The sequence below is a fragment of the Cyprinodon tularosa genome, unplaced genomic scaffold (genome assembly GCF_016077235.1).
Source record: "Cyprinodon tularosa strain WSP-4 unplaced genomic scaffold, ASM1607723v1 ctg324, whole genome shotgun sequence".
Lineage (NCBI taxonomy): Eukaryota > Metazoa > Chordata > Actinopteri > Cyprinodontiformes > Cyprinodontidae > Cyprinodon > Cyprinodon tularosa.
In genome coordinates, this window is record NW_024039035.1 from 137,871 (window position 1) to 266,178 (window position 128,308).

General features: G+C 37.8%; 1 protein-coding gene across 3 annotated transcripts; it reads left to right on the top strand.

Annotated features, from left to right (window-relative positions):
* The first annotated feature begins 4,871 nt into the window (after nucleotides 1–4,871).
* Nucleotides 4,872–107,639, top strand: dip2a (disco-interacting protein 2 homolog A). 3 transcript variants are annotated; one of them, XM_038293349.1, is made up of 38 exons: nucleotides 4,874–5,344; nucleotides 62,482–62,553; nucleotides 68,061–68,180; nucleotides 68,265–68,384; nucleotides 72,155–72,418; nucleotides 75,678–75,833; nucleotides 81,363–81,482; nucleotides 83,776–83,973; nucleotides 84,082–84,173; nucleotides 85,687–85,797; nucleotides 87,314–87,437; nucleotides 87,529–87,638; nucleotides 87,784–87,886; nucleotides 88,815–88,879; nucleotides 91,192–91,285; nucleotides 91,532–91,651; nucleotides 91,739–91,853; nucleotides 93,941–94,080; nucleotides 94,244–94,380; nucleotides 94,531–94,611; nucleotides 95,214–95,341; nucleotides 95,454–95,568; nucleotides 95,852–96,053; nucleotides 96,179–96,288; nucleotides 97,097–97,177; nucleotides 97,894–98,011; nucleotides 98,133–98,254; nucleotides 98,455–98,566; nucleotides 98,683–98,792; nucleotides 98,936–99,066; nucleotides 99,139–99,307; nucleotides 100,013–100,183; nucleotides 103,670–103,731; nucleotides 103,858–103,915; nucleotides 104,035–104,109; nucleotides 106,139–106,313; nucleotides 106,422–106,545; nucleotides 106,638–107,639. In XM_038293349.1, exons 1-38 carry the CDS (start codon nucleotides 5,221–5,223, stop codon nucleotides 106,888–106,890), a joined length of 4,782 nt encoding a protein of 1,593 aa, XP_038149277.1. In that variant the 5' UTR covers nucleotides 4,874–5,220; the 3' UTR covers nucleotides 106,891–107,639. The 3 variants fall into 3 exon arrangements, with proteins under 3 accessions (XP_038149274.1, XP_038149275.1, XP_038149277.1); XM_038293346.1 differs by lacking the exons at nucleotides 95,454–95,568; nucleotides 95,852–96,053; nucleotides 96,179–96,288; ... (12 more) ...; nucleotides 106,422–106,545; nucleotides 106,638–107,639 and adding an exon at nucleotides 78,031–78,072 and having other exon boundaries at nucleotides 4,872–5,344; nucleotides 95,214–95,345; XM_038293347.1 differs by lacking the exons at nucleotides 95,454–95,568; nucleotides 95,852–96,053; nucleotides 96,179–96,288; ... (12 more) ...; nucleotides 106,422–106,545; nucleotides 106,638–107,639 and having other exon boundaries at nucleotides 4,873–5,344; nucleotides 75,696–75,833; nucleotides 95,214–95,345.
* The last annotated feature ends 20,669 nt before the right edge of the window (nucleotides 107,640–128,308 follow it).

A 128,308-nucleotide genomic window follows, 5' to 3' on the forward strand; every position in this document is an offset into this window, starting at 1 on the left:
TTTAAACTCTGCATATTCTACGTATATTTCATAACAGTCTTAAAGCTACTTTTGGTTTTATTTTATTAGCATTACAAATGCATTAATAACACCGGTGCCTTGCTTTGATAATGTTTAATTTGCAATACTTTACTTTTATTTGTTAAAATCACAGTCAGATTTGATTTTTGTATCTACCGGTAATCTGATTGTGTTTTTGTATCAACAATCTTCTGCTTTTGTAACTTTGTATCAAGTTTTTAGTTTCCTTTTTTCTTTATTTTTACTGAAAAGTGTATTCAGAAAAGATTAATCGAAAATTATTTTTAGAGTAAATTCTTTATGTTGGCAGCTCTTGAATTAACAGGTAAAAATGTGAAGAAGAAAAACTCCGATTCTACCCTAAGCTACCATTATACCCTGATGTGTTTTTTTCTTAACATGTTGATTTGTATCTGTATCATGACATGCAGCTAAAACAGTGGGTGAGTTTGAAATGTGATGAAGACCATATTATAAAATCCTTTGTTTTATACAACCAATGTTTTATAGGGTGTAAAATAAAATGAGTGATGTCAAACTAGTTTTTAAAACAGGTTTTCAAGGGGGATGTTTTTTTTTTATCATTTACTTTACCAAGGGCAAAATGCTGTTGTGTTATTTTGCCACTTTTTACATTTTCATAAAGCATGTGCCACTGCTTTGTCATTATATGCCTTTTTTTAAAGGCTGAATAAAATGCTGCAATGGTTCGGATTCAGCCTGCAGACCATGAGTTTACTATAATATGATAACAAATTTATTTGACTTTTTGTGACTTTTTAACGATTTAAATATAGTTAGACAACCAAACCATCATATCATTTATTAAAGCTACTTACAATTACTTTTCCCTCCATATCGGACAGATTGTGGACACAACTCTGACACCAATAAATGTGTAACAAGGGTCAAGTAGAAGCTAATATTTTCCACCATTTATAATCTATTCATTTTATTGTATTTTATTCACATCAAGACCCAATATTTACTCCAGTTTGTTTTACTATCAAAAGAAACCCAGCAAATTGTAATAAGTTGTTGAGTTGCAGCATTCTGGTCTTCTTCTAGGATGACCATATAAGCCTATCGCCCTGTGTTAATTTTATTTGGCATACTGGCTGTGCATTTATCAACAGAACAGTGGAAAGGATAAATCCCTTCAACAGGAAGAAACCTCCAGCAGAACCAGGCTCAGCATGAACAACCATCTGCCACTGCTGGTTGTGGGTTTAAGAAGGCCGAGAATACTGACAAAAAGAATGCAAATATGAATTGAAATTGGAACCTTCTTTCTGCAATCACCATGCAGACCTTTAATTCTTCACTAGTTACTTAATCTTTGACATCACTGTATGAAACCTGATGGCTGACTTTGCTATTAATACTAATTACATCCAGTTCTCACAGTCTGTCTTCCGGCATGGAAGATCTTGATTAATTTAAGCATGAAAATGCTCAACAGCCGATGCAGACTAACTGAAGAGCTATACAAAGAGTTTGGTCAAATCAGTTCAAATGGCATCTTTAGGAATGTATGTTTTAGGAAGGTTTTCTTTCCATGTAGACGGTGCAAGTCCATCACTAACCGACAGTTTTCCAGAGATTGGAATCTCTGAAAAATGTACACTGGTTTACCTCAATCTGTGCATAAAGATGCCCCAAAACCAATTAAAAAACTTTTTTTGCTTGTATCAGTAATGCTTTCTATATGATCAAAAATATATTAATGTAAAATACATGCATAAATGATCTTGACATTTTTTTTGTTTTTGTTGCAGAAATTTTATTAAAATCATACATGGGTCAAAAAAGTTAGAGTTTATTGAATTTAACTGTTTTTAAAATAATTTCGTAATTCTTTATGTAAGACTTAAATTATTCATAAAGCACCTTAAGAGAAGTAAATAAGGGTTAGGAGTAGTAAGGGGGGCTTTTAGTGAGCCTAAGTGTCTTAAGCAGAGAGAAAGGTGGAAACTGTCACAGTCTTGGTTCTGTTATGTTTTCTCTTGAGTATTCAGTTTTACTTTGCTCCATGTTTTCTAGTTTTATTGGTTTAATTTTTATTTTGTTGTGTTTTCTGGTAATATTTCAGGTCTCAGGTTTTTATGTGTTGCCCTCTACTGCCCTCTTGTGTTCTCCTTTTTTCCCTAGCTCCTTCCCAGTCTGCTCTGTTCACACCTGCTCCCAATCTGCTCGTTAGTCCTCTCTCTTACCTCGTCATTATTGTTTTTCCCTGAAGTCTCCATGGTTTCTGGTTTGTTTTTCCTTTTTCCTGTTGGATTTTTTGGATTCCTGCCTCAGTCGTAAATCTACAAAAACTCACCTCTGCCTCCCTGCCTCTGGTATGGGGCCTCAAACCAAATCCTGACAGAAACAAAATATTGAAATGCTCACAATGATCAACATTTTAAAAGAACTGGAAAAGTTGCAGGAAAGTATTCAAATACACTCTCTAGATAAAGTACATTTACATAGGGAAAGTGTAAAATCTGAGAAAGTACTTGCTTTATTATACTGTAACCTAATTATCTAAAGTTAGCTTGTGTGATACCATCTGCTCTCTGGCTTTTCAATGCAGAAAACACTTGTGTCATTATTTGGAAAAAAAACATGGATTCTAATAACACATTTTAACCTCGTACGTCATAAAAGAAGGGTGTGTTTTTAAGAAACTCGCCAAACAAGTCATTTGTATATCTGTTACAATTATTTTTATGTTGATTGATTGACTTTATTGATCTCACACTGGAGAAATGTACTTGTTATTTTAATGTTGATTTCTGCCGTATAAGCAAAAGATAAAATGGATTCTGAGGGGAGGTTTTAGGGATATTGTTAACCCTAGGAAATTAGATTTTACCTTAATTTAATCTCTCTTGAGAAAAAAGTTTAACCTCTGCTCACAGAAAGCTCGGACTTCTGCTGCAGTCTGCAAGTTTTTAATGGGACTTTACTGTCAAGCTGTGATTATCTCTTCGAGTGTGTACATTATTCTAACTCTTTTTCCTTCCTGTCAATGTGTCATTAATATGCTACAATACAGAATTCTATTAACAGTCAACTTACACTCCTCATTCAATAATTAAATTATTATTAAAAAGTGATACACAAAAAAGCCCCCCACGTTATCTATCAACTATTGTCACCCATTCTAGGTAGGCAATAAAAAGTTCTACTGGATTCACTTTGTATTAGTCTTTTTCCTGCTTCACAAAGGTAGGCAGCAGCTTGACAAAGCCATGATGGCAATTATTTTACATCCAAGTAGTATGCAGGTCTTTATTTATACACACACACACATCAATTTCTAACAGATGGTATCGGTATCGGCTCATACTATACAGCCAGGTATCAGAAACGGGGCCAAAAAATTGCATTGACACAACACTAGTAATAACATAATGTTTTTTAAGTATTTATTTCTGTTTTTAATGAACACTTTTGACTTGAAACTAATGAAACCCTTATTTTAAGATTAGATTATTACATGCATCAAATTAATGTTGCAGCAATAGTTAAATAATTTCCACTGCTTGTCTGTTTACTACATCTTTTACACACTTAATTATTGCAAATCAATCTCAGCAAGTAATTGTATTGAAACACTATACTCAGACATTAAATAATAAGACAGTTATTAAAATATCCATTACGCTTATCTTAGCTTGTTGATATCCTGCCCCCTCTTATAAAGAAATATTTGAACAGTTATATTAACAGATAATGCAACTTTAGAGAGATGTTTGTTAAAAGTTTATGTCAGAAATGTGTTTTCGTACCGCGCACAATGTGCAAACAGATGGTAGTGCTGCTCTGGAGGGTTCATTTGCCAGTTGGAGCCCAAATGCTGTTCATTCCAGCTCTAATTGTGTATAGATAATTAAAAAAAAGCTATACATTTTAGCCTTGAAAAATAACACTGTCTCCCTGTCAGGGGCAGAGCTAGATGGGGCGCCAGGGGTGGCCATGGCCACCCTAAGCCAATCATTGGCCACCCCTACCATTTTTTCCCCATAATATTGACAGTGGCAGCAGTAATACTCTCAATATTCAAAACATTTAAATTTTTCATAGATTAATTACTTGACAACAAAAACACTGGTTAATTATGCACATCAATATACTAACATTAAAGATGATAACTACAGAATTCATGCTCTTTTCAGAAGTAAATTTTGTGCTATATGGGGTAAAGAGAAAATGCAAGTCAGTCTTCATTAAATCATAGATATATAACTATTCTAATAAAAAGTTAGTAAATAAACAATTTTTGTGGATGTAAGTACTTGTAAATATAAATTTTATGCAGAATGATTATTGATAAAAGCAGGTAAGTAATGACAATGGAAAAGATGTTTGACCCAGAACTCAAACCTGAAAGAACTTTATCCACTTTACCTTTTTTCCAGATGGATGTTTAAATATATGCGTCTAATTTTATTTTTTTTAGCAAAGGCTGTAGAAAAGTATAGTTTGTCTTTATTTGGAAAACAAGGTTATTGTGGTTGTTTATTTTCCTGTTGTATCAGTATAGATTGACCCTAAATTTCTGGTGCCGATCTGCTTTCGGCCCCCCTTATAAAAATATTCTGGCTACGCCTCTGCTCCATACTCTAAATGTTTTTTCCACCCGAACTTTTTTCCTTCCACTCAACTTTCCTTAGACATGCAGGTATGCCGCCTGTGTTCAGCTGTCTTTGCTTATAGTTCTCTAAATTTTAAAGGCGCTGCCGAGAGCTCAGGAATGCTTTCTAAATCTGACTTTTGTCAATGCTTAAAAACAATGTGACAGTAGGAGGCAGGCAAGCTGTATGAGCAGCTTTGTTCAGATCACGCACACACAGATTACCCCTCGTGAGCGCGCACTGAGGACTGTTGTTGCTATGATGCAATGGCGACTGCGCCGTGGGAAGCAGGCGAGGAGTTGAATGAGTTTCCTCCACAGTTGAGGAGAAGCTGCCGCCGACAGCCACGGACACACTCAGAGAAACCTTCCCGGACTCGTTGCATGGAAACCCGGAGCCAGGTGTGTCCTCTAGCGCTGCAGCTTTGCGCGTCATGAAGGTTGGAGTGATTTCACGCACCTCTGCAGGAGAAGCAGCAACACCCTGATCGCTCCGAGCGCATTTATCTCCCATTGTTATTTAGACGCGTTTTTCCCCTCATCTGTTCTGCGGACCTTTTCTCTACTGGAGCGCCATGGCTGAGAGAACCTCCGCTGGGTTTCTCTCCATGATGCTGGAGCCCACACCGGCGGTGGCGATGAGCCTCCCGGCGGAGGTCCGGGAGAAGCTGGCGGAGCTGGAGCTGGAGCTGTCTGAAGGTAAGTCTCTGGTTGTGCTCCAGGCTCTGTGTCTGACAGCAATCAGGACCACCGCCCTTCACTTGGACTTTAGCCTGCCAACATCATTACAGCACCTCTAATCATTTTTTAAAAGGACATGTCCCCAAAATGACTCCCTATTATGTAGTTTCCTCCCATGTCAGGCACTTAGAGGTCAGGAGGTCACAATCTAAAGTGATCCATCTTCTCTAATCCTTAAGTTTAACAATGGATCTCCACTCCAAAAACATCTGATCAATGGCTTTAAACCAACACTTACAAGACAAACTCCATAGTACAAAGACACCCCCTCCTAACTTTGTTTTAATGGTTCATTTTTAGTAATTGTAAGATTAAATATGTGCATAGTTTTATTTTGTCAGCTGTAACTGGTTCTTCATAATGATTTCACTGGGGCCAAATAGGTAGATCTAGTAACTTTGGTAAGTTTTGCTAAATATCCAGCTTATTCTTAGATCTGAGGTCTTCAACTGGGGGTCCACAGAGGTACTGCATGGGGGTCACGAAAGTTTTGGTTGATTAGAGCTTTTTTTTTTTTTTTATTCCCCCCTGCAATTTTTTTCCACTAACTGAAATGTCTTTAAATCCACATTAAGATGAATTCAACAGACTGTAGTAAACAGATAAATGGAGGCAGAAGATGTCTTTCAGTCATCAATGCACACATTCAGCGACACACAGGAGCTCTTTCAAGCAGGGCGCAATTTCATTCACAACACCTGTCCCATCAAGGAAATCATTTAATAATCCAAGGGCGGAATTACCTTTATTACATGACTCCTTATGTCATAGAGTGACTATAGGACCGGTTTGATATAACACAATTTAATACAATATATATAACTAGGGGTCCCCGCTCCATCTCGCCATCAGTTTGGAAAACGTTGAAGACCCCTGCCTTAGATGATATGATCTCAATCATCTTTTTAAGCTCGGCAAATGTACAAAGGGTTACCTTATTTTTGTATGGTTATTTATCCTTATGTCTAAAGAGATTATATTTATTATGCTTTTATTTTTGGTTACGCTTTTCGCAAGATTTTGCCAACTCACATCACACATACCAATGGGGTTGCTTCACAATCCAAGCTCTAAGAAACTCACCGCAACTCTTATATATACTGCTGACACCCAAATTTTTTCTAGATTGCTATGGTTACTGAAGGGGAATTTTATTGATCAAGATTTGAAGTTATAAAGTCGTTGAACAACAAGGAATTTAGAGTTTGAATATTTGCTGATACTGAAAAAAAAGCATTTCACACAATTAACCTTAATAGTTTGTCATTATTTGAGTCATTAAAAAGGCTGTACCAAAGAGGCACTTATTTTAAATATAGTTAGAGATGATTGGAAAAGGGAATCTGGGGCTCCTTCTGTATATACTATATATTTGAGTTTGTGGAGTACCACAAGAATCAGTGTTTGTACCAAACAGTTTTTATATCTACTTATGAACAAATTATGCTAAATGTCTGCTTGTTCTCATCTTTAAAATCTACATTTTATTTGGGTGATAATTTGTAGCAATATTTCATCATGACCATCTTAAAAATGCTAATATTTTTAAGTAACATCATGGAGTTTTAGGGAAGAATTTCCAAACGTTACTGAAAAACCACTTTATTTATTGAAAAAAAAAATAGCTATAAGAATTTTACACTGTGTTAAACATGCAGGATTAGCAAATTAGTAAAGTCTAAAAACTATTTACAATCTGCACAAGCGTTCATCTGGGACTTGACTGGATGTTTTTGCATACTGGCTTTATCAATGTATAACCAGCAGATGAAAAAAGTTGATAAAAATGATTCAACCATCTTTGTATTATTTTTTTCTCCATTGTTCTAACTTTGCTTTCAGACCTTAAAGCTCGATCCTTCCAAAGATTAGAATTACATTTCCTCATCTCGGCTAATCACAGGACTTAAAGTGACGTTGCTGTAAATCAGCTCCTTGCAGCAGGCTCATTGGTTGCTGTTGAGAAGAAACCCTCAGAATGAACTAATCTATGGTGCTCTTGAACAAAAAGAAAGAAGTGGTTGTTTTGTTCACAAAGGGCTTCTATGTCTTTTTGGGTTAATTCATTGAGATTCATTATTGAACTCTGTCCTATTATCTGGTGAAATTAGCTAAGCTTAAAAAAAAGTCCTGCTAATTAATGACCCACATTAATTCTGATTAGATTTGTCATTTGACCCCCTTTAGTTTTTTTTTCCTTTTTTTAATGAACCCAATAGAGAATGTCAAGTTTTGAGTCATATGTTTGACTCCATTTTTTTCTTTTTGGTTTTACTCTTTGCTTCAGAATCCCCTCCTAGGTTAGAAGTAGACCCAAGGTGTATGCGCTTTGATAACCACATTAGCCGCCCCCACAGCCTCTAATGGAATAGACATGTTTTCAAGAGTGGCAGAGAAACTAATCTATATCTGTCCAGTTTCCTCTTCCTGCTCTCCACATGTCACATCCTGCCTTGTCGCTGTTCTGATAGCACCGTCTCCTAGCTTTTCTGCCCCTGACATTCTAAGTTGTCCCTTTCCAAGTCTCTTTTCTGTTTATCTCCAGGCCTTGCCTCGTGTTTATTTCCTTTATTTTTTCTCCGTGATCAAAGAAAAGAATGTCATGTTCTGCAGGCGAAAGAGACAATTTATTTTTCGCTGCTCCCTCGCTGACTATTCCTGTCTGTTGCTTTGAACTTTTCACCCCGAAAAGATGCTCTTAAGTCGACTTTCTCCTCGCTTTGTGTCTGAGGATAGAATACTTTAAGAAGACTTATTTTATTAAAAGAGGATGACAACCTCCAAGTCCTGCGTGATTTCTACCCTCACACTTGAGCTCTTCTGCCTGACATTAAAAATCCAGACACATCCGCGTCAGATTGGAAAGCGTATTTTGCTTTCTCTTGTATGCTACATTGAACCCTTCAAAGTGTGACTGCCATTGTTGCCCACTATCTTATGCAGTGTATCAACAGGATTTGTCTTAGTAGTATCAGTTAGAGGCTATCCAGCAGCTCGGATAGGTAATATTCCAGTGTCAGCAGCTAAGGCCTGCTGATGTGTGAAATTAACACTCTGCACACTTTTATTGCTGTAATAGTAAGATTCCCTCTAGGGATCAATTCATTTTCAATTTCTCATCTTTTTGTTTGCATTTTTATAGCAGAAGTGTTTAACATATGTTGATTTGCAGCTGTCTAGTTCCTTTTCTTTAAATAATGCACCAGAATATTTGCAAGTGAGGTTCCTAAAATGACAAACAAAACTCCTGTAGGTGCTTTAGTGAGGAATATGAGTGTTTTATTTCAGCTTTGGTTCATAATTATTATCCGGATAACTTTCAGAGGCTGAATTCTACAATCAAATCTCCGCTTTGTGGCTATTAGAAAGAACCTGCTATTTCCCAGCTGACCTAAATGCAGATGATGGCCAAAAGATGGGGCATAAAGAGGCCAAGAAGATGGATGATCCACATTATCTCCTGCAGGGAAGAAGTAGGGAGCGAGACGTGTCTGCTGAGTAATTCATAGGGCTTAGTCGATCATTCCCTGGTTTTTCCGCCCTCCTCCTCTATTTGCTCTCTAAACCCTCCGATTACAAAGTCATTTTTAGTCCAGCACTGTGGAAGTTTGCATGGGTAAATGCCAAAGCTTTGAGCTGTCACTGGGCTGGTTTTATACTGCTGCCATTCAGCAAACATTTACAGGTGCTTTACATAATATGTCCTTTGACTTGTTTACGGTTAACTGGAAGCACAGATGTGCTGGAAGGGTTGTTAGAAAGAATGGATAACATATTTTATGAAAACGCATCTATAAAAACATTTTAAAATACCCTTTATTGTGAGGATGTAGGCTAGATTTTACCTCTGACCTAGAATCCGCTGCTGGTTTGACCCAATTTTCCCCACAGAGATCATTAAAGTTTCACCGTTTATCTAATCTGCTAGATAAGGTAGAGCTCAATTCCCTCTATAATAGCAGACGGAGAAGTCTTTCATAAAGTAATAGTATTCATAAGATGAAGACAAATGACTTTTATTATAGTTTCAATACATTTCAAAGGGATATTTTTAAAACTATGTTTCTATGAAATAATTTTAATGTATATGCAGAGTTTTTACAGCAACTAGTGGCTATTTTTTCCACAGTAGGCTGACAGGAAAGGGGGTATAAGAGACGGGGAGAAACATAGGGACTAATGCACTAAGGACTAAGGCCTCCGTACACGCAGCTGTTTTTCCATCAGAAATCAATGAAAATATACCTATAGATGAAGTAGAGAGAAACTGATACATGGTCTATCTTATTATTAGAATGAATTGACTATCTTATTCACCCCCTTTTACAGCGATGCTGCTAAATAAACTCTAGTGCAATGAAAAGAAGTCTAAATGATGGATTATAGAACATATTGAAATTTGGGTGAATTTTAAATGAAATTATGTATTGTATACCTTTGGAGGAGCTGCAGTGATCTACAGCTCAGGTGGGAGAATCCATGAATAGGAGAATGATTTATTGCATGTTCAATCATTTCTGGTCTTTGTGGAGGAGTGGCCAGAGGAAAGCAGCTACTGAATTTAAACTTCAACTTTTTGAAACTACAAGTGAAACAATGTTGTGTGTTGCAGACCTAACAGTGCACAAACAAATGGACAAGGTTATTCTCATACTTTATACTTTATCATCGTTTTAAGAAAAGTTTATGTAAAAAACAAAACAAAAATGGAGCTATATGAGTACTTGCTGCACAATAAAGCTAAGGAGTATTTCAACAATAGGATTTTTCTTTTCTTTTGTCAGGGTATGTTTTCCATCTGAGCCTGGAGCTCAGTCCTTGTTCTGTAAGGAGGGTGTGGTTAGACGATAGCTTTGGTGGCCAACTCTTTGTAAACCTTCTCTTTGGAAAGTATGACTGTTCAGGAAACCCCAGTGAGCTGGACTCGAGGGTTTGTTGAGAAAAGACCACTTGGTCGACCACTGTTTAGAGATACGGGATTATTCTGTGCTCTCTACCTTCCAGCAGAACATGAGACAGACTTGAGAAAGGTTTTAACTTTGCCTCCTTCGACAGCCTCGCTTGTTTGAAACCAAACAATGAATTAATATAGTCTTAGATTCTGTATGATAAGGCCTGTAATATTATTGTTGTCTGGCTGTTAGCTGTTCTAAAGTCCGGCATGAAGATACAGAAGCAGCTCTCTTTCGCCCCTGTCATAGGTTGAAACGGGGAGCGTCATAAATATTTCAAGGGTGTGTCTCAGATCAGAGTAAATCTTCAGATTTTTAGCAGCTCTCAGACAAACTTTTTTCAGTTCCATCTTGTTCACATTTTCATGATTTCATTTACTGTTGTTTGTTTCTCTGAGTGCTTTGTGGAGTCGGCCTTTCCATTTATTGGTTACATAGATTTGTTTTGCATTAACCCAGCAATGACCTAGAGTAGATGCTATTGTTTTTCCTGCTTTCCTTGCTCTCTGCTATAAGTCTCTTGTTTTTTCAAGCACTCCTCTGCATCCTGTCCTTTGTAGTGTAGGAGCCATGAATATTTAAAGGACTGCAGTGTGTCAAACTGATATCTGAAATCTTTTCTTTCTCTCTATTTATTCAACTCTTCCCGTGTCTAAAGGGGTTTTAGTTTTTCACTTCAGAAAATCTTATATCTATTTTTATGCTTGAAACGCATATTAATTTTCTTTTTCAGTGAGAGAAACCAATGATTATCTACGTATCTATCACAAGTTGTTTTATCTTTGAAATGAAAATTTGAAGCAGGAAAGACTAATGAAATATCTTAAACCATTCAGTCCAGAAAACAAGTATCCTTCCTTCCTTCCTTCCTTCCTTCCTTCCTTCCTTCCTTCCTTCCTTCCTTCCTTCCTTCCTTCCTTCCTTCCTTCCTTCCTTCCTTCCTTCCTTCCTTCCTTCCTTCCTTCCTTCCTTCCTTCCTTCCTTCCCACACATTTATAATGTATGATTTAAAAAAAAAATTCTGTTCATGTTGAGTTATTTTTACAGAACATATGTGTATCAGATAATATGACGGCAGTTCTTCATCTTCATCAACTGTTTTTCAAAGATGGTTGGACTAAAAATGATGCCCCTCGCCTTTTTTATTATTAAATGTATTAAAGCACAGTAAATACTTCAGCGGGTAACAGTGCCAGAGTGATTTGCTGACCAAACAGGCCACATTGCCCACTTCAAGGACACTCTGTAAATTTCATGCTCCATAAACCTGATTCTTCTTACTAGAAGGCTTCTGTTCTGTTTCATTGAACGTTAGAGACATAAATGTTTATTGCCCTTTCACCTTCACACATGCAGCACCTCTGTGTTTGTAAAACAACTAAAACTCCATGAAGCACCTAGTGACATCATGAAGGCATCCATATAGGTCAGTATATTTCTGGGTAAATGCTGTGAATGCAGCATATTTCCTGCATCAGCTGTCGAATGCAGTTAGACTCCAGATATAAGTCTGAATTTCCTTTAGGCCTCCACTGGGGGCACCAAAAGAAAAAAAATTAAAACAGTATATATGTGTATACAGGAAAAGTTAATGCTTTATTTTTTGTTTAACTTTGTTCTTGCTGCAGACCACTTCAGACCTTTCCAGGACATACAGTAGAAGCAGCTGGATGGGTTCTTACCACTTTATGTGAAACAATATTATGATTCCTTACAACTCTACTTGTTAAACAGTTTTCAGAGACTGTGCTTGGTACTTAATCCCCCTAAATATACAAATAAAACATTTTGTGACCAAGTAACAGCACCAGTTATATGTGATCATGCTTTATATTCTGTTCATAATCCAAAGCAGAGCTCTCACCTTGTTTTAAAAATGGATTTGTTTCACTTTGAGCAAATGAGTCACTCAGGTTAGTAATAAATATATCCGTTACAAATGTTATTGTTCTTCTGCAGCGTTTCGAATTTCCCATGGATAAAAATGAATGGAGTTGATCAGAGCTGTCAGCACTCACTGATTTCCTGTGACCTTTTTTAATGGGGGGGTTGTTGCAGAGTTCAACCTGTTCAGCATGGCTGCCACATGGAGAATCTCTTTAACTCCAGCAGTCAGAAAGTTGCCTTGGATGAAGGCAGCCTTTACATGGATCTCCTCATCTGCTGATAGATTGTTGTTCATATTTCAGGTCCAGAACTTTATTAAAAAGCAAGAACATATTTGGGTTCCCTCTGAGTGTCTTGAATTTATGCTTGAATGTATTTTATTATTATTTTTTTTGCTTTGTTTGATCAATGTGAGAGCCTGTACAGGTGTTGTGGGCAGATCAGAGATAAAATCCTGCAGGCTGGAACCTTCCTAGTGGAAAAGCAAACAGGCAGAAAATGTCTGGAATGCGCTGTGACCTTTGAACCTAAACGTGAGCAGAGAGGGCTTTTCGCTACTGGATGGTATGGCAGCATAATACAAAATGACTGATTGCACAGTGTGCTTTCTCTGTCTTTATTAAAAAAAAAAAATGGCTTCACCCTCCTCAGTTTTTTTTTTTTTTTATGCCCTTGGATGTTCCGACAGATTATGTAAAGGAGGAACAGCGTCTGCTGGCTTCGTTTTATTATTGTGGGTTAAAAAAAAGTTTTCTTCCCTTGTAGATGCACAGCTTAACTTGGCAGACACAAACCGCATACCAGAAAAAGTGCGTTCAGCCTGTGTGCTCGGTGCCGGCAGACAGCTTTAGGTGAGCTGTGTTGCCGTTGCTCTCCAGAGACTTTAAGTGAGAGGGAAAAATATGAGATGCAAAGCGAGGGAGAGTCAGGGCTGCATTTAAAGCACCACTGAATAACTATTGATTTCTGTACACAACTTTTAGTAAATCATTTCAGCATAGGCTATCCAATTTTTTCTAAATACTCTCGATTGGTGCTTTTATATTCCCTTGATGGAGTGGCAAATAGTTGGTAAGAAAAGTCATGTTGCAGATCGAGATTAGATCAAGTGAGCTTCAAGCAGATGTGGAGGCACATCTGGAGCAACTTAATCATGTAAATAAATCAAAACATGTAAAATATTAGCAGAACAGTTGCTGAAACAAGGATATTATCTCTGGGGCAAGAACAAAGGCAGAAACAATATCTAATTCCTATGTGGTTTAACTCTGGGGATCTCCACTAAATTTTTAACTTCCTGAACAGAAGGCATTTGGAATGACCTAGAGCAGGCATCCCCAAATTATGTCCTTGAGGTCTGATGTTCTGCAGGTTTTGGAGGTTTCCCTGCTTCAGCACAGCTGATTCTGAGGATTGCAGTTCCACAAAAGCCTGTTAATCAGCTATCAATGGAAAACAGCTTTACAGAAGCAGGGAATCCTCTAAAACCTGTCGGACAGACTGTGGACATTCCTGACCTGCTGTTACCATTTGGTTAGATTTACTTCTAAAATACAGACTTAGTCGTTGGATTAGATTATTACGTCAGTATTTTAGAAGTTAATTTAGATTAAATTCACACTGCAGACAAATGTGACCCGAATCCATTTTAATGCCCATATGCAAAAAATCCAGTCTTTTCATCTCCAAAAAAATTCGATTTGGGCTACTTCCGTATGCGTTACTAAATGGAATGTATATGCAATAGTTTTTAAAGTATCTGCAGTCTTGACGGTCATGTTGCATTTCCTCTGACGCTCTTCTGAGCTCTGACTATTATTTATAGTCACTGCTAAACAAAGACATACTGTAAATAGTTCTGCCCTCTTCTTTTCTTATCTTTCTTTGTGCTCATTTTATTGTTGGCTCCCATTGTTCAAAAAAAAATTTTTCACACAGTCTGGCATGAGCTCAGACTAATTGTTTTCTCTTTTAAAGGCAGGTAGGATTAATGGAAATAGTACTATTTGCTTAACACAAAATAATGAAAGAAATATTTGTATTACATTTAAAGTCGAGTTTAATTTCTCTGTTTTGGGTAGAACAGCCTTTAAACTTTCTGAATTGGATCAGTTAAGTTGGTTTGCAAATCTTTCTCCAAGCTTCCCACCCTGGTTTGCTGGAGTATTGGCCTATTCCTACACAACCAGTGTTACTGGATCAGGTTTGTTGGTCGTCTTCCTCCTGCACAGCTGGCGGTATGCTAGGAGGAAATCAGCAGACCCATTTGTGTCCAATCTGGAACTTCCTTCTTTAAAAAAAGTTTCAGCATTCATCTCTCATTGCAAATGAAATGTTGTTTTTACAATTTTTTAAGTAATGGCTTCTTTTTTACTGATTGGCCTTTTAGTACATGTTGGGTTTGTACAGGACTAATGTTATTGTTATTAAATGATAACACCTAATATGATGTACCTGCCAAAGGTCTCTCAGATTTTTTTGGGCTGGTAACAGTCAGTCAATTAGCGTCAGCAGTGCGCAGAGTAATAACCAGTAGAAAATGGGTTTTATGTAAAGTCTTCACTAACAATGTGTGATAAAAGTCTGTGTGAGATCTGAGCATTTTCACTAATATAGGTCTCCATGATTCAGGAAAGATATTTGAAGAATAGAAATCAAAATTATACACCAGAGTTAGTGGTGAAAATGGTTAAAAGTATGAGAGCCATAGGCGCTATTTTGACAAACTTTTAATAAAAAAGCATTTATCACCTATGAGAATAAGAATCTGTATTGGCAGATTAGATGTTTTCTGTTGCATAATATCAACCCTGCAACCTTTTTAATAAATGACCTCTTTAGTTTGGAATTGAAAGCACAAAGGAAGGTTATGGTGGCAAGTAAAGATACGTATACCATTTATCTTTAGTATTTTATCTGCCTTCAAGAGAATAGAGATTAAGTATAACTGTTCTCTTTAGTTCTCATTACTTTTGTGTAAATTTGAAAAAGAGAAACTTTTTTTTGGTAGTCAAACAGGACTTTACATTTAGACTCATAGTAGCGTTCAAAACAGGTTAGTTTAAAGTTGTAAGATTTTCACTATGATGCTGTCTCTGACAGTAATGGAGATGTTTCACTGACATTGCTCTTACTGTAATCTATGACAGAGGACACATCTGAGCTGATAAGGGAGATTTTATAAAGTTTCCATCTGTTTTCCTGCTGCTTTAAGCGCAGTTTTGCTGCTCATGACTTCACTCTGGACATTCTGGCAAACCTTATTCTTATTAAGTGGAATTTCAGGCATGCCTGCACAGACAATGATCCACATATAACTGACCACTAATCTAATAAAACACACACGCATACTTTAACACACCCATGTCCCTACTCTGTGCTCTTACTCACAACATTCTTGACATAGAGATCAGAGCGCTGAGCAGCTTGTGGGTGACACTTATGCATGTGGTCACATATTCTTGCTAATGGTGACCAGTGCAGCCCAGCTGTTGAATCATGAAGGTTTCCCACCCATTGTCCACTCTGACCAGCGGTCAGGCATTCATTGAATAGCAAAGCACAGGACTCCACCGCATCCATTAGGTCAGCCTTTGTAAATGAACCATCCCCGGAAAGAAAGAAAAAATAAGTACATGAGAAATCCTGCAGGGAAAACTGAGATTGTTTTAATTTATTGTTCTCATTTGCACAATGTGCAGATGTTTCCATGCAAATATGTTCTTATCTTTGTAATTAATATTTATTTTAAAGTTACTCACATCCACAGCAATCAGAACCGCTGTGAGATCTTGTTTCCTGATTTTTAAAAAATTCTTGATAAGTACTACAGAAAGCCCATATATCGCAGCACATGTCGACCCCACCCTGCCCCTCATTACAAAAGCCTGAAGTCAGTAAGAAGTGACAGAAAGCCTTGTTGTTGTGTCACGCATTGGTGCAAACTTTCCCTAGAGATCCTCCTCTGCAGCCTTAATTCCCCAAATGTGTAGACCACTTTTGCCTGTTAACCTTCTTGAAAATCACTGTAATAACTCATGACACAGTTGCTTTTCATTCTCTGCCTCTTATCTGATTAATGAGAAGTTAGATTTTATTTTGCTGTTGACCATGCTTTACTTTAGCCACTGGGACATGAAGCCATGGTAATCTGGTGAATAACTGGCCTTAGTTTAATATAGAAATATGAGATTAGTAAAATTAAGAGGAAGTGTTATCAGCCTGTGTTTAAACCACTGATATAAAAAACCTTTGCATCAGGAGCCAAAGTCAGAATTACTTGAGTCACAAAGTGAGATTCATCTTTTTTGAAAATGTGGTTTTCATTTAAATTTTCATATCACAGCTTCTGTCTCTTGTTTTTCGTCTTCTTTAACATTATTACATTCTGCAATTTAGCAGAAGTGAATATTATTGATTAAGAAAAATGATCATAATCACAGGGGAAAAAAGGTAAAATGAATTGAAATGATGTGTAATCAAAAAGTAATGAACAACATATTCTGTGGGAGTAAGTTTTCATTAATTACTTTTTTGTTTTGTTTTATAGAACGTCCATTTTATAGCCAATGATATCCATAGCTGTCTTAAGCCAGTTGTGGATGTTTTTGTTTTTTTTTTTTGTAGCTACCAAGAGAATTTTTTAGATTTCTGTCATTCCCATGTACATTTTCCTACATGCTTCCAAGATATAACACAAAACAAGAACTAGGTATTTGATATGTCAACATCACACAGACAGCAGAGAGAATAGGATCCCAGAATGGTTGCATTTTCTCACAGCTCAAAAAAAAATGTCGTTTGGTCTGAGTTCATGTTTTTATATAGCCTCCTACATTGTTTTTTGAGTTATTGTTTGCAAATTTTTAATTTGGGGTGCAATAAAAGAAAGAGAATTTAAATTAAAATGAAAACAACAAGCTTTTACCAGCTTAACAATAAACCAGACTTTAATTAACCAAGCAATCTGTCTGTTTTGTTGACAAGGGATCTCTAAATATTTGGTAGATTTCAATACATTAAATGGGGGATATATTTCTGTCTTATTGAAATTGAATCATATAGTTTTCTAATTGTGATGGGAGGGTCATTTGTTTTCTTTATTGTCCGCCTAATTTTTTACATTTTTAACTCGTCGTGGAGGGCTAGTCAAATAATTTTATGGTTCAAATGACCCCTAAAAAAACTAAAAGGACATTTTTGGAGTTTAGTCTAGTTTTCTGGACTTTCTGAGGCAAGGCTATAAATGGAGGTCTATTTACATGACTTGGCTCATAGGGCTGGCCGATGGAGGAGAAAAGTAGGAGTATAAGAAGACAAGATTGGGAGGAATAATGAAGCCTGGATTTAGATCCTCCTGACAGACGCAGCTGGAATATCTCAGAGATGATGGAAATCATCAATTCCTAATATTTCATATCTTTAATTTTCATTCTGTTTACACAAGACATAAACATTCTGACAAAGAAACCAACAGATTTCTTTATCTAGATTTATTTGCTTTAGTTAAACAGGCCCTTAAATTTTATTTTCACCTAGATTCATTTGTTTTGTAACAGGGAACACAAATCTATCTAAATGGGATGTAGATTTTCTTTCAAAGGTCTTATCTGCCAATTCCAAATGTTATCAGTCTCAGATTCCTCCTTGATGGTCATCTTACATTTATGATGAGCTTGCATTACTAAAAATAAATCTCCAATATGTATTCTTCAAACTATGAGCCTTAACTTAGCTCTAGGCTTTTTACAATTAAGATTTTCTAATCCATGGTATTTCATGGCAGACCTGGTCAACTGTTCTGCACTTAGCTCAGCCTTTCTGTTAGCTATTGAAAACGTTGTGCTCTTTATCTCTTTGTATCACTTTCTCTCTCTGTCTCTTGCAGTCTGAATAATCTTGAAATATAACTGAATATACAGCCTCCTATCGTTCATACTTCATCTGTCTCGAAACAACTTTTACTGACTGATTTTAACCTGATACAATTTCAACACGAATCATACATTATACAATTGGTAGGAGAACGACTGACTCATTATTAACCGCTGAGCTAGATAACATTTACAGGGTAGAGTGTTTCTTTAGGCATGTTAATGTTGGAGATTTTAGATGCATTCTTATATAATCCGATATTAGTTTTTGTCTGATATCAGATCGATATCAATATCGGAACGGTAAAGCCCTAAAAGAATAATTACCAATGAAGGAAAAAGTAGCTAACTTTGAGCTTTCTTCATTTGATAGAAGCCTCTACATTGTGTTGTTGTCAGGGTGACTTGGTGGCAGGTATTCACAGTGTATTTACTGACCTAAAAAGATTGGATTACACAGTTCCTAAAGGCTCTGGGCGGATCCAGATGGAAATCAGATGATTCTGTTTAACAGCTGATTTATTTTCACCTTTTTAATCTTATACATTAATTGGAGGTATGCATGTGAAAGCCATTGGAGTATGGCGAACTCAGTGCCTGGTGCAGGAGATGTTTACAGGGAAACATAGAGGGAAACATCCAGTCAACAGTAACACTCAGGTGGGCTAAGGTTTGTTTAAAGTTCCAATGACTCCAAAACAGTTTGACCATCTCCTCTTACCTCTGAAATCAGTAAAGCAAAAATGTTGTTCACTTTTCACCTTATTTGGACCTTTCTCAGCCGAGCCAACAGATGGTTGTGTTAAAACCCCATTGAAATAGCTGTTTCTGCTATAACTCAGAACAGGATTTCTGGCACCGGCATTATAAAAGACAATTATCTATTTTAGTTTTTTTCTGAAGGTTTGATCTTTAGCAATTTAGCTTCACTGCATCTAGATGCCTCAATGGTTTGTGTTGCTGCCATGTAATTTGCTTATTCACTCTGATCAGGTTTAACTACCGATAACAGAGTCATTGACTGTATGTTAGGGTTGAACATATGAATCTGCCTGTTTTCTAGTTCATCACCATAATAGTCACAGAACTGGAAGGGGTCTACTAAGTTCTACTAAGTTCCACAGTTAGTGATGCTGCATTGAATTCTCCAACTACAGAGTGATGGCGAAAGGTGAGGTCTGCATGTTCTCCATGGAACAAGTTTTCTTTGCTTACAGTCTTTGCACCCACACAGTCATTTCCCCCTCTGTTACTTGTGTCCTACAGCCTGTTGTTTCATTTAGACAGAATTTGGCCTCTGCATACATTTGTGTGTGTGTGTGTGGGGAGAGGGGGGGTGGGGGGGTAAATACTAAAGCAGATTTTGTACGGACTGCCCTGTCTGAATCTTTCTCTGGAACTGACCGTTCATTCTTCTTCCCCTGTGTTTCTTCTTTTTTTCCCCTAAAATTAATGGTGGAGGGTCTAAGCACTGACGGCTTTTCTTAGAGAAAAAAAATCCTTTTTCAATACTAAACTTGGACAAGAGTTTGTTTTTGTCCTGGATTGAGCTCCACTTGTTTTTGAAGTATCGGCTCACTAGTTCAACCCCACCCTTAGAAATCCAATACTGGCTCCATAAATAAGGGATATTTTGTCTGTTGCAATGGACCAGTATTTAATAATTGCTCTCTGAGCTGTTTATTTTAATACAACGTGTTTGAGGGTGACCATGCATTCCTGCAGAGTGCAAACGTCTTTTTTATTTAACTTTAGGAATGGTCAATAATGTCAGATGCTTGAATTCAAGCTTTTTAGAGCTACACTAGAATTGTTGGAATCTACAAACAATAAACTTCAGTAATTGTTCACTTAAAGTAGCTTGACAAATGTGGTTGCCTTTTTTTTCCAACAAGTAAGAATTTTAACACATACAATTTCTCACTCTTGCCCTTTAGCTGATGTTAAACCATGTGCAGTGAGTTGGTTGCCACAGAGAAAGGTAGATAGATCTGCAGCTAGCATGCAATTCCATGCACGCAAGTAGAAGTAAGCACTTTTTCACACAAAGATTACAGTTAAGTCCTGCAACAATAGACCCTGGGCAAGCAAGATTACAAAAACTGAAAGCCTGGGGTGAAACTTCTGCAAGCTTGGGGTTAGGGTAAAGGAAAAGTTAATTAAAATTGCAATCTCAATTTTGGTTATAAATAAACAAAATTTAGATTTTTTGCAAAATTGTTTAGCCCTATTCCATACCGTGATTACGCTATTTATGGCAAACTGGCTGAGTACGTGGTTGCACGTCTTGAAATGAGCCGATGGTACGAATCTTGCTTCCCTTAATGATCGGTTATTGACAGTATCTGCAGAATTCCTTTTGTTACGATGCTACTGCAAGCTGGTATTAATGTCAGGGGTGAGGCTAAACTAAAGGCTCCTTCATAGGCCTTCCGTTTTTTATGGTAATCCTCGTTATCTACCTTTAGTGAACTGGAAGGCTCTGCTTTAAGTACTGCTTCTCAACCACAAGTGAGTGTATTATTTTTTAATGTTATTATCTTCATTAGCTCTTTAAACTGTTATCCAATAGGTTCCCTGCAAGATGTGTGGCAGAATTTATGTGTAGATTGTGATGTTAATGCATTTATAAGACCATGCACTGCAGCAAGGACACTAACTTCTAACTCCGAGGCAGGAGTATAAAAAAAAGAACTGCTTCTTCTGCGCTATATTAAAGAAAATAGTAATCTTGAGAACCTTTGATAGGTATATTCTCCTCAGCTCTGTCCAATGCACATTTTGAAGTATTGCATCAGAAAAGCTTGATGGAAACAGCAAAATAAAAAAACAGCCCTCAAGTAAAAAAAAGAAATTTTGCACTCACTTGAATCTGCTCTTTTACTTTTCTGAATTTTTACTCACATAACAGATGAGCTGTTTCTGCTGTTGGCGTCTTCCAGGATGTTCCTATGATGCCGTTAACATGGCTAAAAGAAACATTGCCATTACTAGCTGGTATCTGAATGTAAGAACAACTTGCCCGAAAGCAATGTGTTCATTAAAACTTTCCTCCATTACTGATCTTTGGTCGATGCTGGATTGCAGCCTCTACTTCCTGTTAAGTAGAGCCATGCTGTCATGACGACGATGACCACGTGTGACGACGTCACGCTTTGCATCCCTTGGTTGATTCGCTTCAAACCAAATGGAAACGCTGCAAATTTCGCATTTCCTTTTTTGAACCTTTTATTAGTTTGCTTAAAATTGACATTTGAGTTGGATGAAAACAGCTGATATTAAGTTAGCTATGGGCTAAAGTGAGCTCTGGTTCACATAAAAAAAAAAAAAAAAAAAAACTTAGCTTCATTTAAAATTAAACTTACTTGGTATCTTTTTCAGATTGTACAGCCAAGAAAGGTAATGATATTGAACATAATACCCGCACTTGTGGTTGAGCAGCAGGTAGATGACAAGGAGAATCAGTAAAACTGAAGGCCCCTGAATGAGCCGTCAGTTTAGTACCATCCTCTAGATTAGAACAGTGTAAGTTTGCAACATCTCTGTAATTAAATTAACTCTGCAGTAAGCCTAAAACCAGCTCTCATTGAAAAAAGCTGCAGCATAGAATAAAAGTACAATCCTATGTTTTTACAGTTTCAGTAGGAGTGCTTAAATTTCCTGTCTGACTTTTCATTATTTTGTTTTTTTAGTGTTTTATTTTAGAATGCAAAATCTATTCTTCAATGTCCCTCTTTTAGCTCCATACAATCAGCACCTCTTCTGCTATTTTGACTGTAAAGTTAACGAAAGCATCACCAACTGTGGCTTTTGAGCAGCATGCTTTCATCAGACACTAAAATAGAGAACATCTCTGGGAGGGCTTTAAGGTGCGTTTGATCACACATGCTACTTCTGCATGAAAACAGTGAAACCCTAAGGTGAAAAATCTACATGCAAAAATACAATTTGTTTACAAATAATTGCTATTTTGCGCTACATTGTGTTAATGGAAAGTCAATATAATACACTAAATGTTGGGGTTGTGAAAACAAAAGGTTAAAAAACTTAATCAGAGTATGAACAGTAGCCATTCAGCCTCCATCTTCTTTATGTCTTTATAGCTCTGTCTCTGCCTGGTCAGAGGGTTGCCTCATTTACTGCTGTGGGTGTTTGTTGGAATGTAAAGCTAAAAAAACACCCATTTTACAACAAACATGTTATTCATTTGTTTCCCTTGTGAGAAAAGCCTCAGGAACTTAAAGAACTATAACAACTTTTAAGTTAAAACAGAAACACATAAACAGGCTCCCGTATAGATGCAGTTCTGTCTTGTTTATTATTCATTATCTGCCTTACATCTGGGGGAGTGTCTCTCAGCAGAATGTACATTCATCCTTGGAGATATACTTCAGTGCTTTGAGGTACCCCATTGGTCAGAAACACAGTTCACATCCAATTTCACTTCAGGAAATGTTGGATTACTGGAGCTGCTTGCAACACAGATGTTAAGGAGCCGTCTGCTGTTGATCTTTTTTTCCTCTGTTTCGCTTTTAAGTTCAAGCAGCTAACCTCAGCTCACCTCAGGCAGGAATTTATCTTTTTTTTTTTTTTTTTTTTTTTTGTCTGGGTTTAGTCAGTCCGTCTGACTGTCAAATTCCTCACGGAGAGGCTCAGTCAGGGGTTTCACTGCTGACAGTAATCCCGGTGGTTTCTGTGGGGAGGATATTGATCGAGGAGCTGCAGGATCAAATCATATAGATGAAAAAGTGAGAGAGTGAAGAGAGGAGAGAGTGAAGTGATGTTTCTAATGATTTTAATAAGAGATTATTGCAGTTTGTTCATTTTATGTTTAAAAGACGCACAAACTTTGAGGTAATTAAAGAGGTTTAATTGGGATGAAGGTCAAAGTGCAAATTAATTAAATGTAACATTAATAGCTGTTGGATTAATGAAGTATAAGCATAAATTCAGCTTCACCTGAACCATCTGAGATGTCCCTTGTTCAGCTCCAGCCAATCAAATCAACTCAGGGGTTGAACCTTCTCCAAAGCCCAGCTACTCTCTCCTGCATGTAAGCAAACTTTCACCGACCTCCACCCCATCTCCTCCCCAATTCTCAGTCCCACTCCTCCGGCTTATTCCACCACCAGTGTCCGAGCCCTGGGGGGGGGGAGATCATTGTAATCCTTTTATTGGTTACTCATCCATGCGTACAATGATTCACAGCATCAACATCTTCTGCTGGGGCCTGAGCACAGAATAACTTATTTGATTTTATCTACTTTTGTCTCCTTGAACTCCAGTCGGCCTCAGCAGATGGCCGCTCACACTGAGCCTGGTTCTCCTGGAGGTTTCTTCCTGTTGAAAGGGAGTTTTCCTCTCCACTGTCGCTACATGAATGCTTGTTGTGATGGATTGCAGAGAGTCATTGAGTCCTCATAATCACCTGGTTTTCCTTAGATAGAAATATTTTTGAAGAATATGATTGTTTTACCTGCATAAATTAAATATTTTCAAATTGCATCTTTTCTCTGTGTGAGTCTCTCCAGGCTGAAATACTTTTTAATGTCTTTCTAATTTTTGCTCAGCTCAAATCATAAGATCATAGAAGATTTTACTCTTTAAACTTGAATCTGTGTGTTAAGAACCTAGTGAAGTTTGAAGAAAAGGAAGTAAAATCTCAGGTTTCAATAAATTAAGGGTTCAAGAGACAACATCCGGCAATGAAATTAATCCTGGCTTATCTAATACAGGTAGTTAGCTTGAAGAATTGGTGGTAACCCTGGTGTAAATAATTATTTCAGTTCACAGTTATCTGATATTTATATATATTTACAAGACTATTCTACATTGTGAACTATTAACAAAACACCATCAGCACATAATGTATAATAATGCTGTGGTATTTTCATTAATGAATACACTAATATAACCACCAGGGATGTTTAAGTCATGCAGAATAGGAGGAAAAAATACCATCTGCTCAAAGCTACTTGGAATCGGATTGCATGAGAAGATAATTTAATAAGACGATGAAGGTGTTGGTGGATTTTTTTTATTTCTATACTTGTAATTTTCATAAAAAGTATGTTAGAACTGTTAAATAAAACGCAGATATTTACAGTTTGTTAGATTTGTTAGAGGTTGTGATTTGGTTGCTACACTATATTGCCAAAAGTATTTGCTCACCTGCCTTGACTCACATATGAGCTTAAGTGACATCCCGTTCCTAATCCATAGGGTTCAATATGACGTCGGTCCACCCTTTGCAGCTAGAACAGCTTCAACTCTTCTGGGAAGGCTGTCCACAAGGTTTAGGAGTGTGTTTATGGGAATTTTTGACCATTCTTCCAGAAGCGCATTTGTGAGGTTGCACACTGATGTTGGACGAGAAGGCCTGGCTCTCAGTCTCCGCTCTAATTCATCCCAAAGGTGTTCTATCGGGTTGAGGTCAGGACTCTGTGCAGGCCAGTCAAGTTCATCCACACCAGACTCTGTCATCCATGTCTTTATGGACTTTGCTTTGTGCACTGGTGCACAGTCATGTTGGAAGAGGAAGGGGCCAGCTCCAAACTGTTCCCACAAAGTTGGGAGCATGGAATTGTCCAAAATGTCTTGGGATGCTGAAGCATTCAGAGTTCCTTTCACTGGAACTAAGGGGCCAAGCCCAGCTCCTGAAAAACAACCCCACACCATAATCCCCCCTCCAACAAACTTTACACTTGGCACAATGCAGTCAGACAAGTACCGTTCTCCTGGCAACCGCCAAACCCAGACCCGTCCATCAGATTGCCAGATGGAGAAGCGCGATTCGTCACTCCAGAGAACGCGTCTCCACTGCTCTAGAGTCCAGTGGCGGCGTGCTTTACACCACCGCATCCGACGCTTTGCATTGCACTTGGTGATGTATGGCTTGGATGCAGCTGCTTGACCATGGAAACCCATTCCATGAAGCTCTCTGCGCACTGTTCTTGAGCTAATCTGAAGGCCACATGAAGTTTGGAGGTCTGTAGTGATTGACTCTGCAGAAAGTTGGCGACCTCTTCGCACTATGCGCGTCAGCATCCGCTGACCCCGCTCCGTCAGTTTACGTGGCCTACCACTTCGTGGCTGAGTTGCTGTCGTTCCCAAACACTTCCATTTTCTTATAATACAGCTGACAGTTCACTGTGGAATATTTAGGAGCGAGGAAATTTCACGACTGGATTTGTTGCACAGGTGGCATCCTATCACAGTTCCACGCTGGAATTCACTGAGCTCCTGAGAGCGACCCATTCTTTCACAAATGTTTGTAAAAACAGTCTGCATGCCTAGGTGCTTGAATTTATACACCTGTGGCCATGGAAGTGATTGGAACACCTGATTCCAATAATTTGGATGGGTGAGCAAATACTTTTGGCAATATAGTGTACCTTGGCCAGGTCGCTCTTATGAAAGAGATTTAGAATCTCAATGGGGTTTCCTGGTTAAATAAAGGTAAAAAAATGAGTTTAAAATCAGCCTGATTCTGCTATACCTTTGAATTCATGCTTATTTAGTGTCATCTGTGTTGCAAATAAAGTGAAGAAAGGGCTCTGTTAATTTCCCCTAAATATTTAAACATGGACTAGTGGAACAGTGACTGACTTGATGACATTTGTCTGGGGAGTTATATAATCTACACATGGCCTAATCAGGTTTATATTTCTATGCGAGAGACACGGAGCATTTCAAAGATGAGAACAACAGGTGCAATCAGCTCTAAAAACAACCTAAACAAACATGATAGTCTTGAATGCCATCTAGTTTAACACAAGCGCAGTGAAGAGTGAACATCTGTGTCTGCGGCATAACCAACAAACCAAAAACTGGTTTCAGTAGTTCTTTCTTTTTTTATTGACATTTTTCACTTTTTTCCACATCCGCTGGACAGTTGACAAATTTGACTCAAATTATGTCAAGAAAAATGTCACTTTCAAATGGATCAGATATCTTTTGTTGTATCTTTGGTTCCACACAAGCTCCGCGTCTAGTCTTGGAGCGCTAATAAAACCAGCATTTTTCCTGCTAGAAGAATTTAAACAAATCCCACAACGGAACTTTAAGATAAATCAGCCTAAGAAGCCTTTCTTTGAATTAACTCCTTTAAATCTGACTTCAAAAGTGTCTTATTTTTGTCCTCACTTAAACCAGATACAACCAGCTCACTCATTGGTTAAACTGACACACTTTGTTGACAGAATGACCAATAAGGGAGCTGGTTACATCCAAGGAGCCACTGTGATTCGTTTAATTGGTTTTCAATGTGCTCAGAGACCAGAGGGTCCATGGAAAAAGTAAATCGAGAGAGTGAAGTCAAAATAAAAACACCTGTAAAAAAGGATTTAAAAATGCAAGCTGAACAAAAAAATTGAAACTGAATAAGGAATATCCTTATTTATAATCAGAAACATACATTTTGGTTTGAAATATCCATTTAGAAATAGGATTTGAAAATATATTTTAGTTTTTAATTTGGGTTAATCAATAAATTTTTAAATTATTCAATTTAAAATTCAAATTCTGTTTCAAATTGTATTATTTGAATATTAGATTAGAATTGGCTGTTTTTCTTTTTCAGTGACTCTCCTGGTTCTCCATACTTGCAGCCGTAAATCACCTTTTTAATCCACTACCAGTAAAGTTCTTCGTTTTCGTCAGTGAAAGCTGAGTAGCAGTTTGATTGATTTCCAGTGTCTGATCTAAAAGCATCGTGAAATAAAATACTGTAGCTGTTTTTTTTTTTAGTATTCTCTAATTAAATCAGTGCTCTTGTTTTATGCCAAGGTAAAGTGCATGGCACGCTCTCAATGCTTAACATTATCAATCCAACAGCCTTCTGCAACATTATATGGATGAAACCTCCATGCTTTGGGGGAAAACACTGAGCTTCTCCACTGTCATTCCTGTTAACGGTGGTTTTCTGAGCAATTTGTGAGCTTCCCTTTGTCAGATAAGGGCTTCTTGCAGTTTTATCACTGTGTTTATGTGGTGTGCAGAACAGCCAAGGTTGCCTGTTCTGAAATCTGCTTTCTTCCCTTGCTCACCTTGCTGCATGTGAGAAGTTTTAACATGTGTGTAAGCACTTAAATAGCTGTGAGTTAATAAGGTTGGTGTGTATCCTGTGAGTGCAGCTGGAATATGTGTTGCAGCAAAGCAGAGTCACAGGTCAGCAAGTCCCTTAGTCAGTCACCAGTCTCCCCCATCCCCCACCCCAGTGGGCTGCACATCTCCAGATCATTATGCTGAGAGGATTCTTTTAGATTGTCAATCAGCTCTACCTGCTGAGTTCATGTTTCAGTATTTGTATTTATTTTAACTGTATATTAATTCATTAAGCTGTTTTCTTTGATACCACTGTAAAGTATCACTGTTAAGTTAAAATACTACATATTTGACTTTCAAGTTACTTGTTTTGGTTGGATCAATGCTAAAAAAGGGAATTGAAATCACTTACTGGGCCAAATTTCTGTCATTCATAATTACCAAAACAGTTTCAGCTCAGTCATCGCATTGAAAGCACCTGAGAGGAATTTAAAGTCTTGTCACAACGTCTTTGTTAGTTTTAGGTCTAGACTTTGACTTGACATCTCTCAGATGTTAATACAGTAGAGTTTGATCTAAACCATGCTGCTCTAGATGGGGCTGTATGTTTAGGGATGATGTTTTACAGGAGGTATTATTTTTACCCAAAGTCTGAAGTCTTTTGCAGCCTCTAACAGGTCGTCATCCAAGGTTCTCTTGTATTCAGCTCCATATAGTAGCTCTAACCAGATTATCTGTTTCTGCATAAAAGAAGACTCTCCACAACATGATACTGCCTCTACCATATTTTATGATTGAGCTGTCATTCAGATTAATTCATTTTAACAGTTTCTGTTTCTTTCCCATACTTGCAGTGTCACCTTGCAAGTCTTATGGAAACTCATCATTCTCCTTTAGCACTGGTTTTCCTCTATAAAGACCAGATTTTTGGTGTTCATAGCTAATTTTAGTCAGTACTACCGGTACATATATTCCCACATGAGCTATGAATCTCTGCAGCTCCAATTTTTCTTGAGTTGCTTCTCTGTTTTTTTTTTTTTCTGTTCAACTCGTCAGCCTGTGGGTTAGCATTACTTGTACTTTTTTTAATGAGGTATCAAACTGTGTTCTATGAGATTCCCAGTGCTTATGTTCATTGATGTTCTCTGTTAGCACCATGAATCCTTTTCAGCTCTATTTATTGGAACCTATTCCATTTACTAAAATCTTGATTTCCAGCAGATACAAATAAATGGCACATTTGGCATTACATGCAAGTTAAATACTTCAAAGCTGGTGAATGTTTCCAATTGGCAAGAATACTTTTGAAAGGCAAAGTATTTTCCAGCCTAGCGTTATTTTGTTGATGATAGAGAATAAATGATCTTTTACAGGATATAGCTTAGTTTGCAATCAAAAATAGTCAGATAAAGAAAAAAAATTAGTCATTGTTATCTTGCACATGTTTTACTGCAGCTTCTTCACCCTGTCTCCAAAAAAACTGTGTGGCTGATTTTATTGGATTTTTGTTTAGAGGCCGGTGGTGCTGTGAAGATCTTTGTGGTTCAGAACATTTTAAGTCGAGTTAGCAGTGCAATCACTGTTATCAGGCAGGGAGCAACAGGATGTATCTATCAACACCTGAGTGATCAAACTGCAGATCTCCTTCTCTGAGGCATTTCCGTGGCCTGGATACTGGATGGGGTCATTAAGATGGACAAAAGTATGTCCATTGTACTCACAGGATGGTTTTAGTTACATTGGAGATAACAAGTTTACTCTTTTGAATTAGTTTTAACTTATCATGACAGCCAAACTCTTTGGATTCAGGTTGTCTTTAATGGATGGCTGTCTCCTTTCACATGTTAAGATCGTATGGGCCATTTGACCCTTGCTGGTGTTGGAGGTTATCTGTTGGGAGTTACATGCATCATGTTTTCTCCAAGCTTGTAAGATAAAAGCCTTCATAGGCAGTGATGAACTGTTGAGGTTTTGTGGTGTGAGACTTTTATCAAGCCTCCAGAAGGTTTGACACTTTAGTAATTTAACAGGAAATACTATAATCATTTTTCTGCAAAATATCTTCAAACCTTTGCTTTATCTATTGCAACAATTTAGTGTTGGTTTATATTTGACAAGCTGAGAAACAAGAACTGAGCGGTGTAATCAAAGGTTTTCGAATGCAGTGCAAGTGAGCATCAAATAATTGGGATAGTGCAACAGGCTCTCCATTTTTTCCATGTAATGTTTTCCAGCCTTTTTCTCCGGAGTCCTGTAACCCAAACAAAAGACGGTTTCTATTTTCCCTCCTTTAGCTTGAGGAGACTGAGATGGAGGCTGGGAGATGATACAGAGCTATGACATATCACCTCAGGACACCATTAACAGCAGTTTTTTTTTTTTGACAAAGAAAGGGAAAAAAATCACTTGAGGCAGCCAGTGGAAAGGGGAAGACATGTAAAAGTAAAGAAAGAACAAGAGGAAGACATGTGGAGAACTCCAGCATTCCTCATCTTTTGTGTAAAGTTGTGTGTGGCAGATCTCCAACCTGCCTTTTCCGTGATGTCATCTAACATATCTGTGATTTCACCTCACATCTTGCCTTTCTGTTTTTGTGATATGGCAGCCAGATGACCGGTTTGCAAAGCTATCCTATGATGTAGTTTTTATTTTATTTCTGTAGAGCCATTTTCACCATACATGGTCACAATGATTGTGGTGTTACTCAACAATAAAAAAAGGTGAAAAGTTTTAGATGTGTTTGCTTTATATCAGACCTTCATTTTTTTTCTTTTGAGGCAAATCTGGTTTTAAAAAGCTGCTTTCAAATTTAAAACTAATCAAAGCAAAATTCATTTGGAAAGCAATACAATTATATATTTAATGACAGAAAGAATTTTGTTGCAAACAGCATTTTGGCTGTCAGGCATACCTGATTTTAGAAAGCAACTTTCTCTGAAGTGCCTGATGAAAATCTGACTTGTATTTCTTTAGATGAATACAACGTTGTATCCCTTTATTTGTGTTTATAGATTTAAGTGAAATCACATTCTTTTGTTTTAATAGATAACTTCCATGCCTTAATATGTTATTTTCTTTTAAATTAGTTTCATTCTGGTCAGAATAAAGTTGAATGAGAAATTTTACTGACGGTCTGGGTGCTCAAACAGATGCATTTTCTGATCCAGGCTTTTTTAAAGATCATTATCTGTGTGCAATGATACTTAGCTCCTGGTTTATGCTGGTTGTGTGCTGTCTAGGATTTTTTGTTTCAGTTCCTCCTTTAGTTAGCCGTGTAGCTGTATCTATGTTACAGTTTTTTTTATAAATCATTGCATATTTAAAAACATATTTCAGACTATGTTCATTGTTTGATTTACCTGATATGTGTCAAACTTGAAGGACTGTAACAATTAATCAGATTATTCATCAATTATTGAAATAATCATCAACTAATTTAGCATTTGATTAATTGATAACTGGAGAATAGAGACTCTAAAACATGCCTTTAGCTGACAGAGAGACCCAGTTAGAGCAGTAATTATACCGAAATATACCACAATAAAATAATGCAAAAATATTTAAAGATTTAGTATTTAAGATAATAGAAAATCATTATCCTTTGTCAATATGCTCTACCCAGAACTCCTCAAGTGGAAAACTTTAAGTTTCACCCGGTTTTAGTTTCGCACAAAATGTTCTTTAAGGAACCTTTATTAGTAATCAATTAATCAAAAAAATAATTAACATATTAATTGCTTTGCAAAGTAGTCGCCTAGGTCAAAGTCTGTTTTACTGTAACTGTTTAATATCATGATAAGAAAGACTGTATTGGCTGTTTTAGCTTGCCTTCTTTGTTATTTCCAGCTATCCCCAGAGAAATGCATAAACAGCAGGATAAACACTATTCACTTGTTTTGCATTTAAAAAAACACTATTTTGTAAACAGGAGAAGGTTTTTGTAAGTTTTTCTACACCAGAATAACTGATAACACATTGAAATAAGTTAAAATTCAATGTATCAATAAGCTGTATCAAGACTGGGAGCAAGCTGCCCTAATGCAGGTTATTGTGTTGGTGGATGAAGTGAAGCTCACTTTATGATTTCTGATGTAAATGGGATTGTTGATTATGTTGCCTTGGTAACTTTATTATTTACTTTCCATCTTGTTTATATATATATACACAATTAAGATTCTCATTCTGCATTGGAGTTAGTGGGTCTGACCTGATGGTTGCTGTTTGCCCTATGAATTACATCAGTACCTCTGGTTCCTTTTTAAAACACATGCATATAATTCAGCTCTTTCTCTTTTTCCTTTTTTGCAGTTTTTTTCTATGCAGTCTAGCTGTACTGTCATTATTTATACCACCATCACCCTCTACCTCCCCTCCCATTTTTATCTGTTGAATTTAATCCTCTCTTCTTTGGTTAATTTTCCTTTATCTCTTGAATTTACTCATTGCCCTTTTCCTTTCACCTATTTCTTCATTCCTTCTTTCACTGGACTAAAGTGATCACTGCGCTCCATATTCATCCAAAATACTGTTGCTACATTGAAGATTTGTTTCATGAAGGATCTTGTTTTTGCAACTAATTAGGAAATTGACAAGAAAAGGATACCTTTTGCATTCTCTTTCTGATGCAGGGAATCTGATGTTCCAAACATCAGAGCAGATTGGACAGTGAGTTATTTCAATAATATATGGAAAACAAGATTTCTCCATGTTTTTTTTTATAACAAAAAACAAAGACAGGCAGATATTAAGGCTATGAGCAGTGCTTCTAGAACACATGTTTACATTACTAATCCCTACATCACAATGGTTTACCTACCATCTCTCTCATAAGACCTGGACGTTGAGCTGGACAGATGATACCGGCCTACTGCCAAAATGCAGGTTTATGATAAGAGTCCTAAGCTGCACATGATTTAGGTTATGTCTGCATACCATGAGAATCTGGGTGCTTTAGGAATAAGGATTATCTATTGTATGTCTGGATTTGTGTGCACTGAGCACATATTGAGCAGACTTATGTATGCATTAAGACAAATTAATATGCAGCTGTTTGTATAATCTGTTTGCATGCAGTAAACCAAACTTGTTCAGTCAGGTCTGCCTTCTACAACAGTATCTGCATCTTAAAAAAGTATTCATACTTTACTCTCTGTGATATTACGGCAAGTAACTGTTTTGTTTAATATCGAATTTTATATATGTTAACAGAAAGAAGGAGGGAAATAAAATGTTTTTACAAATAGAGATCTGACATGCACTGTTGTGAACTGCTAAACAGACAAAAAGAATTCACTACTTTGTAAAAATCACCTGTTCCAAACTCATTTATCTTCATAAAAAATAAATTAGATGGGTTTTAAAAATCGGTTTTCAAACCTGGACTTTGGTCATTTAAACAAATGAAAATGATTCAGTGTCAATATCTGTCATTTTTAGGGTCATTGTCCTGCTGGAAAGTAAACTTTGGCTTTAGCTCCAAGCATTTTGTAGCCTCCACCGTCCCTAAATAAAACCCAGAGTGGGTGGCTTTGGTTTTACTTTAATTATGAAAATACTATGAATAAATATGCATCAAATAAAAAAATAAAGCCATCTATCTACTTATGTCCACCTCACATTTATGCATCCCTTTTTGTTGGTCTTTAATTAAATGATATGTAATAATTTGCAGTAGAGATAGATTAAAAGATTTACTAGCTGAATATTTGGGGCAATATTAGTGTTTTGTTCTTGTATAGGCATTGCCCAATGTGTGCAAGTATTTACCAATTAGTTCAATGTGCAATCAACAAAATACAGCTTGTGTATTATTCGCTATTCTTGCGTAATAATTTGTAATGTAAACATTTCAGGAATCGGTTGGATTCCAGGTTTGAAAATAATCAGTATTGGCATCGTGCCTAAAAAAATATCCTTTGATCTCTGTAGAATGAGACAAAATGTAAAAGTTTCAGAAAAACTTTTATGAGGCACTGCAGTTGTTTAGCAACCAGCTCTACAACTCCAGCCAATTTATTTTCTAAATAAATGCCAATTTCAACTCTCCAGGAAAAGCGTGTGGCTTGTGTGTAAGTTCACAAGCACAACCACACTGATAACTTGAGTCATCAAGTGACTGTAAAGTAAAAATGGCACAAGGCGCTCATATAATGTGTAAATAAAAGAACTGGAATGTGAGTCACAGTTTCACAGCAGGATGAGTGCCGGATGTGTTTTGAAAACCTGAAACAAAAGGATTAAGACGTCTTAAATGTGTTTATTTAGGAGTTTCAGAAGGTGAGGGAATGGATGTTTACCTTTAAATGCAGCCTTTCATTAGTGTGGCGAAATACCCAGATGTACACATGAGGATCGTCCTCTTCAGTGAAAGAGCTTGGATCTGCTTCTTATCACTGTATTGCTAAAAACAGTTATCTGTTTATAAAACACCTTTCAAATTTCAATTTCATATTTAACTGATATTTCTACCGTTTAAATTAATTTAGTGTTATACAGATGGACCTGTTATGCCCACATAAAAGCTGTTGTGGTGCGTGAGGTCTGAAGAAAAGTGTTGATTTAGTAATCCTGCTTTATATTCCTGTAATTCTAAAGTGTAGCATGGTAAACAGCGTGTGCAAACAGCAACATTGCTTTCCTTCCTTTTCCACCATGGGTTAAATATGCAAGCAAACAAACAGGGTGTAACACGGGAAAGACATTTGTACAGGCGTATTCATCATAACGTGTGTGTTTGTGCAGAAAACGGAGACGCATAGCCAGCGGTGCAGGTGTCAGGTGGATTCACAGGTGGCTGCCGGGGATATCGGAGGATTTCCTCGCTCAAACAGCGGCTGATTGACTCCCACACCCTGCACCATCAGTTCACACAGGCTATAGATTTCAGCTCCAGGACTGTTTTGGTAATTCTGCCCCTATGGGAATTTACTGTCAGACAGTGAAAAAATATGTTGGATAAAAATAGAAAGATTAAATATGATGTACTGTCTAGAAAAAAGGTTATTCCGGCTATAGATTTTAAAGACATTTAGTTTGTCAAGGTGGGAGAACTTGAGAGCAATCATTGTCTTCCTTCACAGCAGCGTTTCATCTTAACCAAGGTTTCAGACACATTAACAGATTCCTAAACTGGGCATGACTTTTAGAGAAACTTTGATCAAAAAAGATATTAATAGATATATTCTATAGCTTAATGTATTTTGGCTTTAACTTGAAAAGCAACAATCAATAGATCATAGAAATTAACTAGTGTTTCATATTCTTGCTGCATATAATATTTTCTGATTTAGCTGTTTAATGGACTAAGACATGCATAGCATTATTATAGCTGGTTTAAAAAATCTCTGCACAGAATCTGCATGTAGATGTTTTTTCAGTAGCAGTTTTCCAGTTTTCTTTAGAATAACCTGTCTGTTTATTGTAGCTGTAAATATTTTCAAATTGGCACATTTTGTTATTCTTGTACATAACAGAAAAGTGTTCTTTTGTTTTTTTTTTTGTTTTTTACACAGCTGGTTGGAACTGCTACATTAGTCATTGCTCTAGGAACAGGAATGTTTTAGCTATTTATGGGGCGACACTGGCGTTGGATGTAGGAGTTTGCCTTGAAATCGGAGGGTTGACGGTTCAAGCCCCGACTCCGGCTTTCAGTGTCGTTGTGTCCTTGGGCAAGACACTTCACCTGCATCTACTGATGGTGGTCAGAGGGCCCGGTGGCGCCAGTGTACGGCAGCCCCGCTTCTGTCAGTGAGCCCCAGGGCAGCTGTGGCTACAATGTAGCTTGCCACTATCAGTGTGTGAGTGTGTGCATGAATGGGTGAACAAATGTAGTGTAAAGCGCTTTGGTCAAGTCTCCTAACTTGAATAAAAGCGCTATATAAGTACATGCCATTTAGAAAGCTTGATAGTACACGTCGGCCCATTGCTGGCTTAGTAGGTCAACCAGAACCCAGTTCAAACATTAAACATTTAAAAGCAATTCCTTGCTTGTCAAGCAGAGGTCAGAAACCTATATATATTTTTTCATTAAACAGCCTTTAATTCACCCAGAAAAAGCTTCCGTGTTGTAACGTAGTCCTCCTCAGCTTTGCCAATTTGTCTAACAGTCTGACGGAAAAGTGACGACATGGAAACATCCACAACATAGGCTTCCCTCAAACTACCATAAAAGTTTATGGTTGGAGTTGTTTTAGATGGCAGAAAGCTTTGCTTTTCTTGTGGCTGTGCTGTTCAGCGGTTAGCTTGGCTCATCTTACAGGAATCCTTCATACGGCTCCAAAATGAGAACACGTTGACTGCTTCTAAGTACTGCATACAGTCCCAGTTTAAACAAATGACCTGTCCTTCCAATGGCTAGACAAAAATCACATCCTGCAGTTTTACATACATTTGTTAAGATTTGGTTTTCTTCTAGTAGCTGGATTTAATCATTTTTCATAATACAGAAGAAGTAGACAATATTTTCCAAATGTAATTAATTATTTTTATTAAGCAAAGCAGGTTGCTTGATTGATGAACTTAATCTGAATGGGAAATCAGTGACAGATAAGGAAGGAGATAGGAAAATTGGCAGCAGTAGAGTCAGAAAATAAGAAAACAAGCAAAACAGTCAAATGATCGGACTAAAAATGAAGATGATAAATCTGTTGTCCATAATGTCCTTATTCTAATAGGACAGATGCCAAGTTAAGCAAAAGAGATTGAGAGGCAGCAATTGAGACAGAGAAAGGGACAGAGTTAAATTAGGCTCATAGAGTTTAGATGGTAAGTATAGTCAGTTTCCCACGGCAGTGTTGTCAGAATGGGTTGTGCCTGCGGGCAAAGACTCATATATCCTCAGAGAAGCATCCAGTACTCCACAGATACTACAGCGTCTTCCTTTTCAGCTGAAATTTTGTACACTTGAGGTGATTCTTGTCCCTTATGCATGATGGATTCCTTTATCTCAGCTTACCCCACAAGCAGCGATCTGTTTTTTGTTATTTAAAGATAATTTAGGTGGGTTGGCCCAGTGGTTAGAAGAGTGCGCTTGTCCTGAGAAGGTTGCAAGTACCCGGTTCGATCCCCATAGCCTGCACTCTGGGTTTCTTTGCAAAACCCTTAACCCCACACTGCTCCCCGTGCGCTACACAATGGCAGCCCACTGCTCCCCATAGGGATAGATCAAAATGCAGAGAGGGAATTTCCCCATTGTGGGACAATAAAAGGATTTACATTTACAATTTATCCCTCTTCAGGTGAGCTATAGCTTACAGATAGCTTCTGTTCTTTGTGCCTTCATAGTGTTTCCAGCATCTCACACACCCGCCTCCTGTTTTTTTTCTCACGTTGACCCCAAGTCAACCACGGTCACCTAACCTCCCATCAGCTCCTTTGATTAGTTGCCTTTATTATCACTCTCCATTAAACTTCCATGAATGGTTTAGCCAAGAGGTGAAGAGCCCAGCTGCCTCCTCTGAGAGAGTCTAACCTGCAGCTCCTCATATTGAACTCCTGTCCCTGAGCTTGGAGTATGAGCACTTAAACTGACATGAACACAAATGAAAACAGTCCAAAGGAATTGGTTATTGCTGTATTTGTATGAGGATAAAAGAACTAACCCGTATGTCTACAGTTTAGTAATGAAAATAACTACTCTTCCATTGAAGAGACACACAACATTTTCATTTTCCTCATACAAAATTTCTCTTAATAGTTGCCAAGCTGCTGGTGTTCGGTTATTTTCTTTACTGGACACATTCAGTCGCTTTAGCTCCATTGGCTTAATGTTTTTTATTTAAAGTTAGTGAACTATAACATTTACATTTCTCAAAAAAGCATTAATATTTAAGTAAAGATGATATTTGTATGAGTTAATTGGCCGATGGATGGACAGCACCTTACACAATTATTTGCATGGCTGATGAAAATGTTTAAAAAGCTTTATAATAAATGGTTGTTATGGAGACGTGTTCAGCCAGATGCTGCTCCTTGCTATGGTGCCTCACAGTGAGCCTCCCTAACTCCCTTACCATCTTGTTTGCTATGCATGTTGGACAAATAAACATGCTTCATCCTCCAGCTTTGTTTGTCCCAATTTATCCTGTTTTATTGTTGCGGTGACCATAGATATGGGCAACTTAAACCAACCACACAGTATGTGATTAAAGCAAAAAGGATTTAGGAAAGCTGGGAACAATATGCTGATTATGGACGGGGTGTAGCACTTGAGTATTTCCTCTAAATGGTGAAACTTGCATAATCTGGAGAATGGAATTTGTTGGATTTTGTTAAAAGAATATATCTTTTAGTAGTCAATTTAATATCTAAATTAAGTATTTTACTGAATATTGTTGCTTTCATTTAATTTCTTGGAGATATTTAGAGTTAAAGCAGTAGAACTATAAACCCTTAAATGAAAAAAAAAATGGGAGTTGGGAAAACGATAGGAGAGGCCTCCTCTATACAGTGACCATGGTCATGTTTTATAATCTATTTATTAGATGTATTAATCAAGCTATGACTTGTATAAATTATAAAGTAATCAGCCATTCATCTGAATCTAAAATTTTCAGTTTCCCTTTGCCCTGACTGATGATCGGCAGTAGGTAGACTTCAAAATAAATGATTGTTTTAAAGTTAACAAATGTCCCTTTCTTGAGAAAATAATTTGACTGAATGTTCCGCCTTGATTGCATGTTATTTTACTATTGGCCAATGAACGACTTGCAGATTACCTCTGACGTAAAATATGAAATCAAAGTCTTCCAAAACCATTCATGTCACTATTCTGCACTTTTTTGTTCTGTTTAAGTTTTCTTTTCACTTTAAATTGTGTGTTTTCTAGTTTTATTGGTTTCATTTCCATTTTGTGTTTTTTTCTGGTTGTATTTGAGTTCTTATGTATTTATTGTTTGCCCTCTGTTAACCTCTTATGTCTCCGTCCTTCCCATAGCTCCCTCCTCTATGCACACCTGCTCCCAATCTGCTGATTAGCCTGGTCTTTGTTTCTGTCTCCCATATATACACCTCCTGTTCAGTCACAGCTTGCTGGTTCCTTGTCATTTATTTGTTCTTTAAGTCTGTTTTCATATATTTAAGCATTTTGCTAGTAGACTTTTGCTTCTGTTGGCCATTTCAACATTAAATCTACAAGTAATCACCTCAGATTCCATCTCTGCATTTGGGTCCCTAGCATCCACCCCAACTTGACAATTCAGATCCCTTGAAAATGATATTAATCCTGTTTTGATAAAGCAAATGTATGGAGAAAGGCGTTCTGGTCATGATGTTTGAACTGTTTGGCCAGGGAGCTCCTTACCCTGAAAATGGCACGCGCACAGGGAGACATTGTGACGGCAGCTCTGTGTTATAGGGATCATTTTAAAAGCTGTATGTTCTGATCCTGGAAGTGATCCTATTAGAGGCTGCAGACGTGAGATCAGAGTGGATTTTGACATTTTGGCTGGACAGAAACCTTGAACAGTCAGGCAGAGTCACAGTGGAAATTGTTGCATCAAATCATATTCATGTCTTTAAATGACCCAGTCTAAGGCCAGCTCAGTTTAGACTCTGTGGCAGGACTTGACATTTGCTGTATGGAGAAGATCTCCATCCTATCTGACTGAACTTTTGCTCTAATGGAGAGAACAGTGGATAAGGGCTTCAGTAAATATATCTGATAAAGGAAAAACCTTAAATATGTTCAGCTACACTGCAGTTAGTGGTTGTGCCACAAATCATTTAGTCATGGTGGTACTGTAAGTACAAATAGACACGACTAGGATGGAATTAATTTGTGTTTTCATTAGTAAAAAATAAACTCTATTCATCCTTTTTGTGGGAAAAAATCTATGCAGGTTTGTGATTAAAATATGTCAAAAGAATATATGAATACTTTGCTGTAAAGAAAAAAAAATGTGATAGCTATGTCTCTACTTTTAAGTGATTTTCAAACTTTGGAAATGCTGCATTTTTTTTTTTTACATCTTAATCCGGAAGACTTGGTGCCTCTCTATGTCCTCCCTCATTGCTGCTCTTTGATGTGACAGATCCTCGAACTCACACAGACATCAGGCAACAACATCACACTGCCCGATTCCTCTCACTGCCTCATGTTTTTTTTTTTTTTAAGTTTTTCCTTTCTTTCCTCAGAGAACTTACTATGCAGACTGAAACACTCTCTCTCCCTGCTCTGGCAGCCATGTGAAACAAGGGTCTGATTGGATGATGCCTGGCTGTCGTTATTCTGCTCTCCTTAAATCAATCTTCTCAGCAGCTGCTATATCTCTTTAGGCTCCAGGCTCCTCTCTTCTCCTATCCTCTCTGCCTCTGTGCTGCTTCATTCATTGACCCGTCTGACCAGTGGAACCAGTTTATTCTCTTGTTGGAGTGGGGACATTTTCACCCTGCTTTACGACATTTTGATTATACAGTTTGTTTTTCAGAAAGTGTTTGTACGTTGCATGGATGCAAATTTAAAACTGCTGCAGGCATTCATAATGGTAGTATTATGAATGCCAATTATTTGTATATGAAGGCAAGTTAAGTTTATTCATATTACACCATTCATATGCATAGATATCTAAAAGGCTTTACAGGAACTCAAAGCAAAGATATAGAAAAAATAATGAGAATCTGACAAAACATTAGAGCATTGCATAATAAAGCTAATGTTTAACTGCATATTTAAAATGCAACTTTAAGTGAAATCAGTGCTCATCAGGGATCAGGAAAGCAGTGCTTTAGAGATCCCTAAGGTGCTGTGAAGTAAAACATTTTAATTCCTGATTTAAAGGAACCAACTTATCTGTGCATTTAGTTCGTTATCTTGAAGTCCTGCCTCCCTTTGTTGAGCTCCTTCTTTGGGCACTGTGAGTACGCAGGTCTCTGAAAACCTGAGGGGGATCCAATTTAACAAGCTGTTCAGAAATATGTTTAGGTCACAACTTTAAAATCTATCTCTACCCTTTTTTATTTATTTGTTTTAATATTTCATCTTTAACTAGAAAACAACTAAAACCTGCGCAGGTGACAGCTGAAATCATGAATGAAAGAAAATGAGCAGAAATAAGTAAAAATACTTATAATATCTTCCAACATTCTCAATAAAGTAATTCTTATTCAACTCAAATACTTATTAACTGTTTTAAGCCCGTTTTCTCTCCTTACATTTTCGCAACCAATTTGCAACCAATATCAATGACTTTTGTCTTATCAGCAATAATATAACATATAATCATGAATTATCCAAGGTTTTATATCATGCAAACTCTAACTTTCATACTACAGTGGCTTGAGGCCATTCTTTGGCACAGATATATAAAGTAATTCATTATCTGCATACATATAGAGACATCTTGCACTATGTAATCTAAACTTTGGGAACCAAATAAATATAAATAGAGATGCCCAAGAATAGACACTGAGGAAACTTATGGGTACTTTTTTGTTTTCACAAAGTAATAATAAGGAAATGAAAAAATCTTTGGTCCAAACAAAGAAAAATGTCTTCAACTTCACAGTGAGTAAAAGCTGTTTTTTAAAACTCTTTTCTTTTTTTTTGTCAGCCATTACATAAAGATTGGAGATTAGAAGTTAGAAAGAGCTTAACATCTCTAGCAGTGATTGTGTTGCTGTGAATCAATACAGAATATTAAGGGGAGTTGGTTGACATGATATATATTGTTGTTGAAAGCCTGCCACTCATTATTTAGTCAGTTCCCTAAAGAGTCAATAAAACTGATCAGATAATTGTCAGGGATCAGGTGTCTAATCAGTGGAGGGTTCATGTTTGGCATTCTCTCCGCATGCGTGCCTGAACTAAAAGGCTTTATCCCATCTGTGCTCCTAATAAATAAACCCCCTCCTTTTAAAAAAAAAAATGTCATTATTTAAAGCAACGCCCCTCACTCCACTTATGCATCTTTTATTTTAATCCAAAGGGTTTCTTTCCACTGACAGCTTCTTCCTTGTTTCTTCCAAACACTCCGTGCGTTGTCCTTCCCTCCCAGTTCCACACTCTTTCCTCCCTTCATTGCGCTCGACACCAGCAGGAAGGAGAGGGGAAACAAAAGAGTCCACTTCCTGTACGCACACAGCCTGAGCTTTTTACAATGGAACAGGAAGCGCCTGGCAGCTGTGAAGGAGGCCGGCGAGTGTGAAGGGAAGATAAAGTGCCCCCTCCGCCCTTTTAACTGCTGTGTCTTCACTCCTCCTCTCATGTCATTTTCCATCTCGCTATCAGTCAGAGCCTCTCATACTTTTGTTTGTTTGCTGATGGTGGAATCCTGTAGCAAAAAGATGCACATCCCTTATTTTACCATACTTACAGAGTTTATTGTGATAGATCCTTTTAACACAAAGACCTTAATAGTACTTAAGTTGCAGAAAAACTATGCATTTTTTGACGTGCATTTATAATCAGCCCCCATTACTCTGATCACTAATCTAAAGAAAAAGTTCTGGTGTAAATTTCTTTTGTAAGGCATCTTCTCTTACATAAAAGTTCTAATTAGGGATAAAAAAAAATCAATTCCACGTATTAACTCAGTATCTCAGTCATTGCTTGAAAATATGGTTGTTTTGTCCACATTGGTTTAGTTACTTTGACAAGAGACAAAGTCAACAGTTTTGCAGGAAAAAAATCTTTCTACAGAAAACCTAATGGGTGCAATTCCCAAATTGGTCATTTTTTAAGCAGAGTATTGTGGAAAGAATAATGTGGAAAGGCAGGTTGGCTGATTTCTACTCAGAAACCAAGTTGGCTGCTTGTGTGTCGCAATGAATGCAAATGTGCCCCCACCCCTGCCGCAGACACTCTGCTGCACCTCTCCAAAATTGTAGGTGACCGCAGACAGTGCCGCAAATGGGAGGCCTCTGATTGGTCAAATCTGCATCCTCTCTACTCTATGCCTATTTCCTGTGTGGTACCTTACCAGCTTGTCTTGTTAGTACGGCCGCCATTGCGGAAAACAACTCGTGAAGTTGGACCAGCGAGAAGAGCGAGGTGCACAAGAACGCTGGGACCCTTTTTCCACCTGGATCCCCGCTCTTTTTCGCCCTCATGTCCCTCCGTTGTCACACAAACTTGCCCCCACTTCCTCACTGCCTCGGCCGCATCTAGACCCACAGCTAGTTCGTGTTGTCCCTGTCGCGTTGTGGCGTGGAATAACATAGCGCAGACCACGCTTCAATATTGGGCATAAATTGAAAATATCTGCAACAACCTTGCTGCTGCAGGAGTATAACCAGCCATTAAGAAGTCCTGTTGTGTACACAGCCAACTTGTATGAGGCTGGAAAATGTAGCTTTCTTGTTTTCATGCCTTAATAGGTTACCTTTGTGTTTTTTGCTTTGCATAATGTTATAGGGAATTTAATACATTTTGTAAGGAACTATAGCTCAGTTTTTAAGTTTTGTGTCTCTGTATCTTAGAAAATACAAGCACACTGCTGCCACCAGGGTGACCTTTGCTTACCAGAGGGAATGTTGGACAGCAGGAGACCAGCACCACAGATGCTGAAAGCCTTTAAATAACCATGTCTGGTCTGGCAGAATACAACGGGAAGGCCCATATGCAGGGAATTAAACAACAAGAAGAGAGCAGCAGTAATGCAGATGGTCAAGCAACTGAATGACAGAAAACACTTAAAAGAAGTAGGCTTAGCTTTGAATTTGCTCCTTTTTTTAGTTTCAGTTCAGTGTTTTTTTTTTTTTGTGCAGAGACAAATAAAAAAAAGAGAGACTGAGGTCCACTATAATTCCTGTCCAATATCCCGATCCATCAGCTCTCTTTTTTTTCTCCCTTTAACGATCCACTCCTTATGATTTCAAGCTCCAACCTTCCCTGCTGTTACTCAAGGGAGACAGATCTGAGCTCAGCTCATAACTTCAAAGCGTATGCTCTCTCCTCTTTTTCCTCTCTACCTTAAATCCCTCCCTTCCTTTATTTCTATTTGCTCATCTCTCTGTTGTTCAATCGATATATCCCACCCCCATTATTCTCTGTGTCTTTCCTCCTCTCTCATCAGCTGTACTCTTTCTCTCTCCCTTTCTCCCTCTTTTTCTCACCTACATCTTTCTTCACATGCCTCCCACCAGTCCAGAGACATCAAAGGTATGTCTGTCCCTCTTGTTATATCCATTTACCCAGGCAGGCCTGTGGGCTTCATGCCAAGGCCAGGTGCCCTCAGGGGAGTGAATTGAAACAGATGAAAACACTCAACTTAAACCGATAAAGCGCCTGAAAAGAGTCAAGATCCAAACAGAAGCTATGTTATCCAGCGCCTTACAAGCTATAGAGATTTTGAATCCAAGCCCTTAATTCGTTTTTTCTTGTCCTTCTGCTGAAATACGGTGCTCCATCTTTACATCGTCTATCCTCTGCCTGTGTATAATGGAATAGACAGGTATTCACACTGCAAGCAAACTGCTCTTAGGTCTAAATAACCTACGTCAAAACCTGTGGTTGAAACTTTGCCAGGCTACGTCGTGTTCCAGGAGAGGGGAGTCGTTGTTTGAAGAAAACCAGAAGAAGTCTCATTTGCTGTTTGCTATAAGCCATCTAAGGGATTCCTAAAACTATAGCAGGATGTTTTGGTCTGATGTGAGCATAATTGATCTGTTTTTGCATACATACAGCCAAGATGTAACCTGGCAGTAGCCCGGTGCAAAATTGAGTTGAGTTCGACGTTATCAACCTGAGATGGCTGCCTTAAGTCTGTCTGTGAAAAGGAGGGACGTTTAGTACAATACTTTGAGCTGATAGGGTGACGTGTGAGCTAGAACCCGCTTCCAAAATACGATTTAAGCCAATCATAGCAGAAAATTAACAAATGCATGAAGAGCTTCTTTTTGCTCCTGTTTTAAATGAGTCAATTGCCATATCGACTGGTGAGTCCTCCAGTGTTGTTAAGCCACAGCAAGGCCCTTCCGACTGTGGTCTTTCCTACATACCCACCCCTAAAAACACAGCTGGAATGTAATTTGTTCGACGCGCTGGTTGATACGAGGAGGACATATTAGCGGGTGTCTTTCGAGATGGATTTGTTGTGAGACAGAAATCTCAGATCTCACCACAATCCAGTTTGCAGCCCAGGGTTATCCAAGATGCTTACTGTGGCTAAAAAACTGTTTTTGAACCATTAAACCCCACTAACCTAATAAAGCTTCTGAGTTGAATTTCGGTCTGGACTGACTGGGCCATTCTAACTAGCTTTAATGTTTAGGTACCTACTTGACGTCTTAAGTCTTTGGCAACGTCTAGCTATCTCTATCTACCCGTCTGCTCTGACCAGTTTGTCTGTTGGTTTAAAAAAGAGGCACCATCACAGTATGATGCTGCCATCATGCAGCTTGCAAAGTTCAGTCTTGTTCCAGAGTTAACATAGGCCTTTTGGTTACTTCTTTCTTAATACTCTCCTTGCATGTTTTACTGATGATCTTGAAGAAATCTACAAGGCCTTCAGGGAACAGCATTTATAATAAGTTTTAGTTACAAACAAGTTGACTGTTTTGTAATTTGTCTAAAGTACAGTTAGCTCCAAATTAAACTTGGTTAATTATTTTTCATTCGTGTTGTGCTATCTCTTAAAATCCCACTAAATTTTGCTGAAGTCTGTGAATGCTTTTGGGTCAAAACTTGTAAAAGTTTAGGGAGTAGTGGGGACTACTTTTAGACAGCACTCTATTTACCCAGACAGATCTACAGGCTTCATGCCAAGGCAAGGTCTAACTTTCCATCCTTTTGTTTAATTTCAGACAAACCTCCCGTTTAAAGAACTATCATAAAGACAGTTGTCAAACCACAACATTTACACAAAAGCGCTGAGAAACTTTTACTTTAATCCCTCATTTGAAAGAACCAAACCATGGGTGTTTACTATGACATGGCACTATTATCAAATTTCCTGTTCTGCTACTCTCTTGTCTTTGTCACACTTTCCTCAAGTTCAAACAAGTGGAACCGTTCCGAAGCCAAAATAGACCGCTTTGACAAACGAGTTTTTCCTTAAAAAAAGAAAGGAAAAAAAAAAGCCGATTCCCTTCCCAAGTGTACCCTTAAATAGACTGGTAGAGTAATTGCACACTGCTGCTCTTAACTATATGTAATTTTGTCGATCTGTCTGTTGTGCCTTGATTCACTGATGACAGCACTGAAACCATCGTAGGAAATATGTGAGAAAGCATTCTCAAACTTTCTTCTCTGTGCTAAGTTAGTGGTGACCTTCAGTCTCGGGGGCAGAAGGAAAACTGCATGGAAATAAAGAATGACTTAAGAACAGTAAAACGAAGACGTGTCACTCACTTACCCAAACCTTCCCCTTATAAAACTCCCTTGAAGTCTTTGCCTGCCCTCCTTTTGTTTTCATCTGGATTCTCAGCATATAAATAGATTTGCTATTAGAGACTGCGCTAGAAGTGGACAGCATCTCTGTTTTAAACAATAAAAGAAAATAATTTAAAATGCATGTAAGCATAATATGAAAGCATATGAACAGAAGGTTTTCATACAGCATCATTTAGACCAACTAGATCCCCTGATAAAAGCTTGTGGAAGGCATTCAATTACTTCAGGGGAAGCAGAGAGATTTAAAGGACATTTAATTTCCAAATAAATGTCCTTTGCTTCATTTTGACAGCAATAAAGGAATAGAGAGTTGTTTTTTACTGGATAACAGGAAGGCTGAAGCTAGGACAGCAACAACGCCCTGATTTATCCTTTTGAGCTTTTAACATTTGTCTGTTATGTAAAATAAAGGCACATGGGAATGTTGGCAAACCTTTTGGAAAGCTAAAAAAAAAAGAGCAAAGGATACTTTCCAGGAAAACACATTTAGATTGATGTTTTCTGTTTGGAATGCTAACCATGCTAATTAGCCATATAAAATGCAATGGCTTACGAAGTTCAAATAATTCTGTTGAGCTTCGAAAACAATAAAAACAGTTTTATACCAGCTGCTCTATCCAACACAAAGCAGGTTCTTCTCCTAATCTTTTATGACAGCTTTTGCAGAAAAAAAAAATTATTTTGCAGGAAAATAATTTATTTTCCTATGTTATAGTGCTTAAAGGACAAAATGGAACTGGCTTATACAGGTATCGGAATGAAGCAAAATACAAAAAGCGGAGTCTGGAAACTATTGTCTTAACACCTTTTGCAGTAATTTATTAGTTGAAAAGGAAATATTTTTCTTTAAGGTGATTTTGGTGTAACTTTAGCCTGTTCTTCACTTTTACATCAAATTTACACCGAACCCTGTGCCTTCTGCAGTTAAGTTAGGCATGAATCAATTAGATCTTTGAAATGATAAACTAGTATATTATTCAAGTACAACCCAGCTGCAAACACACATCATGGCTTCAATTGCTCTCCAGGTCAAGAAGCTGTTATTTAGTGTAAGAGCTGATCTTTGCGTCTGCAGCTGGGTTTAAGTGATTGCTTTTTTTTTTCACCGCTGGCCTTTGCTGAGTGGAGAAGATTACACAGAGCTCAGCGTCATTAAAAGCACCCTCATTACTCGAGCCAAACCTCTGTGATCGATGAGCACCGGCAAAGTCCTGCCACTTGGTTGAGTTTCATGGACACATTCCCCAAAAACCAGGTTTACTGACATGCTGTGATCCAGATCAGCCCTTCTGTGTCTGTCTGGAAGCTGCAGAGCTTTGGAAACTGTACCCTGTATCACAGACCCTCATTAACAAGACAAAATCTGCCCCAGGCTGTAGGAAAAATATGCTGTTAACATGCAGCCAAAAATGCTCTAGTGGGTTATTATCCATCACACTTGTCCGTCGAAACCCAAGTTTTAAGAGAGCAAACTTGGATCTAGATTAAATGAACAAATTGAAGATAATGAACCCATAAAGATAAGCAAAAGAAAAAAAATGTTGCTGAAATTAGCATTTTTTTATTTACCCATAATAAACCATCACTATTATAAAATATGGGGGAAAGAAGAAGATAAAGAAACCTTCTTAGCTAAAAATTAAAAGGATTTATTGAAGTAATGGTGTTAGACCCTCAAGCTGTACACCTCTCTAGCGCCCTCTGTTGGACAGATTGGTCTAACGTCCAACCAGTGTTTAACTGCGAGGGCCTGATGTTATCATGTAACACCACAAACCCGTCTGACAGGAACGAGGCCCTCTCTGTTTTCCAGCCGTATCAGTTCATCAAAGCACGTCCAATGTTCCCTGTTACTGTTAGTCCAGTTGTGGCCGAGGGGCAGAGCATGTGAACATGTTTGAATGTGCATTCAACGTGAGTTCAGCTAGGGGCTTGTGTATGTGTGGCTGCGTGCGGTAGCAGTGGTGGCCGTTTTGCCTCTGACTAATAGACTCATTAGAACAGGAGCTGTGCACATGTGCTCCAGCTGGGCTGTCTTCTTGCATCCTCTGCTCTCATTAATGTTTAGCTCCCCCTGTGCGTAGGTAGGCGACTGAGCTTCTCCTCTAATTTGGTTAAGTTTGAATGTCGGTGTGCAAACAATGTGCTGTGCTTGTGTAAGATATTTCACTCTCACTTTCCAACTGGTTTAATTTACTCAAAGGGGGAACTCCAGCACCTGGCTGATATGAAACCAAACTGTATTTATTTTATTTACTGTAAATAGACAGTATAGAGATCATCTTTGCTCTTCTTTGGGGGCAACCAGATTTTTTCCTGCCTGCTCAAAGCCTTGTAAACATCTGTTGGAACAGCGATCAGCCGTGTTGTTAGAATTTTAAAAGCTTAAGCCTGGCCTTGAAAGCACCATCGCTGCCCCTTCTAATTAACTGAGAGCAGCCAGAGGAGCAGAGATCAGCTACCTTTGCTGCAGAGGAAGTAAAAAAGAGCCACCATGCAATATTGAAAATGAGAAAGGGAAGTAATACAAGGCAATATTTGTAAAGCATTAGTGTGAGATGACACTAATATATATATATATATATATATATATATATATATATATATATATATATATATATATATATATATATATATATATATATATATATATATATATATATATATATATATATATATATATATATATATATATATATATATATATATATATATATTTTGTGACAAAGGTTTTGTGGTATGCTGAAGGTTTGATTTTAGTGTTGGTGATCACTACTACGTGAGCAGAATGATAAAAAAAAATCATTGTGGAAAGTGAATCAGAAAGAAGGAAAATATTTCTCTTGATGGTTTCCTTTCAATCCAGATAAGGGGATGTTACATACTGATGATGCTTCAACTTATACAGAGTTCGGTCAAATTACAAAGAGGAGGGAAACACCCTGGACAGGTTTCCAATAAATACTGGAAAAAAAGAGACACAAAAAAGGAACATTTAGAGAGACCAGGGATCAATCCCAAAACCGCTCCCTATGCATATTCTTTAACTATCGAGGGCCACTCTCAATGAAGTCAGAGCTGAGAGAAGCACCTTGGTTGAAGGTTGGGGGCATAAATGAGAATGGGACGGTCTCTTCCCTCCAACAGAAAAGGAAAACCTTCATTGCTATCCCCCATGTTCATGGCTGTAGTTCTGTGGCACAGGTTGACATAACATTAAAGATTTGCTAGTTTCTTAAGAATAAATTTGTAGAATCAAATACAACTATTTTTAAGAGGGCCTTTCTTTTTGGAATTGATTATATCTTTTTTCTTTTTTTCTTACGTGGGATTTTCTGTCATGACAAAGTTGCAGGAAACTAGTAGAATTTACATCTGAATGCACGGGTTTCCTCCGCCTCTAGTTTGCCGTTACACATGCTGCCAAATCCTGGCGAGCCTTGCATCAAGACTCGCTATCTATGTTCTGAACGGTCCAATCTCCCTACACACTACATGGTTTCGGACGGCCCTTAATGTGGCTGACCCTCTGCAGGAAAGAAGGGTAAATGTTTAGGGGAAGTGTTTAGGGACTGGTTTGGGGTTGAGCCCAATTAACTTGAACTGAGTTTCCAGACAGGGCAGGATCTGAACCCAGGACCTGTTTGCTATAAGACAGCAGTGCAAACAGCTGCACCAAGGTACAACCACAGAAAAAAAAAGAATATTTTAGAAATCTTGTTTTAGCCTCTGTAAGTCAAAAATTTAGAGAACCACCTTTTATTCCAGCAATGAGTCATTAGTAATACATCCAGCTTTGAAAACTTCATGTGATTTTATTCTGTTATCTTACCCAACATCTTTTAAGCCAGAGCTTTTGTTTTTTTTCGTACTCATGCATGCATGGCATTGTACTTTAATGAACTATAAATAAAAAAGGCATCAATCTGATGGCAGGCTTTGAAAGTAAAGCATTAAAACGAAGTAGAACAAGTTTAAAGTGACCCTAAACGTAATAAATTAATATTTAGGTATGTGTATGTGGCACCTTTTAGTACATATTTAAAGGTGTCAGAATAACAGCTTTCTAATTCAGAGAGGACACGAGACGGAAAGAAAGGAACAGATGGTGTGGGAAATGAGGTGAAGCTTGTGGTCATCCTGTCCAGCAGCCTGGAGAGATGAGCCTCATAAGCTGTTTTTTGGACTAAAGAGAGCAAATCTAGGAATAAACATGCAAGAGTATACCTGTGGTTTAGGTAAAATGAGTAAAATCGAGTAAAGTTATTCATTTATATACAAAAAAAAACACATTTGGAGGCTACACTCATCTGATATTCAGGAACAGTTTATGCAGAAAACTATCAGTTGGGATTATTGATGTATATCATTAGATTAGCCAGATAGGAATCTTAACCTAGGAGATATTTGATAATCTCTGTAAAAAAATAATACAATTTTTTGAAAAAGGGTGTTTATGTGTCAGTGGTTAGATTGATGCTTGCTGCACAGTCACATTGCTGAATTTGGTTTGATTCCCAGCCAAGGTTTTTCAAATATCTCCCTTTTTTTCTCTTTCTTTTCTTTTGTCTTGAAACTAAAGCATGAAAAACATATCTGGGTGCTGGAAAAACAGGAAGATGCAATGTTTTTTTTTTTTAAACCCTATAATTTACCGCACCAAATTATTAAGAGGCGAATAAAAAATGTTGGAAAAAATACATAAGCTTTGTTTTCGGATTTCAGTGACTCTAAACACTTGAGGCAATAAAATTGAAAAAAGATAATTGTTTAGGCAGTTAGCATGCCAGAAGTTAGTCATTACTTCTTCTTAATTTTGTTAAGTGGTGCTCCTGAGAGCTTTAGTATGATCTAGTTTAAAGATGCACATTTAACGTGAATCACTGAGGCACCTATTAGGCTTTTTTGGCTGAAATTCAGGTATTCTTTGTGTTTTCACTTGCTAAGTTTAATGTTTGATGAATATTAAACTTTTTTTCTGATAATTTTTACAAATAAAGGGAGAAAATAAATGTTCAGACGGCATATTAAAGTACTTATAACCCCTGGAAAATGGACAACACTTTCACCCTCTGCACCAGTCTGTAGAGGAGCTGAGCAGCTCCTTTAGTGAAAGATTTTTACACCCTGTTTGTAGGTCATTCATTCATCCCTGCTTCAACCAGACTTTACAATGCGACACTACAATGGCGATAACTTTTACAATGTATAATGTGCAATTACTATTTGATACCCTGTGCAATAACTATATATATATAAATATAAATACCCGTGTAAACACCCTGTGCAACAACCCTGTATAATGATCCTATTAAAAAATAAAAAAATAGCTGTCATATGTGGATGCACTGTATATACTGTACTGTATATATGCCATGCACCTTTTTCTTCCTTTGGCACATTGTTCTTCTCCTTTGGCTATTTGATCTGATGTAACGAGTAAAGATCAATAAAGTCAATCAATCAGTCAAAATGTTGGCTACAGAGCTTTATTGATGCGTATACATCAAAAGTTGCAAAACAGTTTTTGTGTTTTTGCCTCAAATTCAAACCAATAAAAAGTTATTCTTTAGACTAAAGCTCAGCCTGCCGATCACCAATCTATTCTGATCAAATTGAGGACATTTACATTTAACACAAGCGGTTGTGTTAAATGATGCCAACAGTTGATGCCAACAAACACAGATAACCATACTTTTTGCAGTGTGAAAATTGATCGGGTCTTTGACTAAGCAGTTATGAATGTAGGTTTGTTTTCATCTCACATTGGTGCCAACTCTCTCATATATAAGAACATCTGCTACTGGCTACCTAACACACTAATTGTATTTTTGCATTCGCGAACAGAAACTGCGGTGTCTTGCATCTGTAGAGATGCAACCACCCCCACCATCCTGGTTCTCTATACAGCAAAAAAAAAAAAAAGAAATGTTTGTGTGTGTGTATATATCTGCAAGGAGCTTAATGGCTGAGCTTGTGTCAAGCCAATGAAACATGACCATTCATATGGTAATAACCAGGCGAAAAAAGAAGACAATAAATCTGTTCACGTCCTCTAAGACCGCGCAAAGGAGCGAGGAGAGGAGAAGCCACAGATCTGGAGGCTTCAGACTAGTTACCAGTCAACAGATTTTGCTCATTTAGGTGTATACTGGAGCTGCTGCATGGTGCCTCTGCCTACTATTTGGGAGATGGAATAAATGGAAATCTTCTGTCTTAGGAAAGCGACCAAAAAACAGGTGATTCCTTAATAGTTATTTTTTTAGATCTTTTCCCTGAAACAAAATTCATAGCTACTTGTTTTCTATAGATGCCTTAGTACATAATGCAGTTGTGTCATTTTCTGGGAGAAATTAAGTCAAAAGTGACACAAGCTTTTAATGGGGAACCGATTGACTGATGCTTTCACATTGTTGTGAAAACTTTTGCTATTTAGTGTCAGCCTCCAGAGCAAACACAGCATCAGAAGAGAAGTAAGGGCCTGAACAATTTCCTGCAGCTCACGACTGATCCTGTAGCTTTCTCCGCTCTGAGAGCTGATGTATAAACATGTTAGTGGATGACTGAAATGTCCCGCGAGTCCTTGAGCTTGGCACTGCAGCTCTAAGGGCGAAGCATACGTTATTCAGCTTCAGTGCTGCTGAGGACTGAATGCTGCGCTCCAGCTTTGAACATATACTCTTATTTCAGGGCAGCGTGTTAACACTGAGGCTCCTGCACAGGTCACGCCTGTCACACAGATGTCTCGCTCCACAAATCACACATGAACACACGCACCAATCCCACAGGCTGCAGAAAAACACTCAAACAATAGGACAGTCATGTTTTACCATGATATTCTTTACTTTCTGTTATTGATTCCAGTGAGAATGTGAACATGCTGATGCCATAAAGATGTCACAATTTGATTGTGTTTCAGTAGATATTGCTCCTGTGGTGTGTTTAGTTGTGCTGCTGCAGTTCATGGAGAGGAGACACTAGTTTGCACATGGTGAGGTTCTGGCTGAGGGCCAGAATAGCAGCATAGCTCGGTTGCTCTGCAGCTCAGTGCCTTCTGCAAGTCGTCTGTAGAAATGGAGCTGAGATGAACGTGGTTGGAAAGGAGCCAGGCCAATGCGACTCACTTATGCACCAACAGTGTACTGCATTTACATACTGGAGGACACTACTGAACACTTTCTCTATCCGGTTGGTCCAGTTTTCTTTAGAGTTTAATTTTTGAACATTTTGAATTATTGACTTTCAACTATTTGATTTAAAAAAGACAAATAAAACATTTCTCAGGTGAGTGAAAGGAAGAAGACATGTTAACATTGATGAATGAATAAAATAATCGGCAGGAACTTTCATGTTGAGTCACCATTTGCTGGAATTGAAGCTGCGTGTCTTTTGCTGTATATCAGCTGTGCACATCTAAAGGACTGTTTTTTTGTGTGTGAAATATTTCTATGCAATGGTTTAAAGTCCAGTCAGACAGGATAAACAGTAGCCGTGAACATTGTCTTTTAGGTCTTGGCTCAGCTGATTGCAAAGTCAGTGATTCGATGCAATCTGCTGGGTTTAATTAGATGGAAAATGTTTCATCAATCTGACTGTATGACTCGATTGAATAGTCTCCGTAAAGTGCATTGTGTTGTAAAACTGGATCAAATTGATTCTTCATAGAATTTAAGTCAGATCTTTTTTTTTGTTTCCAGCTTTTTATTGACATTTTACTGTCACAAGTACAGCGCAACAAAATTCACTCTCTGCATTTAACTCCTCCCCTTGGGTAGCAGTGGGCTGCCATTTGCGATGCCTTTGTAGCGGTGTGGGTTTTAAACTCACAAACTCAGGATTCCAAGCTCTATGCCCTAATCACTAGGCCACCACTCCCCCAATTTTCTGTCACCTGTAGGAAATTTGATGCAAGTTTTATCATTGTGGCTCTGGCTATAGCTTTAGCAACACAATCCTGGTGAAAGCCCTAAAATGTTTTCTTTAGTATTTACCCTCGTCCATCTTATTGCCAACTCTGATTAGCTTTCTTATCCAAGAAGAACCACCCCAAACTGCTGCCAAAAAGTTTAACCCATCCAGCATTTTCCTTCCCCCTCAAAACTTAACCTTTTTTTTCTTCTGTTGTTCCCTTTACCTCAGTAAAAATATATATAAAGATTTGAGATTGTTAAATGAGAAAAGGTTAAAGTTCTGTAATCAGGGAATAATAAGATGTTCCTCCTGTTATCTTGACTCCTCCAAGCATTTAATATGTTGATACCTACTTGCCATTGGTGCTGTGTGGTCGTGCTTCTTTGTCTCTTTCAGTTCTGATGTAAGCAGCTTGTGTGTTTCTCTGATGCCAATGCATATAGTAATGGTGTTGATTTGAGACTGTTAATTATGGCTGCCCCACTTGTCTGCTCCCAGAAACAGTGCACAGCTGCAGGCTCCCCAGTGTAAAGCAGCGCTGCATCTAATGTCTTATTATTCACGCTGTCTGTCTGCTCACCAGCCATACTGAGCCTGAGGGATGGAGGGGGGATTTTGAGTGTGTATATGTGTTCGTATGTGATGAGTTCTTGGAGGGGGCTTACGTACTGACAAAGTGTAATGGAGGGTTAGTTCACTCTCCTAATTGGTTGGCAATACTTAATTAAAAGTGATGCAATGCTGTGATTGGAGCTGTTGATGGATGGAAGCTGAGGGGGCGCTTTAGGATCAGAGTTATCAGATAATGTGTGTGCGTGTGTTTTTGGTGTGTGTTAGCAGCACGTGCGTCTATTGAGAGGAGGAGGAAGTCATTACCTTTTAATCATGTCCTTCGTTGTTCCTCCCTTATCTCTCTTTTTCTCCTCATTTCTTCCTTTTGTGCCTGAAATTCTCCCAGTTAGGTCCACCTCCTGACGTTTCTCCAGCTGGCTCCAGGTTCCAGTCTCCCCATCAGCTTTAATCAACCCCTCTTTTCTGCAACGCTTACCCTTCATCTTCCTGCTTTTTCACACTAAATGATCCATCATTGCATTTTTATTATCTGCCATTCTGTTTGACTTTGCAATAACATATTTCTCATAGCCTTGAGGTTACAAGATTTATTTTTCTGATTTTGAAAATCGCCACACTGCTTTGTGAAGCAGAGCGCTACATTCAGTATTTGATCAAAAAGCATTTGGCCTTGTATCAAGTACGCCGTTGCTATAAACCACCGTGTATTATGTTGGAAGTGAATGAAACGTTGGTGTTTGGAAATTTTTTAGCTCTGAAACTTAATTCAAGGCTCTTATTTTAACTAAACTCTAAATGACTGAGTCCAAACCTTATGAACACATAGACCTATAAATTCTCTGTTAGATCCAAAATGTAATATAAATACATAATAAATTTAGCTTTTTTGTTTATCCTGTCCTGTGTTCTGTACACTAATACTCTAAGTACAGTGAAGAATAAAGCTATTTATTCCGCCATAAAATAACAGCTTATCATTTTAAACTTAAGTTTAATTTTTATCTAGAGACATAAGCTGAACTAAAATATATTAATTAGAGCTGTAGAACAGGTGATGCTGCTAAGCGCAGCAGTTTCTTGTAGGTTTGCGCTTATCTCTGGGGGGATTTGGTCCACTTCTTTCTGCAGAACCTCTCTAGCTTTTATTTGAAGGTATTTTGTGTTATTCTTTGACTCCATGCAATTCTTTTCTTGCAACTGTTTATTTGTCTTGGTGTATTTTAGTTATTTTCAGCCCTAAGGAGGCATTAAAGGCCAGGGGAACTAAAGCACTTAAATGTTCACAGGTCGGCCTAAGGCAGGTCTGTACGCATGTTTGGACCAGGAAGCTGCAGGTTTTCAATCCATCATATCTTAGGACCTGATATTGTAAGATTCCAAATAAGAGGCGCTAATTACAAATACAATTCATTTTTTTTTTTTTTTTTTTTGTATGTGCAAATACTGCAGCCACGTTTCTGATTTGGAAAATCGTTTTACACGTGTTAAATGTTTACATTTGCTTATGCTTGACCCACCATTTAAGCGGTTTGGTCTTTAGAATATGTTCTGGATATAGACCAAGATACACATGGAAAAAAAAAAAAAAGGTTTGCATACACTGACTGTTTAATTGCAAACGTAAAGTTGTGGTGCATCGTTTGGTTTGTTTTACCTTTTTTTTTAGATGTTTGCTTTAGGGGAGCCATATCTGCATTACAAATTCATTTTTTTCCAAGTTCACTTGTAATTGTCTTATAGTGTTATGCATGATAAATAAAGCCAAAAATATCAGCATTTTACTAAACCATTTAGTCTACAGGTGCCAGAATGTTTCCATAAATGACTGAAAATAAATATTTCCAAACCGTAAGCTGGAGAGCCAACTGTGCAGATTAAACACAGGCAAAGCCTGGCGGGTGTTTTTGGATGCCTGAACATACCTGAGGCAATGTGGCCAAAGTCAGCAGAACAGCAAAGAGTGTGGGCGCCATGTTGACAGCCCCAATGACACGTCTGGTCCATCACCCTCCAAAAAGCTGCTCTTCAGCTATTTACAGGCAGCAGTTTGGACTCAACAAAGTGTCCTGTGTAGTTCAGACATCCCCTCTAACATGCTATTAGGACAGGCGGTTTAACACGCCCTTAAATGCAACACTTCCTCTCAATGCATAACTTTTTCAATAAAAACATGAACACATGCATAGTTCTTTTTTACTTATTCTGTTTTAACAGGGACGTACCCCCCCCCCCCCCATTCACTTCTATATAGGCTTGATATAACATTAAGGACATAGACAAAATAATTTTTTATATTTCATTGCTTTCAAGGAGATATGCATAATAAACCGAATCAAAATTGCAATTTCATCACAAATTTTATGAAATCATGCAGCTGTGCACTCGTTCCACTTTTAACCAATGAAACACTTTAGGATTTAAATCTTTAAATTTGTGCATGTTTTATTTGAGTGGAAGTATTAAGATTTTAAAACTGTGGAGGGAGATAAAGATTAGGTTGATTACAAAAAGGGTTTCCAGCCTCAAAAACTCAGAGCCCATAAGAGAGAAAGTCTAAAACTACCATCAGAGACATGCCAAAGGCTGGTTAGGAATTATGGAAGAAATTAATAATGGGCATTTTAGAAAAAATTATCTTCAACATGTGTTTTTTCAAATTGAAATAAAAACATGATTTGTTTCACAATAATTATACATCTTGTACTTTTGTTATCATCATTTGGGAGGTATCTTTGTATTTTCCAGAGAAAACATGGATGAAAATAAATCTTTAACTTTTAAGGTGTGAATAATTTTCATTCTTACTATCTTTTTACCATCCTCTCATCGTTGTATGCACATGCTTGGCTGATATCCACAAAAAAATGTATTGTCTGTTATATATTGACTGTTATTACTTATTTACAATATTGAACTCAAGGATTTTGCAAAGAATTTTCCTCATGAACCATCTCAGTGAAGCTGGTTAGCCCAGCAGTGAAAGGTCTAAATAATCAGACAGGAGGCTCTTTTCTCTCACCCTGCTTCCTGAAATGTTTGGCTATATTCATTAAAAGTTCCACTCCGAACATTAATTAGCTTAATCATATGCAGATATACTCACTAAAGTGTCTGCCACAGGGCAAGTAGGTGGCTCTGAAATGAAATACAGATGATGCCACTCAGACACAGCAGACATCTATCCCTATTCCAGACATCGGAGGAGGCTGAGGAAACCCACGGGACTCCTGGGGTACTCCATCTCAAGCCACTCTAAATAAAGGGAGGATTTTCCTCAGCATCAAAGGTAGCCTAATCTCACCCCTCAGTCGCTTCCTTTGGCTGGATTTCTTTCTCCCACCGCACTTTTTAGGGATTGCTGGAGACTTACAACCTTGAACTTAAAGTTACGAAGCTCCTCTTTTACTTGATAGTTCTGTTCATTTCTTTATTATCCAGCTTTGATTTTTGTTGCGCTGCTTTTTAACAAGCTGTCTTCGTGCTTTGTAACGTGATTGTGAGAACGTGTCCTAACAAGCTAATGGAGGCGTTTCACAGTTGTTGTACAGTTTAGGTGCTGTGTGGGATCGGTATGTGGGAAAGGTGGGGGGCAGGGGTCTGCTTTGACACCCTAATCCTGCAGCCAAGCTTGGCTTTGTGGAGACCTTCGCTGGGAGGGGAGTGAACAAGGGATGGATGGAAATGGTGAACAGAGAGAGAGAGAGAGGGGTGGGGGTTGAATGTAGAGGGGGTGCTGCAAACTGAGGGTTAAAGAGAGGGAGGAGAGGGAAAGGACGATAGGATGAGGGAGATGGGGTTCGTTCATTCTCCTTCTTTGACTTTGAAAGGAAACAAAGAGTGATTTATGACAGCCAAATTTGTTAGACTGCTCTTGCAGGTTAGCCTTAGCTGACCTGACGGCCTCTTCTTCTGAACCCTTTCTTCATCACTGCTCTGTTTGCAGAGGACTACTTAAATCCGCTCTGGCTTCTGTGAGTGACTCTACTTGTCTTTACTGTATTCTTCACAGTATTTATGTTCCTTGACAGATTAAACTGCTTTCCCTTTGGTGGTGTGCTTCTCTATGCTACTTTTCCTTTTTTCTATTCAGATGAGAATGTCCAGACATAACCAGATGAGGTCCAGTCAGAAAAATACTTTGCATCCTAAAATAAGATGATGTTGTTTCCTGATATTCCTGTGAATATGTGCTTAATAGTCCAAATATTTAAATGACAGTAACATGTAAAGCCTAAGCCAAATTTGCAGGAGGGCTAATGCTGACAGACAGCTGGTCACATCTGCTTTTCTGCTGCAATTAATGCACAAGCCCAGAGAGTAGTCCCCCCCCCGCTTAAATATTTAGTTGTGGTTTTCTGTGTCTGAAGGGCAGACAGTTTGATTGCTGGCTCAGCACCGGAGTTGGCACGTTTATGGGTCAGACTGGCACTGGATCTGACATTGTGGAAAGGGTGGAGCCATCTTTCTGGCTCGTGGTCACTCAAGAAGAGGGGGTTAGAGTCTGCTGCAGACAGGAATATTTTTTTCAGCGGTTTAAGGATTTCTGGAGCTGTTGTTTGCAGAAGAGACACCAATTTATTAACAAAATTAACACCACTTTTCTCTATGAAATTATTTATGTTTTGTAATGTAATGAAGAACCATTCATGATGATTTTGGTTTTATTTTTATTTTCCATGTTCTTTCTATGGTTCAGTTTCCATGAAGTGGGGTCAAGGGCAAAGATTACCTACATAGTTAAATACCCTAAAGCTAAATAATTGTAGCAGCAAACATACTGAGAATTTGATGATACAGGGAAAAAAAAGGCTAGAAAGCTAAAAAATTGCTACAGGTCTTTCTAAATAAAACAGGAAGCTGTACAAAATGCAAAGAAATATCCAAGAACATTGTAAACTCAACCAAATTAACAAAGAGAAAATAGCCACACCCACATATAACCAAACGTGACATCAGTTTATGGCAATTTAATAAGCTATTTATTTAAATGTATATTACTTACATTCTTCTCTAGCATCCTAGAGAAGTAACTCATGTATTTGTTGGAGCTAGCATTAATGGAAACAAAGTCCTTATGTTTATTTCTTGGAGACCTTAGGTGCTGCCAACATTTCAAAATCCATAATGTTCCATGTTAGACTGGAGTTGAAGGCTCAGAAGGATAACACTTATTTTTTATTCTCTCTTTAGCCTTCCTGTTATCTGCTAAAAGTCTTGCTCTCTTTTGCTGCCTGTTCCTTTTATCATAAAAAAACAGTCTTATAACATAACTGTACATCTTCAGACCTTATTAGCCACACAGACAGAGAGTAAAAACACCTAAGTTGGACTCTTTTATCTTTCTTTATTTAGTAGCAGTATCTGCTTCAGAGTAAAGTTGTCAGTAATACCTGATAATGCTTCAAGTAGGTGCATTTCTGATCATAGGTAGATTCATGACATTCAGTGTTTTTATTTCCAGATTACATTAATAATAAAACACTTGGGAATAGTAATAAAAATCCATTAAACTCCTTTTTAACATTTTGAATTCACTCAATATGAGAGTTTTGGTCTGGTATTACGACCTTGATCTGTTGCTGCCAATCAGATATGCACACAAAGCTTCACACACTTTTGAATGTACTTCCTCTTTTGTAATCGGTCATAACGGTGAGAGGATGTAAACAGATTCAGAACTTTAGATGCCTTGGCTGCAGAGCTGCTGCTTCTAGTTTCTGCCACTGATGATAATAGGCTGTATTTGTGGTGCTAATGGGGAAGGGTGGACAATGTGTACTCTGTTTTAGCTTAAAGAATGTTTTATAGTCTCTATATTTCAGTAATGCGTTTGTTCTGCCTTGTAGAGGACTTTGCGCTGTTTCAGCATCTATCCTATGTGTCTGATTGGAGATCCTAGTTTAGTATAATTACATAATGGACGTCTCTGAAAGAGCAGCTCCTGTCAGTAAACCAGAAGACAGAGAGTCTCAACAGGGATCAGTCAGAGTCAATAACCCACAGCAAAAGACAAAGGTATCAAGTGCTCTAACAAGATTATCTTCATGCTCAGTAGATGATATTCAGACTGAATAATGCAGAATTTATGGTTAAATAAAATAAGTGGCTGGATTTTTGCTTTCACTCCAGATGAAAGGGATAGAAGTGAGCATTTGTCAAAGAATTTCACTTTTTCTTTTGTTTTCTCTGCTTAGAAGACTGAAGGTGATTCAAAGAAAGAAAGAAAGTATCTGGTGGTCAGAGGATGATGTGTTTTGCTTTAAGCATTTCCAATTTTTTTTTTAATGTAGGATTTATAGACTTTTCTGTACATGACTAAGGGCAAAGCTGCAAAGCTGTGCTCTATTTATCTTTCCATCTGTGTCCTCCCTACCACTTCCAGTACCCTCCCCACCCAACCCTGTAATTCCCCAATCAGCAGGGCACATATTGACCTTTGGGTCCTCCAGCTTCCCTCTTCTGGTGGTACTTAAACCTCAAAGAGAAAGAGGAAGAACGTTTAGTCAGTAAATAACGCATTGATGCACACCATTTATGGGCAAACTGTTTTACATGAATGTGCAGTTTTCCAATTGAAATGTTGGAACCCTTTACTCTTAGGTTCAGATAATGTCCATACTAATTACTAAGATAGACATTTTGGAAAATGTGTCTTTACCAAATTGATAAAAACAAAGTTTTTAGTTTTGAGATCTCAGATTTAAAAAAAATTATATTGTTTATAATATGATTATGGTTTTAACCTTATTGTCTGCTCATAAGTTTCATCGTTCCAGGCTTTATTCTGCAGTCTAGTATGCAGAGGATGAACCTCTCCTGCTCAGACTGCAGCTGAGAGTGACTAGTGGGTGAGGACTGGGAGAAAGAGTGAGAAAAATTGGCTCTTTCCCATTAGGACCAACTCAGCCTTTTGGTACAGCTCGACTCATTTTCTAGACTTTCGGTTACTTGCGACCAGCATTATTTCTGGTTCTAACTGTACTAATTTGTGTGAAAAACACAACATCAGAACACTACTTGTTACTAATATTATAATTAATACTAAAATAACTAATGTCTTCAACTGTTTGCGCAGATGTTCCCAGTCTCCCCTACTTAATTGTAACATTAAACCCCCCCATAGGAGACTAGAGTTAACATGAACCCAAACAAGGCAAATAGAGTTTGTAACAGTGGAAAAGGACCTCAGGTTCTCTCTCACCAAAAATCTCCACAAGTCCTCAAAGACAATAAACAACATTGCTCAGTTTTACAGCAGCTAAGGCTTTTATTATTATTATTATTATTATTATTATTATTATTATTATAGAGGTAAAAAAGAAGCCAAGATAAATCCTAAGTTGTCAAATTAGTAACACTGGATTGCCATGATACATCTGACAAACAGTATTTATTACAACCCTTTGTCTTGTGGAAACAGGGAAACAATAGCTGTTGGGAAGACAATAGTTAGGTGTGATTTTTATATAATGTTCAAGTCTATGATATTTTCAGACAAAGCTGCTTGTTGTCGGATCAAAAGCCTAGTTTTACTGAGACATAACTCTGTGGATCGGTGTGTTCTCCATGGGGCCCGGCCTCACAGGCCGAAGGCCAGAATTTGGAGCTGTCGCAGAGAATAGTGGGCCTCTATTGTATGTTTGTCAAACTGGTTGGCTGCTGTGGCGTGTGCAAACAGACACGCTGGCACACACACAGACATCCACTGATCACACACGCGCACACAAATAGGGAATTTATCACCAGAACGAGTCAGTGTCAGGTCAGCCGGCTTAGTCTGCGGACAGCATTGTATTGTTGCTGGCCTCCATCGCTCTTGGGCATTTAACAGTGCAGGCATTCAGTTGTTACTGGTGACTCAGGACTAGTAGGCAGCACTGTAAACAACACCTGCCTTCACATTTTTATACGTTTGTGCCCAATCGGCTTAGAGGCCAGAGAACAAGAGTAACGGCCCCATTTGTTATAAGTAGGATTGTAGATTTGTTTACAGTGCCTTGCAAAGGATTTCATGTTGCTAGAACTGCTTCACAATTTGTTGTATCACAACTGAAACCTTTTTGCTTCCCTCAATGAAATTGAATGTGATAGACCAACACTAAGTAGTGCATGTTATGATAAAGAAAGTCTACATAAGAACTGGATAAGGACAAAAATTGTAAGCTATAAAAGACTTGGTGGGAGTTCAAAGTAGCACATTCAGCCATTCTTTGAAAGGTTTCAAATCAAAGGATATTTTATGTGTCCGAATGGCCTAGACCTAAATCAAGTTAAATATGTGGTAAAACTTTTGGATATTATGCGTTTCGTTATAAATTATAGAGAAATAATTATTGGTGATTAACCAGAACCTGGATCTGGTGCCCTGTGGTGCCAGTCTAACCAGCTTGGAGCATGATCCTGAGGCCGTTATGCACATTAAAACACTCAGAGCACCAGGCCACAGCCAAGCTAATGACTCATCTCTCTCTGCCCCCCTCCCTGTCTCTATCTTTTCTCTCTCTCTGTCTGTTTCTGTGCGTACAGGAGACATCACTCAGAAGGGCTATGAGAAAAAAAGAAGCAAGCTGCTGGCGCCTTACATCCCACAGATACAAGGTAAGCCTTACCGTCCTGCTGGATAGATGCTGTCTAGAGAAGGCGGGACTTAACTGAATGTATGATAACAGGTGGGATACAGAGACCAATTAAAATCAGAATAAACAAACTCTTTCCATATATTTAACTTTTTGAAACATTTTAGAAATAGTACAAATAATTAAACCCAAGACAACTGTTAAAAAATGCTAAACTGACTCAGATTTCATATATCAATAGATGCTAATGAAGTGGTTGAATTTTTTTTTTTTTTATGATTTACACATTTATGCTTTGCCAATGTGTGCCTGCAAGCCTGACACTGAACTTCAGGTTGAACAGTCTTAAATATCTTAATTTTTTCCCCTTCATTACTGGGATTGCATTGTTTCACATTAAGTATAAACTTTGAAAAAAGAAGGCTATGCAATTTATTAAGATTTTAATTGCTGATTTGGTGATTGGGGCATCAATAATATCAAGGACTGCTTTGATTGCACCGTTGGTGATAAGTTAAAGTTGACCACATTAGCATGGAATTCATTTTAAGGCAGTGATTCTAGTAGGTTGGAAAAGCCACAAACTTCCTTTTGCCATCAGAGAGCTTTATACTTGAAATTCGATGATTTTTCAATTGTTAGAACTCATGTGAACTAGTTGGCTTTTAAGCATAGTCAACTGACTTTCAATGATATTGAGGTAAGGACCATTCCAGCAGCTCAACAATGGCCCGCTTTATCCATCCAGTAAACCAGTAAAGCAATGATTTCATTGTTGGAACACCAATCTACTTTAATCCAGTGTTTCTGCATCTTGATGATCTAAAGTGAAGTTAGGAAATTTAAATGTATGTTATTTTTTTATTATATCTACTTCTTGCAGTGAACCACTATAGCTGACATCAAATCAGAGTATTAGTGTGATGCTAGCACTACTACCTTTGTCAGTCGTTAGTTTTCTTATGTCTTAAAAGCTCACCTTAACCCCTCTAAAGATATGTTTTGTTGGTGAGTTTTCTCTCTGTCCTCACTGAGCATAAAACCATTTTTTAGAACACAATTAGATGTACATTTTATTGGATTTGCTGGTTTTGATTCATCTGGCAGTGGTTCGTTATTTCTACTCTATCATGGCGGCTCCAAAAGCTTCCAATGGGCACAAGTGGTTCCTGTGGGAAGAGGCTTTGCAGCATCTGCTGCAGGTCCAGCAGATTCTGCAACAGCTTTTGCCCCGCCGTCATCAGACTGTGGAACTTTTGAACTCTAAACTGGACTCTGCATTATTTTGCACTACCGACGTGATGAATATTATAATCCTTTTAAATAGGACACATTTAAATGTCTACTGCATTTTGCAACATATTTAAGCCTTAAGAACGGTAATGTTCAGTTCTCTGTTTTAAGCTGCTCATTTCGCTGTTGCAAGCTGTGGGCAACTAAATTTTGTTTTGCAAACAATCTCTGCATATAAAATGACAATAAAGTTTGTCTAAGTCTTCCTTTTATTTCACAGTGATCTAAAAATCAAATCAGAAATTATTTTAATGAGACAAATTAGGGTTCTAATATTGCCTTCACAATGCATTAATTTATATTGAAAATTGTTCGTTAAAAAATCAAGTGTGTGGCAGGAAGCTACCCAGTTTATTTAAATGTAAATGTTTTTGCTTCAGATGTTTAAGTTATATCTGTTAGCTTATAACTGATAGCTAACAAAAGATTGAACCTTAATCTGCAGCTCACTAAAGAATAATTCACCAATTATCACGAGGAGATTATGCCTATAATTGAACAGTATATGTAGAATTCGGACCTTGTATAGATAACATAATTTATGCATTTGTTTACATTTTTACTCTGAAAGTTAAAATATTCGAATAGATCACTCAAAAACCAGAGCAAGATGTTCACCTTATTACACGTGGAGTTTATTTTTTCAGTTTGTATTTCATTATGTCAGTGCTACAGTACGCACTGCTGCTACGCTTAAACAGTACATATTTGGCATGTTTGATGAACATGTATTGTTTTAGATGAACACACCTTAGATTAGATGGTTAAGGAGGTTATGGAGACCTTCTAGGCTTATAGGCTTAAAAAGAGGACATCATAGCTGAACTTAGTGTTAGGTAGAGAATGTTTTTCTATTTTTTGCTGATTTTATATTTTGATGCATTTAAGAGGATTACACCATCTTTCAGTGTACAAAAGAAATATCCCTCATTCTGTAAATGATGATTTCCAGCAGAATGCTTAGAGAAGTTAAATGGATCTTACATTGAATATCTGATTAAAGCCACAGTCAGTATGATAAATATGCACATTTGCATGTCAGTGAAGGGTATTTTCATCCTCACAGCTGGAAGCTGTGGGTCCTTGTAGATTCTGCCAGTGTCTGAAGTGAATCCCAGAGAAATTGCTGCTGCTTTATCCTCTATCTGCTCCCTGTAGTTAACAGTTTGGCCAGCTCCCACAGGTGTTAGTGGAAGCCAGTTTACTGTGGGCTTCTCCTCTGGAATTAGCAGAACGGTTATTTAGCTTTGGCCGACCATTTCCCTCATTCTGCCAATCCATTACTTATTTTTGTTCTTCTCTGGTTCTTCATTTAAATCCCTCAGTTGGTATCAGATACCATAAAACATTCATTACATTTGTGATTTCATTAAAAAAACTCATTCAGCACAAATATTCCAGTCAAACTGTGAGTGCGGTGTTGCTTAAAAAATTCCCCTTCATTACCTTTTTGAAATTTGTTCTGAAAACCACTTGGGCTTTTTGACAGTTGATGGCATTATTTGTTATTTGTATTGTGTATTTTCTGTCAGTTATATTTTCCTGCTGCTACTTTTGCTTTGCAGCTAAATGCTGCCAATATAATTAGTCAATAGATCTGAAAACCACATAAAACTTTGATAATCACTTTAATAATCACAAAAAAACATTTTCAAAAATCTGGAAATCATGGAATAAGGTGAGCCTGCAATGTTGGCATCTGCCTATAAACATTACTTCAAGAACCCAACAGTGTCCAGGCCCTGCCTCTTGTCCAATGACTGCCTGCCACAACTCAAAGCATAAAAAAATATGCATTTTTAAACAATAGATGGAATGACCATTTAAAATTTGCTTTTTGTTTTAATGATTTGAATTTGAATACTTTAAGTGGTTAAACAAAGTGGTTATAAGGAAAATAATTTAGCTTTAGATGAAGAGATGCTGCTTTCTAAACTTTGCATGTTTTTATAGATTATTCTTTATGTTATACCAGATGGGGTATTGGATGAGTAAGACTTTTAGAATATAGGGTGTAGCTTTTGTTTGGACGACATTTTCAGCTGACCTCATTAACACACCGCAGGACCTTCCTGTTCTTCCCCATGCAGCTGGGGCAGTTAGTCAGGATGCTCTCTTGTTGCTCACCAATAAAAGCTCAGCAGCAGTTGATGCAGGTAGTGTGCTGTGCATACATTCACTTCCGGGGGAAGTTGAGCATCTGTTGCTCCTGTCCCAGCAACAAGAGACATAAACACAGATTTGTGGACTATATCTGTAGAGAGGTAATAATTTATTGAATAAATGAAATATATGTCAGGCTGAATCTCTGGCTTTTATGTTGAGTCATTTTTTCATATTTTGTAAGGACTCAATTAGAAATTTTTCAAGGATGTTTCTAGTGTGTAGAAGGAGAGCTGTTTTCACTATTGTTTGATAGAAAAGACCAAATAGATCTACTTTTTTCAGAGCATTTGAAAAAGAAGCTGTAGCATCATACACCAGGCAGTCTTTAAAATGTACTGTAACTACAGGGGGAGGGTCTGCATCTCGCCATATTGGTTAAATAAAGCCTATAAATGAAGGACAGTCTTCCCAAAGGAAAGATGGAGGAGGTTCATCATGCTGTGAGACTGTGCTGCTAGTGCCCATATTTAACAGTTGGAAAGAAACTTTAAAAGGAGACATTTGGCACTCTGGTCAGTCACAAAGAAAGGAGAACATAAAATCTTTTTTCTTTTCTGTAACAAATGTGGAGACTAATTTATGTTTGTCTTAGAGGACGTTTTTAATTCTGCTCCTGCTGCTCATAGACGTCAATAACTGAAGAAACTACTATGAATAAAGCTTCATTATCTATTTGTTTATAGAGAAATAAACCTTGATGGCATATTTTCCCCTAATGACTGGATAAATCTCAAGCATGTCATTTTGCCGATAGTTACCAATCCTAGTGTTAGGATAGGATATCATCAATATATTTAATGAATACAGCTATTTGCTCAGTTTGTGTCATTAATCAGTCATATTTGTTATGTAGGAAAAGATACACAGCCATGCATCACCCTGACGCACACAGCAACCAAGTGCTGGCTTTAGACAGGTGATATAAATTCATCAGGGTACGCTTCGAACCAATAAAGAGAACTGTTGTGACCGGGCAAGTCTGTGATTGGCTGAATGTTGTGTATCTGGGTGGCGTGTTCTGCCCAGCAACCGGGTCTGCTGTCCTGCCTCGCTTTAAAGACCTGTTTTCCTCAGGGAGCTCCTGGGAGAATGACGTGTCACCGGATTGTCAGAGGGACGAAGGAAACTGGCTGATATGAATGTGTGAAGGCATGCACTGCATGGCAAACACAAAAATATTCATCCATAAATATTTCATTTTCTTTTATTCAGTTTAGTATCTGACATGATTAATGCTTGTTTGCAGAAATCAGAGATTTGGTAGCTTGAATTGAATTATGCAAATGTTGCTGGAAACAGTTGTTTTTCTGCTGCTGCACTTTTCAGGAGTTGCTGACTGTGTAGGACTCATTGATCCTCGCTAAGCTACCCCTGAAAACCCCGACTGTTAGATTGCTGGGCTGGAATGATGGGTGACTGATAGGCCAGCCAGGTAGATACAACAGCAAGCTGCACAATGCTAATGGGGCTTAGTTTGTACACTTAAAGGAAGAGCAACTTTTCACTGTAAATGTGTTACAAAAATGAATCCGACAATAAAGAAAGGTGGTAAAGCTGTGAGGAAGTTAAAAGGAGTGTTAGGTTATAGAAGCAACATCCCAGGATCTGAGGATCTGACAGAGAACAGTTTGATCCATGAGCTGAAAATGGAAAGAGTATGGCACAACTGAAAACTTACCAAGAAATGTCAGAGAGAAGCATACCGTGCAAGACGCTAATTAGTAAATCATTTATGACCCCAACTTCTTGACACTAATGATGTCTAATAATTTCTCTTCACTTACATCTGTGAAATTTGCATTTGCTTCATTGGAAGACAGAAGCAGCTGTAAAGCTGTAAAAAATACTGGTTAAATTAAAGTCAACGCGCTCTCATTTCTTAGTTGCTAAAGTATTAGAGGATTACAATAATCTTGTGAACACTAGATCTGTTTGAGAAATATTTAGCATGTTTGATTCCATCCAAGGCACCTTTTGTAAAGAGTGTAGTGCTTTAACTAATACAGCTAAACCTTACAACATCGGGATGCTTTATTTCTTGCTGTAAACATTCCTTCTGTTTCTCTGCAGGTGTAGATCCATCTTTGCAAATTGACAACAGAATCCAGGCCTCTTCCCAAGCTGTTCTTCCAGTTTCCAAACATAACAAGTCCCGGGCCGGCAATGCCCGAGATGAGCGCTTCAGATCTGGTAAGAAACAGCTCCTTCTCCAAGAGAATTGAAAATATTAATCCTTCTACTACAAACATCCGAAATAAGCTTGTTATTTTTTAGATCTGCACACAGAGGCTGTCCAAGCTGCATTGGCAAAGTACAAAGAGAGGAAGATGCCCATGCCCTCAAAGAGACGATCTGTGTTAGTTCAGTCTTCAGTCGAGGCGTGTACCCCTCCAGGTGAGACCCCTCCTCCTTTCAACATTCTCTCTGCAGTCGTTTGATTCATTGCGTCCCATGAACACAGGCATGTGGGATGGTGCCTCTGATATCCTCAGCGATTATTAAAGATATTTCCAAGCATTTGCCTCTGGGAAGAAAGTGTGTAGTTTGATGAATATGTTAATTCTTTGCGACTATAAAAGACTCAGTTCTTGACGTCATGTTCCCAGGCAGACCTACCCACATGGGCTGCATCATGGAGGCGTTATCAGATTTAGTACTTCGGCTCCAAATGTCAAGCTTTTGCTCGCTTTTTCAACTGTTTATATTGTGTGCCTCAGTTCATTGGCGTTTTATGAAAGAGTAAAAATTTTATGGAGTTCCAGACACTTTATTTAGTATTAAAGTTTTGCGTTTTCAAGGCCTCGCTTTCCTTTCTTATTTCTTCAAATTTTTCGGTAAAAAAATTTGGTTTGATTTCTTAATGAACTCTCAATTACTGCTGCGCTGGTGGTTTTGGTGTATGGGTGCAGGGAGTGAAGAAGAGCATGATTCTCAAGGTTTGGATTAAAAGAAAGGACAAGGCAGGGCAAGTAACCAGATTAAGAGCTTCAATGCTGAGGTTTCAGTGGGAGAGCGAGTCAGTGTCTTCATACTTTAACCCTGGGGGTTTCTATTGTACCCTTCAGAGGCATTGATTCTGAAGCCTTCAAGTTTAAACCTTGATTAACAGGTTGCATAATTTCTTCCACCCTGTTCAGTTTTCATAGCATTTTAATTTTTATAGTTTTTTTTTTCCACCTATGTCCAGATCCTAAACAGGAATTCTGAAGCTTGTTCTGTTTAGATTAATGATGCACCAGTCTACATTTTGTGGCTGATTTCCAGTCTATTTTTTTCATGAAGCCGAATGCAACACCATAATAAAATAAAGAGAGGACTAAAATATGCTTTGGCCTTCATTTAATGACTGCCGTTAGTTCAAGGGAAAGTCATAACATACCATGGAGCATTCTCTGCAATTCAAGGTTTTACTAAATCAATGTTACCAAATGATTTAGAGGTAACAGAATATTTTTTTTTAGCTATTAACTATTAACGATGGGTGCTGTGGGTGGGCTGCAGCACTGCTGGGAGGACCAGAGAATTACCTGAATATGCTTACGTGAAACAAAGTGAGAAAAAAGTCAACAGAAAGAGTTAAAAGTTGAACGTTAAGGCCTACCTTTGGAATGATTGCCATATGCTATAGCTTATTCCTCATCATAATAATGTGAAAAATGCCATATACGTCATTCAAACACCACCAACAGTTGTGGTAGTACACGGTAAGCAGTCTTTTCTCAGAATATGGTGAGGTAGTCTATGTCGCTGTTGTAGTTACTGCTATTGCTCATGTTTTTCTATTTATCTCCTCTGGTTCATTTGAATAAAGCCAATGAAACTCCTGCAAATATGTAACAAATTGAAATACAGAGAGCCTCGCTGCCATTGGGCTGTATGCGAGTTTGTCCTTAAATTCAGTAGCCATAGCAAAGTGTGCTTCCTTAGCATCCCCTGCTGAAAATGTGCTCCAATAACGGTCAATTAGTAGTTTATTTAAAAAACAAAACTGTTGCCTGCATATAACTGTGCATAGATCCATTTTCTATGAACAAAAAGCTTCAAGGAGCAAAACGTGGCAGCCTTGCTGTAATCTATTCAGCCTTCCTGTTATTTGCTGTTTCATACTCTCTCCATCTCTCTCTTCTCTGGAAAACCTCTGAACAAAATCACTATATGAAACTTTTCTCATTACCATCTTACTGAAATCGCACAGCTGTTGCATCTGTGTGCATCTGTTCATGAGCATAGCATTCCTAAATTACTTTTGAAAGAAAGTTAGACAATTCTAGTTTTTACATTGAATATACCTTCAGGGAGATTTAACTTCTTATTTATTTATTAAATTAGATAAGAAAATAAATAGAGATATTTAATCATTTTGATCATTAAAGGGAAAATTGGATTGGATGGGATAATTTTCATAGGTGTTTTCAGAGTAACTCTCACTTTCTTCAGCTAACCCAATGTAGAAGTAGTTTTATGGTTGCCTCTCCATGTTTACTATTAGATAGAAGCTTTATTATTCTGCTGCTGTTTTCATAGAACAACTGTTCTATTGCAGCGATAACTAAGGTCTTAGTTACAGTCTGCTTTTACATCCTACTTATCTGATGTATTTTTACGTATCTCAACAACCGTCTACCTGACCCAGACGTAAAGTTTCTTCCTTTATACAATCTTGTCTCCTGGTGATTTATACTCATTCTTTGTTCTGCCTCTGTTTCTGCTTAAAATGTATTCCCTGATCCTCTCCTTCCCTTGACCGTCTTCTGACTGTGTTAAAGCTGCTGGAGTCTGAGAGAGAGCAGAGATGGTCAGAGGGATAACAAACAGAATCCTAAATGTGAGATAACCCACTGGAGCCCCACTGTTGTGCAGAAATAAAATTGGTTCGTTCTAACTCCACCACCTTCGTCTCTCTTCTGACAGCCTCTATAAACTAAATATTAGCTAAATGCAAGTTTCAGCAGCTCTTAATAGTGTCTCAGCTGGTGAACCTTTTATTCATTAATTTGTTCTGTGGGTGATTAGAAAGGATAATCATATGAAAATGTTTTAGTAGCTGAAATATCCATCAGGTTTGTGCTGATCACGCATCGGGTCGAAAATCTGCTAAATCCCTCTGTTCTCATAATGTTTGTCTCCTTCTTTCTGTCAGCAGTTTCTGTAACTTATTAAAGCTGTTACATATGAACAACAGGCTGAAAACCTTTTATCTAACATTTAAAGATGTTTTAAATTTAGTCATTTCATAATGATTAAAATGAAACAATAATTTAGTTTATATCATTTTTTCTAATCCTTAGCCCTCTAGCTGAAGTTGGTTTTCTGCATAACATCCATCAAAGGCAGCCCTTCTGTTTTTCAATCAAAATAAACTTGTTCAAAGGCCAGGCATGTATGGAAGATGAAAATGAATGCATTTATTTTGAATTATGCTGATGTTACTTTGAAGGGTTTCCTGTTTGGTTTATTTTTGATGAGACCAACTGTTCACTCTAGCCTCAAAAACAGAGACTTTGACTTTAACTGAACATTAGTAGATTTTTTAAATAACCTTACATTCTCTTTAGTAAGTTGTTCATTTTATGACAGGATGTGTGATGTACTTCCAGGGGATGAGCTTTAACAATACTGATTTTAGCCTTTTCTAATTTCTTTGTACCAAATTGCACTGCTTCCTGAACTTAAGGTAACTCCTGCCTTTTTTCTACTGGATGGACTGATTAATCCAGGAGTGCCTGACCTGATTAACTATGAACACAACTGGCTTAATCAGCTCATCCAAAAATGAAAGGCAGGAAACAAAGGAGTAGCCTTAAATTCAGGAAGTAATGGAGTTCTGCATAGAGCCCATTGTAGTAGTCTACAATTAGGTCAGCATTATGAATATTTCTTTGCTGCATTGCTGCAGTGTTCAGCCATTATTCATTAACATGACGAAAGACAAAAATCTATCCCTGTAAAAAGATTGAAGTGGAGAGGACAGGTCTTTTCAAAAATCCTCCATTATACCTTTAATAAAAAAAAAAAAGTTTTCTCTTTAATAGCCTTTTTCCTTTCATTTAAATACCCTTTTGATACTGAACCTCTGTTGCCTTTACTTCCTGTTGAGTCTGTGGACAGTATTGTTTTCTTGCCTTCTCTTCTGACTCTACCCTTTTTTGACCACTTCAACACAGATACCTCCTCAGCATCAGAAGATGAGGGCTCACTGCGAAGGCAGGGACGCCTAGGCACGTCCACGCCCTATCAGGGCCACAGCCACCCAGCCGTCGAACACTGGTTCAACCGTGTCATCCAGGGGTCGTCAACCTCCTCCTCAGCTTCATCCACCTCATCCCACCCAGGAGGCAGATCTGTCACCAACAGCACCGCCCACGCTGCCCTCAACGCCAACGCCGCAGCAACAGCCCTTGCGGACCTCATGGCACACACCCAACTTGGTCAGTCTTACTTTAATTACATTATGTTTTTTTTATTGATTTCTGCTGATCCAGTGATTCAATCTTGCAATGCCTTGCAAATGCTTGGACATTTACATGTTTAAGCTCATGCGGTGAGCTTGACATTTAATGTGTTTTATTGGGATTTTTGTGGGACAAACTAAGACAAAGCAATGACTTTTCGCATTTACATGAATAGAAATCTTAGTATTCTATGCATGTATTCTTCTCTCCTGAGTTGAGCCAGTTATGAGGGTACCTCTATATATCTATAGACTGAAATTTTTTGAAAAACAATCGGGAGCAAAGTCAAATCAGCTGTAAAAAAATGTCTAAGAATATCAAACTCTAAATCTTACAACAGAAAATCCATTGGATTTAGGCCTGGACTTTTACTAGGCCATTCAAGCATTATATATCTGCTTTAATCAAAGCTATCTATAGTTGGTCTGGGTATATTTTCATGGTTGTGTTCCTGTTGGAGGATCAAGCTTCACCACAGTCTTATATCTTTTTCAGTCTCTGACATTGTTGCCATAATTACTCTTACTTAGCTCCATTCAGATTCCTGTGAACTCCATGGGGTTGGTGAACAAAATACCTTTACAGTACTCTCACCGCTGTCTTCTTGTGGACTCGAGCTATTTTTAGCAGGGATTTTCCTCTTTAAAGAATTCATTTGAAGGGCCAATTCTATTTCCAAGATTCCTAATAAAACAAAATAAGGTTTTGTTGGTGTAGCCTGGCTGACAGTGGATGTTTTAAAAATCATATCAAAGTAGAAGTCTTTACCCATTTTATTTTTTCTTGAACACTTAAGGGGTGCCATGGGGAAAAAAGTATTCAGCTATTCACCCACGTTAAATAAACGGAGATACATTTTTCTATCAGCTACACAAAACACCTTGGTTTAATGTGTTACAATCTTGCATGTGACAGTTTTAAATCACATGTTGCTTATTAGCTGCCACTGGCGGCCATCTTGCTGTTGTTTAGTAATGATGAAACTCTCTGCCTGATCTCAGCCTAATCAGCTTGTTCTGGTGGCCATAACACAGTTCAAACCTATTAAATGTGATTCATTTTTTTTTGTGTTACTAATGGTGTATCTTCGCTATCCAACCTCTGACCTTGTTGTTGTGTTTGGGTGTGTGAGCCTTTGTTCAACCACATTCTATCAGGATAGAACTGTCTCCTCCGTTCCTCAGAGTGGCTTTTGCCATATTGAAGCCCCAGTGAGTGATGCTATATGAAGCTGTCAATACTTTCCTAGTGGTACCCTGCTCCATAGTCCCTTTCAAATGCTGCTGGTTTACATTATAGGCAACAAATGAAGGTTATCTATATAGTAATGAACAAGATATGTAGGTTCAAGGGTAGATGTAAGAAATATTAATATTTGCAGCTGTTCTCAGGTCAGATATATTTCAGCATCAGTTTTATTTTTATTTTTGTTTCATCACACCAAAACATCTCTTTCAACATTAATTTAAATACATTTTAAAGGCATTTTCCCTATTCCTTACAAAATCTGAAGATATGTTTTTTGTGCAGTGGTGGGCCACACATGCATTTAACAGCCGGGGTTTTTATTTCTGCAGACCCCTTGCAGAGAGAGAAATATGTAGGAGAGACAAAACAGGACTAGAATACCAGAGTTTAGAAACTGCTTCATTTTAACAAGAGCATAAACTAGCGGCATGACAGTTATTCTAATTGTACTATATAGGGCAGCAGATAAAAGCTTGACGCTGTGACTTTTGCCAGCAAGCACTGTTGCTCACATACAGAAAATTCTTCTGAAGATTTGCAGCTGTGTTTGCACGTTGCCTCGTCCCCCGATCTTCCACACATTTTTCTATGAGGTTGGGTGGAACATACCAACATCAGGGCTGGAGTCAATCCTGCTCCCACGTGTATTCCCACATGCTACCCCTGTGGATCATCAATAACATGCTGCAGAGGTGCAGAGCATGTGTGGAAAAAAGCTTTACGGATGTAGCGTTAAGATAGTGATGTGGAACCAACCGTTTAGTCTCTATTTAATTTTAAAAGTTCCTAAAAATCAGTGGTAGCTTTGTTCTATAGACCCCAACCATTAAGAATTTAACACTGGGTTAATCTACCATAGTAAAATAATCATGCTGTTAACCAAATTGCACAACTTTCGTAATTGAATAATTCAAAAACTGAATCTGCAATCATGTCTATAGCGTTTTATGTAAAAAGTGATAAAATTGTTAAACTAATTAAATGGTTCTGTAGTTCAAGACTGCTCTCTTTAAATGGTATTTGGGCCTCTGTATTGATGATGATCTGATGTGAGGCACCTTTAGAGAACACCAGTGGATAAGGCCTCTTATAGTAAAGAGGGACACTCATTAGATTAGCTCCTCATTTCCATTCCGAGGATTTAAAGAAATATTCTGGTATTTTGTACATGTTATATATTAAGCAATAACATAAATAGAATCAAATTTTTGGCCATTTATCTGTTTAGATGCATCACTGTTTCAACACCTCAGACTCAAATTTTGGCTCAATAGCAGAAATCTCTAGAGCGTAACTGCTTGCTATTGAAAGAGCTTTAGTCAGATTGCCGTTCAAGTGTGCAGGAAAGGGACACATCTAAAAGTTTGCCTAAACCCCTTTAGGATCTGGGTTATAACTGCTGTCGCTTCTCTACTTTAAATATACATACTTTGAGAGGCATTGACATAAAGACACATAGCTCTAAAACTCCCATTTTGCTTTAAGTCATAGTTACAGAGTTCGTAAACTTCATCAGTGCAGGTAGAGAGTCTGCAAATTATAACAGAAAAATACCACATAAGCCTGTGAAACACAGTATGGCAGGATTGTCAAACTTTTTAAGTTTTATAATATGATTAAAACAGGCTGTCCATCTGTTGGAAGCTAAAATAAAGTAGGAGATTAAGGTTTTGTTGCCTTTAGCTAACACATATTAAAACATACGAGTATGTTAAGAAATGGAGGTCCATAGTTTAGCTAATATTACACTACTGCATATAAGCAAGCTGAGTGTAAATGAGTGAGTGTTCTATTTTTGTTCTGTTCAGCCTAAACGTTTAGTTAAACAAACTTTAATCAAAACTGTTATTCCATCCTGATCTTCTCTGAAGTTGCAACTTAAATTGATCATCATTACAGCTTCTAGGCTCTGTCTAAGCCCAAAAAGATGTAGAGTAGAGTGTTTTATAACGACAGCCTAGAGTAAGGCTCGACCTTTTAACCCCAGACACCCCGCTCATCACAGATAACCACTCAGCACCCCCCGATGTGACGGGGCTGTCCGAGTGCTCCTCCATTCACCTGGAGCGGCCCCTGGTGGGCTCCATGCGAGGCCTTTCCCGCAGCTACAATCACCACGCCAGCATGATGGAGACCGCAGATGGTGAGTTTCCTTCTCCTCAGCCACACACACAGACACACCCCTACACACACGCACAAATCACTTCCTTCCCTGCTGTCTGTCCCTCTGTCCAGTCCTCAATCTGTCTGCCTTTCTGACAGCCACAACTGACCCCACTAACTGACCCTCTAACTTTACCATGGTAACAGCCTTTCCACCCTTTCTGAAAAAAGCCACAGTGATTTTTATCTGCAAATAATATAGTTACTAATGACTCGGCAGAGATAATCATGACTATTAGAGGAAGGAAATCACTTCTTTTTAGACGGACAATTAAGCGATTTTGTGCAGAGTCTGTGTCATTTGGTACTGAGTCAGTGCTTTAAATAGAAAATAATAAGGTGATACAAGGGTGATCAATTAGTCACATTAGGCTTATATGCACTGAATACTGTTGACGTTAATCTTTGGAAGTGCTGAATAAATATAAATTACCTTGCAAAGGCATTTATATCCATTTTTCCACTTTTTGTCACTTTACAACAGTAGGGGTTGGGAGGAAGAGGGCATATGTGAGAGACCAACACAAAATATTCCAAAATTGTGAAATGAAAGGCGAATTATGAATAATTTTCTGATCAGTGTACAATTAAAAACATGAAGCTTTCTTGAGTCAACTTTTTGTACATCTCCATCAGCTTTTTCAATCCAGAGACTAAACTTTTGTTATTTATTCGTCTTTGCAAAATGGTTAAAGCCCAGAGTCTATGGAGAACACAGAAGAACATTAAATGACCATAAAATAGTTTGAATCTTGACTGGACTTTCTAACACATGAACATGCTAAGGGCTTGTTATACTCCTGCAGATCCTGTTGAAATTCCAGCTGTATATTATAGGTTATTGTCCTGCTAGAAGGTCAACATTGACTCTGGTTTAAGGCCACTGACAGCCTCCCACAAATACTTCCTGCATTGCCCTTGTTTATCTGGCCAGCTTGCAGACAAAAAGCATGCCCTCAGCATGATGCTGTTTCCACTATGTTTCACACTGGGTAAGGTTAGTTTTAATTAGTTTCTATTAGTTTTTTAACCAAACACACTGTTTCTTTTTGTTGGCCAATAGGGTCACATTTTTGTCTCATCCGTTCAGGGTGAGTTCTTCTACCAGTTCTTCTACACTGCAAAAACTTTAAGTCTAAGTTATTAGTCATTTTTTCCTTGAATTGAACAGGTAAGTGAGACACTTTGCCAATGGAATAAGATGATTTAAGCTTACAAAAAGAACAAGCTACTGCAGTCTCTTATTTCAAGTGCATAATATCTAATTATCTTGTTTTAAGGGTAAAAATACTAATTCCATTGGCATATCATCTTACTGTATTTACCTACTGGAATTAAGGATAAATACACTAATTTAAGACATTTAATTTTGCAGTTAACTCAGATTCAAAATATTTCCCTTCTCATAGACCATCTTACCTGATTTGTGGATTTATGTTTTATCTCCAGAGTTACTAAGAACCTACAGTAGTTATTTATGAGGTGACCTTTACAGGTTTTACTAGATTTTCTTCAGGGTTTTTAGAGTAAAGGGGGCTGAACACAAATTGAAGACACACTTTCAGATTATTACTCTTTTTCTTCAAAGTCACAATTATTGGCTAGTCTATGTCTGTCGAAAATGTTCTTATTTAATTATAACAAGGGATTCATTTACAGTGAGACAAAATCCTAATCATGTTCCAAGGGTCATGAACCCTTCTGTTTAGACCCTTAGATATGATTTCAAGCACAATTATAAGATGGATGTAACATGTACTCGTCTTAAAAAAAAAGAAAGGAAATTATTAGGAAAAAAATGTTTCCTTTAGAAAATGCCCACCCTGTCAAATATTAAAAGCCGCTCCATCCTCCTGTGACATTCTCTTATTTTCTGTTAATCATTCATCAGAATTTTAATGATGTGGCAACATAAAAGCTGCAGCACAGACTTGGCACAGCCTGATGCTCAATATCTGCAAGCAAATACTAAACAGTCCACCTTCCGGATGCTTAACAGAAGGAGACTGTTGAATCAGTGGGTTTCTAAGATGTTTTCGGTACCATGGTTTCTTCTTATTTTGTTGTTTGGTGACTCAGTCTGACCTCTGCGAGGCAGCTGGTAGATTTTTCACATATTCAAACGCATAAGTTAGGTGGTGTGGTTTTATTGACGCACTGATATGTCTCTCCTCCAGGCTGTGAGTGGGGTGGTGAAGGATTCCTGACTTTAATTGATGGTATTTATAATTGTTCCTCCAGTTCTGCTGCAGTCTGGTGTATGTGCACTAATATGCGTGTGCATTAGTGTCTGTATATGTATGTTTCCAGTTGTGCTTTCGTCTGTTTTCAGGTTGCTGCTTTGTTTTGTAAAAGTATTTGAAAGCCTATATTTATTTCAGATATATGCTGTGTTTGCTTAAATGTGTTTTTTAGCCTCGTCTGACCCAGCTTTGCACACGTTGAAGACAACGTATACAGATGTTAATACTCAGCTGGCTTTGTGTGTATTTATTATGTTGACAACATACTTCTAATCTCAAAGAGACAAAACTCTGTCAGCTGTCATTTTATGTTTTTCACTGCTCTGTGTGACATCAGCCGGTTATCCTGTAGCTACATAGACGACTAAAGGAAGGCGGCTGTCAATCACCGTTTCCATTTTTAAAGCTGACTCATTCAGCAGCCACGCAGTCAAGTTGTTCTCCAACTCCTGCTTGAGTTTTGTAAAAAGCTCAAAATCAAGTTGATGTTTTATTGCAGAAGGATCTTCTAAGCTAGGGACAAACTTTTCAAAATGAAGTCATACATAGAATAGAATATTAATATTATTAATTTGCAGTCAACAGCATAGTGATGGTGGGACAGGGTAGAATCTGCACAGCCCACTACCAGAAAGCAAAAACAAAGAGCAGCATCCCTGGTCTACAGAGCCTTTACATGCTATCTGCATCTCAGATGCTTGTTTGGGAATTAAGCCAGAAAGAAGCCATTTCTATTATAGCATCACAAATGTAATTATGTGGAGTTTCCTCAGTTGTAATGGGAGGTTAACTGGCATATTTTGCTTTAAACAAAAAAGACATATAATTATGTTTTTATTGTTATCTTGCTCCGAATCCAACATGGCTGAATCCAGGGTTACAGATTTTACATGTTTATTAGCTTGTATTTAATTTAGCCAATGGATCATAGTCAACCTCTAACTCATGATATTGAGAGGAATTAATTCTTTGGTTTAACACAGTCAGCCTACACCACTGATAATGACTTAGACGTTTATTGCATTTAGTATAGCTTTCCAGACATTGAATTAACATTTCCATTTCATAAAGTGCAGCAATGATCAAATGTAAACAGTGTGGGAGAAAAAAAAAACATGGTGCAAAGAACACATTAATATGGAAGTTCAGAGCATTAATATATATGGTTCAAATATACAGTATTGTTGGTTTGGTGTTATCAGTGTTAAGCAGAGTCTGTGACGTGTCACTAATGATGTATAGATCAGAGCTTTGACTACCAGGAAGATCCTGCACACCATCAGCAGTAAAAACACGAGATAGGTTGCCCTGAAACAACAAAACAGGGCTTTGTTGGAAAAAGGATTCTCTTTGGTTAGGTTTAGTGGAAGATTTATAGTTCTGTGGGTTGATTTCTCTTCTAGAGAAACTGTTATAAAGCATGGCATTTTAAAGTCTTGAAATAACAAGGCTGCTTAGGCAGAATACTATTAGAAATAATACAAATACAAAAAAAAAAAGAACTCTATTTATGTCAAGCTTAGACATAAATAGACAGATAAGCTAGACAATCCAGGTTTAGCTGAAATGAAGAGGGCAGAAGAGAAGATTGTTTTGCATGGATTGTTTAGATGAAATGGTTAAATAAGGTGTTGCTAGCAGGCTGGCAGCTTTGGAAACTAGATAACTGTAATATGTGATCCATCAATTTAAAGATTTTGTTCTGATTTCCAGCAGAAAAGACTCTACAGTTATTTTAATAGTGTAAACCATTAACCATGATCATCATTTCAAACTTAGATCAATGTGTTGTTAGTACAGCCCAGGGCACTTTAGTTATTCTAATAGAACAAAATCTAACCTAATATTACACTCCTTGGCTGAAAATGGTACCTATACCTACAAAAACACATCCCTCTCTCTTTAAAAATACTGTGAGCATTAGAAAACTTAACTACAGCATAAAATATAGAGAAAATGAAAGTTGTATTTGAGCCATTTTTGTATCAGTGATGGTTGGAAATGTTTTGTGGCTCAAGAACGGCAGACAGTGTCAGGAACCTGGAACATTTTGACAAATGCCATTAACACATTATTGGTTTAAGTGTTGGGGTTTATGAATTGTAACTGAAATATAGCAGAACAAATGTTTCACTTATAAAATATTCATTATAGCTTGGGTTTGTTAATTTATCCCGTGAAAGTGTTTTAGGTTTTTTTCTGTAAAAATGTGTATATTTCTTTTATTTAATTCATGCTAAAAGCAGTCTTGGCAATGCAAATGACCAAAATCATATACAGATTAATTATAGGGCTTTAATAGATGGGTCCTGGTTGGCTGTAACATTAGTGATTAGGGCTGATTAATTGATGGGATTTATGTCCCGTTAGCGTCGGGGGACTTTCTAATTGGCCAAACAGGGCTGCTGACCCCCACACATTAACTCAGACTACATCTTTGCCCACATAAGGAGGCAGCATCTGTCTCACTCAGGCCTTTTATTATGAGATAGATGTAGCATGCTGCGTACAGCTGTGGCTTTCAGCTACTGTGGCTTTTTCCAATATCCGACAAAGACCCCCTTTTCATGATTTAAGAGTGAAATGAAATGGTGAATGTATTGTCTGGTAAATCTAGTCTAATACCAGGCAGTATCTGAGGAAAATCTAAAAGGACGTCAGTCTTCATTTGTATTCAGTCTTTTGTTTCTCTTCTTTTCTGCTTTTTCTGCTCTTTTATGATGTTTGCAAACCGTTTCCATTGATACACATAAAAAGCATGTGAGTTTATTTTTACATGATAAAACTCATGATTGTTTCTTCTACTGATTTTGATCTGTATCTGTGTGTGTGTTGAGGAGACCTTTAGGCCTACAGAAATTTTATGATTTACATGCTGCAGAGAAGACATCTTTGTTGCTAGGCAGCAGGCGAGGTGGCTCTCTGTTACCTCATTCATTTTTGTGAAGTTTGTTTGTTATTTTTAAAGAATCCTGGCTGAATGTCTGACGCCAAGTGTCTGTAAAGGACCCTGTGGTCCTCTGGTTTGTTGCCATGCAGCAGTGTGACAGCTCATTGTCCTCTAAATTGCCCCATGCCTCCACTCTGACCTTTTACTCCTATCTGTGCTCTTCTCATTACCTCATCGATCTCCCCACCCACACATGCCTTTACTGCAATGTCCCTCCTTGTTTATGTATTTCATGCTTGTTTCTCCTGACATCTGTTTTGCCCTGTTTACATATCCCTGGCTTTTTACCTCTCACCCCTCCAAACTCATCTTATAGGTGTTCCTGTCAACAGTCGTGTCTCCAACAAAATCCAGCAGCTGCTAAATACATTAAAGAGACCAAAGCGTCCACCATTGCGTGAGTTCTTTGTTGACGACTTCGAGGAGCTTTTAGATGGTAAGATGACCTGAAAGTAATTATTTCCAGTACTAACCAACTGATATTGGAAAAAGTAGCATTTCCAGCTTATTAATTGGGCTCTTTAGTGAGAATTAAGATTTATTTCTATCATATTTCCCTGAAATTTTATCCCCAAACTCCTAAACCCCTGGACAGTTGGTTCTATGATTCAGAACCATTTATTATAAGAGGCTCACTCCTATACTGACAGAAATATGTTGAAATACTGGAAAAGAAAGCAAGGACCAATGATCACAAAATACAGTTGAAAGTTACCAAACGATGAAATGTTTGAAACTAAAACTTCAAAATTGGTACAAAGAATAATATCCTTGAACAGTACAGTATTTAATTTGTTTTTCGTTTACTCTGTCACATATTCTATTATTTTTATACACTTTTTAAGGTCCACATTTGTGTGGTCACTTTTGCTTTAATCTTTTGCTGCAATTTCCCCATTGTGAGACAATAAAGATATTTTCTATTCTATTTTATTCTATCCAAGAAGAAGAAAATAGTGGGAGGAAAGTTTCCATATTAAATGGATGTGAAGCTTTCGGGTTTTTCAGAATTAGGCACCAAAGTTGCTTTGGAGCAGTAGCTTAGAGTACTAACAAATCTCACCTTAATGAGTAATTTAAAAACACTGATGCATACTAACTGATGCATTAGCACTCTTCATATAAATACTGTAAAACAAGCAGACTGCAGCTGCCATCACATTAAGGAACACACTGTTCCTGTTGTGGTTCAGATAGTAAAACAAGCGGTCGAAGCTGAAGCTAATTTACATGGAAAAACATACAGGATGATTGTTTGGAGATAAAGAGCATAGATTTAACACACAATAGGCATCAGAAGATATTTAATAAAGACTAAAGGACTCCAAAAAAATAAAATAAAAATCTGTTCACAAAAAGCTCCTTGCGGTCTGGCTGCTTGATCCCTGCTCAGGTTACATATATCTCCTAATAGTGGCATGAACCATCTTGTGTGCCCCTCCCTCAGGTTTATGTCAATTCTTTCCTTATTTACAAGATGCTAGTTATATGATATTCGCCCGAAATCAAGGTTTCTAACAGACTGTTTCTATTGGCAGGGGATAAATCCTTCCTCTCCATCTGCTTACTTCCATACAGCCCTTATCTTTTTGGAACAAAAGTGCTCGATCCATTCTTTTTTCTGTTGCCAATCAGCAACCATGCATCCATTGGACATATTGCTGTTTAAAGGTATTTTGGGGCTAGTAAAGAATTTGTTTTCTAATGTTCCAGACAGACCCAATCCAGACCTGCTGCTGGCTTTCTGTCTCAGTGTCTGTAATAAAAATACTTCCTTTGTATAGATATATTCTGTTAAAAACAGGGAAAGGACTGATAATGATTTATTTTAGCTTACTTATAACATCTATCTATATGCTAAGAATATTTAACCAATCAGAAAAGATTACCACTTTCTATCCACAAAGCTACACCCAGGCTGGAGGTTTCAGGGTAGCATTAAAAGACCTACCGCTTACAAACGACAGTTTCTGAGGTAAATTCCTACCCCAGCTCTGCTTTTTAAGCTGGTGGATGCAGAAGGTAGGGGATCAAAGCTTGTATCTGTGATTCTAGAAAAGGTTTTTCTGTAGAAGAGCTAGAGGACGCCCTTTTGATTAGTCTTTAGATTGTATTTGAAGCAGCGAACCATCCACACCAAGGTCTATAAGGCAAAAAATTAGTGAACACAGTTGACCAGCCCTGTCCAACTATTTCCTCCATTCCAGCCTGGTGTGGCATGCTTTGGGTGGTCCACCTAGAATAAACGTTGGAGAGAATAAAAATCCAGCAGGAGCAGAAACTCACCAGCAGGTATTTGTAAAGCCTTGCTGGTTCTGGCTCAAAGGCTGTGGTGGTCTGTCTGCTCTTAGCAGAGAAACACGCTGAGAGGTGAAACAGCTGCATACCCAGCATACTTTGTTTCTAACAGTTTTATTTGGAAAGAATCTAACCTTCTAGCTCCATTATAAAGCTCTCAGTTTTACTAGCCAGCAAAATCAAATTAAACAGGTTTTATGATTTTTCATTAAGCAGTTTTTCAGTGAAAAAGCTTAGAGAAAAGATGGTCATAAAACCATCTCATCCTCCATTCCCTTCCCATATTGTATTTCAATCCCACCTGCTTTAATGTCACTTTCTCTTTCTAAGGTGGTTGTATTCCATAACAGCTCAGGGACTGGTTCTACTCGGATACTTGGAACACCCACTGATGCATCATCTCAGAAAGATGCTCTTCTCTTTGTTTTTAGTCCAGCAGCCAGATCCCAACCAGCCCAGGCCAGAAGGCCAGCAGATGAGCCCCCTAGAAGGAGAGCCACTCGGGGTGGTCACCAACTGGCCTCCTTCATTGCCAGCAGCCCTGCAAAGGTGGGGAACCACTCATCCAAAGAGCCCCTGTCTGACAGCACTAGACAACGCTGGCAAGCCTATCTACACACTCACCTACGGTAGGTGTGATCCTATGCAGAGTGAGCCCTGCAGCATAACGCTGCATCAGCTCTCCTTATAAAACCCATGCTTGGGTTACATTTGATGTTGTGCATTAATCTCTGCAGGTAAACTGTGGACCCGCAGTCAGAAGCTGGCCTACACTTTGCTTAACAAGCTGAGCAGCAGAAATGAGCCTTTGCTAATTCCTGGAGACAGAGTAAGTCATGAGATTTAAACGTATACAATTTTTTTTTTTTTACATGTGAAGATATTTATCCAATCACATCTACTTGAAATAACTAATGTATCAGATGAGCTTTAAAATTCCACAACTAATCTTTTCAGATTGGGGATTATTTAAACAGTTCAGCATCTATAAAAGTCCAGGCTGAGAGTGTTGCATACACCCCAGGAAAGATAACATTTCTAGGGTTTCAGCAGAAATAGGTGCCAAACCTCAAATAAACAGTGGTTTGGTTTTTCTCCCGTTTCCAATCTTTGTTTTTAACTAAGCGTATCAGCTACCAACTGTAGCCTAATATTTAATATAGGTTTATGTTAGCTATTTCTCAGGGAGATCTGTTGATTACAGATAAAATGTCTGGAATGTACAATCCCTGGCAAAAATATTCACACCCCTTTAAGCTTCTCACTCTTTAGCATATAATAAACAGACCTCAGAGTGCTGATTAGGGTTTTATGTGACAGGCCAAGGTTTACCTGTTTGGGGAATTTTTAAATAAAATCTGATGAGTGTGGTCTGCATTTGGTTCATCCCATTCTACTTAATTACCCCTAAATAAAATCCAGTACAATCTACTTGTTTTGGAAGTCACCTACTGTACTTACAAGTTAATACAGTGGATTGGAGCCCGTGAACAAACAGCAGGATGATGAAAGGTCAGATACTTCTATATGTTTAAAGTGGGTTTAGATTATTAAAGAAAATATTAACCTCAGAATGTTTCTAAAGGGTCTCCTCAGTCCATCACCCGTAAGTAGAAATTGTTTGGAACAACTGCAAACCTACCGGATAATGAGAACATTATTGAGAGAAGCAGCCAAGGATGCTGCAGAGAATCAAAGCTAAGATGGGAGTCTTTAAAAAAAAAGAGGCAAAAAAAAGGTCCTTGTTGAAACAGAAAAATAAGGTGCCGTGCTTCTTTGCAGAAGCACAGCATAAATATAACTTTTTGGCTGTTATCAACATGCTAAATGTGCTGGAAAACTATTGTTGAAAACTCCATCCCAGTGCATAATAATGGCAGTTATAACAGTAGTTATTTCCCAGTAAGCTGACCGATGTTCAAAACTGATGATAGGATGGATGGAGCTAAATGTAAACAATCATGAAGAACTGAAGCCCTAAAGTTGTAGCCTGAGTTAAATGGGAATGGTTATATTAAACCTATTTGTTTGTAAGAATGGTCTAGTCAAAGTCCAGAACAAATCCTATTTGAAATCTGAGCTAATATAAGTTTTTCACAGTTTTTTTGCATCTACACTAACTTGGCTTGAGATAATCCACAAAGAGGAATGGAAGGAAATTTCAGCCTCTTGATTTGCAAGGCTGGTAGCTCTAATTTGCAAGAAATAATTTATAAACAAGGGATGAAAAGAAATGCATTCCAGATTATTTAAGTGAAAAAGAAATAAAAATAAAATTCTAAAAAATGCATAATCCATTTTAGATTCAATCCCTAACCCTCCCCTGTTTGACTCCTCCTTAGGTCGCCCTGGTGTTCCCCAACAGCGACCCGGTGATGTTCATGGTGGCCTTCTACGGCTGTCTCCTGGCAGAGCTGGTGCCGGTGCCCATTGAAGTTCCGCTGACCAGAAAGGTGAAGCCAAATACAAACAAATCCTTCTGTCTTTGTGTTTGGAGTTTTTCCTGCCTGTCTTTACAAATCCATACTGACCCCTGCTGGACACAAAGGGGCTTGACTGCTTAGTGCCCAGCTGTTAGTGTATTTCACAGGAATCATATCTGTTTTATTAGATTATGAAATAAAGATGATCATGTAGTTTATCCATCATTATCTCACTGCAGAGCTGTGACTGACATATTTGCTTACAGATTGCTGTAATGCGTTGCCAGTGCAGCAGACTCATCAGCAGACACCTTACTAAATTCCTCCACATTAGTTACGCTGGCTGAATAATAATTGGTGTTCTTGATTGTCTTTATAAGCATGCTGTTGGCGTTGGTGTGCTGTGATCAATAAAAGATGCATGGGGTGAAGAGATGAGTAATTATATTCCAAATATTAGACGGTGATCCAACTGTTCTCAGGAGTCAGAAACTTATTGGATCATCTTGGCAGCACCGATCACTCTTCCTCCTCTTTTTCTTCCTCTGACATCTTTATTTCCATTATTATCCTCCATCTCTATATTTCAACCGTGTCCCGTTTCTTCCCTTCTCTGTCTCCCACTCCTTGAGCTCTGTAGTTTTCTCCCTAATGAGTCTTGCTCTAAGATCATTTGCAGAGCCAATTTAATAAGAGGGAGTGAACGTCAGATCATGGGCTTCTGTTTTGACACAATCTGCATTTGATGCACAGCAGTAGAGTTTTTTCTTATTGTGACCGGCTGTCAGTCTTCCTGCACACCTTCTGGTGTTTTTGTGTTTTTTGTTTGTCTTGTTTTGCCATAGAACTTCTGCAAACTACAACCTGTTTCTGGGTTTTATAGCCTGTCCAAATCGATTCTGTGGACCTAAGAACATGTTTCTGTGCAATTAGAGCTGCAGGTCTTGTGGGGTATGTCTGCACCAGCTTTGCACATCCAAGGACTGAAAGTTTTTCTTCATTCTTCTCTACAGAGTAGAACATTTCGTAATGTTTAGAGTTGTCGTGCTGAAACTAACCTCCAACTTTATCTCAAGTCATTTGCAACATCTAACAGATTTTCTCCCAGAATGCTTTGATGAAATCCTTGTGTTAAAATGCATCTTCCAAAGACTTTCTTACAACATGAGGTTTATCTTGTCACTCTTCCATAATGTTAGTTGATCAAGTTGCAAGCCGGTATTTTTAGCTCTTGACAGATTCTTCCACCTGAGCTGCATAACTCTACATCTCCTCCACAGTTACAGCAACGCTTTTGGCTGATTCTCTGAGTCACTCTCTGCATTATTTGTATTGTTTTATTATTCTCAGATTTAAAAGTTCTGTACTGTAGTTTGTGTTGGTCTGTTACATAAAATCCAAATAGACTACATTCATGTTTTAATAGAAAAACATGTGCAAAATAGTTGCATTTTATCAAAGTGTTGCACTGTACTGAGTTTATTTATAGCTGATTGTGATATAAAAAGGTTTTCTGTCAGATATCAACTCTCTTTTTGCATCCCAGGATGCAGGCAGTCAGCAGATCGGCTTTCTTTTAGGAAGCTGTGGGGTCACGTTGGCGCTGACCACTGATGCTTGTCAGAAAGGCCTGCCCAAAGCACAAACAGGGGAGGTCGCAACTTTTAAAGGTACAACTGGGTGTTTTGTTTGTCTCTCTGTTAACTCTGAAACTGTTCCTTCATGCTTCTAAGAAAGATTTTTGGGTCTCCATCTTTGTAGGCTGGCCACGTCTGCTTTGGTTTGTAACAGATGGGAAACATGTAGTGAAGCCTCCAAAAGACTGGCACCCGCCAATGCGGGAAGCCAGCAATGATATCGCTTATATAGAAGTAAGTGCATGTTAAAATAACGGAGAGCAATTTCAATATTACTGTTGATTTTAAATGTCTTATTGTACCTTTTCTTGGTGTGGTTTTACAAGGTAATGCAACAAGTTGAATTTCTAAATGCTTTGTTGTTTTTATCTAAACCCAGTATAAAACCAGCAAAGAGGGAAGCACCATGGGAATTACCGTGTCCAATTCAGCCATGCTGGCTCACTGTCAGGCCGTCACACAGGCCTGTGGCTACACAGAAGGTGGGGAGGACTCTGCTTACAAGAGGTTGCTTTTCTCATTTATTTATTACTGTATCATGGATATTTTAGAGAGAAAAAGGAGTCAGGATGCATACCATGAAACGAGCACCTGTGATCCAATTACGATGAAGAAAAATATTGTGATGAAATTAAATTGCTCCTCTCAGGCATTGCTGTAAGAAAACGTATAACTTTGACTGCTCTACTTCTTTTATAGACATAGATAGCAACTCAGATATAACAGATTATCTTAACTGAATACACACACACACACACAGATATATATATATATATATATATATATATATATATATATATATATATATATATATATATATATATATATATACATCAGAGGTCTCTGTCCAGAAGAGCGCAGTCCTAGGAACAGCTAAGATACTGCGCAGAACCCTCAAACTCCCAGGCCTCTGGTAGAGGACCCGAGCTTGAGGATGACACATACCACCCCACGAGGGGTGAGAAAACAGTTTTTTATTTATTTATATATATATATATATATATATATATATATATATATATATATATATATATATATATATATATATATATATATATATATATATATATATGGTATCAGGAAGCTTCTCCTTTTGCATTCAGCAGTTCACATACATCCTGTGGTGTAATTAGAGTTTGATTCATTCCGCTTTCAGCTTGTTTTGTTTCAGTCTGTCAGACCTGCGTCAGGATAAAGAACGAGAACATAAAATATTTTTCTTCGAGTGTCCCAGTTATGCTCTAAATAACTCTGCGCCATTAGCCTGGAGTCACACCCCAGAATTCTTCCCGAAAGTTAATTACCTGCTCGTTCAGCTCTCTTCTGCTTTGGTAGCTCTTTATTGCAGAACGTTTTGTTTGTAACTTCAAGTGAAATGGATTGACCTGTTCTGATCTTTGTGCTATGCAGGTGAGACCATTACCAATGTTCTGGACTTTAAGCGAGAAGCAGGATTGTGGCATGGTGTCCTCATGGTAAGGTGTTTTCCAATGCCATACATAGACAGAAGCCTGCAAGTTGGATAGAACGTAATCAAAAATTACACAAATTTACACACCTTACAGTGTATCGATCCATTAGTACACCAGGTATCTATTTCTGGTGAAATAATTGCAGCTAATGAAACAAACAAACTTATTTCTCCAAGAAAGTTAAATATTTTATTAGACAAATAGATTAATGTTCCTTGTTTATGGTATATCCTCCTGCTGCACATTGGGGAAGCTCCTTTCTTTACAGCCAAATATTAAAACTTACTTTTATTCGCTAGCTTTTAACACTGGCAGGACTTAATTGTTGTGACCTTGATTATATAGCTTAAACAAATTGTTAATATTGCCTTATTTTATATTCTTCTGCTGTATTTTATTCTTTTATTGTGTTTATTTGTTTTCAGCTGTAGCTGTTTTAAAGCGCTCTATAATTAAAGATGATAATCATGATGAAATTAGTAAATAGTTCATTCAGAAGGGTTCTATAATGACCTACTGAAGACTGGATACTTGTCCAGCAGACATTTATTGTGAATCTCCACAGGGAGGATAGGTCAAAAATGTTTTAAAACACATGTACTAGTAACAGATAGCTGCATCCTTGGGGTGACTGTGAAGCAAGGTCATTTTTAAGCATTCAAGGAGGATTCCCAAAATGTTCACTGCAGCTGGAGTCACTGCTTCAAAAGCAATAACACACAGAGAAAATGTTAATGTTAAATAGCTTGTGCTGAAACAGATCTAACCTGGGTTAAGGATAAAATGGGTTAGACAGATATTAGGGGGGTCCAAAATCCTTTTTTCAGTTAAGAATATTATTTGGATTTCTTTTTTTTTTTTTTTTTGCAAATCCACAGTTTGAAAGAGAATTGGAGAAAAAGAATAATGTAATTAGATTCAAGTCCAAATTTTCCTAACTGGTGGTCCACAGGGCTTTCTGAATCCAAAGCCAGAGCAATTGTCCAGTCGGACTTACTTACAATTTTAAGTATATAAAAGCCCTGTCAATAGCCTAGTTTTTTGGTGCTTAATTAAAAATAAATAAAACTCTATGGGGTATTGGCAAGAGGAAGAAGAAAGACACCAGATTTATGCTGCAGATGACCGATTATCTAAGGAACCTGGGCTCCCATTCCCTCCATGCTGCATTAATGAAGCACTTACTGAAAAACAAGCCCTGACCCAACATCTACTGTACGGAGTCATATCTCTATTGAAAACCATTTATTAGTTTGTCTTACGTCATTTTGTGTTTTTGAGGAACTCATTATTTTCTTTAGCTAACAATCATCATATTATTCTGTGATTCTTTGTAATATGTTTTACTTTTTGTTATGTTACTACTAAGTTATATTTGAATGCACCTGTATTTAAAGTATATTGACTTTTTTCAAGCATTAATTAATTTGAATTTTTTTTAGTTAACCTGACCAATTAGAGCCTTTATAGAAGCCTTTATAGAAGACAGTAGTTATAGCACATATTTAAGGTTCTTCTAATACTATTTGGAAAATAAATGTCACTAAGAACTCTCGTCTAAAATTAAAAAAGAAATGCCATATGAGCTGAACAGGGTTTCATGACATAAGTAGGAGAACCAGCTACAAAGGCCCTGCAGAGGATAGTGAGAGGAACTGAGGTTAGAATGCATATATCCTCAGTCATAGATCTATTTCAGAGCCGCTGCAAGAACAAACTGTACAAGAAAAGAAGATTCATCCAATTTTTACACAGCTTTCTGCTTTAATTTTTTTAAATACCTTACTTTTTAATTTATATATTACTTCTATCAATTTAATAACTTAATTTTAGTGATTGTTTACACTAAGGGTCATGGTCTAATGTTCTTTTACATATAAAAGCTGTAATTCGAACAATCATCTTTATATTCAAATGTCACAGACGTTAGAAGTAATTTTAAAGGCCAGTCCCTGCTTCAATGTAAAGTTAAACTTTAGCAATTAGATATTAAGTATAAGGGTTGATGTTCTGGTATTGCTGATGATGTGATAGGTCCACCTGACTGCCTGTAAGAACTTTATCAGCATACAAACAATTCTAACAGGTCCTGATGAAGAATACCATCTGATCTCATAAAAACGTTGCTTCCTTTACACGCTGGCTCACTTGTTGTGACCTGTTTTGACTCCTTCAGTGATGCAGCACAGTTATCATACATAACTCTGCTGCTCTGAGTGATAACATCTTGTTTACAGTGACATTGTGTTCAGTCATTTTGATGCACCGGGTACATGTGTTGTGGCTTATCTGATGTCTCTCTGCTTTCCTGGCAGAGCGTCATGAATCGGATGCATGTCATCAGCATTCCCTACTCCTTGATGAAAGTCAACCCCCTGTCCTGGATACAGAAAGTTCACATGTACAAAGGTGAGCGAGTTATCACATTGTTTTACTTAGTAAAATAAACTGCTACTCATGTTTACTTCTATACCTAAAGCTTATTATAGTGTTTGAATTTTATTTAACTCATTGATTGAGTTGAATAAAATTCCCATTTATGTGCTTTGACCTTTTCTGGGTTCGCCTCAGAACAAAGAATGTGGTTGGCTGTCAGTTGAGATGAAAGAGGGGCTTTCATCAGTGATTCTCTTTGTCTTTCCATCACCTGTGCAGCGCGGGTAGCTGTGGTGAAGTCCAGGGACATGCACTGGTCTCTGCTGGCCCAGAGAGACCAGAGAGACATCAGTCTGAGCTCTCTTCGGATGCTGATCGTGGCCGATGGTGCTAACCCATGTGAGCACACTTGCTACAAGACATTAATGTTTTCCAGCTCGTTTTTTTATCTAATGCATCAGACTGAGTGTGTGTGTGTTACTGTAGGGTCAATATCGTCCTGCGACGCCTTCCTAAACGTGTTTCAGGCACGTGGGCTCCGACCTGAGGTGATCTGTCCATGTGCCAGCTCCTCAGAAGCAATGACTGTCGCCATCCGCAGGTGAATTTCTGATACTACACATCATCTTTAAAGGATGTTACATCTTTGAATTGAGCTCTGTCTGTAACTTCAGCTGCATTCTGCTGGAAAAAAATAAACATTTCTTAATGTGTCCCTCAGTAAATTACCAGAAATGACTCACAGCTTTCTGTTAATTACGGACAAACAGAGACAGACTTAATAAACAAGCTTCAAACAGTGAAGCTAGAATTATTTTTACAATGGAAATCCTATTTTAATTACATTTGACAGTCTAGACCCAGCTTTAGAGATTCATATATTCTCACATTTTTACAAGCTTGTCAAATATATGTGGGATTTGTGTGTATTAAACAAGTACAGTGCCTTGGAAAAAGTATTTATATCCTATGAACTTTCATGTCACATGACAACCACAAACCTCTCTGTGTTTTACTGGGAATTTATTAGGCAAAGTGGCGGAAAAAAGTGAATATTGCATTCTAGTTTTTTTTATTTTACAATTAAACATCTGTGCATAGTTATTTAGCTCAATCCCAGAAAGAAATCCTTTGCAATGATTTGCCTTCAGAAGAGACCCAAAATAAAGAACACTGATCCTAACCATGAGTCAGTGCCTTTTAAGGACTTTTACAACAGTTACAGCTGCAAGTCTTTTGGTCATAATCTTGTTTCCTGGATCAAAGTGCAGAAAGGCTGATGTACTCCCACTATTTCACAGACTTGTTTTAATGTTGTGCAGCAAACCTTAAATGAGCTTCAACATGCTTATTCTTAAGCAATGGAGCCTTGCATGGTGAGCGTGCATACTGGCCAGGGCAGTACTGCAGTACTTTTCTTTTCTTGAAAACAACTGTACCTGCTAATTCCAGGTCTTTCTATAGCTCTCCACAACTGATATTATTCTCTTAGACAACTCTTCTTATAATTCTTTTCACTTCTCTGTCAGAAATCTTACAAGGAGCACCTGGTCATGGTTTATGGTGCAATTATGTTCTTTCGACCTCTGGATTATGGCGCCAACAGTGCTCACTGGAACATTCAGAAGTTTAGAAATCCTTCTGTAACCAATACCATCATTATGATTTGGAACAATAAGATTGCAGAGGGCTTCAGAAAGCTCTTTACTTTCACCCAACATGGGATATTTCTTGTGTGATACCAGAGACTTTTCATAGGCGATCATTTCGGACCGAACCAGTTGATATTAATTTACACGGACAAGGCGCAGGATTGCTTTGTAGTTACTGAGAGATATTGGCTGGTGTCTTGGCTTTCCATTGCAACTTGCACCTCCCTTTCTTTATGTGTTCAATACTTTTTCGCTGTGACATTCCACATTATTACACATAACGTCATTTCTAGACATCTATGGTTTCTTTGCATGTGTGGAATGCATGGATTTGTACCGACATCTGGCGAAAATGTCATGTCAATAGCACCTCTAGAAATATATTCACTGAGAAAAGTTGTGGCGTGTTCAAAACTTATTTCACCCATTGTATATGTGTATATGTAGTATATAGATTATATATAAGATTTAGGCCTCAGTGTGCACATCTGATGTTGCTCAGTAGTCCTCTATGTACTCAGGGGGCCGTGTCTATGCCCAGACACATTAGAGGGAGCATCGCCTGTGTCTTCTTTAGAGCTGAGGGTATACTGCTTACATAACTTGTTATAGCTTTGTTAAAATATTGTCTTTCTTTCTGCCAATGCTGCATAAAAGACTGATTTGTAAAGTGCTTCAACATTGACTTGCAAACCTCAGAAATACATCTACTTTTTCACAGAGCAGATGTATTTAAACTCATCTAATCAGTTACAGCTATCAAAGCAGAGCAGCTAAAGATACATCCATTTACAAAAAAAATCTAACTTCTAAAAAAAATAAATCATGTATAACTGACCTATCTTTTTACAACCAAATGTATTTTGTGTGGATCTGTCAAATAAAATCTCAAAAGAAGGATTTGGAAGAATACTCAGCTAGTGTTTGTCTCTTACAGCTTCTGATGTTTTTAATGTTTCTCCGTGAGTGTTTAGAGCCTTTTTCCCTATCTTTAGTAATGTGTGGGTGTGTGTGTTTGTGTGTGTGTTTGCCACAGACCTCCAGAGATGGGTGTTCCTCCTCCGGGCAAAGCAGTGCTGTCCATGAGCGGGCTGAGTCACGGTGTGATCCGAGTAGACACGGAGGAGAAACTCTCTGTCCTCACAGTGCAGGATGTGGGGCAGGTCATGCCTGGAGGTAAAGCAGGACAAAGAGAAAACAAAATATGTATAGTCTGGAAACATTTGATATAACATTTAAGGGCTTTTCTTTACTTATCAAACTTAAAGGAACTTTCACACTTAAGGTTGGAACATGGAAACATTGTACTCCTTATTCTGTTTCCATTCTCTGTTCCCAGCCCTTGTTTGCGTGGTGCGAGTAGAGGGAACACCTTTTCTCTGTCAGACAGACGAGGTTGGAGAGATCTGCGTCAGCTCAGGCAGCTCTGGTTTAACATACTACGGTCTCCCAGGAATGACGAAGAACGTCTTTGAAGTAAATGTTTAATAAAATGTTCACTAATGTTTTTTAGCATAATCCTGCTCTATAAAAATACTGTATTTTTATTTATTTTTTGCTATGCTGATTAGTCCTTATGTGTCTGTTTCCCTTATGGACTGTGACCTGAGTTGCTTCTTGTTGCAGACGATCCCAGTCAAAGCCTCTGGAGTTCCCATCATTGACAGACCTTTCACCAGAACCTCACTGCTCGGCTTTGTTGGTCCAGTAAGTTCTGGATGATAAAACTTTCTTATTCCTTTTATACATTTAATCTTTGAAGTTTAGTGGCAAATCTGTAAAAAAAAAATTGCTAAGAAACGTTTTTCAAACTTAATCCAGTGACAGAAAGCTAGATTATTTAAAAAAAAAGATTCTTGTTCATAAAACACTTTTGATTCACAGTTTTTTTTATCTAGAATTTCAATATTTTTACTTACTTACTATGTAAGAAAATACAACTATGAAACGTTTATTTTTTCTGTTGGCTATTTTTCTGTCATAAATTTCTGATACAGTTAAAATAATTATTTTATATAGTCCTATGTAGTTTTATCTTATAATCACTTTTTTTATTAGAATTCAATTCTCTACACCTGTAAGGATTTTGAAATTGATAAATGCGTTTTCTGGACCAGTTTAAATTGACGACTGATTTTCTTTTTTCTCAAGCTTCCCCCACTTTGTTTTTTTTTGTAGTAACTGCAAAACCTCGCTATACCTGATATATTTTAACCTAATATCAGCTTTCAGTTGACACTCCTTGTCTAACCGCACACTCTCTCAGCAAATGTCCATTTAACCATGATTTCTTAATTTTCCCTTTGAAGGACAACCTGGTGTTTGTAATTGGGAAGATGGATGGCCTCATGGTGGTCTCTGGCCGGAGACACAATGCAGACGACGTGGTTGCCACGGCGCTGGCTGTAGAGCCAATGAAGTTTGTCTACAGGGGAAGGTAAAAGAGGAAAGAAGAAAACAACAATAACAAATAAGCAATACAGGCTCTATCACATCCATCGACTGTGTTTTTGTAGCTGCAATAGTCTGATTTTGTGTTTGGGTTCCAGGATTGCAGTGTTTTCTGTGTCGGTCCTACATGACGAGAGAATCGTTGTTGTGGCCGAGCAAAGGCCAGATTCCTCAGAGGAGGACAGCTTCCAGTGGATGAGCCGTGTCCTTCAGGTGCAGACACCCTCTGCTTGAGGGCTTTACTTTTATCTGAGTTAGGAGGAGCTCTTTTAGTTTTTATATTTGGAGCTTAAGCTGCATACATATGGTTTTGTTTGTCCACTAATGTGCTGGATTACAGCTGAAAACTGTTCCAAATCAGAAAATATATGTATTTAAAGTGTGAATCGAAAGTTTTTGTCTGTCTTGGTTCTAGACAGATCTTTTCCTTTAATTTAGAAAGCGTATGCATGGGTTTTAAGTGTCAAATTTTTGTGTTGTGTTTTTTTTTTTTTAGGCTATCGACAGCATCCACCAGGTAGGGGTGTACTGCTTAGCTCTGGTGCCTGCCAACACTCTCCCTAAAGCTCCCTTGGGTGGTATCCATATATCTGAGACCAAGCAGCGCTTCCTGGAGGGTGCCCTGCATCCCTGCAACGTCCTCATGTGTCCTCACACATGTGTGACCAACCTGCCCAAACCGAGACAAAAACAACCAGGTAGATCAATAATTCTGGCTGTAGACACAAAGGAGATCCTTTGTAATGCTGCTTATTCTAAATCCATTGGTCACTCATGCTCTGCCTCACCCATGTGTTATGATTGAACTCTTTGTGCTCCATAGAGGTCGGCCCTGCTTCTATGATAGTGGGAAACTTGGTGGCAGGCAAGAGGATAGCACAAGCCTGCGGTAGAGATCTGGGGCAGCTGGAGGACAATGACCAGGCACGTAAGGTAGATAGTCCCCCTCCCATCCATTTCATTCATACTGCTCAGCAAACAGGTAAGTGTCAGGATTTGGTGTTAAATTGATGACCCAAAAGCAGAGGCAAGTTGGCTGAGGTGAATTTTGGTGGGTTTAATGAAGTTTACAGGTATGGAGGCAGGAATCAAAGATCCAACAAAAAATAACAACGAACCAGAACCAAGGAGACATCAGGGGAAACCAAACTCTAGGAGCCAGGGAAAGACGAGGTAAACAGACAGACGTTTGACGAGGATCCAGCAAACAGGAACTGAAGAGGGAGGGCTTTTAAAGGGGACAGAGACAAAGAGAGGGCTAACGAGATGATTGAAAACAGGTGAGGACACAAGAGGGCAGCAGAGGACAACAAATGGAAAACCAGGAAGACAGGAACTAACAAGAAAATAATAATTAAACACTAAGACAAGAAGCAAAGTAAAGCTGAATACTCAAAATAAACATAACAAAACCAAGACTGTGACAGTAAGTTGCCAATCTGAGGAATTCAATCTGAGATAAATACCTTCATACTATTTTTTTTTTACTCCTAAAGAAAAGGATTGCATCAAATAAGAACAATTCAGAAGCATTCTTGTCTTTCAAAACTGAAAAAAAAAGTTTTTATTTATTCTATTAATTTTTTCTGCCGGCACTCATTCCCATCATCCAGCCCCTTCAGTTTCATCACTTTATGATTATGTTGAGCCTGAAGAAACAATGTTTATTTTCTGATATAAGTTTTTATCTAAGTCCCCCTCGCCTTTAAATGAAACATGTGTAACTGTGTTTTACCAACAGTTCCTCTACATCCAGGATGTGCTACAGTGGAGAGCTCAGGCCACTCCGGATCATCCTCTGTTCCTCGTTCTCAATTCTAAGGTTGAGTGAGAGCCTTCATTTCTGATCAGACTTCAGTCTAACGATATGATTTCTGATTATAATATGTCATGTTGAATAAATTAGACCTGAATACCTCTAATAATTATAACTCATTAATTAGATTATTTGCACACAAAACTATTTTCAAGAGTTTATATCTGTGAATTTTGAGGATTTTCCATGTGAAACTAATAAAAACATTAAAGATTAAATTTACATCAGACCACATCATAAAAAGGATGTTCAATACATGCATAAAAGCTGTTTTTTTTTAAAGATATACCTCCAATTAGATAATCAAGCCTTATCTGAACATTTATTCTGATATTGAATACGACTCTATGTTTTTGTTTTTTTTTTTCAAAATCATGTATAAATCTAGCAGATCTAGTTGTGAAATAACTCCATTAAAGTTTAGTCATAGGCTCTTTGGCCTTGTGTCTTTTCTATCTGTGTTCTTTCTGTGCTTCCCTGGTTACTCAATTAAATCTTTTTGTATATATTTACTGTTAACTTAGTATTTGTATTAAATTGAATAATAAGGACTGAGAACTTAGGAAAAGTGCTCCATAGTTTTCCTGCTTCAGGGGATATAATGAAATATATTCAAGTAGTTATTTTTCACCATCGGATAAAATTATTAAAATAACTTGTTTTAATTCTGAGTGAACTTAATCAGATGCTTTAGAATAAACTTATTTGTCATTTCCCTTCAGGGCACAGTGGCAAGCACAGCTTCCTGCCTACAGCTGCACAAGCGTGCTGAGCGAGTGGCAGCAGCTCTGTTGGGACGCCTCAACACTGGGGACCACGTAGCACTCGTCTATCCACCTGGTAAAATGTTCTGCTGATTACTGTCTCTGTTGTTTTCATTTGAGTAGAGCTTTGAGGGTTGATCCATGTTGTTACTCCACAGTGTGTTCATTTTATCTATTGGGTAACTTGTGTGTTGCAGGAATCGACCTGATTGCAACCTTCTACGGTTGCCTGTATGCTGGATGTGTCCCAGTCACTGTTAGACCTCCGCACCCACAGAACCTGGCCACCACCCTGCCTACTGTCAAAATGATTGTCGAGGTAAAACGCTCTGTTTATCACCCAAACCTCTAAACTTTAAAATAATCCATCTGATTTACATTAAAATTAAACAAAGAGGGACATTTTGCTCTCCTTTTTCACAGAAAGAAAGATACGGTCAAAAGTGTTTATGTTTTTTGTTGTTTGTTTCATACTGATTTGTGTGTGTGTGTGTGTGTGTGTGTGTGTGTGTGTTGCAGGTCAGTAAGTCAGTGTGTATCCTGACAACCCAAGCAACAATGAAGCTGCTAAAATCCAAAGAGGCTGCTGCAGCTGTAGACATCAAGAGCTGGCCCACAGTGATGGACACAGGTACATCATTTAGGCCCGCACATGGTTTCACTTTGGATGATCATAATGTTGGACAACCATTTTTTAAAACACATTATCAGTTTTCTATCCAGTTAAATGTCTCTTTGGTTCTTCAGATGATTTGCCCAGGAAGAAATGTCCTCAGACATACAAACCCCCAACACCAGAGATGTTAGCTTACCTAGACTTCAGTGTCTCCACTACTGGGATCCTGGCAGGGGTCAAAGTATGCCGAAGCACATCAAAACTTTCACAGTATTGTCTTATAGATCTGATGTCATGCTAGGATGCTATCTGTCTCTCACTATTCTCTCCTTTCTAAGTTGACACAGTTTTCCTCTTTATTTTCATCCCCTCCCCCCTCTCTAGATGTCTCATTCTGCCACCAGTGCCTTGTGTCGTTCCATCAAGCTGCAGTGTGAGCTCTACCCTTCCCGACAGATCGCCATCTGTCTGGACCCTTACTGCGGCCTGGGGCTGGCCCTCTGGTGCCTGTGCAGGTAAACCAGCAGCTGAGTGACAGGGAAATGCAATCCGCATGTGCTCAGCTTAATTTCATGTTTCTGTGTTAGTGTTTACTCCGGACACCAGTCGATCCTGGTTCCTCCTCTGGAGCTGGAGACTAATGCTTCACTTTGGCTGACTGCTGTCAGCCAGTACAAAGTCCGCGTCACCTTCTGCTCATATTCAGTCATGGAGATGTGCACCAAGGGTCTGGGCTCACAGACTGAAGCTCTACGGGTCAGTTTTATCCACAGCTATTCACTTTGTCATTCTGCTCATGGTCCATGAAGTATTAGTTTATAAGGTGAAATGCACATGGGTTTGAAATAGGGCTGAAACAATTAATTGGATTAATCATGATTAATCGATTATTGATAGAATTGTCAAATAATGTAGTAATCGGTTAATCGATTTCTGTAGTATAGAGACTCGAAAACATGCCTTAACCTGACAGAGCGCCCCACCTTGAGCAGCAATTATAACAAAATTGTTAAAAAAAAAACATAATTTCATCATTTTCATCTGTTAATGTACTCTATCCAGATCTCCTCAACTGGAAATATTTTAGTTTCTCCTGTTTTAATTTCACAAAAAGTCTTCTTTTAGGAACCTTATACTATCCGATTATTAATCAAATAATCGACAGATTTGGAAAATAATTGTTAGTTGCAGCCCTAGTTTGAAATAAATACTCATACACATTCTTTAAAGCTGGTTGAGGCTTTTTTTAAATTAGAATATATTATAATGGTAATAATAATACCTTGATAGTGCAGCTCTATAAGGATGCAATTATTCTTGCAGATGTTTTAAACAAACATCTACAAGAATAATTGCATCCTTATAGAGCTGCTTGTATTCCTGCAGGTTAGGTAAGTTTTGATTATCGCACAGTAGAGCTGTTGCTATTGTAACTTCTGTTTATTTTTTTCCTTCATCCAGTTGAGAAACGTAAATCTTTCATGTGTTCGAACGTGCATGGTGGTGGCAGAGGAACGGCCTCGTATCAGCCTCACTCAGTCCTTCTCAAAGATCTTCAAAGACTTGGGGTTATCACCGCGAGCTGTCAGCACCACCTTCGGCTGCAGGGTGAATGTGGCAATCTGTTTGCAGGTAAGGATGAGGCTTCCACAGTTCATGAAAAACTATGTTTATCTGGTTTTTAGTGGGTTTATAGATGTATGTTTTATGCTAGTGCCAGTACAGTAAGAATGGTGAACTGGAACTAGGTGTGACAGCGGAAGATAAAATGTCTGTGATGCATCAGAGGCAGCCAGTTTACATGTAAAGTCTATAGTGGACGTGCTTCAAGAGGCATGAGGAGGCTCTGTGGTCTGAAGCGTTTTGCCTGTGTGGGCAGAGATTATGTGCTCTAAGCATTGATGCAAATCAACGTTTGCAGCTTGATGCAGCTCGTCAACCAATCAGAGACACTCTCATACATTTACAGTACATAGTTATGTAGAAAGCCAAAAGAATGTATTGTTTCATGTAGATAGAAAAATATGAGCTCTCTGATCACGCCATAAAATGTTACTGAAGCAGTTTATAAATACCTACCCTAACTAAAAATTAGGGATGCACGATATAATCGGCCCCCTATCGGTATCGGCCTTTAAACTGAATATCGGACATCGGCCACCCCACCGATACTTAACCCGATATTTGATCAGCTTTTGAGTTTCTAAAGTCTAAAAAAAAAAATAAAATACTACTTCTTCTTCTTCCTCAAAAACTTCTTTTTTACAGACTTAAAAACTTCTAAAGACGAGGGAAAAAATAATGATACGTTAAAATATCCCAATATCTTCATATGCTGATATATTGCCATTTAAAAACACCATATCAATCTCTTTTACTAATGAAATATTGCTATATGTCATCGTTATGCTACGAAATCCCCCGAAAATTCACGAAATTTTGCCATATTTTTATATGTTAACAGGGTAACATATAAAAATATGATATCCGATATGCCGATATTTTAAAACTCATGTAGCCGATAACCGATATCGATTCCGATGTTAAAGCTGGACAAAAATAAGTATTCATTGAAAATAGCAGTTTTGTTATCCATTTCTGACACTTTGAAAAATAATATACTCAAATATATTTTCATATGCTGATATCAAATGGATTTTTAAAAACACGGTATCGATCTATTTTACTTTTAAAATCTCGTGAAATTTCATCCTTCTGTTACAAACTCTCGTGATATTTTGCAAATTCTTGTGAGATTTTGTTAGTAAAATAGATCGATACCGCGTCAATATATCAACATATAAAAATATGGCAAAATTTCAAGAAATTTTCGGGGGATTTCGTAGCATAACGATGACATATAGCAATATTTTATTAGTAAAAGAGATTGATATGGTGTTTTTAAATGGCAATATATCAGCATATGAAGATATTGGGATATTTTAACGTATCAATATTTTTTCCCTCGTCTTTAGAAGTTTTTAAGTCTGTAAAAAATAAGTTTTTGAGGAAGAAGAGGAAGTAGTATTTTTTTTTTTTAGACTCTAGAAACTCAGAAGCTGATCAAATATCGGGTTAAATATCGGTGGGGTGGCTGATGTCCGATATTCAGTTTTAAGGCCGATACAGGCCGATACCGATAGGGGGCCGATTATATCGTGCATCCCTACTTAGCAATGACTTATATTCACATTATTATAACAGTAATCATCTGTCTTTGATTCTTTTTAAAGAACTAAATGCCCAAAGATTTAAATGTTTAAAAGGGACCATGTCAAAGGTTTAAACCTTTTAAGCCCATGAGATCAAAAACCCAATTTTTTTTTCTATATATAAATGGACCATATATTACATTCACCTGTGCTGTAAACATCTCTAACTTTAGACAAATCAAACCAGATTTAACAGGAAATTGAGCTGATCTGTGATTTTACGAAACTCAGAAACGGTGAAAGAGCCTTTTACTACACTGCCACACAAGAAGCTTTGTACTAATGATCGATTAAACATTAAGATGACAAACGTAAGCAAAACATAAAACTGTCATATTTAAATATACAAAATATGTAATAAACCTCCAGAAAACCTTGAAAAATATCATTAATGTTTTAGCTTCTAGAACCATTTTAGATTATTTTAAGATAATTTTTTTAATCAAAATCTTTTGAGTTTCTGATATTTTTTTAGGGAAGAAAAGATGAAAGATTTCCTAACAGGTCATAAGCACCATGGACAGTGCTTAGTGTGGTTATGGATTTAAAGTTGTTTTACAAACTTGGTAAATGTACATGTTTTCCTTTACTGGTACACAAGTTTATTTGTGTCTGTCTTACATATATATATATGAACGCATACATCTATATCTCTATCTGTCCTGCCCCGTCCCGTCAGCCCAACAGGTTAGGGAAACTGGCTGAGCAGGTACTGTGGGATGAGAACGGCTTTGTGCTCTGCAGCTCAGTCTGTGTTTTTATGTGGCCATTTGTTGTTCTTTTTGTCTCTCGCATGTTGTTTGAACATGCTTCGCTTCGGTTTACATTTATCTTTATTTGCTTTGATTTAGATTTAATGAGCCTCTGCTTCATTTAGCACCATTTTTGCTTTAGCCCATTTTTCATGTGTAATTGGATTCTCACTCATCCTTTGAGATAAATTATTCTGTTATTCAGCACTTTATACTGAGGGACAGCTAGACTGACTAAAACATATATTAAGTACATTTGTATGAAGCAGGGATTTTAAACAATTTATCAAAAACAGATCTGGTTTGTATCTGTTTTTACAATGTTAATGGGCTTTCGTTTCCTGGTAAACACTAATTGAGTCTTGTTGAAATTTTCCATAAATGTGCTGCTGAAAATACTGCTATTATGGAGAGGCATGAACCAACTCATTAAGCTAAATACAAAAACAGTGACTGGTAGCTTAACCAATGTCCATACATTAGCAAAAGGAATAACTGAAAATATAATTTGAAGCTGTGGTTTTACCAAAGAAAAGATGATAAATCCTAAGTGTCAGGATCAATTTCTCCTCTAGGAAGTTTAGTTAAAAATAAGCTTAAAATCCCCCAAAAATATTTCTCAAAATTTCAACTTCACTGCAAAAACTTAAAAGATATTGAAATACAGTAAGTGTATTTACCCCTTGTATTTACCCTTATATCCCTTTGCCAATAGAATAAGTATTTTTACTCTTAAAATAAGATAATATGCACTTTAAATGAGAAAATTCCATTTTTTTTTCTTATTTTAAATGTTAATTGACTTGTGCCATTGGCAAAGTGTCTCACTTACATCCAATTCAATTCAAGAAAAAAATCCCTTATTTTAAGAAAAAAATAACTTATTTAGATTTGATTTTTTGCAGTGTTTTTAGACATTGGTTTTGTTTTTCCACCCTTTCCCCACTGGGTGGTGTCAGAGGATCTGAGGGAGGGTATATCTCTCTGTCCATGGTTCAGTCCTAACTCCTGTAGCCTGGCTTCTGGCTGCCTCCTGCTTTATCAGCAGCTGTTTCATAACCAGCCTCCACCTTCTCCTCACCCAGATGGCACACAGAGGTCATATCTGGACTGAACCAGTTTGGTAATGCCAAGTTCTGTTTCTTTTACTCCAGGGAACATCTGGACCAGATCCCACTACTGTTTATGTGGACATGAGAGCTCTACGGCACGATAGGTAGGGGGCAGCACTGCAGCGATTTAGTTCTCTTAAGATGAGCTTCAGTGTATTACAATGTAATTATAGTCCTGCTATTTATTTAATTTGATCAATTACTTATTTGGTTCATGTTTACCTCTCCAGGGTCCGCCTAGTGGAGAGAGGATCCCCTCACAGTCTGCCCCTGATGGAGTCTGGGAAGGTAAAAATAAAGAAAAAAGGATATGTTCTAAAGAAAAAGAGACCATCTTTACGCTTTAGATATGATTCCTAATCAGTTGAAGCGTTGTTTAACTTGGACATGGCTTTCTGCTTGGGTAGATCCTTCCAGGAGTGAAAGTGGTCATTGCCAACACAGAGACCAAAGGACCTTTAGGAGACTCACATCTAGGAGAGGTATGTCTCTATACTACAATAAAAAAAGGACAGCAATAAACTTAGAGCTGTTAGAAAATACAATCATAAATGCCTAAATTAGAACAGGTTAGTCTGAATATTGGCATCGTTAGCAGTTAAATTAAATGAAGATTATTTCAGCCTATCACATGGATTTTGTATATTTTTCTCAGTGAATCAATTAATTTTATTCAAAATTTAAAACTGACTGTTTTTTTTTTTTAGATCCAGGTTATTTATTTAATTTTCTTGAACCCTTATTTTCAGTTTTCCATCTTTTGATTCACCGACTGTAAGGCACCTCTGTTTGTTTCTGTTTTATACCTGACTAACAGGTACAGATGAAGCCATCTTTTACATAGATTTTCCACTAAATATGTGTCAAATATCTCATTATTCTAACTACCCTGCAAAGTCCTTTTAGAGTTAGTTTGGTTAGATCTGCTGCATATTTTAGAAAAATCACTGGAAAAGTAGGGATTAGATGCAAAAACATCAAAAGTATAAAAAAATATATATACATGTAGAAATACTCAAAACACATATATTAGAAGAGGATATAAGATTTTGCATAATTTTTACCTATAAAAATGTATTATGTGGGTACATGCTTTTATTTACATATAGAAAGGGGAAATAGGGAGCGGAAAATGGCATTGGAGCACTGGGGAGTAGAAAATAAGAACAGTGGTGAATTAAACCCAAGTGATCAGCTGTATTTTCTACTTATTCAGATTAGAGACCTTGTTCAAAAACACTGTTCACCTTAAAGGATTGTTCTACTAACAGAAACTGAAACATCTCTGTCTGGATTTCACCCACTGCTGAAGAAACAGAGACTGCCTTTCTATTAAAAATATACAGATTTTAGCACAAAAAGGAAATTCACTGACAGACTATGTTTAAAACGGTTAAGAAATAATCTCTCTGTTCTCGTTAGTCTAAATAGAAATATGCATAAAATCAATTGAAGCTATTATTTTTAGTTAATTCATATTTTTGAGTAATTACATAACATTTTAAAAATAGTAAATCTATTTAAATCTCCTGCCTCAGAAAGATAATTACATCAAGTTAAAATAAAACATCCTCAAAGATAAAAGAGAAACACCACCTGTACATAAAAAATAAGATATTTTAACATCAGCGGTTGTATTTATTTGTTTATTTTTTGTCATGGCAGCAGAACTGAAATCTGAGTACCGTGCTGTACTGAGCAAATTTATTTTTCCAAGGGAGGATTTGTTGGCGAGAAGTCCCCCCTTAATTACCCAAAACTACTTTATTCATTAATTTTGTTACCAAATATACATGTGACCAATGCAGAACCTGACAGAGAGACAGAAGAAATAAAAGCAGTGGAAAGGAAAGAGATCCTTTGGACAAAAAGAGAAAAAAGTCAACAAAACCATACAACCAGCTACTATGTCTAAAAAACAAATTGTTCCTTGTTGGCAATCCAGGTGGAGAACCTATAGGAGCTCCTCCAAAAGGGCACAGGAAAAAACAAAAGAACAAACAAGCAACAAGAGCAACAGCAACAACACTGGTAGCGGTGACGTTAGTCAGCTTGTCAGACTTATGCAGCAGCCGTACAGAAGCTTATGGAGCATTATGTCCGCGTATCTGACTGTGTGAAAGAATGAGAACCTGCTATACAGGATTCAGCACAAAAAGGAAATTCCCTGACAGAGTTTTTTTTAAAAGGGTTAATAATAAATCTCTCTGTTCTCATTAGTCTAAATAGAAATGTTCATAAAAACAATTGAAGCTATTATTTTTAGATAATTCATTCAGAAAGATAATTACATCTACGGTAGTTAAAATAAAACCTGCTTAAACATAAAAGAGAAACGCCACATGTAAATAAAAAATAAAGATATTTTAACATTAGCTGTTGTATTTCATTATTTTTGAAAATATCAATAAAGGAGATATCATAAATTATGAGTGAGGTACCATGTTGAATCTAAAGCGTTCTCCAGGAGAACGCGCAATCTTTAACCTTACCATTGTTTATCTGTGACAGATCTGGGTTAGCAGTCCTCACAACGCCACAGGCTACTACACAGTTTATGGTGAAGAGGCGCTGCACGCCGACCACTTCAACACTAAGCTCAGCTTTGGAGACACCCAGACGGTTTGGGCAAGAACCGGTTATCTGGGCTTCTTGCGACGCACCGACCTCACTGACGCCAGCGGAGGTTAGTGTGATAAGTAATATTTTGAAATGTTTCACTATGGAAAGCTTAAAAGGGTTTATCTGTACTGTTACATCTGCTTTTCGACTTAATATTTCTTTGATGTGTCAGAGCGCCACGATGCTCTCTATGTGGTGGGGTCTCTTGATGAAACTCTGGAGCTGAGGGGGATGAGGTATCACCCCATCGACATTGAGACATCTGTTATCCGTGCTCATAAGAGCATAGCTGAATGGTGAGAATCCTGCAACAGCTCCAAATCCTGTTATTATAACCTCAGTATCTAACAGGGGGTGAACTGTTATCCGTCCCTACTCCTTCCTTCAGTGCCGTCTTCACATGGACCAACCTCCTGGTGGTGGTGGTGGAGCTGGAGGGATCCGAGCAAGAGGCCCTGGACCTGGTGGCCTTGGTTACAAACGTCGTCCTGGAAGAGCACTACCTAATTGTGGGAGTGGTGGTGGTGGTGGACCCCGGAGTGATTCCTATTAACTCCAGAGGGGAGAAGCAACGGATGCACCTCAGAGATGGATTCCTGGCCGACCAGCTGGACCCAATTTATGTGGCGTACAACATGTGAGGAGCTTTTCTGCAGGAGGATTAGCTCCTCTCCTGCTTTTTTAAAATCCCAATCCTGGTGACAGCAGGACAGAGATGCCTTGTGTGATGCATGGCCTTAATAGAGAGACTTTTGCCCTTTAGCACTCAAAGGAATGAAAAACCAAATGGATACACGACTTCCCAGCAGGTATAAGACTGATACAAACCTCACATCTGTTTCCAATGTGGACATCAGCAAAGATATTTTTAAAGGGCATTTTTCTTTCACTGATGTGAGTTTTGGATATATGACTTAGCTCCGGCCTCTTCAAACCCAGGTGCAGCACAGCAGGAGGATTTTAGTTTGATGCTTCAGAGTGCCAATAAATGTAATTTATTTTGTTAGCTTATAAAGGGTGAATGTTAAGCGTGAGCATGTGCCAGTGCACCAAACATGATGCAAAACATTGTTTTTAGAGCTTTGCGTGTTAGGTCCGATACTTTTCATGGAAAATCTGTATTTTATGAGCAGATCCTGACATTAAAGCGGTCCTCCTAATTTTAGTCCCCATGCCTTGATGAAGGAACACAAAGAATGTTAGTTGTGGTTTGCTGTTATAACACGATGTGAGTCAAACACACAGTTTTCTTGTCCTGGAGGGTTCACTCATTCCTCCGAACACATGCACACACACAGAAAAACAAGATTCTCAGCTATTTGAAAGGACAAACATCAAATTAACTAATTATTTATTTATTAAAATTACAGGTCGGGTCATTGTTATACACAGAAAACTTTTTGAAATTACATAATGAATATGAGGGAGGCTACAGCTGAGGTCCATATATAAACACATACTAATTAGTGACTTTTAAAGCACCAATATGCAACAGTTATTAGCTATTAATGGAGCTAATGATTTACTATGATTTTTAAACACTTTTATGTCTTAGAAAAACAGAAAACATGTTTTTGTTCTGACGAATTTGCATTTCAGCTATGACATTTAGATAGTAGGGTCAGAAACTAGCATAAACAACTATATGCACTTATCCATTCAGTTTTTCAACAATTGCTTCAGGCTGGATTAGGTGGTGTTACAGTTTGGGGGTATTTTCTTTTCTTACTTCTGGAATCATAAATCTTAAAGGAGCATATCTTAATTGCTACTGCCAAAGTATGACACTTACAGCATGTACATCCTTTTCTGGTTGCAGTATACCCCCATTTAGACAGCAGGCTCCGAAAGGATAACATGCCAGGTCACAAAGCTCCAGTCATCTCAAACTGGATTGAAAAAAATATTCAAATCATTTTAATCCTTCAGTCAGTCGATCTAATTAGAAGAGGAGATTCAAATGTGTGAATCTGCAGTTATTGAAAGCCCCTATCATCTAAATATGGACCAAAATCAGAGTGATGTATCAGGTGTCTTGTTGACTACATGCCACACAACTTTAAAGTAGTTCCGAAGGGGCATTTACACGCAAAAGTGCGTCTTGTGGGAGGAGAACATGTAAATATATTAATTTAGCACTCGCAAAGTAATTTATTAAACCCGAAAGCAATTTTGCTAACGGTATCTGACTCTATATTTAACACGTTTCAAAAGAAGGTGCAAATAGTCTGTATGCGTAATTGCGCACACATGGCAGCGGTTATTTTCGCAAGAAGGAGACATCAAAATGAAGCAAGGAGACGCAGAGAACGCATTTTTTCACTACGTGTGAATATTTTTGGAATGAACGCGGAAACGATCATCAAAACATATCGTTTATCCAGCATTGCCATTTTGGAGCTGTTGGGGGAACTCCGAATGGATTTGGAGCCAGCCACAAGGAGGACCCACGCAATACCAGATATCACAAAACTCCTTGCAACATTGAATCTCCCAATCTAGTTTTTCAGAAGTGCTGTCCGACATTCTAAATGCCATGTCGCCCTGACGCCCTAACGGAGAAACCAGACCTCCCCTCTGCGCCTGTGGAGCAACATGCCAATGCTGCGGGGATGCGTACGCGCACTAATCTCATCCACAGTCACTTCTTGTGAGCCATTTGGTATGTGCATTTTTCTACAGGCCAATAAATTTTTTTACTGCAGTGAAGTAGAAATTCAGCCACATACCACCTTAGGGAATAAATTTCTTAATGCACTAGTTTGTACAAACTACAAACTACTTTGCCGCAAACCACAAAACGTGCAAAACCATCATTTAAATAGGGCGTCTCCAACAGTTTTGCACCTGCCACCAGTTACGCAATCACTCTTGTTAAATCACCCGCAAACCATGGTTCAGCCCCTCGCGCAAAAGTCCAGTTTGCGAGCGCAAACTACTGCATGCAAAATTGGATCTTGATAAATCCGGCCCTAAGTGCGGATCTGTTTAAGTCAAACAATGGACTGAAATAGGATTATGATTGTTGATTTCTGTTAGCTGTGAGCTAAAGAATATAAATGAAGCCTTAAGTGTTTTTTAGGATGCCTGTTTCTATTCCAGCTCCATTTGACTGTGATAGAGAGGGAAAATTGGTATATTTACAGATATTTTTGGTTAACATGCACTTGATTAAAAACATAAGTCAATCTAAACAAACTCCATAAACATTTCTAGGATTCTTCTTTTTTTTTTTTTTTTAAATGTGCTGAAATCATTTCCAGAAGGTTTAGCCGAATTGCTAGCTGAATGAGAGTTTGACCTTTAAATGTACCATATAAAATAACTGTCCAGAATATCAGATCACCCTTTTATGGTTTCCCTTTTGTTTTGATTGTTTCTCCTTTAATTTGAAAAACCCTTCAGACACGAACTCCAGCCTTGTAAGTATGTAGAGATTTTTTGTAAATTATTTTTGATGAGGAGACAATAGGAGAGCCCAAATAAGACTAATTCTGCCATATCTGTGAATTTCTCGCTCACGTACCTTGTAAAGATGTTTTATGGTGGGGATGGACACTTCCAAGATGAGAGGAATAAAAGTCCAGCACAAAGAGAAGACATTGGTACTCTGAGACTGCAGGGATATTGCATAAATCAGAGCTACGTTTTTGTGGAGATGTACAGAAAGATACAAATGTTGAAGATGATGGTTGCTTGTCATTATTTTCATAACATGATTTGATAAAAATAAAACTTAAAAAAAATACTTTCTACAAAAGATGTGTTGTTTTTGCCCTCGAAACATGTCAGTTTGCTTCTCAGCAATGACCAGAATGATTGGTTTATGCTTAGATTAAAGGATCGCCTGAGATGGTCACAAAAGTTACAACTTTATCTGAAGGCCCGTGTCTGATGGTACCTATACACCAATGATCAAAAAGCCAGACTGTGATCGGCAGGTCCAGACATTTGACAAACTGCTGATCTGCTATGCATGATCACCTCAAAGTAAAAAAAAAAAAAAAAAAAAAAATGGCATTATATGCAAATTGCATAGGACTTGTAGATTTTTATAATGTGATTTAAAGTGATGTGGGTGTGATGTTCTCATAGACAATGGAGAACCATTTTTTTCCCCATAATAGTGGAAATTAGCCTTAAAAAAAAACAACAACAAAAAAAACACTGGGATGGCCTGTTTGATAACGATGAGCTCTAGCAATTTTTACTGTTTGCAAGCAGGAGAACATAACCTAGTCTCTGTGACATCCAGAGCTCTTTAAGGACATTTTTAGATCTCCATCAAACTACACATATACAGACTTTTACTTTACATGAACACACTGACCTTCAGGGTCCATACTAGCAATTATAAGCTGCTTTTCGGATTCTCAGTAGTGCATTTTTAAAAAATATCTGCCTGCTTCCTTAAAGCTACAGTGTGTAATAATTACAGGGATATACAGTCAGAAATGTAATATATTATACATAACTATGTTATTTTATCATCATCTACGAGCTCAGCCTCTTAACCTTAATATTTGCGTTGCCTTAGAATTCGTTATTTATAATTACATAGGAGCGGGTCTCGCAGCCATGGAGGCAGACATCTTTGCGCTACGGCAGCGCAGAGCCAACAAACTAGTGATTGCGAGATCGCCAAAATGTCACAACGATGTAGAAAAAATAACGGGTATATTTATTATCTTAAGTCTACATGAAATCTATACCCTACACAGACTAATGAAATACTATCTGTAAAATTATCTATGTAAACAAACCTCATCACTTGAGAAGGTAGGTGATGCGGACGTCGTGGAAGACATTTTGTCCCGTAATGCTCGCCGTACTGTTGGGGGGGGAGAAGCGGTGGGGGGGAGATGTTCATGTTGCTGCAGTCTGCAGTCTGACCGCTAGATGTCGCTAAAAGTTACACACTGTAGCTTTAAATGTATTGTGTTATGAATGTGAAAACAGAGGCTGTTGGGAGAGGAGATAGTAGTAAAGTGTCTTTGGGCAAAACTTCTTGCCCAATACCAACCATTGCCTCAATTCTCATTGTAACACATTTGAGGGGTTCATGAATCATTAGCTATGAAGACTAGTTTTTTTTTTATATATATATATATATATATATTAGTGCTGTCAATCGATTAAATTTTTTTAATCGCGATTAATCGCATCAATGCCTGAGTTAACTCGCGATTAATCGCATTTTAATCGCACATTTTTTTTCTGATTGAAAATCATTTAAATACTCTCGATGACATACAAAAAATACATACAGGCTAGGTTTGTGCCAATGTTCTTTTTTTTTAATGAAAACAGGTCACAGACACTGATTTATGCCATAGAAACATATGGCAAGAAGATGGGGAGGCATGTAGCAAAAATAACAAATATGTAGCCAAAAAAAAGGCCCTGAAAACAGGCTGATGTAAAATACAGTCTTTACAGTCAATACAGTCTTTTGAACAAAGACAAGCATTTTACCCTACTGCTATAAAATGTAGTAGAGTTAACATTAGATGTTAATTAACCAAGATAATAATGAACAATTTTCAATCAATACATCAAAATCAATAGACCGACATCACTAGATGGAGGCAGTCTATGCTCTAGAAAGTTACTTTTCAGCCTCTTAACAAAAATGAGAACACACACACGCACGCACACACACACACACACACACACACGACACTGACCTGTAGCGTACACAGACAGCAAGAGTGCCGTAGCAGATTCCATTTCACCTCAGTAATCTGTTTTCTCAGCGTATTTCAGGTTGCTACTAGGCACCAGACACTCAACTTGTTTGTTGGTGGTGGGGCTTAAAGAAAAGGCACTAGCGCTACCCCAGTGTATGAGCGTCTTTTTCCCTTGAGAGGCTCCGCTCTCGAAGCCTATGGAAAATGCATAGACTGGGGGAAAATAGCCCTGCCTTCTCGCAGGCTGCAGCGGGATGTACTTGGAAAATTGTACCATAAAACCACATAGCGTTAATCTCACGTTAAAAAAATTATCGCCGTTAAAATGGCCTCGCGCTAACGCGATAATAACGCGATAATTTTGACAGCACTAATATATATATATATATATATATATATATATATATATATATATATATATATAACAGAACAATGCAGAAATGATGCAGAAATGTCACTTAACACAAATAATTTAATTTTCAAACAAAACTAGAAAATATTATAAAAAAGTAAGGGGTTTATGTGATGATGAAGGAACACAATTATGTTTTTATGTCCAAATCAAGGCAAGGCAGGTTTATTTGTATAGCACAATTCAGTGCAAGGACAACTCAAAGTGCTTTATATGAATTAGATAATAAAATAGAACAAATAGCATAATAAAATCAAAGATGCAAACAACATCTGGAAAACAAAACAGTTGGGCCAAAGTCAAGGCTCAGAACAGAGAACCCAGTATTCAAGGCAAGACAGACAGATTACTCAAAATGTGTTTATTTAAAAAAGACTGATTGGCAGTGGCAGCTAGGCACAAACCTCCGCAGGAGGGAAACACAGGTTAAAGTTCAGTCTTGTCCCTGAGAAGGAAGTGGATTTCCGCAGAACAGCTGCAAACACGACTCTGTGAATGCTGCCCACAGAGTTCCAGATGCTGAAGCCTTGAAGACTGCAGAACTGGCAGGAGATCAGATCCAAGCAGAGAAAGGAAGGAAGGACAATCCAGAGGGGATCGTCCATGCAAGAAGATCAGAGATCAGAAGAGGTACTGAAGGGAAATCCAGGTCGATGTCAGGAAGCAGATCCAGGTTCAGTCCACAAGTAGAATCCAGCAGGTGTCCGAAGACGGGTCAGGCAAACAGATCAGAACAGGACCAGGCAGGCTCAGAGGACCGAAGGCAGAACAGGTCAGGATCGGGCAATCAGAACACAATCAGGTACCATAGAGAACTCTTACGAAAGGCTTGAATAATTTGGCAGTGATGACTGGGAGCAGGCATGTAAAATAGAGACTGGAGCAGGTGACGCAGATGAGCGGTGATGAGAAACTGGGTGGAGCTAGGCAGGTAAATTGAATGAACAATCAAGCAAGGCAAGATCATGACACCACAACCTTAAAGGTCAAATTGAAAGTAGTGCGTCTAAAGCAGTTTTATCCTGTGTGATGGTAGATTATTCTTTATTTTCTCTCTGTGGCTATACTAAGTCGCTCTAAAAATGCTCCAAGTAATTAAAATCAAGAGAGTTTTACAGTATGCTGGGCAGCTCTAGCTCCTCTAAAGCAGTCACGTGACAAAACCCAGCTGTGACGTCAGTGTAGTGAAAAGGTACTCAGGTGGGTGTATAGAACCACTACTTCACGCATTGTTAAAATCTGAAAGGATTGTTAAATCACCATTACAATGGTCTATTGTACTCCTGCCAATTGTATGAATGGCTTTGGATTGGGAAAAGGGATGTTTTATTATCCAAAGTAACTGGTTTTGTGTAAAATTTTGATCCGGAAATTAAATAGATTAGACAAAAATCACCCGGACAACCTGTGGCGCCGAAGCTGATAGTGCAAACTGTTTGAATCACATCCCGGGGGTTTCTTTTGTCATCAATCCTGGTCGCATAGCATCAGTTGGATTCAATATACCAAAATTGCAAGGGCTGGATTTCTCCTTTGTATAGTTTTAATAAAGTGTCTGATGGTTATAAAGCTGATTCAATTTATTTCAATATTTTTTTTTTTTGTAATTTAGTAATATTTCATTAAGTATCTTCTCTGAGCTACAGGGAGCCGGACTTCAGAACCAGACTGATGTGTTCTACTTTCTTAGCTCTAGTCAGTCATTTCTAGCTGTAGTAGCTGAAGCTGAAGCTCTGGATCTCTCCTTCTATTGTCCGAAGATTATTAACCTGAATTTCTGTTTGTATTCACTTGTAAAAAATTATGGTGCATCCACATATTGATCTGTTCTAAGCATCTAGTCAACTCTCTGATTGTTCGATAGTCGCCTACTGACTTTGTGGTATAAAGCTGTGTGTCATCTGCATAGTTATGGTAACTGATATTGTTGTTTGCAACAATCTGAGCAAAGGGGAGCATGTCGATATTTAAAAGAAGGGGCGCCAGAATGGAGCCTCGAGGAACCCCGCATGTAATTTTTCTGGTCTTGGATTTCAAGTTCCCTACTGACACATATGAGTTTCATGTCCCTCAGGTAGGATTTAAACTAGTTCATTGCTGTATGAGAAAGGCCGACCCAGTTTTCCAGACTCGCCAATAAAATCAAGTGATCAAAAGTATCAAACGCTGCACTGAGGTCCAATGCTAACAGCACAGTGGTCCTTCCAGAGTCTGGGATGGCTTCTCTTTTTCACAATGGTTCAATAATTACTGTCAGGGAAACACCTGACATAAGGGTTTATGATTTGAATGAAATCTGATTCTAAAACAGAAAAAAACCTTCTTCATAAAACCTGTGGGTAAAACTTCAAGACAGCAGGAAGAGGAGCTTAGCTGCTGAACAGTTTTAGCTGGAGACAGTACTGGAGTTGGCATTGTGAAAATCATCTAAAAACTGATAAAAAGTTTACACACCCTTAATATTGTGTATTGCCCCCTCCAACATAAATGACAGCTTGAAGTATGTTGGTAGTCGTGAATGAGGCTCTTTTTTTTTTTAGATGGTAAAGCTGCCCATTCTTCTTGGCAAAAAGCCTCCAGTTCGTGTTCATTCCTGGGCTGCCTTGCATGAACTATGCACAAGAGATCTCCTAATCTCCCAAAGGTGGTTAAACAATACTGAGCTCAGGAGACTGAGCTGGCTTCTCCAGAATCTTCATTTTGTTATGCTGTAGACAGTGATAGGTTAACTTGACTTGTGTTTTGGATCGCTGTCATGTTGGAACATTAAATTACGTCCCATTCACAGCTTCAGGGCTGATTATTGAAATTTTTACCAATAATATTTGCTGATAAAGTGCTACATTAATCTTTTCTTCAATTTTTACTAGGTTTTATGTGCCTCTGTAGTGCACACATCACTTAAACATCAGTTATGCATGGTGTTCAAATTTTCTTTCATCACTCCAAGTTACCTTGTTTCAGCAGTTTCGAAGCTTGCCTCTGTGATGTTTGGTGCATTGTAGGTGAGATACTTTGCAGCATTTGCGCAGTAATGACTTTCTTCTGGCGAGTCGACCAGAGCCTCCTTTTTGTGCATTTTGAAACAGCCACGCAATGGTTTTCAGAGTCTTGTATTTCAGTTTATTTTATTTGTGTGTATTTCTTTACATCTCAAACAATTTTCCTGTCAGTTGTGGCTGAAACTTCTATTAGTCACCCTAACCGTGGTTTGGCTTTAAAGCTACAGTGTGTAATTTTCAGCGACATCTAACGTCCAGACTGCAGACCGCAGCAACATGAACATCTCCCCCCCACCGCTTCTCCTCCCCAACAGTACGGCGAGCGTTACGGGACAAAATGTCTTCCACGACGTCCGCATCACCTACCTTCTCAAGTGATGAGGTTTGTTTACATAGATAATTTTACAGATAGTATTTCATTAGTCTGTGTGTTCAGTACCGTCTCAGTTCATCTCTCTCAACTTGCCGTAGTTACTTTCGAGCGTAATGGGCGATCTCGCAATCGCTAGTTTGTTGGCTCTGCACTGCCGTAGCGCAAAGATGTCTGCCTCCATGGCTGCGAGACCCGCTCCTATGTAATTATAAATAACGAATTCTAAGGCGACGCAAATATTAAGGTTAAGAGGCTGAGCTCGTAGATGATGATAAATAACATAGTTATGTATAATATATTACATTTCTGACTGTATATCCCTGTAATTATTACACACTGTAGCTTTAATAAAGCCCCTGAGTTTTCATTCAATAATCACAGTTTGAACACTGTTTGCTGGTACTAACAATTTTTGGATTTTATTTTTTTATATATATTTCCATTTTTATACAGTTCTAATATATTTACCAGGAGATTATTGTCTAATTCTTTTGTTTTCCCTATGACTCCAAAAAGGTCAGTGTCAGAATCAAAGAAACCTATTTGGTCCAACTTCTATGCATGTTATCAGACCAGAATCAGTAGGGTATGTGAACTGAGGGTCATTGAGGTAGGTTCTGTTGTCATTATAATTTAAAAAGAGAAAACACAGCCGTTTGACATTAAATGGTTTCACCCAAACTCTAAACTTTAGTGGAAAATTTTGTGATCATTCATATTCCCATCATAGAGTCTGCCGGGGTATGTAAACTTATGAGCATAACTCTGTATGAATAAACTGAATTAAATATTGAATCAAATTAATATGCAGTTAGGCTCAGATTTTTCCTTATTTTTTGGCAAATTTGAACCGCCAATCACCTTTGCTCAACCAGGAAGTTTGTTCCTGGTAGGAGCCTGGGATAGTATTCCTTATGGGAAAAAAAAAAATCTTTTTTTAAATCAAAATTCATATAAATTCTAGGCTTTGTGTTGTTCTACGTATATTTTAAAGTATCTTTATTAAAGAGTTTAATGCCTCTGAGGTAAAATAGCCTTTTTGCCCATCCCACAATGATTTAAATCTTTGCATGCTAGATTCAAGTCATTAGTGTGCTAGGAAAAGGAATAACACTACCTCAAGTCAGAAGAAACATTACAGGAGATTAATGAATGGAAGTTTAGAGAATCAAACCGGATTTTCTGATGCCGACCTTAGATGTTAAAATGAGTTCATGTGATGTGTAATAATAATTAAGTGTATGGATTTTGGAAATAATCATAATAGGAAACTAAATTATGCTGATGTATCACGCAAGCATTAGATCTGGAGTATGGTGTAAATGGACCTTCATACAGTCCAATGATTATCTAGCAAACCAATTAGTAATTGTTATACGTGCAATGGTTAATAATTTCAGTTGTTTTAAAACTGTTAAATGGGCTTTTGCAATAAAGCCCTTCTTTATATTTATCCAAAATTTGGATATTTTTTTGAAGATAATTTTGTAAGAGTTTATACTTGTTTCCATTTTGTAAGACATCTAAAATTACTCACACCAAAGTCTGACCCTATCATCTAAATGTAATAATTGCAATTAAGAGTCAGTTGCATGTTTTCTTTTCCTTTTAGGCAGTTGTTTAGTCTTTATAAGCATGTATGATTTGAAGCTTCAGTTTTCGGTTCTTATTAGACAGTAGTGTCAGAAGGTTTGTTCATCTGCTGCTGCAGCTTATCTGCTTTCCATTTATCTTGGTTCTAACAAATGTTCTCTTAACTTCAAACAATTCTATCAATTGTTCTTTGACCTTTTAAATAAAAAAGCCCCTTTTATCCATACAGCTGATGGATATATTTTTCATATATAAACATCCACAAAATTCTATATGTTCACATTTTTAGCCCATCGGATCTGCCACCAACAACCATAACGTTCATAGTCACTTATATCCTTTCTTCCCATTTGTTTTTCTTTTTTTGTTGTGAAACTCATTATGATCTCTACAAAAAGTCTTGATGCCTAAACGAGTTTAATATAAAGAATTTTCCTAAACCAGAAAGTAAAAGAAAACCACAAGTGAATGTGACTTGGATAAAAGTGACAATATTTAATTCAAAAACAGAATAAATCAAAATACAAATTACAGCTCAATTAAGGGTAACCTAAATACATTTATGAGGCAGATATATTCCTGTTAAATTGCAGTAGTAAATCACATTTTAAAAACATTGACAATGTATACTGGCCATTGTTTAAAGGCTTTCTATGTTGAAAGATAAAAAAAAAAAAACATTCTAAAATGTGTACAATGGTTAAAGGGCTTAGTATATATCAGTGTGATATTTTAAGGTTATCTTAAAACTAAAGTGAACTACATTTTGCATTAGTTAAATATTGTATAAAGTACAGTAAAAAAAGAATAAGTATTAAAAGCCAATCACTTTAAAAATGATCTGTAATCTTAATTAATATTTTTTTCAAAAAGTAAAAAAGAAAAAACAGATTTTAGAAAACCATCTGGAATGAAACCCAACTGCATAAAAAAACAACATACTTTGAATTTAAATAAAAATAAATGCAATAAGACTATATGACAATAACATAACATTAAAATATCCCCCAAAAAGAAAGAAACAACACAATAGTTTCATAACTTATGAGTCATTATTTGCATCTTCACAACAAAACTACATAAAACAAAATTCTTCGAATGTTATTTCTGAAAAAGTTATGCATACATTATGCGTTTAAAACTTCCTTTTTAAAACACAGAAAAAGAACTTCTCAAATTTCATTTAAAAAGAACATACTTTCTTGAAACATGTTGTAACTGAAATTTTAATCAATATAAATGCATTAATTATGAAAATGAAATGACATTACAATACCCCCCAAAAGGAAAACTATAGTTTAATAACAGTTGAGTCAAATATTTGTATCTTCACTGAAAGACTACATAAAACAGAATTCTTTGAATGTTATTTCTGGAAAATGTTCTGAAAACATTTTGCGTTTTAAAAATGTATTTTCATAATGTGCCTTTTTTCTCTTTCTCTACTATTTGTTTACCAAAAGAGACCACATTAAAACTGAGCAGAGATCAATTGTTAAAACCAAATTCAGAACAGAAAATATCATCATTGTAACTACACAAGCTAATTTACATATGCTCCTACCATGTTGAGGAGCTCAGAGGCTTTGTTTACTGCTAGTATTTCAGTTTCTGAACTAAACCTTTCATTAGGAATGTGGGGATATGGATGAAAGTTAGGATATTGAGTCTTTTTGGCATCCACTCCAAGTGACTTCAGATCCTTCACAATCTGAGGCAGGTCTCTGAGTTGAGGGTGGTAGCAGGAAACTTTTTCTGCAATGACTGAAATTGAACTATTGGTTGTGTGTTTACCATGATGTTTATATTCTGCTGCACTAAGAGCTTTTTCCACTGCTTGATGGACTTTGAACAGACACCACTCTGTGCTGCCTCCACTTGTGTCTTTCTGAGCTGCGTTAAGGTCACAGCGAGCCTGTTTGTACCAGCGTTTGGCCTCTTCTCTGTTTGGTTTTGGAATATTTGTGTTATGGGACCAGAAGTTGTAGGAACGGGAGCCCCTAGATCTATAGAATCTTTCTCGACCACTTCTGTGATGTTGAGCCTCTTGATTCCATTGCCGGTAGAAGTTTCTGAAACCTGAAGTTCTGCCTGAACCGGGAGGATTGCTTAGCTCATCAATTCGATTCTGCAAATATTTAAAAGCTTCTGTTGCAATGTGCTGACGGTCAGGATTTTTGTCTGGATGCCATTTGAGATAAAGTCTCTTGATGCCTTTCTTCCTCTCCTCCTCAGGAAGGTTCCAAATCTCAGCCAAACATCTGTCAATTTCTCTCTTAGCTTCATCAACAGAATCAGGTAATGAACGAGAATTTGGTAACGAATGAGAATCTGGTAACGAACGAGAATCTGGTAACGAACGAGAATCTGGTAACAAACTCAGTGAGGGTTGGGATGAAGGTGACTCATTTCTCACAACCAGCTCCATAGAGAAAGTGAATTTCATCCCTTCGTTTTTCACCTTCTTTTCTCGTTTAAACTGGAAAAGGTCAAGTTGACCAACTTCTACTGGGTTATCCTTTCCTATATCTATTTTGTATTTCCAGGAACATCTCCCAGAGTGTCCAGGAAGCTCTTTAATGATAACTGCATAAATGTACTTGTCATTGGTGTTGTAACCAACGTATTCGCCCTCTTCAAAGTTGTTCAGGAAGCTCATGTCTAATGAATCATGCCATTCATCTGGAATATCTGTCCCAGGGTTTGGCGGACTGAGAGTTTCCCTATTATTGTTGATGCTGTCCTTGATATTATTTTCAGCCAGAGTTTGCTTCACATCTTCCAGATCATCACACATGAGAAGTTGCCCGAGCACTGTAAGGTGAACTGTTTCAATTCTGTGGTCTAAAAGAGCATTTATTCCCTTTATCAAAATCATGTTAACTTTGTTTATGACTTTGGGTTCCCTATCATCCTTGTGTTTCAAGAACAAAGTAAGACCTTGTTCTTCTTGTTTAACAAAAACATCAGTTTCTCTGGCAGTTTTGTGTAGCGGCTGTTCATCTAGCCACAGCATGGTTTTTAGAGATTTGCAACAGATGATCTTAATGCTGCCAAATATCTTCTCGCACATCTCTGTTGCCTCGTCTTCTGTTAGCTTACCATCTGTCTGTTCTCTGAGGAGACAAATAAGTCCATATTTGAATGGCTCTGAGGAGAGATGTTTATTAAACCATTCACTGAACTCGCATCCATGTCCAAGCTCACAAAGCTTCAGGTCTGATTCCACAACTTTCTCCTCCATGATCTGAGCCAACAATCTGGGCTGAAGTTTCGGAGGTAACATTTTCACAAGTCGATGATGCTCATACACATCACTGCCCAGATGACATTCACTGAGTTTCTCAAGCAACAGAAACTTATGTTCCAGTCCTTCTTCCAACCTTCTGATTTCAAACACTGTGTCATTGTAGTAGAGTGAACTTGTTGGTTGTAACTTTCCATCAACTGCAGGAAGATACAAAGTCTGATCTAAACCATTGAAGATCTGGTTTCCTTGAGTTTTAATTAAGAGAAACAAGTGATGAACTGCTCTTTTCACCGTGGGCAATTGATTTGGATTTAGCTGCTGTTTATCAGAGGAATCAGCATAAACAGCTGCCAGCACATTACAGTAGTGCTTTGCAGTTGCCTCCTTCTCCACACCAACTTTCTTAAAGAACTCTGCATACAAGGCGTCCTCAGAAGGGATTGCATACAAGTAAGGCCTGAACTCAAGATCATCTTGAAGCGAGAGACAGACACAGTCAGCTTTAAAAAGAAAAGTGTCTTTTTCAACCAAGACAACAGGAAGCCCATACAATGACTGACCATCAAAGTCATTGGCCTGCAGGTAAGCATACGCATGTCGAAATACGTCTGCTCTGGTTTTTATCATTTGCTCAGATTTACATGGTGATTGACAGATGTTGCCAATGTTTTTGGTGACGTACTGTGATGGTGGCTTTGTGTGAAGTCCTACTTTTTCTAGATTTTGTGAGAGGTTTTGGTTGATATAACCTGGCAGATGTATAATTGGCATTGAGGACCAGATCAAATCCTGATGTTTAAGATCTCCATCAATCAACGATCCTCTGATTTGAACCGTGGTATTCTCTGAAGCAAATGGTTGATGGTAATTGCAGAGATCATTCTGAATCTGGACTGGAAAGATAAACCTGATATCAGCAATTCTCCTTAACAACATTTCACCATTTTTATTTTCCCCTTTTTTCAAGGCCTCTTTAAAAAGTAGTTCTGACTTTTCTTTTAAACTTTTAAGGTTTCTTTTTTCTTTTGCTTCTGTTTCCAGCTGGTATGCAAACCTGATTATTTCATCTTCTGTCACTTCGCGTTTCATTCCAAGTTCTCTGACCAGATTTCGTGCTCGTTCTGGTTGATTTTCACTTATGACAGTAAAGTACTCCCAAAATATCTTTGGCACAAATTTTTCTTCAGGAATAATTTTTTTAAAAAGCCTAACAGTGTCATCATAGTAGTATGAAGCACACTCCAGCTGACCTTGAGAACTGCGAATCAGCTTTATGTACTTTAGTGAAGAGATAATATTGTCCTTGTGTTTGCAAAACTCATATTGCATTAACAATATCAGCTTTAAGCAGTCGAGAAGCTCAGTCTCTGTGAGCGTTTGTACAATCAGTAGAATGAACTTTACAAAATATTCTAGATCATCCAGGATTTTTATGTTAAGTATTTTTGAGAGAGACAAATTCTCTAGGTTATTTTTCAGGAAAGTATTGTTGCTGTTGCACAAGGAGAACAAACCTGGAAATGTCCCTGAATGTTGGCTGTTGAGGACAAAAACCTCTTTTGGTCCATCAATTCTTACTCTTTCACCAACTGTTGTTTCAAATATTGGCAAAGATTTAAGTTTCCTCTCATATTCTTGATGGTTTTTAGATGCAGAGTGTCCTGATTGCAAAAAATTCTGAAGCTCATTTAACTCCTCACCTGACAAGTACGAAAATTGTGTGTGGTTGATTTTGCAGACTTGGTCCAGCACTGAACTTTTATCATTGACATCCATGAGATAATCGTGCAGAGTTAGGGAAAACTGTGAACGCATACTCCTAAAGAAGACGAGATCTAATTTTAGAAAACCAAGTTTGCAGAGGATGTGTGATATGTCTTTTTCTGAGTCATATTTGATAATACTTGACATGGCTTTCATTGTCTGCAGGAGGTGCTTGTTTTTTTGTCTTGGATCCACAACAGGTAGTATGCAGCTGTCACTGAAGAGTTCTCTAACATCTCCTAATGTCAGACTTTCTTTGTCATCAGTACTGGATGTCTCAAGTCTAATTTCACTTGTTATGAACCACCAAAGTCGTTCCAGCCACTTCAGCATTATTTCATTTGGGACATACAGTCCACTATGTGGATCGAACTCACAAGTTTGAGCAAGCCTTTGGGCTATTGGCTTTAAGTATTCTACTGCGTTTGGAAGAGTGAGCTTTTTGACCAGATTTAAATTTTCCAGAACCCTGTGTTTTCCATTAATCTCATGATCTGCAAATTTGTCATCATAACCTAAGAAAAGACTGTCATGTCTTGAAATCAGATTTGGAGACTCAGAATTAAACTTTCTCAAAACTTCATCTTTTGTCAGAAGAAGTGGAAGACCATCAAGCGAAATGGAGATGTTTTTTTCATTTTCCTTTAACTGCACATCCATCAAACAATACTCTAGTAGCTCTGAGCATCTTGTTTTATCTCGGATCAGAGTAGCAGTTAGAGGCAAGGGTAAATCAGAATCTCTTTGCTTTGGATCATTAATGGGCTTTACTTGCAAAAATGTACGCACACTAGCAGGACTTAGTTCTTTCACTTCAATTCCAGCTGACTGAATGGTTTCCCAAATGTTGCACATGGTTGCAAAAGCTGGAACAAGTTTCATTCCAAGAGTTTCCAAAATGGTATTAATCTTTTCGTCTTTAGGATCTGTTAAGTAGGGTGCTTTAAGGGAATCTGTTTCTGTTAGGCTGCACCACTCAAGAGTATACTCTTTCAGTTCCTGATTTCCAGCTTTTCTTTTTAACCTCTTCAGCACTGGAATTACTTTGAGACCCTTTTCTCTGATGGAACGGTAAACTTCCTCTGTCATCTCATGCCACTCTGGACCAACATTTGTTGACTTAGTTGGCCACAAATGCAAGTATGAATCACTGACATTAACACTTAGATTAAAAAGAGAGGCCTTCTTAACTTGGATTTTATCTCTAATGTAATGCAAGAGATCAGCATAAAGGGGGGCAATGATTTGTTGTTTTATACTCTCATTCCACTGTGACTTCAGACTTTGACCATCTTCCTTCCAAAGGTTTTTCCTGATTGAATCAACCTCAAAGTTTCCATTCACATGTACTGGCAGTCCAGTTTTCCCAGGCAATGGAAGTGAACAGAAGGCAGAACCCTCGAAATCATTATTCCTGGACAGGATTGAGTGGGAAGTCTTTAGCTGTAGACGTGCAGCAACTGCCCCCTGTGGAATTTTGTTAATTAGTTTTAGTTTATCATCATGTTTGAATGACCCAAACTGTTCAGCAATAATCCAATCACTTTGTTTTTTATCTGATGTGGAAATTGAAATTTCATAAAAGGCCTTGGAGGTCCAGGGCTTTTTAGACTGCAGTGCATTCTGTAGCTGTTTTGCATAGGCATCCTTTCGTATCTTGCTTTCCTGCTTCAGAGTCCGTTCAACAACTAAGACAGTCTTAAAGTTTCTTGAAATGTTATCAATTTCATGAATTACAATCTTGCAGATGTTTTTCAGGAACAGCATTAGTCCTTCTGGATCTTCAGAGACTACAGAAAATAGTTCCTTCATATCATCCTGAGTGACTTGATGCTGAGATATTTTTGAGCTTTCTGCTGCTGTATTTGTTCTCAGAGGTAATCTGAACATGGTACCTTCTTTAAGTGGGAATTCTGCAGGAAGAAAGGAGTTGTAGACATCATCATACATCTTCTTGAAATCATTTACAAGTTTATATCCGATGCCAGCTGGAGGTTTATCTGTCTTACTTTCAATGTATTTCTGATTGGGATCAGAGATGCAAAGTTTATCATCTCCAGTGAGAATTGAGGCGCAGTCAGTCAGGAGGTAAACAGAGTTGAAACCAATTCCATATTTACCTATCTTTCCTTGTACGTTTTGTTTTCCTCCTTCTCCCAGCTGTTGAATGCCTTTCAAGTCGTCATCAGAAAACACTTTATTGTTGAACACACAGAGGGCAGGACCCTGCAGATCATTCCATCTTTCCCCAAATGTTTTTTCTTTTCCATGCTGCCGTTTGTCCCAAATGAAATGGATTTCTGTGGCCTCAGCATCGTCAGCATTTTGGAGCAGCTCTTTGAGGATGTCCTTCTTTGATGGATATGCAGAAATTATGTTCTTGATTCGAACTGTTAGTTGTTCCTGCTGTTCAAAATGAAAGGAGAAAGGCGAAAAGTTGTCAACTGTGTTGTTTTCCAGAGTATGATGCCTGGTTGTTTGAATTCCAAAATGGATAGCCATGGGACGAGGGATATTTTCATGACACAAGGTAATATCTGATGCAATTGGCATCCATGGGGTGTCATTGTAAAACAGCTCTTTGGCAGACTGTAAAACTCTGTGCTCATTTGGTATCAAACAGTCTTCAGTTGGTTTTTGTTTTGCCTCAAATATCCCTTTGGTTAAAATTGTGAGGCAAATTGATAGATCCTTTTCTGGTAGTGAACTGTTTTTGTGTTGGGAGTGAAGTTTTTCAAGCACTGACAGAAACTGATGGGTGGTGAATTTTTTTCCGACACCAACAGTGTCCCACAGATTCCTAAAACTAGCAAAGGCACGTGGAAGCACATGGAGATAAGGTTCAGCTTCAAACTGCTCATTTTCAGCGACACAGCTGATATTAACAAATCTGTTGCCAGTTAGAATAAAGGGAAATGAATTAGCTTGTTTTGAAATAAAAGTGGTGTCCTCACTTCCACTGATCCATTGATCCAGAAACTTATAGCACTCATATGTTATTTTGGGAAGCATGGATGTGTCAATTGAATCTGAATGCTTACAAGCCTCTTTCAGTTGTTGAAGGACAGTCTCTGGCTTTGGGCTGCTTTGAACACTTAAAAGGTCTAGGACAGGATCAGAGCTGTGTATTTTCAGTTTGATGTGATCCAATACAGGATGAATCATGTTTACAAGCAGGGAAGACCTTTCACTGAACACTGCTGTGGGTTTTTGAAGTATTGTATCTTTTTTCATCTTTATGTCACCTGGGGAAAATGCTGGGAGAAATGTAGTCATTTTCAATTTTTCCCACTGAGGGGAATCTTTTTCTTCCAAGTGTTCCTTCAGAAGTTCCAGGAGGCAAGTTACATTATCATATGCTTTCTTTTTGTCAACACTCCACATTTCTGTCATCTTGCATGCTTTTTCTGTGATGTCCTCCAGTGGAAGATGATCACCTGCCATTCCAAGTTCCAGCAAGCGTTGAATCCTTTTGGGGGAACAGAAGTCCTCTTTGCTTCCACCCAACAGGCGTCCTTCCTCTGGCTCAAAGAGACAAGCCACTCTACTGGAGGGGTTGACAAGTTTCTTGATATACTGAAGATTTCCATCTTTTGTTGGTATGCAAGGATAAGATTTCAGCAGACTGTTAATTCCTTTCAGGTTGAGGTCAACTGCATGCAACACAAGAGTGTCTCTGGTCTTAGGGTCCATGGCATCAAGGTTTTTGAATACCACTTCTTGATAAAATTTCTCCCAGGTCCAAGTCCGGTTCTGTAAAATCTTTTTCAAGCCAGCCTGTTTGAAACTCTTTCTTAACCAAAGAGGAAGAGGAACAACACAGTTTGGTGCCTTTACATATTTTTTGCACACCTGAGCTGCAGGTTGATTGATTTTGCCATTTTCTTCTATGCTCTCATGTAAAAAGATTGCATTGTCCATTGAGCACCAGTTTTCTCCATCAAAAAACAGTTTTGGACCAGTGGAAGACTGAGCAATATTAGAGTATAATTCATCCACCAAAGGCTTAAAAGTATCACTCACTTTCTCTCTCTCAGGCCAAAAGGTGTGATAGCAATAAGCCTCTAGCTCCCCATTTTCTGACATTTTCTTTAGTGCCAAAAGTGCTGTAACATAGGCTGTCACCAAAGGATCCTCTAGAAGAGCCTTGTTCCACTCATGTTTCACTCCACTTTCCCACAGACCTTTTCTGTTGCTCATCACAGCAAATGTACCATTGATATTAACAGGAAGCCCAGTTTGAATTGGAAGAGGAAGGAAGCAAAATGCTTGTCCAATAAGATCTGTTTTTGGAGGAAAGAATTTTCCAGTTTCTGTATCTTGTTGTAAAGGCACAGCAATCCCTCCAATTGGCAATGAGAACACAGCTTTCTCCTTTGGTTGAAGAACCATTTTCAAAGACTGACCTGTGCCAAAACAGCTGTAAATGAGCCAAGATTGTTGTTCAGTTTTGTTAGAATGCTGGCTATAGATATGGACAATACTGACTGTGCTGCTGTCGATTATATTTTTGCATTGGGAATCGTGTTTCAACAGAGAAGTCTCAGCTTGGCGTTGCTTAAATATTATAGTTTTATCTTCTACTGGAACGCTCTCTACTGATTTTGACATGGAAACAATTGTTTCAACTTCACCTTGTTTTAGTGTTGTTGCTTTACTGGAGATACTTCCCAGGGACAGCGTATTGATGTTCTTGAGAAAAAGTAGGAGAGTCTGTGAATTTTTGGTGAAGTTATGATAAAAGCCAGTGATATCTTCTTTGTGATATGCCTTTGTGCATATATATGACTTCTGAGCCTCTTTTTCAGTTCTGAAAGGAAGTTTGATTAGAGTGCCATCATACGGTTCTGGAGGACATCTCTGTGTGAAGCTACAGTCAAAAATACCTTCATAAGGTAAAAACAGACCAGGAAAGTAGTCAAAAATTCTCTTTTGAGAGATGTCCAGTTTGATCCCAGGGTTTATCTTCTGCTTGATGTGCTTTCTCAGGTGAGTCACATTTGGATCAAGTATAAGAAGTTTGCTTCCACTCAGGATTGAGGGAACATCTGTCACATGATAAACTGTATTGAATCCAAGTCCAAACTTTCCAATCTTTTCAGCTTTGCTTTCCTTTGAGGCTGAACCAACTCTGACAATATTTGTCCAATCCTCCTCTGTGAATTGCTTGTTATTGAAGGCCCAAAGACATGGACCCTGACAAAGGGCCATGTCAGGATCAATAAGACTTTCTGGAGGATCTTTGTGTTCTCTGAAATCCACCAGAAATTTACAGGCATCAGCTCCAGCATCCTCTGCATTCTGGATGAGCTCCTTAAAGATGTCACCATCTTCATCATACTCTTTAAGGATGTTTTTTATCCTTGTAGTTATTGGCTCAGATTGTCCACATTGCTCAATACCTATAAGCTCTGGAGCAAGGATGTAGTTACTGAGAAATCTAATGTTCATCCATTCAGCTGCTGCTATTGGGATTTCTTCGTGTAGTATATACATTTTCCCCTCGTGGTACTGAAGCTCTTTCAGTTTATGTCTGCTTACGTCACATAGAAGTGCTTCTGATTGTGGTTTAAGGGTGAACTGTTCATCCTCTGTAATTACTGGGACAGGGATATCATCCTGGACAGTTTGCTTTGTTTTCCATAACCAGTTGAGAATCTCTATGGACACTTTCACCTCAGCTGGACTTGCAAATGGCTGTTGTCTTGCTTCAATGTTTTGCTGGATGGAATGAAGCAACCTGACAATGTCTTTATTTGAAAGTGATATTCTCAGACCAAACTTCTGAAGCAGCTTATTGTATGGTAAAAATTCATTTGGCACCTTCCCAATGTAAGAGCTTAGATCCAGATCCTGAGGGTACTTAAGGACCAGCTCACAGGGGGAAACAAATTTGTCATGGGCCCACAACCAGTCTGTCTCAGTGTTCATTAACTCTACAAATGCAGAGATGTTTTCTTGCATGTGCCTGTAAA

What these genes read in the sequence shown, in the direction of transcription:
- dip2a (XM_038293349.1), top strand. Translation starts at nt 5,221, where the DNA reads ATGGCTGAGAGAACCTCCGCTGGGTTTCTCTCCATGATGCTGGAGCCC. An exon ending in ACCGAGACAAAAACAACCAG is followed by an intron (nt 96,054 to 96,178) that starts GTAGATCAATAA and finishes TGTGCTCCATAG; the next exon opens with AGGTCGGCCCTGCTTCTATG. An exon ending in CCCTGATGGAGTCTGGGAAG is followed by an intron (nt 103,916 to 104,034) that starts GTAAAAATAAAG and finishes CTGCTTGGGTAG; the next exon opens with ATCCTTCCAGGAGTGAAAGT.